The sequence below is a fragment of the Lemur catta genome, chromosome 6 (assembly GCF_020740605.2).
Source record: "Lemur catta isolate mLemCat1 chromosome 6, mLemCat1.pri, whole genome shotgun sequence".
In the NCBI taxonomy this organism is placed as follows: domain Eukaryota; kingdom Metazoa; phylum Chordata; class Mammalia; order Primates; family Lemuridae; genus Lemur; species Lemur catta.
This window is the reverse complement of record NC_059133.1, coordinates 51,013,690-51,157,868: the sequence shown is the minus strand read 5'-3', so window position 1 is coordinate 51,157,868 and position 144,179 is coordinate 51,013,690. Positions and strand designations below refer to the sequence as shown.

The 144,179-nt window shown below is 37.4% G+C and overlaps 1 protein-coding gene and 1 pseudogene across 2 annotated transcripts; both read right to left on the bottom strand.

Moving 5' to 3' along the window:
• Positions 1 to 50,905: 50,905 nt before the first annotated feature.
• LRIG3 (leucine rich repeats and immunoglobulin like domains 3) lies at positions 50,906 to 96,223 on the bottom strand. Of its 2 annotated transcripts, XM_045553472.1 has the most exons (19): positions 95,729 to 96,223; positions 89,976 to 90,047; positions 89,696 to 89,770; positions 68,972 to 69,103; positions 68,285 to 68,428; positions 67,139 to 67,282; positions 66,655 to 66,798; positions 66,107 to 66,250; positions 65,123 to 65,203; positions 64,153 to 64,224; positions 61,931 to 62,002; positions 61,266 to 61,429; positions 58,971 to 59,291; positions 57,548 to 57,829; positions 56,138 to 56,590; positions 55,167 to 55,325; positions 53,391 to 53,534; positions 52,820 to 53,095; positions 50,906 to 51,567 (listed from the first exon to the last, which is right to left on the bottom strand). In XM_045553472.1, the coding sequence occupies exons 1-19, from the start codon at positions 95,962 to 95,964 to the stop codon at positions 51,320 to 51,322; spliced, it is 3,363 nt and encodes a 1,120-aa protein (XP_045409428.1). In that variant the 5' UTR covers positions 95,965 to 96,223; the 3' UTR covers positions 50,906 to 51,319. The 2 variants fall into 2 exon arrangements, with proteins under 2 accessions (XP_045409428.1, XP_045409429.1); XM_045553473.1 differs by lacking the exon at positions 64,153 to 64,224 and having other exon boundaries at positions 95,729 to 95,806.
• Positions 96,224 to 131,921: 35,698 nt separating this feature from the next.
• LOC123640667 lies at positions 131,922 to 132,076 on the bottom strand (annotated as a pseudogene).
• Between the last annotated feature and the right edge of the window lie 12,103 nt (positions 132,077 to 144,179).

Below are 144,179 nucleotides of genomic sequence, written 5' to 3'. Positions count from 1 at the left end.
CCAGAAAACTAAGGCTTCTGGGTAACAGAATATCAGAGAGAAAAAGATCATCATTTTCTAGGAAAAAATTTTCCTCTCTTTAGTGACAGGATGAAATCACTACATTATAGGACTGCTATGCTTTGAATGTCCCTTCCAAAACTCATACTGAAATTTAAGTACCGTCATAACAATATTAAGAGGTGGGGCATTTAAGAGGTGATTAGGCCATTTGGGCTCTGCCCTCATGAATCAATTAATGCTGTGCTCACAGATATGGATTAGTTATCATGGGAGTGGATTCCTAAAAGAAAGGATGAGTTAAGCCCAATTTTCATCTCTCTGTCTCACATTTCTCTCACCATGTGCTACCTTCTGCCATGTTATGATGTAGCAAGAAGGCCCTCACCAGGTGTAGACTCTCAATCTTGGACTTCCCCGCCACCAGAACTGTGAGCCAAATAAATCTCTTTTCTTCATAAATTAGCCTGTGGCATTCTGTTAGAGCAGCAGACAAGGACCTTCACTTCCTTACTCAAATTGACCCTTTCTAATGACTTAATTAGGTATATCAAACTTGGGTTCTTCAAAGTTATCCTTGATTTCATGGAAAATAGCATGAAACTAGACATGTGCCAGGCTTATAAAGGTCTCACCTTATAAGTAGATATCTCTCAGTCTTTTCCCAGATTGAGAAACCACACCTAGTTGTTCTTAACAAACTGTATTTTTGGATTTCATTATGTGTACCATAGTTATGTAATTAGACTGAAGCCTAGCCACACTAAAGACCTATCCTTCCAATGGCTTCTTTCATTTTAATAGTCAATATTTTGATGGTCTTGGGGTATGGGTTAATGGTTTTTTTTTTTTGGTATTTACTGGAATATTGAATGGTGGCCTAGTATTCACTTAGATTCTCTGTATATCCATTTGTATAGCAGTTTTCCAGTTGAAATATTCAGAAATTCAAATTTTCTAAGTTCACTGTTACAATTACATTGTTAATGCTCTTACCCTTTATGATGAAAAAAGGCATTTGATGACAATAGAGCTTATTCTTTTTTCTGCATGAGGAACCTTTGACTTCCTATTACAAAGCTCAATATTTTGGGTCTTCCAAGCTCCTCAGTAGTCATCATCCTTGTTTAAGCTTATTGTTGAGGCTGAATAAGGTATGCTTCATTAGAAACTATAACCCAGTGTTGATCTTTTAATATCAAGAAAATTTCAGCTAATATTTCCAACAATTAAACCCAATCTTTTTGCTTTCTTTTTTTTTCTTTTTAAAAGTTTTATTTTGTTTTTAATTGACACAAAATAATTGCAGGTATTTATGGGGACAGTGTGACATTTGATAACATGTATATATTGTGTAATGATCAAAATATGGTAATTATCATATTCATTACCTCAAACACTTGTCATTTCTTTAAGATGAGAACACTCAAAATCCTCTCTTCTAGCTTTTTTGAAATATACAATATGTTATTGTTAACTATAGTCACCCTACTGTGCAGTAGAATACCAGAACTTATTCTTTCTGTGTAACTGTAACTTTGTTGACCAACCTCTCATAGAAGTAGAGAATAGAATAGTTGTTACCAGAGGCTATGGGGAAAGGGTGGTCATATCCTCTGCTTTGAAAGTTGCCAAAACACTCTGACATAAGATGTTTTTAGAAGGTTTGAAGTTAATTGCTGTGTTTTCTGTTTAAAAAATTGAAGCCTCAATTTGTCTTGTAGTCCACTATTGTGAGCATCTAAGCACAACAGCAGTAGAAGATGGTATGGTCTGGTATCCAGGTCTCAGAAATAAGAACTTTAGAATTGGGGGGGACCCCACAGAACTTCTATTTCTAGAGGAACTGACAATGAAGTTAGTATGACTGGAAAACATGTTTGCAGCTGCAAATTACAGATTCATTCTCATATGAGATTGGGGTAAATTATTCTCACTTTATTGCTTTGAGTATAATCACTGTTTGGTACTAAGGTAATTTTTGAAAATGAATGAAAAAGCATGTGTGTGCTGGAATTTAGCTGGATAAGTGATACTCTTACACCTCAGTGCCATGGTGGTGCCAGCTGTTGGAGAGATTTCGTCGATGAAAGTATTTCTTATTGAGGTCCCAGTTTTCTGGGATCTGCTGTGGCTCCTCCTGGCTGTGCAACTTGGAGTAGAGAGGTGATTATGCAATCAGAAAAGAAAGCCAGCACAGAATTTCAACTCAATACAAACAACTTCTACATTGACATGTCATTCAGTCTTCATGGCAAGCTCTCTAATGTAAGCCCCACTGAAATCTGCCTTGCATTATTTGGAGCTTGTTTATGGTTGACTATTTTGCTTTCTAGGCCTATATTGTTGAAATATGAAGTGTATATTTGTAAGTAATGCTGGCAACTTTTCTTCTTTCATAACTGCCAATATTCTTTCCTATGTTAAGAAGCCATTTATTGTTATTCTTAAAGGAGGCTATCATTTTTCTCCAAAGAGGGACTGAGTGTTATTGGAGAACCTGACTAAAAACTTTGTTGGGAAAAATATGTGGAAAGTAGAAGGTAAAAACACTGCATCTCCTACCATGGGCCTTCAACGGCTCCCACAGAGCTACTAAACTCCTGAAATGGATCTATTTTATCTGTACAATAGGTAAAAAATGTATCCTAGCAAGACAAATCCTGAACTGTTTCTAACTGTATTATTTTTTTATTTCAGAATATTAAGGGGGTACAAATGTTTTTGTTACATGGATCGCTTTTGTAATGCTTGAGTCATGGCTATAAGAGTGCCCATCATCCAAATAGTGTTCATTGTACCTGTTAGGTAGGTTTTTGCCCCTCCTCTCCTCCCCTTGCTTGATATCTAATGACTTTTACTTCCTTCTGTGCACATGTGTGCTCGTAGGTTAATTCCAGTTTAATAGAGAGTACACATGGTGTTTGTTTTTCCATTCTTGCGATACTTCACTTAGCATAATGGTCTCCAGTTTCATCCAAATTCTTGCAAAAGGCATTAGTTCATCCTTTTTCATGGTTGAGTAGTACTCCATGGTATACATATGCCCACATTTTGTTAGTTCACTCATGAATTGATAGGCACTTGGGTTGATTCCACATCTTTGCAATTGTGAATTGTGCTGCAATAAACATTCAGGTGTAGGTGTCTTTTTGATAAAATGACTTCTTCTCTTTGGGTAGATACTCAGATTGCTGGATAGAATGGTACATCTCCTTTTAGTTCTTTGAGGAATCTCCATGCTGCTGTCCGTAGAGGTTGTACTAATTTGCAGTCCCACCAATAGTGTATGAGCATTCTTTTTTCTCTGTATCCACACCAGCATCTATTGTTTTTGGACTTTTTAATAAAAGCCATTCTAAAAGAGGTAGGATGATATATCATTGGGGTTTTAATTTGCATTTCCCTGATAAATAATGACATTGAGCATTTTTTTTCATATGTTTGTTGGCCATTTGTCTATCTTATTTTGAAAAGCTTCTGTTCATGTCTTTTGCCCACTTTTTAATGGGGTTGTTTTTTTCTTGCTGATTTGCTTGAGTTCTTTGTAGATTCTGGATATTAGCCCTGTATTGGATGTATAGTTAGCAAATATTTTCTCCTATTCTGTAGGTTGTCTATTTGCTCTGTTGATTATTTCTTTAGCTGTTCAGAAGCTTTATAATTTAATCAAATCCCATTTATTTATTTTGTTGCTGCTATAATTGCCATTGGGGTCTTCTTCATAAATTCTTTGTCTAGGCGATATCTAGGAAAGTTTTTTCTACATTTTCTTCTAGAATTCTTATTGTTTCATGCCTTACATTTAAGTCTTTTATCCATCTTGAGTTAATTTTTGTGAGTGGTGAAAGATAGGGGTCCTGTTTCATCTAGGGCAACATTTGTTGGAGTTGGTAGAAATCCTGTTCAACTTATTTTTTCTTGGCCAAATATGTTAGTAGTTCTCCAACTTTTCCTGCAATTATTCCCCATCTTTGAAAGAGAAAAATCCAACTTCCATCCCTGTGTCTGGTTATTGCTGCCCCAACAAGGCTTAGTAGTTCCTCACAAAAATGGAAGCCCATACAGATAGCCACCTTTAACATCTGAATCATGTGTCTGTATGGAAACTCTAGGTTTTATATTGAACTCCCAGACAGCAGGCACTATGGTTATATTTGCAAATGCAATACTCAAACAGCAAGTTGGTTTTTGAAGATTTGATCAGCTAATTTAGTTCATAGCCTGTCAAATAATTTTGACAAATATTTACTTCATATTGACTATATAGACAGTTTTTTTTTCCATAATGCATATAGCTGGAAATTTGAAGTAAACCGACTGTAGACTCCAACAATGGTAGAATAGCAAGGGTAGGCTAACTGATGTAACAAACAATCCCAAAATCTCACTGACTTAGCACAAGGAAAATATTTCAGTCACTCACATTTCAGTAAGGATGGGTTGTGGGACCATTCAGTTATTCATGGACCCAGGCTCCTTTTCTCTCGGGCTCTCCCCTTTTATAGGTCCATGGAGTCCTCTTGATTAAGCTGGAAGATAGGGAAAAGCTCAAGACTTATGCCGAGGAGTATTTTAGAATGCAGACGTGAAATGCATTGTATCACTTTTGCACACATTCTATTGTTCAGATTCGCCATGTGCGTCTCCTAATTGCAAGGCAAGCTGGGAATTGTGGTCTAGCCGTGTGCTCAAGAGGAATGAAAATTAGTTTAGTAAATACTTAGCACGGTTTGCCACAAATGGCACCATATAAACATGGGTCTTTTAACATATTCTTTGTTTACATTATTGGGATGGTGGTAGAAATAATGATAGTGGAAATGACTAGTGCCAAATAAGTCTAGCAAGTTGAGATATAAAGAAAATGATGCCTACACTTCAGATTCACTGCCAAAATATTTAGAGAAGTATAATAAACAATTTAGTTTAATTTATTTGGCTTATGTAATACAATCTCATCTTTCTGGAAACTTGTTCTCTTCTTCTAGGTTAACTACGGTATAAATTTATGTCTTCTCAGCTTTTAATGCTTCTTTTCTTTGCAATACAAAGGAGTACTATCTACAACATATCATCTGCAATAATGTGTCGTATGTTTATAGCACTTTTAACCTTCACATTTCTTAATATCTCTCTGAAATTTGAGAAATAAGTATCATTATCATAATTTAAAGGAAAATTTCATCATAGATCAGCATCATTGGAATCTACTACATCAGAAAGACAAGTTTGGAACTCCAGTTTCCAGACACTGAAGTTAAGTCTTTTTCCTTAAACATGTCTCCTATTTTTAGCATTTATGCCATAAGAACAAGGTATATAAAAGGAAATAGACATCAAATTCACTAGTTCATTATGTTTCTATTTTCTAGATCTAGTAGATAAATGTGGTGAATTTTTACTGGCTAAATTAAGATTGAAATCTTATTTATAATTTTTTCCTTCTGTGAATAGCTTTATTATGGTGGTGATACAGTGACTATAAGTTGGTACTGTTCCCCTCAAAACCTTCTCACTCACAAAAAAAGGTAATTTTCAGAATCATAAAAAAATTATAATATTTTGTTCAATTCAATCTTAAGGACAAAAAAAAAATCCAAGTAAATTGTTTGGATCAGCATTCAAATTCAAGCTTGCACCTTACTCCTTTGAGGATTGCCTATTTATGGTTTGGAAGAGAACACGTAAGGACGTTCAAATCTAACACTGCATAAAATATTGTCTGAAGGAAATAAAGTCAGCCTGCCCACTTGATCTCTCATTAAAATGTAAATTTTTTGTAAATATAAAAGTATTCATCTATCTAGTTTTTGTAGGCCAAATCCTCGTCTGGCAGTAAAAGAAAGCAAATAGAGTCTTACTTGGGTGGAAATGAAGATAGTTACCACCAATGGGGGAGTGAGATTAAAAAGAATATGGGGAGAAAATATCCCCAGGCCCACCCACTGTGAGAGGGTTTCAGCTGGATCCAATAGCCAGTCGAAAACCAACATGACAAGAAACAGAAAAAGCAATGAGAGCTTGGACTGCGTTACTGGCCCACACACATGCAACTGCAATGGAAAGAATCACCGAACTAATTGGCATCTGATAGTTTGCATGTTGAGGGAATCAGCAAATGCTTTCTTTATGTTTGGTTTGAAGACTATTTTTCTTACCCACATTATAAAATTACAAACATATTAGTCAAAAGAATTTGTGCTATTTATATTCATAAGGAGATGCTAAAGAGTATGGAAAGAAATAAAAGCAGTAAATAAACATCAATGGAAAGTTTATGTTTCTTTTGTCATTGCTATAAAAATTATGTGCACTATATTATAAAATGAAAGCTATAATGCAGAAAATCTTTTTTTAATCATTAAGACCTGTCATGTCTTTTTTTTAAAAAAAAACTACTTTAAGTAAAAAATGCAACTGATTTATTGACTTATCTTTAGTAATAAATCTCATATGTGTAAACACTGCTAACTAGTGACTATAATGGTTAAAAATGTACTGGGATTTCTTGTATTAAATTGTAAATATAGTCTTATTCTGCTTTGTATTTCTCCCAAAAAATATTATTGGACATTTCACATAGCAAAAGCTCAATCTATAGTTGTTGTAACCAACAATAATAATCATAAGAATAACAATAGTGACTGTGCCTCAGATAATCATTCTCTTTTTGACCTAATGGTTTCAAAGCCAATTCATCATTTCGAGGGAGACCTGTGTGGACAAACATGTTATACCTAAAAGTTGTTAAACTCATTTGAATTCTATTATATTAACATACCAAAAGCTTTGTTTTTAAGAAGCTTTTAATTTCAACAAATATTTGTCTTAGGAACAAGTAAGCAAATACAAATACAAGTTTGCTATAAAAAATATTTGGTATGTTAATATATGCTACTGTTTATAACTTGTTTCAGTCAAAAACCTCTGGACAACAAAAAGAAAAATGCCATTTCAAGAACCAATGCTACATGTCATTAGGAATGGCATAGTAAGGACCTCTAAAAGTTCTCTTCTCCACAAAAGCAAGAAGACTGACATAAAGAGTCAAAATTAACTTCTTCAGAACTCTGGAAATTAACCAAACCCTTTCAACAATCTGGGGATCATTTATTCAAGAAAAATGGCTAAAGCTCAGTAAGAACAGTGAGCTTCCTGGCATTTATCTTGTCCTACAAAATTAACTCAAAATGGATAAGAGGTCTACATGCAAGAGCTATAAAACTGTAAAACTCTTAGAACAATGAGGCATAAATCTGTGTGATCTTAGATTAGGCAATGGTTTGTTACATATGATGCCAAAAGCATAATCAACAAAAGAAAAATTAAAAACCTTCATCAAAATTTAAAACTTTTGTTCTTGAAAGGACACTATTCATTATCAAGAAAGTAAAGAGATAATTCACACAATGAGAGAACAATTTTCAAATCACATTATCTGATAAGTGGTTTTTATCTGAAATATATAAAGTACTCTTACAATTCAATAATTTGAAAAATGCAAATCAAATGGAATTAAAAAGTAAGTCTAGGATCTGAATAGACATTTGTTCAAGGAAGATATACAAATGGCCAACAAGCACATGAAAAGACACTCAATATCATTGATCATTAGGGAAATGTTAATCAAAACCACGAGATACTATTTCACACTCACTGTAATAAAAAATAAATAGGCCAGGTGAGGTGGCTCACGCCTGTAATCTTAACACTCTGGGAAGCCGAGGTGGGTGGATTGCTCAAGGTCAGGAGTTTGAGACCAGCCTGAGCAAGAGCGAGACCCTGTCTCTACTAAAAATAGAAAGAAATTATCTGGCCAACTAAAAATATATATAGAAAAAAATTAGCTGGGCATGGTGGTGCATGCCTGTAGTCACAGCTACTTGGGAGGCTGAGGCAGTAGGATAGCTTGAGCCCAGGAGTTTGAGGTTGCTGTGAGCTAGGCTGACGCCATGGCACTGTAGCCCGGGCAACAAAGTGAGACTCTGTCTCAAAAAAAAAAAAAACAGAAAATAATAATTACTTGCAAGGATATAGAGAAATTGAAACCCTCTTACATTGCTGGTAAGAATGTGAATTGATACAGCAACTGTGGAAAACAATTTGGTAGTTTCTCAAAAATTTAAACATAGAATTACCATATGATCTAGTAATTCTACTCCTGGGTACATGTCCAAAAGAATTGAAAACATATGTCCACACAAAAATTTGTACATGAATGCTTATAGCATTATTCACAGTAGTCAAAAAGTAGAAACATTCTAAATGTTTATCACATTATGAATGGATAAAAAATGTATATTATACAATGAAATATTATTTGGCCATAAAAGGGAATGAATTCTGAAACATGCAGGAAACTTGAAAACATCATGGTAAGTGAAAGAATTAGATACAAAGGTTAGATGTTATATGATTCCATTTATATAAAATGGCCATAGAGGCAAAAGACAGAAAGTAAACCAGTGGTTACCAAAGGCTGAAGGGAGAGAGGAAGGGGGAATGATGACTAATGCGTATGGGAGTTCTTTTGAAATTAGGTAGAGGTAAAGGTTGCACAACTTTATGAATATACTAAAAACCAGTGATTTGTTCACTTTAAAAGGGTGAATATTTTTATGTACAGATTCTATCTCAATAAAAATGAATTAATACTGGTTTTCATCAAAGTTTATAATGTTGCCAAAATACATTTGAGATGCATCTAATGAATTTCTTATTTTACCTAATTTTCATAGTAGTCATATTTCTTGTGGTTAATCTTTTGCTTTTTATAAGAAGACAATGTAATCATTGGCATCATTATTCTATAGCTGTCTACATAAAAAGTAGGTATAAGAAAACTATAGACTATCATAAACAGAAAAAATTGACAAAATAATTAAATCAAGGTGGAGTAGCTAATTGGAAATTATAAAAGATATAAAGCAAAAATATTTTTAGATATTGGGGGTATTTTGGGGTAGGACTCTATATGTCTGTATTTATATGTGTGTGTAGGTGTGTCAGGAAATAGCAATGAGTAAAAGATGAGTTTCCCATTAATTTGAAGGATGTATGCACACAGAGATCTAGAGTGTCAGTAGCATGGTAAGTGGTGGATTACTTCCAAACTGAAAGATTCACTGGTGGTGTTTGAAAAAAAAAAAAAAGATCTGTGATCAATCAGTTTCCCATCATGTGCCACAGTTATAAAGGGTCCTGGGCTCATGAAAAAAATGGAAGATGAAGAATAACGACATAGTTTGGCTATTTGTCCCATTTAAATGAAATTTGATTCCCAAAGTTGGAGGTAGGGCCTAGTGAGAGGTGTCTGGGTCACGGGGGCAGATCCCTCATGAACTGCTTGCTGCCCTCCTCACAGTAATGAGTGAGTTCTCTCTCTACTTAAATTCCTGCAAGAACTGATTGTTAAAAAGAGCCTGCCACCTCTCTCCAGCCTCTCTCTCTCTCTCTCTCTCTCTCTCCTGTCTCACCATGTGATATCTATACACGCTGGCTCCCCTTGAATGGAAGCTTCCTGAAGCCCTCACCAGAAACAGATGCTGGTGTCATGCTTCTCGTACAGCCTGCAGAACCGTGAGCCAAATAAACCTGTTTTCTTTATAAATTACCCAGCCTCACATATTCCTTTATAGCAATGCAAGCAGACTAAGACAAATAATAATTACTACAATTTTCTGTTGAATCACCTAGTTATATAAAGTCAGTCTTTCTTCATGTTGTTTTAAGGACTTGTCTTCAGCAATGCTGGATTAATATACTCATAGCAATTACTTCTATATCTTTTCTACTCATTAAAAAAAAATCAGATATCTTGAATTAACAGAAGATTCTTTCATTTTAATAACCACAGTCTTTATTTCAGCATCAATATTTAAATGAAGAACTATGACTCCTTCTTACAGTCATTTTAATTCTGAAATAGATGCTATCAGTTAATGTAAAATTTTAATGCTGTCACACAGATTTCTGAATAATTTATTGCTAAAAATTTTAAAACCTTTTTCTTGTTAAATCCAATTATATATCATGCTTCATTCACAAATTATTCCAACATGTTCATGTCAGAATTTTGGTAGTAAACTGTTTGGGTTTCTAATATTCACTGTGGAGGTTTTTTAATTCATATACAGGGTTCAACCATGTGATTATTTCTGCTGTTTTCTCTCTTTGAAAGTTTTTTTTTTTATTTCAATGCTCCAAGATGCCTGCCTTTGCTCTTAGAGAGTTTTCTCACTGAAATTATTATAGTGCATTATTCTTCTCAGAGAAGAAATGAACTATAAGTTGTTTCTTTATTTTTACCGAAGCTATATGATTGAATTTAGTCATTATATTATACTTGCTTTTGGTTCCTGCATCCTTTGTGATTGGGTATAAAATTAATAAGAAATAAATGACCATGATTTGGGGGGGAAAAAGTGGAGGAAAACAAACAGTAGATAAATGCATTAAGGAGAAAAAGAAAGGAAGGGGAATTGAGAGTCTAGGATTTATTTACATTCATTTAAAAGAGAGAAATGAAAATACCTCATAATCTTAGCTTGAATTAAAAAGTAAAAAAGTTGTACACAGAAAATGGAATATATTAATGTGGCTTGTCCCTGGCAGCTCAATAGAATTCTTGCTGCCCAACATTTTCAGCAGAGTATGTGAAAGTGATGATGTGTCAAGAGCGGGTTGTATAAGCTTTATCAGGTTATTTGATCAAGACCTAGAGGTCATGAATCATGGGTATTTAACTTCTTTTATATATATATATATATATATATATATATATATATATATATATATGCAACAGTTAAAACTTTTAGAATAAAAAACAATTCACACTAAAAACAAAGTTTTGCTGTAAGTTATTTTTATAGGAAAATATGTAAATCAATTGTGTTGTTAATTAGCTCAATATCTACACAATACTCTACGTAGGTATGTCTGTTTTGCAATCTCTACAAAACAGTAAAGTTATTACAGGTCAGGAGCCATCTGTTTCCCACAAGAGTGTGTTTTTCTTATTCAAAGGTATATTGGATTACCTTTTGCTATATAACAAATTACCCAAAACTTAGGAAATCAAAACAACAAACAGCTTAGCTGGTTCAGATTCTCTCCTCAAGATGCTGTCAAGCCATCAGCTGGGGCTGCAGTCATCTCGAGTCCTAACTGGGTTGAAGAATCCACTTCCAACCTCACTTACATGGTTGTTGGCAGGGCACAGTTCTTCACATGCCATCTGCAACTGAGGCCTTTAGTTTCTTGAGGTGTGAGCCTCTCCACAGGGTTTTCTGAGTGACCTCATGTTACAGCAGCTAGCTTCTCTCAGTACAAATGGTGAGAGAGACAGTGCAAAAAAGATAAAAGCCATCCGGGTCCTTCTGTCACATTCCATTCCTTGGAAGTGAATCAGTAAGTCCAATCCACACTTAAAGGAAGGGATTCACAAAAGGGTGAATACGAGGCAGCAGAATCATCAAAGACCTTCTTCAAGGTTGGCTGCCACAATATACCAAAGTCCCCTTAACTTGCTAGGAAGTCAGGCCAAGCAGAGCTGTATTCTTTTTGTTAGATGGGCAACTGGATAAATAGTAATGCCATTTATTAAGCAAGAGAACACTCACGGAAGGCTGGGTTTGGGGAAGAAAATCATGAGCTCAGGGATGAGCAGGTTAAATTGGCTAAGCATGTAGATAATCTGAGACTTCTAATTAGAGACGTTTGGTCAGCAATTTGTTTCTTGAGTCTGGAGCTCAGAGGAAGTTTGGAAAGGAGACACTCACTTGAAAGTGTTCATAATATAGATGGGAATTTAAAATATGAGCTTGGATAAAATCATGAAATAGAGAATGCAGACTAAGAAGAGGAAAGGATTAGTGACAAAACCTTGAAGAACTCAAGATCAAAAGCAAGTTAAAGGACAGTGATCCAGCAAAGGAAACCGAGAATTAGTCCCAGAGGTAAAAGAAAATGAGAGGAATTTGGTGATACAGGAGCCCAGTGTAGAGATTGTTTCAAGAAAGACACAGAACTCCACACTCTCTAATGATGCTGAGAGAGTTAGAGAACAGGAAGGCGGGGAAATGCCCGTGGGCATAGTTGGCAGAGAACTCACTGGGGACTGTGGCAGGAGCCCTGTGGATGAAGGTGGGGGAGAGGAACACAGAGTGAGTCGAGGAGTCAGTCAGTGGCAGGTCAGTGAATCTGTGAGTTTAGGCACCTTTTTCAAGGCTTTGTTAAAGGAGAGAAAAAATACTGCCACAGTAGGAAAGGAAATGGAGTTCAAAGGTGATGGTTTCTTTTAAATGTGAAAATGAATTGCAAGTGATTAATTGATGATGGGAAGACTACAAAAGGAAGAAGATGAACAAGAAAGAAAAAGATAATTAATATTGTGAGGTTCTGGGGTAAGAGTAGGGGATGTGGGAGCTATAACACAGATTGAGGGTTACCTTCTGGGCTATAATAAGAGGGGGAAAAAAAGAAGAGATGAGAGGAGGAGGCAGGTGGGTTTATGATGTCAGAAAAGTGTAGACATTTCCATCTGATGGTTTTATTTTCTCTGTGAAGTAGGAGGATAGGTCACGGGTATATCAATGCTGTTATTATTGCTCATGTTGTATTTCTGTTAATTAAAGAAACTTTCTCTACAGTAATGTCATATAAATAACCACCGATTAGGGGAGGAATCAATTTATTTATTCATTAAACACATACTTCTGAGTGCCTGTCCACCTCCCCAAATCATAATCAACTTGAGAGGGCAGAGGAATGCAAATATTCACAACACAATGTGTCAAGTGTGACACCAGAGATAAAAACAATGTGCTGTGGGAACAGAGGAGGGCAAGGCTAAATGTGATTGGGAGAGCTATAGGGGACTTCAAAAAGATGGAAAATTTAAGATGGGTTTTGAAGAATGAATAAGAGTTTGCTAGAAAGAAAGGTTACGAGGTCATTACAGGTAATGGGGACAGAATGGACAAAGTGTCATTAATCAAGAAAAATTACATTTATGTAGTTTTAAATACTCCAGGGTTTCTGGAATGTCAATCTAGGAGTAAACACCTCGCAAATATTGCTTCTGCTCTAGAAATTGGACTTTCAGCCTGAGAAATAGTTATGCAATGAGACAAATTCATTTTAGTCAGGAAAAACTGACAAAATATCTATTACCTTGAAACAAAGCACAGAGATATAGAGAAACTCATGAAAGTCTAGTTTTGACTTAATGATTTACTAACAAGCAAACAAATTCCCTTCATACAAATGTTTGTATCATACTAGAGTTATGAGGATAATACTCTAATCTACATAAAGAACACAAAGCCAGCTCTGGCAATGGCTGTTAGTTGCCCCCGAGTATTTTCTGTAGTAATAAAATCCCCAATTTGAAGTGGAATATATCATCCAAACACAGACTATACTTCTCAGTCTTTTCTGCTACTAGTTGTGGTAAAATGACTAAGTTCTGGCCAATAATAAATGTAGAAAAGTGGTGTGGCAATTTCTGAAATATATTTTTAAAGGAAAAATGCATCCCCTTCTTCCTTTTTGCTTCTTGGAATGCATGCAAAATGGCTGAAGCTCTATCTTGAACTCTGAGGCCCATGATAGCTCCCTTATCTTCAGGATGGTGGAACAGAAGGCAGGAAGCAGCTCCAGTCTAGAGGACTGCAGAGCAACGGGGCCAATTATTAATTGCCTATATACACAAAATTAAACTATATTTTCTATTGTCGTATTATTTAAGCAACTGCTTTTTTGAAAAACTGCAACTGCTTTTCAAGGAAGACGCAGTGGCAGGTGTAGCCGAGCCCAGGTGTGCCCGCTTCTGCACCTGACTAACCACTGTTCACTCTCTTGGGGGAACAAGTCAGTCCAGAAGCCACTCCACAGCCATGGCTTTTAAAGATACCAGAAAAACACCCGTGGAGCCAGAGATGGCGAATCACCGAGTTACAATTACCCTAACCAGTGTCAAGGTAAAGTCCCTGGAGAAGGTGTGTGCTGGCTGACTTGAACAGAGGCGCAAAGGGAAAGAATCTCAGTGCAAGGACCAGTTCGGATGCCTACGAAGACTTTGAGAATCACTACAAGAAAAACTCCTTGTGGTGAAGGTTCTAAGACAGGACCACTTCCAAACGAGAATCCATGTGCCATTCATTAATGGACTTGAACAGACCTTCTGAGCCTGTTAAGCAGATTACTTGTATCAGTATTGAGCCAGGAGTTGAGGTTGAAGTCACCACTGCAGATGCTTCAGCCAACTGTTTTAATAGATTGATTACCAGTTGTTTAAAAAAAGAAAAACTACATTTATACATTAGTTGCAACCAAACTAATGCATCAATTAGAAAATAAAACTCTGTTCCTTTTGTAAAGTTTGAATCCATTATATATTTCTTTAATCTTATTTCTACTTAAAGTGGTATCTTTTTTAGTTGGTAGCTTTTTTCCCTCTTAAAAACATTGTGATAGTTTTATTTAAAAAAAAAATCAGATAAGTAGAAAGAGAACTGATTGGGGTTCTAGTGAAAAATTAAATATATGTTTCCTGCCATGAACTTCTTTAAAAGCGTAATGACTTGACTGGCTACTTACTCTGAACCTTCCAGTCTCTGAGTTAAATACTTCCTGTGGATTAACACATTTAATCCTCCCAACAGGCCTATGAAGTAGGTATATTTTCAGCCCCATTTTACAGCTTACAGAGGTTAAGTAATTGACCAGTGCCTCACAGCTGGGAAGTGATGGACTCAGGCTTTTAGCTCAGGCAGTCTGACTCCACAGCTTTAACTATTAAACACTGCTCTCACCACCCCACAGATATGGAAAGTCTTTCTTGAAGTGTTGTGACTGGGGCTTGTCCCTGGCAGAAAAATATAAGGTGAAGCAGGGAAGTAAATGACTTGGCACAAGGCATTCTTGTTGATCTGCTCCTTAGTTCATACATTTCTTCGTTGTCCCTGAGATGATTACAGATTGGATTCCCATTTTGTCCTCAGTGACTGAATTTTCTGCTTTTGAACTTAAAGTAAGCTTTCTATGACCCTGCTCTGCATAGGCAGACATTTGGGACTTGAGCATGGTTTGGACCATTTGCTGTGCATAATCATCTTCCTCCTTTCAATTCTCCTTGAGCTACTGTGCCATTTTCGGTGCTAATTTTAGATTCCTCTCTCTCCTCCCCTCCCCACCCCCCTTCTTCCAGTTTCTCTGGAAAAGCCCTTCTCTGGCTTGGAAACTTTGTTCTAAATCCACACTTAGCTTGACTTTTAGATTTGTCTAGATATTCGTTGCTCTAGATATTCGTTGCCTCTTGACATAATTTCAAAACTCAAATTTTGGACACTTAGGACTGAGAACATTGAATTTGATGATGGTTTGCTTCCACAGTGAAAGAACAATTTAGCTTTGGCATTGTTGGACAGTCTAGATATCCATTAGCTGGACCCATTCCCTCTTTTATTCATCAAACACTTATTAAGCACCTGTCATGTGCCAGGCATTGTGCTATGTGCTGAGATAAGAAGATGAATGAGCTATTTCCTTCCCTTGCAGAATAGTTACAATAGTAAACAACAGGTACAATAGTAAATGATCATTACAATAATAAACAAAAAGTTACAAAACTGTGCTATGAGGATAAAATAAGGAAGTGACTAGGTGAGTGGAGCTTGAGGAGAGTTTTGAAAGCTTTATGGTTCACCAGGTTGACTAGGAAGAATGGATACAGCAACCAAGGGAGCGGAATTTAAAAAGGCATAGCAGCATGGCCCAGCATAGCCTGAAGCTTAGGACAGGATAGAGGGTATAGTCAGAGACGATATGGAAGAGGGGTTTAGGCTTATATTAGGAAGTGCCTTGTATGCTATGCAAAGGGGTCTAGGCTTTGAAGGGATTTAAGCCAGCCAATAAAATGATGAGATTTGCCAGGTTTAGCTGGTCCTCTAGGCTTCTGCATGTCAACCTGCCACCAGGCTAGTGAACACACAGAAGTGATTAATGAGCTCTGTGACCACCCAGAAAACATTCCTGGCAGTTGCAAGCCCCAAGATACATCTAGGAATCTGCTTCTCTGGCAACATTTAGGCCAGAAATAAGTCTTTTTTTGAGAGTTCTGCTGGTGCCTTAGTCACATCTCTCTTCACCTTCTCTGTTGATTGATTCTTCTTCCTTTGGATTATTTTCAAGGGTTAATGCAAAGATTAATTGATACAAAGAAGGTTTTTCTTTCACTCAGTTTTGAGGTAAGCTGAGTTGATTGTGCAAATGCAGAAATAACTTGGTAACACTCAACAATTCCTAATAGTAAGAATAGGAACTTACTATTCCCCTGTGAAATGACAGTACTTTATTAAATGGAAAATGACAATGCATACTAGAGAATGGCATGCTGACAGCTCCTCATCCCTTCAGTTTAGTCCTTACTTTCTGATGATGCCAGTAAGAGACATTTGTAGGGAGACCCTGTAGTTACCCTCTCTAATTCTAAACTTCACAAGGTTGATGGATAAAGCCAGTTGCACTTGATAAACCCAACAGCTCTGTTTCCGTGAGTATTTAGCTGTCATTTTATGTCTTCTAACAGCATTGAAATACATAGCATACTGGTACCCGGGATTTATAAGGACAGTGTTGTTATTAATGTAAGAGTCCTTTGGAACAAATAGGGAGTATTCAAGTCTAATTTTTTTGAAGATGGAAAATCTGTGTGGTCCTGAATACATCAGGTAATGGTATAATATTCTACCCATCTGGGACTTTCTAACCTGGCCTAAGGGAGATGCTTCATATTTCCATGTTTTTAACATGAGAGCAGCATTTCCCTCCCATTTTACAGTGATTGAAATTCCCAATACCTTAACTTAGGCCAAAGAAAAAGAGTACAAGCAAGGAAATAACATTCCAGGGAGAGCATACACGTATTCACTCTATGTAATAATACCAAGAATTGAACATCAAGACAAAGATTATTTCCCTAGGTTTATTTTTTATTTTTTAATAAATGCAGAGGGGGTTACAAGAAGAAATGAAATATTGGCTGGGAGAAGCAGCAGGGAAGACAATTTCATATTGGATAGTAACTAGTTCTGAGACATTTTGGATGTCTTCTTGCAAACAAGTGATTGAAAATTAAATATTCCCCGTATAAAGGAGAGACACCTGCTTGCAGCTTTGTGTTCTATTATTTCTGCTTTTCTCCTTTGATGTCTGATTTCCATGTGCTTGGAATAATTCATGAGAATTACTTTAAAGTTTCAGGAAAAGGTGATGGTAGGAGCTTGCTACCTAAAAAATATTGCATAGCTGATTTCTGAGTTTGAAAAGAAACTTGGAAATCTTTCCCCCTGTATTATCTACTATAAACTTTGTGTCATTGAAAAGAGGTGATTTTAGAGACAGGAGCCCTGGGCACAAGACTCCACCTCCATTGATAACTAACTGTGTATCCTTGAACAAATTCATTTACCTCTCTGAAGTTCAGTCATGTGATCTGTAAAGTGATGGGGGTGCTTGATAATCATTAAGGGCCTTGTCAGCTCTAATGTTTTATGATCAATTATTATGTTTTAGGTTAAACATAAATGAACTGTGAAAAAGAAAGGCAGAAATATAGGGTACTGGTATTAATGCAGTTGGGGGCAAGTGGAATTATACATGAAAAACTGGAGCTGCTTTTTCCTCACACCCTAGACTGCAATAAGCAAGCATACATTTAAAGGTGAAACTTGGGAAAGTAGTGAAGAAAATATGTAGAACTAAAGAAGAAACCGAGCCAACATTCTGGGGTCAGTGGAGGTTCTAATACAAACTATACCCTGCAGTTCTTGTGTATCTAGCACTTGGGGAGTGAGATTATGTCTTGCAAGTAGGACCCTTTCCTCCACCCTTCAGATCTCAGTCCTCACTAATATTCCAGATCAGTAGAAGCCCACTTTGTCTGCCTTGGAGAGCCAAGGAATTTCTGGGCTGGGAAATTATAGGTCTCTAAAATGAATGCTAGAATAATGAAAGAAAAATTGATCCTCTAAGGTCCTGGAACATGGGCCTCTAAGGATGTCCAAAGATTGAATCAGAATTTTCCTAAATGAATTTTCTTTCATTTTGTTTATATTATGTTGAAAATTATTTTTGATATTTTAAAATCTAATTAATAACTAAAGCAAATCAAATTAATAACTGTGCAGTGAGGCACAACTATAGACAATTAAGTGACATATACTTATCATTGCTGTCATGTCTAGAAGAATTTTTCTTTGATCAACATTAGGAAAAATGTATCCTATTATTATGACTGTAAATATCTCATTGCAGATGGCTCATTTTAGGCACAACTTGAGTTAAAAAATGTCAAAGAAAAAAATGGTACAATGAAAGTTACAGATTCCTTGGTTTTACTTTCATTGCCAAACATTACAGGACATAAATTCTTGGGTAGTAGTTGTCTTGCCAAAAGCAGCATAGAGTCAGTTGAGCATCTTTCCAACGTGTATTAGACAATGCGGGTTTCAGGAGAAGACAGCTTAATTTGAAAATGTTGCAGCTTTATGCTTATTTCATTGACAACCATCAGAAACTGTAAGTCAACTAGCTGAAGCACAAAAGAGGACATTGTAACTGTGATACTAGGTTATCCCATGGAATTTAAGGGCAAGAATTAAGCTGGACCCCAGAAAGAAATTGCAACAAGAAACATTAACACTGGTCAGACTCTTTTTCTTTTACTGGGCTCATTTCTGTCCATCTACTTTGTTCTATTGTCTCTGCAGATCATCTTCCAACATTTTTTCTGGTCTATCATTTACATAATAGAAAATATGGCCCCGACATTCCCAAGTTTTTCATAATATGAGTGAGTTCAGCCACCCAGAAAGAATTTGATTTCTTTCACAGTACCAGCTCCAAAATTCCCAAGGCAGGGAATTTTTGATTAACCCAGCTTGGGGAAGGTGTGTACCCACAGACTAATCATTGTGTCCTGGATTTAAGAGGCGCATTGTAAAAACAGAGCTGTCCCTGATGCCACCAGTGGATGGAAGGGCTAATGCAAGTTATTAGAAAAATATTGGTATTACTTGGTATATTACTGCATAGAAATGTACCATCCAGGTCCCCAGTATACATGTATACTATTTAGTCTCAATCACTTACTTATATGGTTCCTTATAATATGTAATACATTCAGTAAACAATAATGGGGGAAAGTCAGTATAATTATAATAAATCTTATTTTTTATTAAAAGAATAGAAAAATTTGCAATGCAAATTGGTCACTGATTCAGAACATATTCTGACTGGTAAATTATAAGATGAATGAATGAATATCTTGGGCCTCCATCTGTTAACTCTCTTCTTTGGAAGTGAAGTAAATTCCTTGGTTAAGGAAGGATTTTCTATGATAAGCATTGTTGGGGAGCTACATTTAAGGTTGGAATTTTGGAGGATTTCTCTGTAGGAGGCTAAATCACCCTTGTTCATTTCTTATCAGTGCCTGTACTTGGGCCTTGTCCTGGAAATCTATTTTTAAATAGCCAATGAAAGAAATATTATTGAGTTGTGCTCTTGGAAGCCCTAGCCTGACCTGATCTTGCTGAATGTGCCTTACAAAGGGATGGGTCGTCAGTGTGTCCACCCCTGCTGTACTGGTGCTTGGGAAGGGTGCCTTAAGTTCCCTGGGACCTCGCAGATAGGCCCACTCTGATTTCTAGAATCCGATCTATTTGTTGAAATTTCAGAATAGAATGCAAGTGAGGAACTGACTGTTGCAATTCAGCAAGGTAAAAGATTATCTGTTTCCAATCTGATTAAAGGCAGAAATTATAAATGTGTGCTATTGTCCTCCAGCTGCTTTCGGTTGAATCCCCTAGAATTGAAGATTATTCCTTTTATAAAAAACCTTTCATGAATCCTAAATGAATCAGTCAACATACTAAAATATTTTGACATTTGGCCACCAAACCCCATAAAAATCGTGGACACATGACATAAAAGAAGATAAAAACCCAACTGCTGTGCTACCACAGGCATCACAATCCTCTTCCTAATCTAAATAAGGGGTTTTCCTCGCCCTCCCTTCATTCAACCAATGTGTAATTTCTGCATTTAAAATTCTTTCTTGAATAAACAAGTTGTGTACATTCATATAATGGAGTTCTACTCAGCAATAAAAAGAAAGCACCTTAACAAGGCCTTGACTCAGTGATACAAAAATATAAACATCAAACACATTATGCTGAATAGAAGATACAAGACATGAAAACACACACACACTGAGTACTTTTGTTTATATTAGTTATATGATCAGGAAAAACTAGTCTATGGTAATAAAAGTCAGAAGGTGACTCTGTAAGTGGGGTGGAGGACCACCTGGAAAGGGAGAAGAGTGAAAATCCTGGAATAATGAAAATGTTCAGTATCTTGCTTTGGGTAGTTGTTACATAGATGCTTAAAACTGTGAAAACTTAAGATCTGTGCATTTTATTATATGTGAATTATACCTTGATAAAACATGCAACTACTTTTTTCATTGGAGGTAAGAGAAATTTTACTCACATTAGTTTCAGTAAAAAAGAAATTGATTATAGGCATTTGAGAGCATCTCAAGGAACACAAGAGGGATGCATATGGGCTTAAGGAACAAATTGGAATCAAGAATTGGTATGTTTTCAAGACTCTCAGTCTCCCCCTAAAGCTAATCTCAGGACATCTGTTTTGTTTTCCTCCCCTCTCTGTACCTTCTTCTACTTCTCAGTTCCAACTGGTAGAAAACAAAGATGACAACAGTTCCTGAGTATTACATGTTATAGGATCATTCAATCCTTCATTCATTCAGCAAATATTTATTGATACTGATTGTTGATTGCCACAACGTGCTGGGTATTCTTCTAGGTCTTGGGGCTATATAAATGAGCTAGTCAGACAAATCACTTAAAAGAGCATATTCTACAATAATTGAGCGGAGACAAATGAATGAACAAATACTCCAAAATAATATAATTTTAGGTAATAAGGATGCTACAATGGATAGCTACAAGGATGCTATAATTTTAGGTAATAAGGTAATAAGGATGCTACAAGAGATTCAAAAGAACTAAATGAGTGTAGTTGCAATGTTCCTAACACAAAGAAGTGCCATATGTTTGAGATGAAGGAGACTCTAACTACCCTGCTTTGATTAATATACACTGTATGCCTGTATCAAAACATCACATGTACCCTATAAAGATATACAAATATTATGTACTCATAATAATTAAAAATTTTGAAAAATGTAAAAGGATGCTGGGAAAGGGGAAATGCAAGGCAAAGGGACTTGAGGAGGCAGGTGCTTTAAATCACGTCATAAAGAAAGGCTGAAACTTGGATGATAAGGAGGAGTGTGTCATGGGAAAATTGGAGGACATTTATTTCAATTTGTTGGGAGGAGCAAATGCGAATTCTTTGAGACTGGAATGACTTGCCATATTTCAGAGATAGGAAGATTAGGAAGGTTGAATGAGGGGTAGAGTGATAAAAAGTGAATTCAGGAAAGTAGGCAGAAGCTGTCCTATACTGCCATGAAGGTTTAGGTAAAGAGTAACAATGGAAAACCATTGTATGATTTTAATCAAGGGAGAAATAGGATCTGATTTATATTTTTAAACCTAAGAGACTCTCACCAGGTTGTTCTGTTATTCCTTTCTTAAGTTTATCCTTTTTTTTAAAAAGTTCTTAATAGTAGATCCAAATTTTCCATAGAAAAGATGTATTTGTCCAGTCTGGATCAGATGTCTACTGCTTAATTCAATGGCTGTGGCCACTGAAAAGGTCATGTTATAGAAACAGTTGCTCCCACTCAACTATATATTTGGAGGAAAAAAAGAATTGTTTTGAAAAGCTGAAATAGATAAACAATCCTATAAATGCTCCCTCTAAATTCAATGCAAAAACTGGTTTTCTGTGCATTTTTAGCACACTGCCAAATAGAAGATATGACACAAATTGGAGATGCTTTAAGGAATCAACGCTTTGGAAACAGGAGAATTGGTTTGTGGCTTGGTTTGTGGTTTGTGTCTCTGTCTACACCATCCACACCAGAAATGCTTATATTTCACTTAATATTTTGAGGCAGGTCTTACAGAAATTGGCAGATGTGCCATTTTCCTTTAGGATAAACTAGGTGGAATTACTGATGTCTCTGAGTGAAGACAGTTCCTAGCTTTCTTCCCTTTACAGCTTACTAGCAGGCATAGGGTCTGTACTGTTTACTGCTGTATCTACAGTGAATGGTATATGGTGGGTTCTCAGTGCATTTGTTAAGTAAGTATATCATGATGCTATCAATAATACACTCATATCTATTCTGGAAACTTCAAGAAAATTGATGTCTTCAGATTGTTAAAAAGAGAAATGCACTGTCTTTGACTGGAAGAAAGATTTGGGGACATTATGAATAGGTAGGGCATTGGAAACATTTGGCAGCACATCTGAGTTTTTTGTTGGCTGAAGATAGAGGCTCCACACATCATCATGGCTCATTGCAGGAATTACCTTTCCTATTTCCTGCTATATCCCTCATGCCTAATAAAGGTTGTGATACATAGTTGGTGCTTCATAAATATTTGCTAAATTAAGTATTATAAATACATCAGAATGTATTGAGATCAAAGATTTTGGCCAATTATCTTGCAGTAAGCCTTGTCTGCTGCTATAAAGTGATCACCTTCATGAAAGACAGGGTTTCTTCAAGACGTTTGTAAGAAATGAAACAGAATATAAATTTCTTTTTCACGATGTAGAAAAATTTGCGATTTTTTTTCCAGAAGACAATTCTCAAAGGCCTTGATTAAACCTGAGGAAGAAGTTTCACTTTTATTGAGGATTAAAGAAAGCCCATTCTGAGCAGTTTGACAAGGAGGGGCTCATTCATTACTGACCTGGATTTTGGGTGGATAATTTTACCCATGCTAATCAAGTAACTTTCCATTTCAATGCTCTGTAGTAACTAACGTGGTTTTTGCTGGAGGCCTGTAATCTCTTTTGGTGGAGCTGCTCCACTGAAAAATAAAATGGAGAAAGAGTGCTCTGTGAGCTAACACCAAAATAAATGCTTCTGTAAAGCGTGGGTATTAAAAAACAAAGTAAATGGTGGCAAAATTTTCTGTATATAAGTCTTATACTTTTCAGGGGAGGCTGCCCATACACAATGGTTAAAAAGCACTCTTTTATAGCTTCGGTTGATAATGGCCATTTTCCTGCCATATGAAAGGCTTTCAGTGAGGGTAAGGGCAGAAAAAAAGTAGAGAAGCCAGTCAGTTGTCCCTCCTGAGAAGCTGATTAGGACCACACCCCAACCCCTTCTCTTAAACTTTCACACTGCAGCTAACTGCCCTAATCATCCGGGGGCCAGGTACCAGACAACCTGGACAAGCTCCAGGGTCACACCCTATTCCCTGGGGCTTGTAAAATCATTCACATTAGCCAATCCACAGAAAACTTGTGAAATCTAGCTAACTTCCACTTCCCATATATTAGTTGGCCCCTACAGCTCCAGCTTGCTGTTGTCTTGTGCTCTCTTTTGGAGCTGTAAGGAACAAAGGCTTCTGCCTTTCATCTACCCAAATGTCACTGCGTTGTGTTTTAACATCAGAAGAATCTTTCAATCTTACAGAACACCCTCATAGTAATCCTGTGAGATAGATATGATTTCTGTTTTGCAGATGAAGAAACTGTGCCTCAAAGAGGTAAGTAAAGTGGCCCAAATGCAAGTCTGTTACTTGGTAGAGCTGACATTACAACCCACATCTGTCTATTACACATGCACTACTGCTCTTGATCCTGAGCTTTAAATTGACAAATTTAAGTAACCTCTAAATATTATATATATATTTCAATGATTGTCCTAGATTTCTTTAGTCTTTAAGCACAAAGGTGACACAGAAAGAGATATACTATGTAATATTACACTATGTAATATTTGGTTAAGTGACTAAAAATATATAAATATCAATAATCATCACAGAAGTAATAATGAATCTTCACTTACAATGAATATTTATTACTAAATAAATTTTCATTTATTTTTCTCTTTATGAGGTCAGAAACGAAGAAATAAAACAAAATGCAAAAATTTAGTTACAAGAATATATATCCCAGCCATGCAGAAGTGTGCTGGAGCCAGTACTCACAAATTTGCAACCTATTGTTAAATTTTTAGAAAATTTGCAAGCCAGTTGTTAATTTGGAACCCTGAAATGGGCCCTGGTGGAAGTACTTACATCATGGAAATTGGCAGCCTTACAAACCAGAGTTTTCTTTTGCTAACCGGAGAGACTTATCAGCATAATGCTGCTGCCACGTACATATCGGCAGAAAAAAAAAATTAGTACCTAACAATTGGAAATTGGTTGAATAAACTAATTAATAAATTAAGGTACATCCATACAACAAAAATAGCCTTAAAATCATACTGTGGACAAATACCAACATGTGATAACCTACAAGACACATATATTGCTAAATTTAAATGACAGTTTGCAAAGTAGAAGTTCAATATGATGTCTTTTTGTTAAAAAAAAATAAGATGGAGGAACAAAAGACTGGAAGGATATATACGGAAATCTTAAAAGTGGTTATATTTGACTGATGGAATTATCAATAAATTTTGTCATCTCTCTAGATTTTAAAAAACTTTCTGCATTGGACGTGAATTACTTTTGTAAAACTTCTGAATTTCTGAAGTTCCCTCTAGAAGTAGGGTCTTGGTGTTGTGAATTTGCTTCCTTCTGTGCTATCGGTGATCATGGAACCATTGGATTGAAGTGTCAAACACATTTGGAGGTGGCAGGTAAAAGGTGTCGTCATCTAGTGGTAGAACTGATGGCAGACTTCAAACCAGAAGACATGAGTCTGAGTCACAGCGCTGTTCTTTATAGGCTGGGGAACGTTAGGCAAGACTTGAACTTCACTGTGAAGCCAGGAGGGCCACACTTGCCCTGACCATCCGTGCAGGGTGGCTGAGAGGACGAGAAACTTTGTTAGCACTAAACAAAAGAGGCATTATTATGAGGCATTTTCAAGAGCCCCTTATGTGATTTTAAACTAATTCATCTCGTAGGCATCTGTTTTACATCTTAACCATGCCAATTTGAAGACCTTACCTCCTCTGTCCTATCACCTTAGTTGCTTAATTACTCATCACCTTAATTACTTTTTTCTGGTTTTCTCTTTTCTTCATGTGTTGCACTACTCAGACAAAACAATATTACTCAGAAGAAAACAATCCACTCAATCCAAGAGGTATACTATAAAGTGCATTAATTTGTGGCTGGGATTATAATTCACATTTTAAATTGTAATTTCTCAGTGAATGTCTAAGTTTCTCACAATAGACTGTAAGCTTTCTGAGCTCAGGCAGGGAGCTTTCCTCAGCCCCTAACGTAGTCAGTGGCATGTAGTGGCCATTCAGTAAACACTCATTTAATGAACAAAGAAATGCATGCTGAACAACTCAGAATGGATTTATAGACATAAAGAAATGAATGCGTTTATAATGTTATCCGTCACAGCATTCAGGACATGACCACTGCTTCCTCTCAAAGAGAGAAGGGATAAGGTTGGGCTGGGGCAGGAGGGATTAATGGACGAAGGACAGGCGTGACCAAACTGCAAATCAGTTCTCGAACAGAAGCTGCCACATCCAGCTGAGAGAGAAACGAGAGCTCCGGGTGTCTGTGGCGATTGATCCAGCGTCTCCAGAGTCCATGGCCACGGCTCACCTTCCACTCCTCATCCCCAAGAGCGCTGGGCCACCCGGCCATACCCCGCCACCACCTCAGGACTCAGAACAAAATCTTTGTTCTATGACCTGACTTCTGCTTCTACGTCCTTGCTCCCCTTAAATAATTCTAATAGGAAGCAACTCATCTGAAAGTATTTTTTTTTTTTTTTTTTTTTTTGAGACAGAGTGTCACTTTGTTGCCCTGGATAGAGTGAGTGCCGTGGCGTCAGCCTAGCTCACAGCAACCTCAAACTCCTGGGCTCAAGCAATCCTACTGCCTCAGCCTCCCGAGTAGCTGGGACTACAGGCATGCACCACCATGCCCGGCTAATTTTTTCTATATATATTTTAGTTGGCCAGATAATTTCTTTCTATTTTTAGTAGAGACGGGGTCTCACTCTTGCTCAGGCTGGTCTTGAACTCCTGACCTCGAGCGATCCACCCGCCTCGGCCTCCCAGAGTGCTAGGATTACAGGCGTGAGCCACCGCGCCCGGCCTGAAAGTATTTTTTTAATTTCAATGTATGAGAAATAGTTTCTCTCAAAAGCCAGATTGCTCTTGTGTCCTTACCTGAGGTGTTCTCCTAGCTGGAATAGGGACATGGGTCTACGTACATGGGTGTTAATGACTAAATCACTTCCTTGTAAAGTAAGGCCCATCTGTCACACAAGAACAGTCCCCTTTAGAGAGAGCTAAAGAAAACTACGGGAATGTAGGGAAAATGAGCAGCTATTAAAAAAGGTAAAATGCTGCCATGGAGTCTAACTAATAAAAGCGATTAATTAAACATTAAGTGTCGAATAGGGAATATACGGTATGGCATAAATTATAGCCACAATTCTTGTTTCTTTTGTTTCCAGAAGTTGATACTCAAAACCCCATGCCCTTACAGAACAATAAATTCAGCTCTGTTGATGGTGCTTGTTTCCTTGTGAATGTAGCCAATCTCTCTCCAAGTGACTCAATCGCATGGAAAAAGTTGTGTCACAAAGAACTGAGGTGAGGTGAGCAGCAAGTAGGAGGAATGAGGTGCAAGGGTGTGGAGGAATAGGATTTGGGGAATTGAGAGTAAAGAAAGGAGGATATATATTTAAAGCGACTCTGTCTTGCTTCTGTAAAGCACTTTAAAGTTTATCAGAAAAAGCTATTTCTCTGCCTGCTCTTTCACATAGCAATTACAGCAATTTCTTAATCTCAGGAGGATGCTAGCATCCTCTAAAGCAATAAAACCTGTTCTAGAATTATATTACGAGCTTGCAAAACACTTTTTCTAAGCCTTCCTAACAACACCATCTAAGAAGTTTCCAGTTTGGAGATGATATCATATCCCACTGATTTGACATATTTAAGGAGAGCATGGATTTAAGGTACAATTTATTTCTAGTGAAAACAAAATGGAAAGTGTGTTACATACTGATTGAAAGGCAGTCATGAAAATAGGCTTATTTCAGTACTTTCTGTTGTTATTAGAATCCATAAAGCTCTGAAAAAAAAAAAGATATATGATCTTAAATCTGAGTGGGACCAAGTAAATCTGATGGCTTCTCTAAGCAAGAGGTGAAAAGATGGCATAGAAACCTGTTTTGTATGATGGTGGTAAGATAGATCATACCAATTTAATTGGTATCGAGATTGAAATGGTTGCACAAAATTATCCCTCCGGGGTTATTTTACTGCTGAGGTGCTGTAGATTTACACCCAGCTTGGTAAAACTTCCTGGAAAAGACAATTTCTATCCTGGATACAAACTCTTAAAAGAGTTAAGCAGCAATTCATGCAAATTGACAATTGTCAGTTTAAAAAATGCATCTATGACTAGAGAGTAGAAAGTGGCCCTTGCTAATTGGACACAAATTCTGTAAACCTCTCGTGCATGGATTCCCATCTCAATCAGCTACTAAAATTCATGATTATATAAAAATAAAGCAGAAAAGAGATCTTAAAGGAATTGCATTCCCTCAGGTAGTCTGACGAGTCTCTGAAGGTAAGCCAGGTCTGTTCTCTGTGCCGAAGATCAGCAAAATGTAGGGAAGGAATGTGAAAGATTAATGACAGTATAATTCAGCATTATAGGGTTTGCCAACCACATTTCATTCTTGCCCACTAAAGTAGTGATGTGAGGCACTGCCAACAAGCAGCAAGACAATGCAAAGAGAGATAAAAGCCCAAGCAATGTTACTTGCTCACTAATCACCCAAAAAAGAAACCTGTCACTGCACAGCTCAATACAAACAATACGGGAATGAGAGACTCTGCAAAAGAAACCGAAAATGAGTTAAGACACAAAACCTTTTTATGAAGTATTATTTCACATAGAAACTGCAGAGGTTCTTTGTTTAATAACATACAGAACAGCTGTGGTAATCCAGTCTGTCTGGAAAAGTTCCCTCTGTACAGAGAAACAGTTAATTGCCAATCTTTTGTCTCATTTCACCTCCACAGCAGCCCTCTGAGGTATGAATTATCACCCTTATCTAAAAGCTGAGGACATGAAGCCTCAGAGAAGGAAAACGGCTTACTCACGAGATCCGGGGCCAGCCTCAGGGGAGCCGGAACCCAAATCCTCTCAGGGCCAGAGGTCCCTGCAGCAGGCACTCTCAAACTATGGTGAAGGATTTTTTAAACTTATAATTTGTCATTTTCATAATGATGCTTTTAAAAAAAGAATTGTTAGAAAAATGAAATTTAAAAAATAAGACATACTGACTCAAATATTTTAGGATTGCATTTGAAAGACATAAAGTTACCCTGTCAAATTGCTGTAAAAATAAATGCTTACCTTCGATTACCATCACAAACTGCTAACAAATGGTTCCTGGGCCCACACAGTCTCTAGTCCACACTTCGAGTGCACTGTGCTGGTTCAATGCATATTGAAGGAAGGGATGGTTTCAGGATAATTCAAGTGCATTACATTTATTGTGCACTTTATTTCTATTATTATTCTTGCATTGTAATATATAATGAAATAATTACACAACTCACCATAGGTTGGGGACCACTGCATTAAGGTGTCTCTGAGTTGCTTTCTTAACTTGAGGATTGTTTTTTTAAAGATAGTATTTAAATGCAAACATCACATATATTAGGTTTTCTTATTTCTATAAATTTTTGACACAGTTATGGATTTCAATTCATATTATGTATATAGAGGCTTTAAATATTTTACTTTTTTTTTCTCCAGGTGATGGTATAAAATCATGATAGTTTCTAGAAGCATAAAGTGATTATTTCATTTTGTCTTGCTAATAAATACTTACTGAGTAAAGCATTTTATGTGCTATCCCCAAGTAGTACCTTAAATTGAATTTAGTAAATCCAGTAACTTAAACTCCTTTGATTCCCCACCTAATCTACATAAATCAAGGTTCCTCAGAGAACTAATTGAAGCTATTTTCCCATTTGTAGTTGAAACAAGTATTTTTACAATGCAGCCCCCATTTCATAATAAAATTCTTGCTGGCAAATTCTGTTCTAGCATGTAATTGTGACAGTCCTGAAGGCACTTTTAATTTTGTTAGGGGCAAATCATTCATGCTTCTAGGTGCAAAAATCATAAAATAAAAGTGAAATTCCCAATACACACAGAAAAACTTGGATCTCGTTATTTATACCGCTGTATTTTTGTCTGTTTAATCTTTTATGAAGTTTCTTTTTGCTTCAAGGGAAAAAACAGTGACATGCTTTTAAGAGGGGATTTTGAAGCACATAGTGAATGCAATTTAATGAGCACTTTTAGAAATTTGTTATATTCTCACATGAAAATGCTCTCTTTTTATTCTGCATCATTCCACTTATGTACTAATTTTATCTATTCCTCAGTCTGTGGCAGTAAAAGAGTAGCAGTTGCAATATTATAATGTCTCCCTGAGATTAAATACAAAAATTCATTTAAACCTGATAATAACCCTATCATATTATATTATTACCATTATCTTTTTTCAAGAAGAAACTGAGGCTTTTAGAGTAAGTTGGTCAAGGCAACACAGTTCATAAGAGACAGAGTTACCCTGCAAAGTTTGGTCTATCTGACCAGAGAGCTGCCCTGCAATATGCACAAGACATTTGAGATAAACAAAAAGAAATGAATCATTGATAAAAATTCATTGAGTTAATAAGAATTATTATAATAAGCAATAATTGTCATAAACATGCCTATAAAATGTCCATATAAATCAGAGTCTCAAGGCAGATTTTAGTTACCAGTTGACAGTTTCCGTCCAATCCTCTTGTTTGTCTAATTAAAAATAAGAACAACGCTGAAATACCACATATTTATTTAGAACATTGAAATAGACTAAGCTCTTTCACCTCCATGAAACTCAACTTCTCCAAAACGGATCCCCAGATCTTCCCCAACAGCGGCAGTGTGTGGTCTCTATCTCAGGGAAAGGTGTACAGTGGCAAATCCATAAACAAGGGTCAGACAAAAATAAACAGGCATCATATCACCTTATACACCTAAAATTGCGTATGTCTGTGAGTGTGTGTGTGCATACAGAAATACAAACACACAGGCAGTCACCAAAACGATGATGCTGGCTATCTCAGAGTATTGAAGTTTTCAAAGGACATGTATTACCGATACAATCAGAAAAAGATAAAGCTATTTGCATGACTGAAAAAACAAAAAACCTCCCTCTTCTCTTCTCCTTAGCACCTGCAGGCTTTTATATCCTAAGAACTGCTTTAACTGGTTCATTAAATCTCCAGTAATCTAAACTATTTAGTTCTTCCCTAAGCGGTCTTCAAACTGTCCTTCCCAAATCTACCATTATACTCTTCAGCCCACATATACTTTTATACTTTTCATTCCATTATCCTTCCTAATCTATCCTTCACAGTACAGCCAAGTGATTGTTTTATCACATAAGCCTGACTTGCTCACTATCCAGTGTGAAACTGTTTGATGCGTTCCATTGCTCTTATGATCAAGACGAAAATTCCCAGCAAGATCAACGAGGCCTACATCCCTTGATTTATGCCTTTGTTCAGCCTGGCCTCAAGCCACTTTCTTTTAGTCTAGGTTCTCCATTACAATAACCTTTTTTAAGTCTCTCAAAAATAATGAAGCTCTTCCTTGTATTTATAGATGCATATTTCAGTGTATTTGCATATATTCCACCTTTGCCAGTAATTTTCTACAAACTTTCCCTACTATTAGACCTCATGGTCTAACTAATTTCTACTCGCCTTTCAGGTTTCAGATCAATATCACTAGGAAGACTCATTTTCTGACCCACCCACACTAGAATTGGTCTCATTGCTGTATGCTCACTTAACACTGTACATTTTATATCATTTGTGATAATTTATATGATTATTTCATTTATATCTGTTGCACTTGCTTGTCTGTAAATTTTATCAAGACAAATATATTTTCTTTTTTTTAATGCTATTTTCCCAATTCTAAGTAGTCAGTATGTGTTGGATAAATAGATGGATGAATGGATGGATAAATGGATGGGTGGATAAATTAACAGAATGAGCTAGTCAGGCTCATCCCCCAGAAAGAAACAGGCCTCATATCAAAGAAACCAGGTTGTAGACAAATATAGAATTATACAAAAAGTGAAAAACATGACCCATTTTATGGTTCTCCTCAAGTTGTAAATACACATCACCTCCTCAAACTTCTGTCATGTGTGGATATCTAGTCAAGTTGAGCCAGCTAGGACTATACATATTTTTTAAAACTCTTTAAAAGGCAGGAATTGAGCTAATTAAACTAACTCAAGTATTGAAGAATAATAAGTCAGTTATAAGATATTAAGTAAAGTTACTATATGCTATAGATTTTTTATCACTCAGTTAATTTCACTGGAGTTTAAAGATGACACCATTTTTAATCTTGTGAATGTAGTCTATATAGCTTAAATAGACATGCTTTGCTTACCACTCATCCTTTTATCTTTCCTGGAAAAAAATAATAAGACATTATTTGGTTACATCCTCCTTGCTAAAATTTTATGGTTAAAACACATACGCACACACACGTGTGCATACGCACACACGCCTGCACACACACACACACACACACACAGTCAGTTTTACTGATCAGTGACCCAGAAAAAAGGATGCTTCAGATGAGCGAGTTTTGGAAACTTCTTTTAGTTCTTCAAACACTTTTTTGTTTAAGTGCTACACATACACAAAAGTGTGCAAATTATAAGTGCATAGTTCAATAAAATTTCACAATGTGAATACCTCTGTAATCAGCACCATCTGTGCTATTCTATATAGCCACATGTGCCTATTTAAATTTAAATTAATTGAAATTAAATACAGTTAAAACATTCAGTTTCTTTTCATTTCCAGACAAGATGGAATAACAGGGGCCAAATTTATCCTTTCCGTTGAAATAATCGAAATGTAGAAGAATGTATAAAATAAACGGTTTTCATGATATGGATCCTCAGGCAACAGAGGGAAGTGAACTTTGAGAGATAAAACCAACAAAGGGGAGCCCCACCATTGCCTCAGCCGACTGCTTGGAGGAGGCCTCCAGGAATCAGCCCAGTGCGGGGCAACACAGGCAGAGCCAATGAGCTCCCTGAGTTGATGAGATGCACCTGGGTTTCCCCAGAGACCAGGGATGAGTAGAGTTCATGGGGCCAAATACCAGAGAAGAGAGAGCTGCAGAGAGAAAGAACCCTGGAAATTTTCAGAGGTTCCTCATAGTATTCAGTTGAGTACTTCTCAGTGTGTGTGAGAAAATTATTTAAGGCCAGAGAAAGAAGCACCTGAAATAATTAGACAGAACAGTGCCCAACACTCTTCCAGGAATAGTATTGGTCTCTAACAGGGAAGCTAGAAATTTCATAATTGATAGAGCAAGGGTTAGAGAACTATGAAGGATATTAGTTCAAAAGTGAGGAAAAATTAGCCTGAAAGAGATCATCACCAGTAGACCTACAAAAGCAGAAATGTGAAAGGAGAAATGTGAAAGGAGGTCCTTCAGGCAGAAGAAAAACTGTATCAGATAAAACCCAGACCTACACCAAGGAATGAAGAGTGCCATAAGTATAATAGTGGTCTTTCTTTCTTATTATTTAAATCTCTGTAAAAGATAGTCAACTATTTAAAACAAAAATAATAACAATGTATTGTGGGTCTATAACATATGCAGTAATAAAATAAATTAAAAACACAACGGCTGGGAGCAGAGAAATGAAAGTTTACTATTGTGTGCTATACATGAAATAATGTATTATCACTTGAAGGGACATTGTGATAGGTCAAAGATGTATATTATAAACTCCTAAGCAACCACTAAAGCAACATAACAAAGAGATATAGCTAATAATCTAACAACAAAGATAAAATGGAATCATAAAAAATAAAAAAGAAGAAAAATGAAATAAACAGGATAACTAGAAAACAGAGAGATTGTAGACTTAAACCCATCCACATCAGTATTCACATTCAATGTTAATAGTCTAACTACCTAAAAGGTATAATTTACAGGGTTGAAAGGCCCAACTATATACTACTTATAAGAAACTCATTTAATTTTAAAGATACAAATAGGTTAAAAGTAAAAAGATGGTAAAAGTATACTGTTAACACTGAACAAAAACAGCTGGAATGGGTTTATTACTATCAGATAAAGTAATTTCAGACAAGTAAATTATTGTCAGAAAAGAAAATTTCTTAATGATAAAGTGGTTCATTCATCAAGAGGGCATAACAATCCTAAATGTTTATGCACCTAATAGATGAGTTCAAAGCAAATTAAGCAAACCAATAAACTGCAAAGAGAAATAGACAAACCCAAAGTATAGTTCAACACTCTTTCTCAGTTATTGGTAGAACAAGTAGGTAAAAAAAAAAAAAAATGCAATGGTATAAAAGGCCTGAGCAATACAACCAATCACCTTGACCTAACTGTCAATTATAAAACACTTCACCCAGCAACACAAGAGTACATGTCTTTTCAGGTACCCACAGTGCATTTCCAAGTGAGACCATATTCTCACCTGGAAAACAAGTCTCAAGTCATACAAGTCTCAAATCATGCAAATTATACTTTCTGACCAGAATGGATTTAAATTAGAAATGAATAACAGAAAGTTATCTGCAAAATCTCTAAATATTTGGGGTCTCAATAGCATACTTCTAAATATCTTGGAGGTCAAAGAGAAAATCAAAAGGACATTTAAAAGTGTTTTGAACTGAATGGAAATGAAAATAGAGCATGTCGAATGTGTGGGGTACAGCTGAAGTGGTGCTTAGAGGGAAACGTGCAGCACTAAACACCTATGTGAGAAAAACAGAAATCAACGACTTCAGCCTTTATCTTAAGAAACTAAAAAAAAGAAAACCAAACTAAATGCCAAGCAAGCCAAGGAAAATAAATAATAAAGGCAGAGTGGAAATCAGTAAAATAGAAATGAGAAAATAATAGACAAAATTAATAAAACCAAAAGTTTTTTTAAGAAGCTCAATAAAATTTAAAAAACATTATCCAGAGTTATCAAAAATAAAAGAGAGAAGACAAATATTACCAATATTGGGAATAAGACAGCTAATATCACTACAGACTCTATAGATTTTTTTAAATAATAAGAAAGTATTATAAACAACTTTATGGCAATAAATTCAACAACTTAGATGAAATGGATAAATTCCTTGAAAGACACAAACTGCCAAAGCTTGCTTACGAAATAGGTGGGCCAGGCGTGGCAGATGACTCCTATAATCCCAGCACTTTTCGGGGCCAAGGCAGGAGGAAAACTTGAGGCCAGGAGTTTGAGACCATCCTGGGCAACATAGTGAGACCCCCTCTCTAAAAAAAAAAAAAAATTTGGCCAGGTGTGGTGGTGCACGCCTGTACTTTAAAAACTTTCAGCAAAACAAAGAAAAACTCCAAGCCTAGATTACTTCACTGGTGAATTCTACCAGACTTTTAAGTAAGAAATAACATCAATTCTAATTGAAGAAGACAGAGACTACCTAACTCATTCTATGACACCGGCATCATTCTAATATCAAAATCAGACAAGGTTACTGCAAGAAAAAAGACCACAGACTAATATCCCTATCTTCATTGGTGCAAAAATTTTAAAAGAAATTTTTAGCAAGATGAATCCAATAATATATTAAAGGGGTAATACATAATGACCAAATGGAGTTTAATGCGAGGAATGCAGGGTTGGCTTAAGATTTGAAAATCAAACATTGCAATTTACCATATTAACTGACCAAAGACAAAAACAAAATATAAAAATGACAGCCATATGATCATATCAGTAGACACAGACATATCATTTGACTAACTCAACATCCATTTCTGATTTAAAAAAAAATTCTGAAAATAAGGAATAGAAAGGGACTTCTTCAACCTGATAAAGGGCACCTATGAAAACCTACAGATAATATCATAATTAATGCTAACAGATTGAATTATTTCCCCCTTAGATCAGAGCAATGCAAGTATGTCTGCTCTTACCACATCTATTCAACATGTACTGAAGGTTCTAGTCAGTGTAATAAGGCAATAAAAAGAAGTCAAAAGCATCTTTCCCATCTTCGAAAAGAAGAAGTAAAAGTATCTTCATTTGTGGATGACTTCGTCAGCTATATAGGAAATTCTTTGTAATCTAAAATAAATAAAAAAACTCCTGTAACTAATGAGTTAATTTATCAAGGTTGCAAGATAAAAGATCAATATTTTAAAAATCCATTGTATTTCTGTATACTAGCAATTACTAATCATAAATTGAATATTTAAAACACAATACCATTTTAAATATTATCAAAAATATAAAATACTTATGGAAAAATCTAATAAAAGATGTGCAAAAGCTATATACTGAAAATTACAAAAACACTGCTGAGAGAACTTAGTAGAAATCTAAAAAAATGGACGGATGTACCATACATACATGTGGATTGGAAGACTCCGTATTGTTAAGATGCTAAGTATCCTCAAACTGATTTGTAGGGTCAAAGCAATCCCAAAGTTCCTACCATCTTTTTATTTTGTATATATTAACATGCTATATCTAAAATTCATAAGGAAATACAAAATACTGTACATAGAATGGTCAAAAAAGCTTTGAAAAAGAGAATCATAGTTGGAGGATGTATTAGTTTCAGGTGGCTACTTTAACAAGTTACAACAAACTGAATGGCCTAAAACAACAGAAATTTATTCTCTCAGAGTTCTGGAGGCCAGATATGAAATCAGGTGTCAATAGGGTTGTACCCCTTCGGAAGAGCTAGAGGAAAATCCACTCCTTGCCTTTATTGCTTTCTGGAGGTTGTCGGCAATTCCTTGACTTGTGCCTTGTGGCCACATCATTCCAATCTCTGCCTCTGTGGGCACATTACCTCCTCCTCTATGGCTGCCTTCACTTATAAGGATTTAGAGTCCACTCAAATAATCCCAAATAATCTCCTTTTCTCAAAACCTTTAATTGTGTCTACAAAGATTCCTTTTTCCAAATAAGGTAATATGCAAAGGTTCAAGGGATTAGGACATGGACATATCTTTTGGAGGCCATCATTCAGCCCGCTACAGAAGATGTAAACTATCTGGTTTCAAGATTTATTATAAAACTACTGTAGTCAAGACAGTGTGGTGCTGGAGATTAATGAAGAGATCAATGGAACATAATGAGAGAGTCCAAAACTAGGCCCACACATAGAGGCTCAATTGATTTTTTTCAATTGCAAAGGAAATTCAGTGAAGAAAAGATAATCTCTTTAACAAATAGTGCTGGAACTGTTGGAAAGTCCTATTTAAAAAAAAAAAACTAAAAGACTTGATTTGTATACCATATATATTTATATTTTATACAATATATAAAAATCAGCTAAATATGAACCATATACCTAAATATAAAACTTAAAAATTTAAAACTTCTAGAAAAGAATGTAGGAGAAAAATTTATGTAACTCTGGGTTTAGCAAATGTTTCTTAGATATAACACCAAAAGCATGATCATACAAGAAAATTCCAAAATTTTTTATTTCATCAAAATTAAAAAGTTCTGTTTGTTGATGAACATACTATTAAAAGATTAGAAACTAAGCCACAGACTCCAAAAACTTATTTGAAAATCACATATCTGATAAAGGACTTGTATATATAGAATTCCAAAAGTTTGTAATATGAAAGCAAATAGCCCAATATAAAGTAGTCAAAACATGGACAGTTCATCAAAGAAAGTATGTGGCGGTAAACAGGCATGTGAAAAGATTCTCAACATCATTCATCACTAGGCAAATGCAAATTAAAACTTCAATGAGATACCACTACAGACCTACTAGAATTCTAAAACTATAAAGGCTGATAATATCAAGTATTGAGGAGGATATGGAGCACCTGAAACTGTCATCCACTATTATTGGAAATGTAAGATGGTACAATCACTGTGGAAACCGTTTGAAAGTTTTGTACAAAACGTTAGACACACACCTACCATTCGATCCAGCCATTCCACTTCATGCGATTTACACATAAAACATAAAAATATTTATTATCAAGTACTTGTATTTGATTGTTTATTGAAATCTCGTTTATAAACACCAAAAAATTGAAAGAACCTAAATATCTATCAACGGGTGAATGGATAAATTGTGATGTGTTCATATAGGGATACTACTCAGCAACATGAATGAATGAACTACTGAAACATACAACAATACAGTTTAATCTCAGGTAAAATAAGCCAGATACAAAGGACTAGAAACCTTATGATTCCATTGATAGGAAATTTTAGAAAAAAAGCAAAATTATAGCAACAGAAAGCAGATTAGTGGTTTCTGGGAGCTAGGAGGGAGAAGGAAGGGAGGCTACAAAGGTGGATGATAGAACTTTGTGGGATGATAAAAATGTATGTCATGATTGTGGTGGTGATTTTACTACTGTATAAATTTGTAAAACCCCATCAAATTATGCACTTATAATTGGTGAATTTTATTGTATGTAAATTATTCCCCACTAAAGCTGACCAAAACGAAATAAAATTGGCAAATATCCTGAGAGTTGGCCAGATCTGTGCTTCCTTAAATTTTGTCTTCCCACAAATTACATCATCAGTTCTCTTTTTTCACTACTTCTCTCAGATTCAAAGGGTAAGATGTTCTTTCTTATATGTAAGACCCAGCTCTATTTCTTCCACTATATTGTCTCTCTTGATCCCCCTCTAGTATACTGTCCCTCTTCATTGTCTATACTCTTGGAACTTCACTGGATCTTCCCTTTTCACTTTTAAAAGTGGTCCAGAGAAACAGAAGCATCCACTGACCATAGTTTCAGCTGTTTCTCTCCTTCCCTTCTCAGGTAACCCTTGGGTAACAGATCATTCCCTGTGCCTGGGCTCATGCTGTTTTCTTGCCCCAAATTCCTTTCCTTGTCCCTTCACCTTGCCTCCAGTTCTACCTGATTAACACATAAACATCATATGTTATCAGTTCCTCTGGGAATTATTACATTATATATTTGCAACTTCGGGCCTAAATCCTCATTTTTCTGTTCTCCAATTTTCTCATTCCACATTGTTTTGAAATTAATTTATTTTGAGACTGTCTTGAGGGTATGGACTTTGTGCCACTAGATATGGTACACCTAGAACATAGTAAATATTTTATATTAAGTGACTAATAACAGCTTTATAACTTATAAAACATACATAAATGAAAGTATTTAAAATGCTGGTTGTGAAACATTTATAGAAATTTAAATTATCTTAGGACAAAGTTTTTTTTAACAGCTCCAAGGATGGTTATATACTTCAGATATACTAACCTCTAGAACTGTTTGCAGTATATTTTGTGTAGTATTTAAAGAGATAATTAGCTTTGAAAAGTTATAATTCCTCTAGAATACAAGATAGACATGGCTTTCACTGTATTCGTTAAGCCTTATACTAAACACATTTCTAAATGCTTTCATATGCATTTTACCATTGGATCTGTTCAACAACACTGTAACAAAGCTAAGACAGGCATTGCCATGTTATATTGTTGTATCTGCCTCAAGATAAAGTGAAAATCCTGCCACTGGAGGTGCTGAAGTTGAGGCTGGATGACAGATTATCCCCAGTGGGCCATTCTCCATCTTCAAGAAAATACAAATTGACTGCATAAAAGTCAGTGTCCTCTTGGCTGTTGACAATGACCTTTCAGGAGAAGTTATTTTTTTATATAGGTCACATGTAACATAAAATTTAAAGCTTTCACTTTTTTTCTTGAAAATTACAGAGCTATAATTTTATTCAAAGAAGTCAAATTTCCCCAGGCATGCTTAAAGGAATTATTCTTCTATAATTCATGGTTTTCTTTAGTAATTTAAAAAGATGTGCCTTAGTTGTGTTTTCATGTGGCTCTTCTCCCATCTTTAATGACTTGCTATTTAAATGGGCATGGATTAAAATACAGCTGCTGCTGAATGTGCGAACTGCCAATAAACTTGACCACCAAATGCTGCTGGAATCAGATGTCTGGTGTCCAGTGCTACAAAGGGCCGACAAGTACAACTTCGTGTTAGACATGCTATTATTTATAGCTCATATTGTTGGCACAGGCATGAATCAACACAGAAGGTAACAAAAGAAAACACCAATGAGCATCTTCTGAACAATAGATGTCACTCTTCCTCCTAAAACTCGACCTTATTTGCTTTGGAAGAGCTAGGAGTTTAGTTTTGCCATTCACTGTTTGTAGATATTGTCTTCATAAGTCAAGCCTTTTATTAGCATGAATAGAAAATAGTGTCTCCCTTGTCACTTATAGACAATAATCACCCACTTTACAAATTGCCGATTGAAAAGATCATGGCTATTAACATTTGGTGAGCAGCCCCTGGGTATAATGGGCTACAACATGAAGAAGAGAAAGGAGAAATTAATGATAAAGTGAAGGACAGGTTCTAGAGAGAGTTTTTAAGCTGTCTATCAAGACAAGTACATAGTATTAGCACATGCCATGTGTGCTAGGAAGGCAATTTAACTAAGCAACTATTTATTTGCTATTAACTGAGGCACTGACATAGTTTTAAAAGATTATTTTTAAAGGCAGAGAATTAATAGTCCCAGCTATACAGACAGAACATGAATATGTAAAAAGTGATCAACAATATCATTCAGTAAATTGGGTTCAAATAAGTAATGAAGACCATAACAGCTACGAATATGGACACCTGTACAACAAGTATATGTGACTTCTCAGAAGAAATAGATTTTGAAATGGGTCTTTAAAAATGAGCAATACTTGAAGCATGGAGGAAACAGAGGAGTCAGAGATAGGCTCCTCCAACTTCTATTCGTGAGAGCTGAGCCAAATTGAATGTAGAAGTTGTCATAGAATAAATGTAGGCAAACACCAGAAGATAATCTGAGGCCTGATTGTAGAAAATCTTGAAAAATAATAAATGCTTTTCTTTAATCGATTCTTCAAAGCAAAATTGTAATGATGACAAAATATTTTTTATTTTCCTTTCTGTGCTTGGAGAGTTTTTCCTATCATTTTTAATAACTTTCCCTCCACAATGACCTACTCCAACCAACTCACAGATATTGTGTTACTACTCTATGACAGGCATTGGGCTAAAACTATATTCAAGAACTTAGTCTGGGTAAATGGAGACCTAGAGCTCAAATAACACTAATCTAAGGCTGAATATGCTTATCTGTGTAAGAGAGGTTTCAGGTGAGATGGGGTTCAAAGAAGGAAGAATTTGCATCTGGGGGAAGACAGCAGCATACAAATATCCTAAACTTTTTTGTCCTAGTGCGTGAAATGCACCACAGTGGCACCGCCACTTGGGTTTGAGAGCCCTTCCAAAGGTTCTTTGCACAACCAGAAAGAGCTGTTGAAACCCTAAAGTTGTTGCAATTTCAGGCTCCATGACCAAAACTTTAGGAGACATTTTAGGTGGGGCCTATCTTCAGGATATCTCACATCTCTCTCATCTTGTGACTGCCATTCTGTCTGACTAGACTCACTGGAGTACTAGAAATTCTTACCTTTGCTTACTTTAATCAGTGGGTTGCAGTTCTTTGAGCAAACCCATGGGGACTTGTCCCCATGTGTCAAAAGGATCTACCTTCCTTAAAAAAATAAAAATATTTCTCTAGTTTAGAACTAGCAGAATTGAAAAATAACTTCTCTTTTATTCAAGTTAATTTTAAGTAAGAAAACTTTTCTACCATTAATGTTTTAAAAATGGCGGATCAATACTTACCACATACTATAACTGAAAATATCTGCATAGTGCTTTTTGGTTAAACACCTTTTTATTTAAAAAGTCATTTTTGTTGCACAATAGATAATAGAATAATTGCATTTGGTTTTCTGAAAAATGTTTACTGCACATCTAATTCTATGCCAGTGCTATGCTACAGCCTGGGGATACTGCAGAAAGGAATAGAGACTCTGATCCCGCTCTAGCAAACTGCTCACTCAGGTAGGGGAGAGAAGAGTTTAACAAACATTGACTGACATGTATGGCACATGTGATGAGGAAGTGCATTGTGTTGCTACTCAATAGATATTTGCTAAGTGCTTACTATGCATGAAGTGCTGCCACACACACTGAGGATACTGTCATGAACCCTACTGATCAATGTCCCTGCCCTAATGGAGCTTACATTCTAGTGAAGGAAGAGAGAAAATAAAATAAACAAATAAAACACAAGGTAGGTTAAATGGTGTAATTTCTAAGGGGAAAATGCAGTAGGAAGATGGGTGAGGAATGTTGAGCAATTGCAATTAAAGAATAAAGGGAACCTGCCAGGGAAGATGATATTTGATGAAAGACCTAGTGGTGTGAAGGGAGTGAGCCATGCGAATATTTTGGGGAGGATCATTTGGGAAGAGGGAAAAGATGAGGAAGAAGGAGAGGTAAGCAGAAGCAGAGTGCCTGGCAAGGCAAAGGCTCCGAGGTGAGAGCGTGGCAATGCTTTCTGGGCACAGTAAGTAATCCATGTGTTTGGAGGTAGTGAGGGAGGAGAGAAAGTAGCAGGTGATGGTGTCAGTCAGAGGGATAACAGTACTCCAGATCCTGTATGATCTTGCAGACAAATGTAAAGCTCTTTCTCTTTCACTGTGAAGTCACTGCAGTGTTTTGAGCATAGGAATCCCATGATCTGTATGTTATAATAGGATCTTCGGGTAGTTTTCTTGAGGATAGACTGAAGGAGTGGAAATACAGAATTAGGGATACCAGTTATGAGTATACTGTAATAATTCAAATAACAATGGGGGCAACATGGAACAGGTTGGTGGGAAGGGATAAGGTGAGAGGTTGCTAGATTTTGGATATATTTTGAAAGCAGAGTCAACAGAATTTGCTGATGGATTGGCAATAGGGTGTCACAGGAAGAGAGAAGTTGAAAGTGAATTTTTTAAAAAAAATATGAGCAAGGGAAGAATGGAATTGCCATTAGATAAAACGAGAAAGACTACAGGAGGAGCAGCTTTTGAGAGGGGAAGATAAGGAATGTGACATGCGAAGTTCAAGATGCTCCGTAGACACTTAAATGGGGATGTCAAAGAGGCAGAGGAATAGAAGCAATTTGGGGGAGAGATTAGGGCTGGGATAGAGACATGAGCCTCATCAGCATTTAGATTGTATTTAAAATCCCAGGACAAGAAAATATTCATGAACAGTGGGTATAGATAGAGTTGAGAGGAGGTTCGTGACTGAGCTCAAGGACTCCAACATTAAGAGACTGAGAATATGAGTAGGAACCACCAAAGAAGAGTGAGAAGGAGTAATCATTAAGGTAGGGGGGAATCCAGAAAAATATCCTGGAAGCCAAGAGAATAAAATGTTTTAAGGAGATATAATGGATCAACTGTCAAGTGCTGTTGGTGGGTGGGGTAAAGGTAGGACTGAGAAGTGACCACTGGGTTTGGAAACATGGAAGGCATAGGTGACCATGACAGAAGCAATTTTATTTTTTTTTTTAAATTTCAGCATATTGGAGCAGTGTCCTTGAGCAAGAAAGGAAGTATCTAGTGTACAGGCAGAGGGCTTTAGTGGGGATCTAAGAAAACAAAGGCTTATGTGTTAACATTTTATTGGGAGACTGAAATTCCCTCTAGGGAAGCAGAAGTGAGGACAGAGGGAGTGTGGACAGAAAGAAAGCAAATACAAGAGAATATTACCAATCTGACCATAGCTTTGTGACAAAACTGCTCAGTCTTGCAGGACATTTTCAGAGATACTGTATCAAAGAAGTTAGTAAGTGCCCAAACAGTCCATCTAAGAATTTGTTGGGAGAAGAATTTGTTCAACTGTTCCTGCCTCCCACCCATCAAAGTTGTCTCACATTGGGAAGACCAGGGGTGGGAGGCAAGAGGTGTGCACGCACAGCAAGGGGTGAGAAAGCTGCCATTGGGCTATATCCACAAATGATTCTGAAGACTTGGGGCAGCTCCCAGAGGGGTGCCTTGTCCAGTGGTGTAAACTGTAGTTAGGCTGTTCCAGGCAGAGAACAAGGCAAATGCACAGATCTGAGGTGATGCATAAACTGGAAACAGTACAGAAGGTTCAAGCCTTTGGTTGGAGAATTGTAGTTCATCCAAGAGATGAACCAAGAGAGACGGTAAGATATTTGGGCATGGATAGAGGTAGGGGGGTAGTAGTGGAGCTTGTAAAAATGCACCTGTTTGTTCCTATTTTTCTCAATAAAATTATCTGAGATTAAGAAGAGGGGATGGGGAGGTTTTGGAGGCTGAGAATAGAGAAGTTAAAATGGTTATGTAGGAGAATGGGGACACTCGTCTAGGGAGTCGGCAAAAGCTTTCTGGGGAAAGGGATTTTGGAGCTGAGACCTTAAGAATAAGCTGAAGTTATTCAAATAGACAGTAGACTTATCTTCTGGAAAAGGAAATATAGTATGTCCTAAGACCTGAGGACTAGGTAAAGCATAACGCATTTGACTATGAATATCGCTAAGTGTGGAGTATGATGGGCAGAAAAGGTCTAAGATTGTAGAAATAAGATTTGTTCTTCAGGTCTTATATTTCAAGGAACTGTATAGATAATATCTACACCAGGAAATAAAGATTTAAAATATATTAAATTGACAAAAATATATTAAATTAACAAATAGCTAAATATTCTTAGTTAATTGCTTTTGATTAAGTAGGGATTTAGTCTTGTGTACATTAATAATAAAAATACCTGGTAAATTGGGGTTATGGAAAGGCAAGTCCAGAGTTAAGAAATGTACAAATACTTGAGAAGTTCAGATACACTAGAAATTACTGATGTCCCTAATGAAAGTCAAAATTAGCTTCATGAGCAGAAAAGTAAGCATAACTGCGATTCACAAATATGAAAAGCATTTGTCATTTCACAGATAATGGACTATATTATCTTCAGCTCCTCTGTAATAGCTCTATAGCTATTACATCAGAGAGGAATTTAATGATATACTTATGATACTTAGTCTCCTTATTAGACGTATACTAAGAGCATACTCAGGATTGCACAAACACACATCTATGTACATACATAGATATTCATAACATTCGTGAAGAGGCTAGATAAAATGTGAAATGGAAGAACATAAAAATAAAACCAATTACTATCTTGGTAATAAGAGTTCTTTCACTCTACTTAGGCATCTCTCTGAAAATAAGAGTATGCATTAGCATCAATTCAGATAGTAATATGTTCCAATACTTATATCTCTAGGAGGTTTTTATCCTTCCATAAATAATCAAAATATACTTGGACATAATGACATCTAAAACTATAGAGAATTAAAGGCAAATTTGACGGAGTAATGATACTCTTTAAAAAAATGTCACATGGGGTATATCAAATTTTAGGTCTTCATCTAAATTCGCTAATATTGCTCTATTTTTCTCATGTGTCCTGAAATGCATCTTTGAGGCCACATTTTTTATTTCATTCATTCTTCAGTGTAGTATCTGTGCACCTACTATGTTCTCAGAGTTATGTTAAAAGCTATGGACAATAGAGAAAGTAGCATAGTGCCTACCCCGGGGAGATTCTCAGAAAAAAAACTTATGAGAACTGCAGTTCTCCCTTCATCCCCCACTCAAATAAGGTAATTGGCTTAAGTCCACTAGGCTTCTCAGAATGGAAGAGGGGTCTGGTAGGACCACATGAGTCATGAATGCTTCCATCATTAGCCATTAAAATACAGTGGAAAATTTAAGTCACCACATGCATGACATGCCGTGCTCCATGAAGAGGGGAGAAGTGGTGTGCCTCCTTTAATTAATCCCATGGAACTGAGCACATGTCTAGCCAGGGTCTTTTCTTTTACTGTTTTCCAAATAATGAGCACTCTAATGGCTTCAGCTGGAGCAGCCTGTGCTCATTCTATAATAATACTTGGCTGCCGGTATTCTTTCCCTTCCTTCCCTCCATTTTCTACGTACACTTTCTCCCCTCTCCCAGCGCAACCCCCCCACCTTTTTTTGTTTTTTTTTTTTTTTTTTTGGTCTGAATTTGATGAAAGTCTGGTTTTTACTCCCTGAAAGTTTAAGTGGTTGAATTAAATCACAACTTGCTTTGGTCAATCATCTAGGGAGCTCTTTAGGAATTGGGGAAACATTTTATTTACGACTCAGCATTCCACCTGTGCTGACATGGCATGGAATTTACAGCTATATTGAAAGCGTTATAGCAAGCACCTCAGAAATTCCACATTCTCTTGAGCTGCATTATTATGGAACATTTGTCAGGCAGCCAATTGCTGTGTCAGCCCCTAATTGATTTATATTAGCATCTGTAGGAATGAAGCAGGGTGAGGGTGGAGGTGAGCCTGGGCCCACTTCAGACTACCAAATTGCCAAGGTACCTGTAGACATGAGAGATTTGCAAACAGAATTGGACATAGACACCATATTTTTCTTTTTCTTTCTGTTTTGTTTTTAGGCAATGTATTTAAAATTATGGATGTTAACAAAGCTAGTATAAATTTTATTACTTTGTGAGAAGTCCAGTGAGCTTAGCTTCTCCCTGCCACTATCATTTAACTGTAAAAACACCTGGATCTAAAACGTGGGCTTAATTTTTCCCTTGGGGGGGAGGGGAGATTAAAAAAAAACAAAGAAGAAATCCCTCCAAAATTTTCTTTTCTAACAGCCTTCATTTACAAAAAAAATAGTAGCTAGTTTTAATAGCTCTTTTCTACCTGTAGACCCCACTCCTCCTGCATTAGAAGTATAAATCTGTATTACTTATCCAGAAACACTTGGGCTGAGGTTAGGTCCAAGTTGAGGGAGCCTGAGAAATCAGCAAAGGGAGGCTCTGATAAGACTGCACATTCTCTGCAATCCCGGTTCTTGGCACAAATGGTTTATGCAAGAGCTCCTGAACTAGTAGTAGAGCTCCCAGAGTGTCTTGGCCAGCGTGATTTTACCTGTTGGTGACCTTGATGAACACCATGGTCCCTGTCACTCCCTAAAGTACTATATATGGCCTAACTCACACATTTGGAGTACGTGTCTGGCCTTTGCTGTGTGTGAGTGTACAGTGATTTACATGCTTCCAGCCTGAAGCTTCCGGAAGAGGTGTAGGGCAGGGGCTGGGGGTGATAGGAGACAGGTGTGAGTGTGGTGACTGCAGAACTGATGAAACAAGGGTCAAGGGCTCATCCGGGTTTCTTGCTATGGGGCAACCACAGCCAAGAGTAACTCTGAGAAAGGAGTCTGTCCCCAGAGAATGACTAGCTGGTCGAACAGAGGCCCTGGTGGCAGGCCTGGGGCATGGTGTGCCTGGGACACAGCAGGCCTGGGTTACACTGTTCCTTGATCTCCATGTGCTTTGGTTACAGTGCACCTTATTCATGACATGCCTCTGTCACAGCACTCCTTGTGTATCATGTGCTTTGATCACTACTTACCTCAATTACATATGCCTCAGACTGGGCACATGTTGGTCAGAGTGCACCTTGATCACACTGTGCTTGGGTCATAATGCTTCTTGGTCCCCATATGCCTTTGTCACAGCATATTGGTCATAGAGCCCCTTTGACCCAATATACCTTTGTCATGGCACCAAGCCTTGGTCACTGAATACCTTGTCCATCACGAGCTTTGGTCACAGTATGTCTTGGCCACAGTATGTTTGCTTTCTCATGCCTGTGTCTATGTGGATGGGACATAGCAGGCCTTGGTCACTGTGGAGCTCTGTCTCCCTGTACTTGGGTCACAGAGTGCTCAGCATGCTTTGGTCACTACATACATGATGGTCACCATGTACCTGGCTCACTATACAACTGAGCCACTGTGTTCTGGGATCACGGCTCATGTGGGTCACAGCATGACTTGGCCACAATGAGACTTCTGTTTGCAAAGTAATAGTAATTGGAAATAATCTCTTAGAGTTTTGGTGCTCTCATGGGAGGTGAAAGAGAGGGATGAGATTCAAGAAGAAAACTAAGAAAGGCTTCATATAGTCAGTATCATAGGTACTCAAAATTATATCAATATACATAGTAAAAGAATTTGTGAGGGCATGCCTTGACGGATTGGCTGGGATGTGAACAAAGGTCGTATATACCATAACTAGGATTTGAAGTTAGCTACCAAAGGTTTTTAAATAGGGAGGTGACCCATTGAGATTTAGTTCAGAAAAATAATTTTGGTAACAGAGAAGACAATGAATTGGATAAGTTAAGGGAGGAGAGGACCAGTTAAGAGACAGATAAGGGTCTGAACTTCAGCTCTGGCAATGGGGTAAGAGGGAAGGCATGAACAGCCTTGAGAAAATTCAGGTGCAAAGTCAACAGGAATGGTGATTATTGATGATTAGACAAGAAAGGGAGTGCCAGAACTGGAACTGTTTTGGGATGCAGGTGGAGAAAACATAATCAGTTTAGCTCGGGACATGCTGGGTAAGGTGCATGTAACATTTCCGGGTAGTTTACTTAGAAAGCAAACATTTTAGAGACAAAATTAGTGCCAGTTACAACAAGGGCCTACTAAGCTACAGCATTTAACACACTGGTTATAAATGTATATTTATGAACCTGTCTCCTGTTCCACTGAAAATTAGAACAAGAATTCTTTTACTCATTTGCACAAGACCTGAGTAAAATATACAACTAAGTATGTAAAAAATGTTTGACAACTGAATGTTACCAAATTTCAACCCTGAGCTGTAGATAGGTTCAAATAAAGCCATATGAAGAATCTCAAAGTAACTACCAAAACAACTACAATAATCTCATGAAGGTATTAGCTGTTGTGTTCAAACTTGACGTAAGAAAAAAGTTAAATTTGTTAATAAAAGCCAAATTCAGCCATGAAACCCAACAAAGTTATATGAAAAAGAAAATAATTGTAGAACAAATCCAATAATTAAGTTGTAACTAAATTTAATTATAAATTGTTGTGAATTCCTTGTCTTATTCTTTAAAATGTATTCTTAAAAGTTATTTCCTAAAAAATGTGATTTTAGTAAAAAGCTACATGTGAATATTGGTTAAACTTTTCTTGTGTTCATGGATATCAATCATCATTTGAGAGGATATGGAATTCAGGATATAGAATTCAGATCCTTGACACTAAATAAAGTGAATAGGAATGGACAATGAATTTGCAATTTTGACAATAGTAAGAATAGACTTGATAAATTATGCACATTTCAATGTATAATAGACTTTCATGTCTTATCATGATAATATACTAATATCAAACATCTTTATCAAGACATCCTATCCAGTATTAGAGTTCTCCAAAAAAAAAATAAATGGTCTAAAAGATTGGGAAAATTCAGTAAATATATGTGGGCAAAACCTCTTCTCTATTAAAATACCAATGAAAATACTTTTGTGCCATTTTAGTTCAAACCTGCAACCACTAACACGATTTTAGTACTTATTATTTGTTTAAGAAATGCCTCATGGAAAAGATAAATTCTGGTAACTAGATATTTATGGAGTATCAAAATTATTCACGAAGAAACTGCACCTCTCTTTGAAGACTTGTAATTGTTTTTTTGGCAGGACATTGTGTTATTCAATGTGTTAATAGAATGCTGTCTTAAAAAGTAGTATCCTATTACACAAGTCCAATCATTGCAGATTCCAAGAGTGGAACGGACAGAGTAGGCATTTTGCAATGACATTTGCTTCTCATTCTCTTTGGAAAATACCAATGTAGCACATCTATTGTAATACTGGTTATAAATTACTTCCAATCATATTGAATTGAAAGGGCCAAAGCCCCTCAAGTGTGTAGAAACACCAAACCACTTTTATTTTTTCTATCAATCTTCAAAAAGTAGTATGATTGGATCTATACTGAAAAATAACTTCTGGTTCTCCCTCTGTAAGGCCGCTGTGAAACTAAATCATCCATGTTCCACAGATACTTAATTTTTATAAAATGTTGCCACAATAAAGGAATATTTCTTCCCCAATATCTTAAAAAACAGGATCATACACAGTACCTTATCATTAGTCTCAACAATGGAATGAAGATAAAAACAAGTTGTGTGAACGTCTATTATGTTATACATGAACTGTTCTTGTATCAGAAAGCATGGGAAGATTAAACTGAAAATTGTATGCATCTTTCCTAATAAATAAGCCAAGTGACTTGACATTTATCTACTTTTGGCTTTTTACCTTGAGTCTATTTTATTTTAGGATATTTTAATACCTACTAGATTCATTGTGTTAATTCAATATGGAGTCTCAGAATCTTACATATTCTTTTACCTGCAAATGTCAAAGAGAAATCAAGTTCCTCCACATTCAATGAAAATCTAACCCACAAGTTTCAGCACACAGGCAGAGTAAAAGGGTAAAATTATATTGATGTAGCATGAATCTAATTTTTGAATTTAAAGTGTTAATGATTTAAGCCTTTGTGTTTAAGTATGGAAAAATTAAATCCTTTAAAAGAAGTTCATAATCACTGAAAAGATCCCTATTGATGTTTGCTTCACATCTGGCAATAATGAAGACAAATTAACAATAAAATTTTGAAAATCTGGCAATATGATCAAGCCAAAACATATGAATTTACTTCTCTGTACTGAGTCACATGGTGGTCCGAGGAAGGAACAACTTCCTGTTTTGGACTTTGGCATCTGCATTGGAGGAAAATCTATTGCAATCTGGGATCCAGGCTTCTGGCTCACCAACAACAGAGCTCTAAACTCACTAAGCAAGAAAACTTTACCCCCAATATAACCTCTGAGAAGAATCTGCTTTTCTAATAGCTGCTTTCAATTTAGTTCAAAGAAATGACAATGGCATAATTTCACACCTTTCATGGTTAGATTTTAAAGCTTAATGTGCTATATTAACTCCTTTCATGCCAATTTAACTTATCTTGAGCAAGAGGGTTTTTCTTTATATATAAGAACAAGCATTTACTGAAGAGAAAAAACAATTCTATCACCTGAATTATTAAACTTGTTTGTTCCATTCAATTACTTCAAACTAGTTTTGAAAATATGATTATATTCATTTTTCTGTCATGTAATTTCTGCCAGTCATGTAATTAGTTTTCACCTAATACTGTTTAAAACAAATGTTTTAAATAGTTTTATGTGTTTAGTAGATTTGATAGTTTTTAATAAGTAGAGCTGTGATGACCAAACTAGGAAATACTTTGTTAATTCTTAAAGAATGTTGAATAGCTTAGAAGCATCATTTATATATGAACTGCTCATTCAGCAGAAAATCAGTAATAAGAGGAAAAAAATATATCAGCATCCCACCATAACCTGGAACAGTACATAAAAATTCTCCTCTGCTATAGCCATTTTAGATATAGAAATGTACAATAAACCACTTGTTTGTTATAATAAAAGACATGGTGAAGTGAAACTATTTAGATAAGCATGAGGTGTTAGATCACATCAGGCATTATTACAATGAAGGAAACATGGACTGAGCAGTGATTGAAACAATGGTCAGTACAATATTACACCAGACTATAACAAAAATCTTTGTAGAGTTAGAAATAAATTAACGTTATCTCAAATCACTGTTGCTTCTTGTTTACAATGTGATTTGAATCTGTATTACAACAATCCTGACAGGTAGGGAGAATGGTCATTTCTGCTTATACTTCAGTGGGCTAAATATAATTTTCATCAATTTGAGACATTATAATGTGAACTCATTAGGCCTAACGTGTTGAAAACAGTAAAAATTGTTATTGTATAAAATGGGCTTGGCATCAAAATGACACATTTTATTAAATATAATGTGCAAAATAAAATGAAGTAAACTCTATTCAAAAAAGATACAAGACAGGTATTATTTAAAAGGCTTTAGTACTTATTTTCAATAAAAAGAAATCTGGCATTATAAAAATACATAAAATAGTCATGGATTTATACCATTAATTTACATAAGATACTTTTTTTGCATAAAACAAAGTTATAAAGTAGTTTAAAAAGGTATTCTTATATGAAAGTTACTCCCAGTATAAAATTTTTATAACTTTTTGTAATTTTGGTGCATCTGTATAAATAAGGCATTTTATCCTTTTAAAATTTGTAACTCCACTTAAAAACATAGGATTCTCTTTCTTTTAAATAAAAGTTCACTTGAGGTAGTATGTTAAAGCTTTTCTTTGGTCCCATCCAGTCTATGTGTCCAAGTCAAAAGACTGAAAATTTGGAGTCCTGTAGTTTCCTAATGTCTGTTTATAGGTACAAATGTGATTTTCTTCCTGAAAATCTGTCCTTTCTTTTCCATCTTCCTCTGACTCAGAGTCCAAGTCTGGGGAAGAATAAGCTTTCAAGTGAAAGGCTCTTGGCTGACAATCTGATGGCTGCTGTCCCAAGCTTGAATAGGCATCGAGGTGAGGTCTCCTGAGAGGTTTTCCAAAGGTACCTAAAAGAAAGAATCCCCGTGAGCACATGGGTCCTTTTTCAAGCATGTAAGTCAACAAAACACACCTCAAACAAAGATGCATCTTACTCTGTGACCATGCATAACCGTTTTCTACAAGGCCACATGCGGGACACAGGTGTATGTATATCTGTGTAGATTACTTACAGAATGGAGCAAAAGACATTTGTACTCCTTATTTACATCCACTGAACGAATGCATCCATTCTTTATCACTTCTCATGACCTAGAGTAATAATTAGCCATGGTGCAATGAAGTTTCTAAATTTCCCCAATGTCAGTTCCCCCAAATCCTAGTTTTGGCACTTGAGAGCCCACGATTCTGTGAAGGGCATGTTGAATAGTAACATACAAGTTAATTGTGCCTGAATATAAAAAGTTTCTTTCAAAATAATCCTGTATCTTGCCCTTTCTTCATTAATTGTAACAAAATATTATTCAATTAACTCAAATGCGTGCCTCAGTCATACAGAACATATTACTTCCATTCTTTTCAAAAAGGAATATAAATACTTATACTGTGAACGAACATAAAATTTCTCAAAAGCTGGGCAAAATATTAAAATATTTCAAGATTCTACTTTTTTTTTTTTTAACACAAGGGAAGTTATGGCTCATTTTCCCATTTCTCTTCATTCAGTACAAAGGATGATCTCAGTTCTTCTGTCCCATTGTCCCCATGCACTAGACCAAATAATCTACACTCTGATCTTGGTGCCAGCCAGCATCTACCACCACCAACTTGAGCTTTAGGCTCCAGTGGTTTCCTTTGCCAAAGGTAGTCCAGCTTGTCTGACTAGCAGCGGTTGCTAGGTAGGATGCTGTTTTCCACCCTTCTGCTGCGGGTTCAGTTAGAAGCCACTAGACAGACCAAACCACAATTATGCAGAGCACACAACTCCACCCCAAAGACTGTGGGAGCCCAAAACCACTTTTTCCACATGGCTGACAAGCTGAGCTCCTAAGTCACTCCCCAAACTCTTGTCTCATAGTCAATGCCACACACAGTGCTGCCCAGAAAGCTCCCAAGGCTTAGTTATAGATTAAACACATCATCAAATAAAATCCCCACCTCTGACTTTGCTCTTAGAAACATTTGTGCTCACTGGTCACAGCAGCCATCACTGAGCAAGCACTCTTCCCCAGGGCAACATTCAGGCTCACACCACTTCCCCCAACACGCAACGTGGAGCATGGGTCCCGAGACAAGGTACCGGCAATTTAATAAACTCACCCATGAAAGAATTACTCGATGTAACTGATGCTGGCTCTGGACTTGTGCTAAAATCTAACGAGGACTTGTTTAGACACAAATTTTTCATTCCAGGTCCTTCATTTTGAGAGTAACTTGTGTTCAGCAGCTTCCTCACATGTGAAGGCCATCCTGGGTTATTCAAGCCCCGTTCGCAGGATTCTTCTGACGGATGAGAGCACGGGTAGCACTCCTTTTTCTTTACGTAACTGGGCTCGTAGTGCTCCATTAAAGCTGTTCTTGGATCAGGACTGCAACCTTTTTAATTTGGGGACAATATCAGAAGGAGATAACACTTAGCACTTTTAGAAATCTCTCTAGAATTGCAGTCCGCAATCCCCGGGCCTTGGCCCAGTGCCGGCTCATGGCCTGTTAGGAAACAGGCTGTGTATCACCACCTGAGCTCCGCATCACCTGCCCTCGACCCACAACAGCCCCCGCCCCTTGGTCCATGGAAAAACTGTCTTCCATGAAACTGATCCCCTGGTGCCAAAAACGTTGGGGACCGCTGCTCTAGGAAACAGAACAACACTCAGGCAAGAAAACCACACACCTGTATGATAGGCTTCAAAAGGATCTGAACCATACACGTTCCCCTTCAAATACACAGGGCCTGAGGATCCCAGAAAGGGACAAAGGAACAGATCCGTGGCAGCTTCCACATCAGCTTCACTGCTGTTGTCAATATGGCAGGTCCCTTTAAAACAGAAATCTCAGTCACTGAACCAATTCTATTCAAGTGCTACTCAACATTCTCTCCAATTTTGGTATTTTCCATTATTTACAGAATGGAGAAAATGTTATAGATGAACATTTGGCTAGAACATCATATAGAAAACAAACTGCAGAAATTTAGAGTAAGTTTTTTTTTTTTAATTTATTGAAGCCTATGGATTAGTAATTGAGTAAATTTGTTATAGCTCACTAAAAGAGGACTTGATTATAATCATTGTGCTGGGTGTGCTGACCTTGCTGCTGGTCCCACCCGGTCTCTGATGGAAACTGATCTGTGTGCGGATCCTACAGCCAAAGCAGCCATGGTTTGAACCACATACCATCAGCACTGCCCCTTCCTACAAAACATCACAGGTGACCAGAACCAGGGACTGGCACTTGACTGATGGCCTCTCAGATGAGCTTAGCCAAAAGATCATCTCGCGGGTTTTTGAACTAACTGACCCAGAAATGTTATGCCAGTTGGTAGTGGACACAGCAGTTGAAGGATAAATGATACTGTCAGGGTTAGAGATGTCATGATGGGCCACGTGCCTGGGAAACAGAAACTGGGCAGTCAGGGCATGGGGGTGTTCTGAGAGAGAAGTAGATATGCAGAAGGTGGCACAGTAATGCTGGCAGCCTCTAGTGCTGCTCTGGGAGCAGACCCATCTCTGGCTCCAGCACCCAGGCGGCGTGGCACTACTATGCTCCAGTTCTGTCCCTTTAGGTTTTCAGAAGTGTCTTTCCTGTTAATCCCATTATATTTGAACAAGCTTGGATCTCTGCTCTTTGCTGCCAAAAGGGTCTAACCAAAATACTCACTTTTACATTCAGGTCTTCTAACTCTACACCTTCCATGACTGACTCGTCCAGCACTTTGTAATTATGTTTTCAATTGTTTATCTCACCACTGAGTAAACTGTGAAACTGAAAATATACTTTCCTCCCAACTACAATGTCTGGCACAGAGAAAAGTCAATAAAAGCTCGTGGAAAAAGACGGTAAAACGTTTGAGAATAACATCGATGGCTTCCACTTGCTATGCCCTTAAATGAGCCAAGCACTGTGTACTTTTCCATTTCCATTTCATTTGTATAACCACCTAATTGGGAAGTACCGTTAGCCGCCCAACGGTACAGGAGTGGGTTTTAAGCCAGGTCTGTGCTCCTGTGTTATGCTGCTTCTACTGCTACGCTCAAAACCCTGCAGCATTTAAAGCAAGGGTCAAAGGTAGACTTCTCTAATAGAAGGACATAAACTGCGTGACTTTCAAGACCATGCATGAAATCAGTGAATGTCTTTTAAGGAAGGAAAACATTCAGGGCCCAAGAACATTTATGATGTAATGGAAATATTACATTGCATGGAAGAATTAAATTTGACTTAACCTATGTGCCTTTTACTGTCAGAAACAAAGATGTTTCTTCTAGTATTTAAGGGAAGGGTATAAAACTATATAATTTCAGCCTTGTTAGTGATCTTGAGCCAGGTCCTAAATATCAGTTGATTTCTTATGAAAATATCTTTTTTATAATTAAAGTATTACATCTGAGGAGCCTTCCACCAGATGATTATAAAACAACCACAGCCCATATTCATTTTAAACACTTACCACTATTGTCGTGTTGGGGTAAGAAAAATCCACCACCTGAAGATGTCACGAACTGGTGGTGGCTTCCACTTTCTGAGGAGACATACCCATCCTGTCTGTCAGCTAACGTCCCCTGAGAGGACAAATAACTCGGGATATCTGCTGGCAGGTTGGTCTCATCTGTAATAAATCAGCAACATTCTATTGTCCAAGAATGATCATAATTGTACCAAAGGCTTCTCAGATGAACAGTACAGACTATTTTGATTTCTGTATAAATCAAATCAAGCAAGATTTACTCTGGCAAAATCATCCTATTGTACAGCATTCAGGAAAGGAAATGAGGGCTTTGCTGCTCTGGAAGTCTTAGCTGATTTTCTACTTTATCACCTGCTGGATGCACCTCCCAAATTTCAAAAACAATAAATGTTTAGAAAGATAAAAACTTAAGAATTTTCATGAGACAGTATCTAGGTTCCTGAATTACACTTGATTTCTGCCATATTCCCTGTTTAGTACCATTAATATATATCTGACTTTGCAGATATTAATCAAGCCATAACTCCTCTCCCACTAATAACTCCGAGATGCGCACGCGCGCGCGCACACACACACACACACACACACACACACACACATGACAAAACACACGACTACTGTGGACAGTAAGCCTCGTACTAAGGGCTGTTCCTGGGTCTCCGTCACCATCTTGGTGAAGGAGTCAGACCGTTTTACTCTGTGATTTGGATTTTACCTAACAGCCAACAGGATATTCTCACGAGGTTTTAACAAGTATTAACTACTAATCTTTAAACATCACCTTTATTTGGGGCCAGAGTGTTGTTTTTAGCTAACCATATTTCTGCAGCTTGAAACAAATGAGTCACAATTCAGAGATGGAGTCAGACTGCAAGACACACATTCTGGAAGTATTTGCAGAACCACAACTACACATGACTGCCTCAGCCTGTGCCAAGCCCCTGTTTACACACCTGTGTTGGTAATGCTGCAATCTTCATTCCTCCGCCGTGTGTGGTATATGATGACCACCCACACGAGCGATGTGCCCACCACACAGCAGACCACGGCTATGATCACGACACCCACAGTGGCCCATCCGTCATCGTCTAATGATGGGGCAGTCATCTGAGGGGAGTCGCAGGTAGGAGTGGGAATCACACTGAGGCGCACATTGCCTCTCTCAGTGCCAAGGGTGTTGGACATCTCGCATGTGTATTTCCCAGCGTCGCTGACATCCGAGTCCACGATAATCAGCAGCTGGTTGCCTGCTGCAAAAAAGTGCCTTTCTGTTACCACCAAAGGGCTGTCATCCTTGGTCCAGTTCAGTCTAGGGGGAGGGCTCCCTCCAGCAATGCACTGCAGGACGGCCGTTTCTCCCTTGGTTACAGTCCGGTCTAACAGAGGCCGCAAAAATGATGGCGTTTCTGAAATGACAAGTTATGCTTTCAATTTCTTAGGTGAAATTCAGTTATCATATCATAAGACCTAGCATTTGAATTTATTCAAATTGAAACCTAAAATTTTATTCTCCCACAACTTCTTAGACATGCTTTTTTAAGGGCCTAAACATATACAACATTTGAGATTTCATTATTCTGCTGTCATTTACTCAGAACACCAGTTAAGGATAATATTTACTACTTTTTTGTCTCAACCTCCCTCACTCTTGCCAAAATTAGAAAACTGGTGGTGGGTGGGGGATGGGGGAAGCAGAACCTTTTTTTAAAAAATCGAAAGCATAAAAATAATTTCAGGCACAAGATGATGGATAAAATATTCAGAATGCCTAAGTTCTTAAAATAAAACTTTATAGGGCCAGATGCCTAGGCCTATACAAAAATTCTGACAATAATTTATTTGTATTATTTGGTATCTTAATAGGTTACTTTAACTCTTTCCAAGATACATGAATGATAAATGTGCTCAAATTTTTAAAAAGCATTTGTTTATGTAAAAGATAAAAAAGAACTCTGATTTCCAGAATGGTATGGTAGTCTGAGAAAATAGAGTAGGTCCTTCCCAACGTGTTGCTACATTTATTTTCTTGCATGTTCTTTATAGTGTTAAGACTGTTTGTAGAGACTGCACATAGAGCGTAGGAGGGTGACCCCTTCAAAAGGGGAAGCATCAAAGCTTTTACTCATCCCCTCTCCTTGGAATGCAGGGGCGGATTCATCTCACCTGCCAGACTTTAGGATGGAAGGCACTCATCGACTTCAAAGCTTCTAAGAGGCCACTTGTTCTTTTTAGGGAATGGCAGTGCCCTAGTGCGCTACGGATCTTCATCTCTCATGCTCACAACTTTTGGCACTTGCGGCCTTTGGGTGAACTAGTATCTTCAAGACTGATTTATACCACAGAGTCCTAAAAAATTCACCTACCTAGGACAGTCAGAGTAGCATTCGCAGAAATACTTCCTGCACTGTTTTGAGCCGTGCAGCTATACACCCCGATGTCCTCTATCTTCACATCCACGATGAAGAACACGTCGTCCTCGGGCATCACATGCATGCGTCTCTCCCTTGCAGCTGGGAAGTCTGTGCCCCCATCCTTCTGCCAGGCGATCTGCGGGGCCGGGTGTCCCACGGCAGCACACTCCAAGCGCGCCATGGCCCCGGCTCGGATGGTGAGGTCCATGGGGGTCTTGGTGAAAGAGGGAAGCACTGAAACCAGAAAAACAATGCGGACATCAGCCCTATGGGATTTTAGAAGTTCACTTGCCTTCCCTTTTATTTTTTCATTTGACACTTACAAATGTCCCTAACATAGGTAAGACAGGGGTTATTTCCAATATCAAGACAAGGAAACTAAAGTTGAGATGGAAAGATTAAAAGACTTGCTCAAGGTTACACAGATACAGAAATGATGGAGTCAAGATGAAACACAGGTCATCCAATCCTTAGACTGAAGCTCTTCGCTGTTTTCTGGCCACCTTTTAGATTCCCCAATAATGAACTGTGAGATCCTGGGCATATCAATTAATCTCTTTGTACCCTGACCACTCACCTCATCCCTGTTTTTTAAAGTCCCTCCTGGTGGCTCTAACATGACTTGTGTTTTCTCCTACAATTTAAACTCAAAACTGTTCTATGTGCCAGGCCTCAGAAATTATTTGTGGAGTGAATGCATTAATAAATCATATCTAAAATATTCTCTCATGGCAAATACAAATAAAGGACAAAGTGGTGAGTATCCTACAGTGAATTGTATGCCTTCCACACAAAGCAAACAATGATACACTTTCATTAATAGCAGCTAACACAGATTGCATTTACTGAGCACTCCCTGTATTCCAGGCATTTTGATAAGTCCTTTGCATACATTATTTTATTTAATGATCATAATACCTCCATATGAGGTAGGCCCCTTTATCTCTAATTGTCAGATGTAGAAGCGGAGGCAGACAGACATTCTGTAACCTGCTGAGAGTCACACAGCCAGAAGCAAGACTGGAAGGACTCACACCCAGATCTCTGAATTAAAGACAGTGTGCACTTAACTCTATACTTTGTGGCCTCCCACATCAGCATAGTACGTGGTGAGCTCCCAAAGAGCAAAACCTGTTGGGTTCATGTCTGTGTCACCTATCACACTGAGCACAGTGTCGTCAGTACAGTAACTGCTGGCTTAGACACAGATAATCAAGAATCTTAATTTTGTGGAGCGAGAAGTGGGAACAGGAAGAGTCAGGTGGGGAACTGTCAGAGGAAAGGATGGGGTTAAGAACGAGAGGGAGAGGAAACCAGGTGCTTTCTGTTTCTAAAAGCTGTCTTTAAATGCTAAAGGAAAAGTCAGATCACATACTATTTACTGTAAGCTTGGCTTTGACAGAGTAGGATGAGCCGAAGTGATTGGAGATGACACACTGATATTTCCCTTCACTGGCAAATTCCACATTGTGCAGTCGAAGAATGGTGGTGTACTCCATCACCTCACCACCTTGGGCCCGGAGGTGTGCATAATTTTCCATTTCAGCATCATGGAGTAGTTCATTGTCTTTTTTCCAAGCAAAAGTCATTGGGGAGTCACTGCTGCTGGCAGCTGAGCAGATGAAACTCAAATTGGAGCCTTTGATTGCCGACTGTGTTTCTGGCTGAACCGTGATCTGGGGTTTGGGAAAATCATCTGTTCAAAATGGAGAGGAGGAAACAAAACCATGTTAAGGCTCAAGAGTCCAAATGCTGCTCAAATTTGAACACCAAGAAATGCAAAACAAATAGCTGCTTAGGCTTTACCATTTCTGTGTGCTTTACAGGCACACTAGAAGTCCCAGTGTTGAAATGATACCTTGGGAGAGTGTTTAGAAAGTAACTCATTCATTTCAGATAGATACAGAGACCTACTTATCAATCATTATTATCTGAGAGGAGATTTATTTTGGAACTATCAGAAAAGGCATAGTTTATTCCAGACCCCTTGTTCTTTGTATAAATGTAAGAAGACAGCAGTTAAAAAACTTCCAGGCTCGTGGATCATCATCTTTAAATGCTACCATCAGAAACCATAACTGTCCCTATGTTCTCCATAAATAAGGAAGAGCAAAATTAAGAAATCAAACACCAGTTGTGATTAATCAATATCACTAAAGATAGCAATTAACACCCCATTTACCAAAACCAGAATCAATGTGAAAAAGCAGTAATTCAGGTAGAGCCAAAAAAAGAAAAATCCTGTAGCAAACAAAAAAGCATCTCCGAAACTAACTGTAAAACACTGGCTTCGGCCTCGAGTTTTGAGCAGCCAATCAATCATGCCTCTGTGCTACCCTGTCAAGGCTACGTTATAATTAGTGCTAAGCAACTCTTTCATTCTAAACAGTTATTTTTAGCTCTCTGTTACTTTTTGGAAAAGTTTACCTTTTTGAACTTTAGTTTCTCAGAGACGGTCTAAACTCAGAAGGAAACATCTTGGATCTATCAAAGTGTATTATTTGGGTACTCTGAAAAAATAACTAGGGTGTAGGGGATGCTGTGATAATGCCAACACTGCTATATTTCAATGCCATGCCTTCATGCTGTCATCAAGGTGGTTTCTTCTTTTGTATTATTCTAAAATTCTCATCTGATAAATCAATGTTCAGATTCACAATAAAGTGAGGGAAAGAAAACTATGGATACTACATACATATGTCTCAAAGTAATAGGGAGTTCATATCCTAGGACTAGAACTGTGAAATAAGGACCATGGGAAAGGAACAGCACAGGCCCTTACAGATGAATGCCAAAAGCTCATTCAGATCCAAAAACTACATCAGAGGTTTTATTTCCAGAAACTGTTGGCTCTGTTCAATGCTGCAATCTAAAAAAATACATTGTAGACAAAGCAATTTTAAGTAAATTTTCAAATGCCCATGTAAAATAAGGTTCTTAATATCTGAACACATACTTAAATGTAAACAAATTTTGGTTTTATATTTTATACACACATTTATTTTTACAAGGGTCTCCACTGCAGCTAATAGTAATAGCAGTGCAGTGCAGTAGACAGAAAACTGCACTAAGAGATGGAAATTTTTTCTTTTTTAAAATCAAGATCTGCTACTAACTAGCTATGTGAACTTTGGGTAAGTAGACTTCTAATGCTGAGATTCTTGGATGCTAAAACAATGGACCTTAAAATTATTCATGATAAATTCAAATGTCCTATTACTTGTAATGCTGTACCCACCAATAGTTAATTTTTTAGGAACCCACAGATCATTAGCTAATGATTTTCTCTTTCACGTGAGCCTCTCAACAAGCCCCAGTGTTCAGAAGAGCAGATAACACAGTCCCTATTTCATGCACACAGAGATTAAGATGTAGGGAATTTAAGTTAAATGGAAGGGCTGGGATGATCCTTCGGTTCTCCCAAGATCCAATTTCATTCTCTTTCCACCAAACCACCCTGATGCCAAAACAAAGATGAAGCAATTTTAGAAAACTCTCTTTCCCATCTGTAAAATTAAAACAATCAGCAAACTATAGATCCATTTTTTGTCAACCTTGGCAGAAATAAAACCTTTATGTAAAAGAACATAAATCTATTCAAAACCATTATTTGGATAAATTGGGAGGAAAAAAAGAATGAATAAAAAGCAAGGGCAATACGTATACTTACCACACACAAAGCCATCTGGGCTAACAGCAAAGATACTTCTTCCTTTTAACAGCTGAGGATGGGCACAACTGGCATTTACAAAGGTCTGAAAGTTGTTTTCTGCCACCCACTGCGGGAGCCATTTCAGTTGGCAATCACACAAAAGGCTTGATGTATTTAAATGCCTGAGGAGAGTAATTACATTCAATTTGTTCTGTATGAAATGCAGATTTCTACAAGTAAACCAAACCCAAGTAAATAGTAATAAAGCAATCAATTTGGAAATTAAATACACATATCCTATGTAACAAATATTCTGTAGTCCATCTTAAAATGCAAGAAATGATCTTTTTTTGTTGGTGTTCTTATTGTTCCACTGAGACAGAAGTGTTGATACATCAAAAATATCTTGCAACTAAAAAATGGCTACTATATTTAGGCACTGTACTATATCTGGTCCCACAAATTTAAGTTGCAAATTCAAGACAGAAAGAAAAACCTCCTGATGTTAACAAAGGAAACAACTAACAAACTCCTTTTGTTTTCTGGTATAAAAATTAAGTAATGTTAAGAATGTGCTAGACACTTTTCATAGACACATAATCTAGGATGACACCATATCACCATATGATAGTTTTCCCCTCTATGCTTTATTTGAAATTCTTGGCAGAAAAAGAAAAGCTTACAATTGTTGAAGTTTCTTCATTTGTGAAAATGCATTGCCTTGTAAAGACATGATTGCGTTGTCACTCAGGTCTCTGAAAGACAATTGAATCAAATGCATCAGAGCAAACTACGGTCATTTCGTGCTTTCAGGCTAAGTCTGGATCCACAGGGCCAGCCCTATTCACAAAGCTCTGTGTGCTGAAATACATGAATGGGGCAACTGCGATGGAATCCACTACAGAACATGGGCTGAAGAACGAGAGTATCTGTATCAGAGACAGGTTCTGCTACGGTGGAAGTGTTTTACTTTATCCACTTACAGGTTATTTGACTCATTAGGATGTAAGCTATGCTGCTATATTATTTTATTGTATCTCTCATTCAAATTAGCAACTATTAGTAACATTTAAATACATAAATAAAATTCCTCATTAATTATGCTTTTTAAAAACATCATTTATACAATACTTTCTATGATAGGTACTCAGTTAAGTGATTTACATGTATTACTGCTTTTGTTCCTACAGCAATCCAAGAGAAAATTACTAGCTAGCTCAGCACAAAAGGGGAAGGTAAGAGTTGAAACAATCATTTTCAATTCCAAAACCTATGCTTTTTAACCACTAGCCTACGTCTGCCATGCACGGCTCACTAATGTGAAGGCAGGAAGATGTTCAGACAAGATGTACTTGTTAAAACAAATATACACTTCAGACTGGATGTTTATACGACGAGAGAATATTTGGGGCTGCTTTTCTTTTTAACTAGCAGATATCAGCAGTTTGAATTAAAGTATTCACCACAACGATGACTACTCTACTCTGTCTTCCTTTGCAGGGGTCAGAGTACACAAAGGCGATATTGAGACAAGAGGCCCGCAAAGAAAGAGAGAACCAGACATGGGTAGAGAGAAAGCTGGGAGAGTCAAGGGAGGTTTAAGGAAACTGAAGCAGAGATTAATACTCTACTGATCCAGTAATTCCACTTTCCCAGAAATGGAATGGGCCAGATGACAAACCCCTTTGGCTAGTTTTCCTTTGAAAATAATCTGTTTCAGTAAGTACAGCAACATGGGTCCGCCTTTCCAAAACTCAGCTTTGCACAATCATCCTAGTACAACGTGAACTGCTGCACTGTTAGTAAGGTTAGCAATCCAGATCTCCCTCAAACCGGTGCAGTCAGAAGATGACAGGGTGGTTTATAGATAACAGCTAAATCTTCACCCTCATTCTACAGCACAAATAAGAACACAAACTAAATTGTAACTTATGCCCAAGTCAATAGACAGTAAAAACTTTTGGCTACAAGCATTCTTTAATAGAGTAGACACAGTATATTATTACTTTGTACAAGTGCTAAGCAGCTGGTTGGGTAAATAAGTCTAAACATGGTGCCCACGCAGGGTCTGACACCTATGAAGGTTACCTAGTTTTCCTCTCCCAGTAGCTGACAATTCCTAGTGGCTGAGATCCTCAGTGTCATTTCAGAAATGTGTGCCAGGAGTGCCTAGGAATGGGGGCAGAGATCACCTGGTGTGATGCAGGGACACTGTGAAGGCAGAAGCAGCTCTGGTTTGAGTCCTGCTTCTGCCAGTTGCTAACTGATGGGTCAGTAGGAAAAGAAAACAAGAAAGAGAACAATGGAGCGGATGGATGGGACATGTTATAATTAGACAACAGCAATAAAAAACTAACAAAAATTCTCGAAGTTGTATTAAACCCTCCATATGTCAGTCACTCTTAGGCATTGTGGGGAGTTGTCTCTTTTGATCTTTAAAATCCAAGTCATCATCTTAACTGTCCAGTGGAGTCAACGAACTCTAAGGACCTCTGCTTAGCTTAAAGATACTAATTGCTACTGAATAGTATTCTTGTAAGGATTGAATGAGACAACATATATAAATATGTGGCATGATGCTCAACATGTAGTGGTTGCACAATGTGTTTTTTTAATTAAATATATCACTACTTGAGAATAACAAATAAAAGCCCATTAACGAAATATAGCAACGTCCTTAAACACAAAAGAAAACATATACCTGTATACTTCCATATAGACAGGTAAATAGGTAGGTAGGCAGACAGGATCAGAAAGAGATGGAGAGATAGATGATAGGGAGATGTGTAAATATATTTTATGGTACTGGGAGGATGCCAACAAAATTACATTCTAGTTTATCTTTCATGACACATAAATAACCATCTTTTATTGCCTTCAAGGTAACTAAATTTCAGCTACTCACAGATGTTCTAATGCATCCAAACCAGTGAAGGCTTTTTTGGTAATAGATCGTATCCGGTTTCCCTGGAGTATTCTGGGAAAAAAAATTATGTTGGAATAGTTAATTTAAAAAGCCATTTTGGGGGTGGAACTCTCATAATCAGAATTGCTTTTTAAATCATTTGTGAACAATTCTATTTTCTTCAATTAAATATATACCCTATGAAAATCTATTCACACCATCTATTTCAATAATATAGTTTAAAATGGTTTGCAAAGCATTCAACAAAGGGCCCAACAAAAATAGGTATTCAATAAGTTACTCTGCTGATTAAATCAAAACACTGTTTTTCAAAGTCCTTTTAGGAATAGGCAGAAACTTTATCTCAAGCAAATTGTCTCAGAACTCTAATAAGGAAAGCAGATGATGGGGGATCCTTCTCCTCTGTGGATACCTTCATCACCCACAGGAGTCTGGGGCTATATGGAACTCGACTTGGAAACTGCTGGCTTAAAATGTGTGACTTGGCCATCTGCAAGACTATTTCATGCCTAACTGTATTTTCACCCTGTATCACTTGGAACCTACTGTGGCATTATCAATGGACACTAGATCACTCCGTTTAAAGGTTCCTGTGAGGTGTGTGCACCAGTGAAGATTTCAAAATATTGAAGGTGGTAAGTGCACTGCCTTTTACATATGATAATCCCAAAAGTCTAAGCACGCAGAATAGTTAAAAATTCTTATCTAGATATTAAAATAAGTTACACAAATTAAAGTGTTGAATAAAAAGCTTATATGCAAGGAAGAAAAGCTAATTAACATACCTCCTGTATAACGGCACTCGTCTGGGGAAAGGACAAAGGGTCACAACCAGACTAAGCACCTATTTCTCATTTCTTAATAATGCCAACTTGTGGAGCTGATTCCAAGGAAGACAGAATTTTTAAGTCTAAGAGTGAGCCACGTTTAGGAGGCAAATCATACTCACAGCCGCCTCAGTTTATCAAGCCCAGAGAAAGCACCATTCATGTCTTCAATAGTCCAGGAAATTTCGTTGTTCTTCAGATCCCTAATTTAAAAAAAAGTACTTATCTTTAGAGAAATGCTCAGAAAACTAAGATGACCCCCCAGGTGGCACACCATTTGTAACAAATTCCTCATCCTTCTCTGTATCGCCTCCACCCCTTCCAAAGTAATTGAAAGCTTCTCTCTTCAGCATAACTCTTACACCCTTGCCCAGCTCCCTCAACAACATTTTAAGTTTTTGCCCAAAATCAGGACAGCTGACTCTGGCTGTATTAATTCTTCTATCAAGATGACTCAATTCTGAAAGACTTGAAAAGTATGAAAAATATATTAAACTTTAAAACCACTGCTCCAACCACACGAGCAGGAGTGCGCCAAAGCACACAGCATGTCTTTCAATTCTGTAATGCTTCCAATAGTGAACGGAGCAGAAGTTTCTGACAGAGCAGAAACCAAAAGCCCATTGCACAACATTAAGTTAACATTTGAGAGATTTTTCAAAGGTCAGTTAATTCAACTCTCTCTTCTTTCTCTTAGGACAGAGATCAGGTTGTAGATGTAACTGGCATGATAAACAAGTATCTTCCCTGACTGTCCTTTGTACGTACCTTTTTTTTCTGAGTAATTCTTAATCTGTATTTTATAAAGAAAAAAACTAGTGGATTTAAAATGGTTTCCCTCTTAAGCAGTTACCAACTTCCTGGAGATCCTAAGAAGGCTAATTGTAATCACCAAAACAATCTGATCACTGTCCTTTTTAATCCCTTTACGAAATACACATGGATGAAATGGATCCATTTTAATCAAACTGATCTGGGAAAGATTAAGACACTAATTCAGAGGCTGTATACATTTCCTTGACAACAAAGGAAATCTGCTTAGAGAAAAGTGGGCACATTTAGGAACCAATTAGGTTCCTGTACTGAGAGCAAAATGTGTAACTTACAGAGTCTTTAAACTGGAAAGGCCCCGGAAGGCACAGTCGGCAATGTAGCTGACTCTGTTGTTCCCGATGTGCAGTGTATTTAGTAAGCTCAGGCCAAGGAAGCTTGAATCATCTAACCTCGATAAGTGGTTGAAAGTTAGGTCCCTGCAAAGAAAAAAGGAATAAAAAAATAATAGTAATAGTTTTAATTTTTCAATTCAACACAATGATTTGTTTTCTAAAAGATAGGTAAATACATGTAAGCTACAATAATCCTTATTTTAAAATTCTGCCTTAATAATACTCAGGTAAACATTATTTCTAATCTCACTAATTTAAAAAAATTCTTCACGTGAAAATAACCATCATTGCTTTTGTCAACATAGCACAGAACCGAAAACAGCAGAGCTGGCTTCAACTTATCAGAACAAAAATATGACTAGGTTGCATGTGAACAAAGCTGTCACCTTGGAAACTTTGTTATGAAAATTTCACAGATCAGTGGTAAGAAGCTCATGCTCTGGCATGATCCCTGCTCTCAAACCTGAGGAGAATAAAAGGCAACTCACAGCTCACTGAGCTTCTGGCAGAACTCCCAGGCATCAGGGCTGATCCTGTTGATGGCATTTTGGCTGAGATGAAGTTCCTGCAGCATCAGCAAGCCGTAAAGCCAACCTTTGGTAATCTCTGTTAGGTTATTATGGTCCAGCTGCCTACAGTTACAATAAGAATCAAAAGCAGAAGCAAAAGTTCATTATCTAGTCTCTTCAAAGGGGACATATGACTACAACCTACTACATATTCCTATTATTACTAGATGTTTAGCTTTTGTAATATAAAGACATGGGCGAAAAAAATAATTATAAAGTCTTATAATTTATGTACTTATAAATTCTCAATTACATTACCTGAAACAAAAGTGAATATTAAGTTATGAATGAGACTGTGAATGATGACATTTTAACAGAAAATTTCAAATAAGAGCTACTGAATGTTCACTGACTATTCCATGATCATACTACCTGAGTGGGAATGGCGATAACCCACACTTACAAAATTTCCATGTTGCTCAGCCCCCAAAAAGCTCCATCCATAAGTTTCGTTACTCCATTTCTTTGCATTTTCAGAGACTTCAGAGCACCAAGCCCTTGGAACGTGAGTCCATCTACGTTTTTAATCTTGTTCCGGTTCAGTTCGCTGCAATGGATATCACAATTAAACAGTTAGCTCAGATGACAAATTCTGGAGGTGGTAATAAAATGTGTTGCTACCACAATATTAAACCAGTCAGTATTAAATTACACAGAATGTTTTAAATTTCTAAACATTTTTACTGAGAAGAATTTCAATTTATCAGCTGTGAGTGAATTTCCTTCTGAAATGTGTGATGTATTTTTGGAATAAGAAAATATTAAAACTAGACTGCAGTTTAACTTCTAAACCATTGTCCATTCAGTATAGAAGCAAATGAATTAATATTTGTTTTTAAATAATCCAGAATGAGAATATTGAATACTATGCTAAAACATAAGGTCCTGTTCAAACTGCTTACAAAGTTGGTTTTATCTTGCACAATTCTTTTCAGGTTTAATGCCTTCTCTTTAAGGCAGCAGTTTTCAAACTTGGTTGCACACTGGAACCACCTTGGGAGTTTTAAAAATTACTGAAGCCTGGATCTTACTCCCAGAGGATCTAATATAATTGGTCTAGGGTGTGGACTGGAGATTTTTTAAAAGCTGCCCAAGTATCTGTAACGTGCAGCCAAGGTTGAGGACCACAACTGCAGAAGCCTGTTCACAGATCATTCTACCATTAATAACGAGACAGTTCCTTACAGCCACTTAAGCTATCAGAGCCTCCTGGAGGTGCTGGTATCATTCTCAGAAACCACAGCTGTTGAGCCTCCACACGATTTCTTTGGTACCACAATGGCACCTCTGTAAGGAGGTCATTCAACGATTATCCTGTTCACTCTTTCAAGTAACAATCTAACGTGTCTTGTCAGGTAACAGCTGGCACGAGGTAACATTTAAGGCTCTTTCCAATTTGGAGATTCTACAACTCCAGCTCTCCAAGGAAAGGCAGCCACATCCTTGTTTCCAAACTCCTTTTGCCACATTCTGGATTTCAAGGAATAGACATCAAGGGTACGGAGGAGGTGAGGAAGTAATATCTATTAATAAGAGGCCATTTACTTACAGGTGTTGCAGTAGGGGCAATTTAAACATCTTGGGTGGGACAGCTGAGATTCGGTTCCTGTTCAGCTTCAGCACTAGGAGTGTGTTAGCCAAATTGTCAAAATACCCAGGTTCCACTGATGTGACTCGGTTGCTGTTGATATACCTGTTCAAAGTTTGAAGATGAACTTCTCTGATTTCTTTGGAAGGTAAAATACATGCAATCTCTGCATTATAAAGAATCTCTGGAGAACCTAACCATCAATGGCCACTTAAAATAATTACTGTTTAGGACCTTGTGGGCAAACGGTGATTAAGATTTACACATATTTCTGAGGAAAATATGATTGGACTATTTAAAGGTTACAAAATTGTATTATGGATGCCTATCTACTTTTTATGAAATTAATTATTACTAAAACACAGCAATGGTTTGATTTTGAATTTTTTTTTTTTAAAAGAAGCAGCACTTTTTACACCCTATAGTTTTTCTAACAAAGACTGTCTAAATTTTTGTAATCCAAAAGTGTAAGAATCAAATGAAGACTGTGATTGTTGGGGCTTACAGCAAATTTCAAGTCAATCAGTTACATTTTGGATTCATCAACAGTAAAACAGGCAGAGTTTATGACATCTTAAAGTTTTTTTTCCCATTGTAACAATATTTTCATTACAGGTGAACATTTTTGTTACAGAAAACCTCACTTACAGATATTTGAGTTGTAGGGGTGGAAATGCAGTCTTAAGCTCCGAAATATTATTGCTACTCAAGTCCAAAGTTTCAAGGGATTGAAACTCTTTCAGATGTTCAGGTAATATTTCAACAATCCTGTTTCCAGCCCTAGAATTAAAAGATAACACAGATAACAAGGTTAATAGTACAACAATCTGAATGGAGAAAAATATTTTCCATTCCTAACGTGCTCATCAGAAATATGGAAAACTGACTGATCCAAACAGTACTTTTAAAAGTTAAACAGAAATATCATGGCCACTTTAATTTATTCATTAATTTATAAATCATTAATATTAGAATATATGAAAAACCTTTCTATAAAGGATGGGGTACTGTGTAGCACTTAAAGGTAACTTTGAATTTTCTTTATCCTATTTTTCTCAATAATTATTCCTTCTCATTTTAATAAATGACATTTTATATGACATGCCCAGCACTGAGTTGGCATACTAGGCACTGCTGGGTTAATTCGCTATTCCTTTTTGATTCCTAACTTATTTTTAATTCTTCTCTTGAAAAGTACCCATACTATAGATACCAACGAACTTAAAATACTCATCAGATTGGGGCTTTTTTAGAGCCATGCTAAAGAGATCCCATTTTCTTTAAGAAATCGCAAGTTTCAATGCACTGCCACAGTTGTCAATATTAGAGGATATGCTCCAGGGCTTTCAGTATTATAAAAATATTACTTAAGAGCACAGCAGTCTGAATAATCCCTGGGTATCATTAGATCAAAACATGCTTTGACATTAACAGTCTTAAACACCAGACCATGATGTCCAGTACGGTAGCCACTAGCTACATGAGGCTCTTTAAATTTAAATTAATTCAAATTAAATGTTAAAATTTAGTTCCTTAGTCCAGTAGCCACATTTCAAGTGCTCAATAGCCACATACACCTGACAGCTATCAAATGGTACACTACACATACAAAACATTTCTACCATCATGGAAAGTTCTATTGGTGAGTATTATACTGGATACCAAACAGAAAAACAACAAAAAACAAACAAACAAGAGGCTAAGTCAAAGCTCTTAAAAGGTTGCAAGGGGAAATTCAGCATTAAGTGATGATTTTGTTAGAAATGGGAATCAAACAGATGTGCAAGTAATCTTAATTGTCGTACTAGATAAGGCAGTTTGGCCTTTTTAGACCATCCTTTGGCAGGGGAAAATAACATGTCTACAACCCAAGGAGCAATGAAACAATCTGAATCCTCTAAGCAGAACTCTGTATTTTATATTAGTCACACACTGGTGTTTCTATATATAGTGTGCAGTTAGTTTTCACTTAATGAAAAAACTTAGAAAATACACCTGTGTATCTTTCTTGCAAATAACTAGATTTCTATAGTGCTTTCAGTTTATTAAGCTCTTTTGCATTATTATAATTCACAGGCCTCTCACTATCTCAAAAGGTTCATGAGTTAGGTGTACCTCGTATGTATTTTCACAAAATCCTATGCTGCATGCTGACATAGCACATACGCCACTGATCTTAATGGCCACACTTGAGCTTCACAGAGGCAAGGATATGTCTCTAGCCCCGCATCTTGCAAAGTACATGGAATCTAACAATGTTTAATGCCTATTAGGTGCCAAGCCCTATGCTCAGCACTTTTCAAATATTATGCCATTTAATCATAATACAATTTCTCTGTTACAAATACTATAATTTTAAAATCAAGAAACCAGGGCTTTTCCTGTAACAAAAAGTCCAAGCATTCCCAAGCCACCTCACTCACAGAATAAGTCTGGATTGGTCCCAAAGCAATCCATTAAGGCTTATTTCATAGAATACAGAGTATCAAAGATGTTTTGTTAATTCTTACATGGAGATGTTCCTCCAGAAAGGTATGCTACTTCCTGCCTTGCAAAAATGCTGAATTTCTGGTTTGAAATTGATGTGGGAATCTACCCTGGCTCACTGAACCATCACCACTGCCAACACTAAGAATGCCCCAGAACAGGGCCCCTGCCAATCTGTGCTTGCCCCCTATGCAGGTGAGAGGGGTCTCCCCGGGGTCTGCATGTGTTCAGCATCCACTGGAGTTGGAAGGCCAACTTCCAGAATACCTGCAAAATGTCAAGTGCTGCTTTCTCCACAAGAGAGAAAAATAAGTGGAGAAAATGGACTACACATTTTTTAAACAACAAACTAAAAAACCTTCTCAAAATATTAACCCTGTACCATATGCTATTTTTTAAGGACTGTGGGGAATTGTCTTTTTTTGATCTTTAAAATCCAAGTCATCAAAAGACTCTAATCCCATTTTTAAAAATAATCCTATGCAAGGTAACAAGCATAGACAATGTATATATTAAGAACAGAACTTTGTGATAATAAGGGTTTAAAAAAAAAAGATTTAGCAGTCATGAATATCAGGCCCCTCAGATTCCCATAGTCTTACAGACTTTTGTTTAGAGTCAAGTCAGCCATGACCTCTGATTTTGACCATTTCCCACATCTGGATTCACCAGTGTATAAACTCCTTGATCTAGCTGTGAGGTACAGAGTAATGCAAGTGAGACAATCAGTCAATTTCTAGGTCCCGGAGACAAATTCAGTCCAAGAGACATGCCACAGGGCCTTAGGGTCAGGGTGTGTGGGTTCAGTAAAACCACCCTTTGCGGGGACAAAAATTTTCTATTAAATACATAACCCAGATGTTTGCATTACCAGGATGTCCTCCCACAAACAGTGGAATAACCCTGAAGCGCCCAAGTGCCCCTCTCTCCATCACCCCCACCCCTTCCCCAGCCACTATCTCCCTTCAAATTCTGCATCTGGCTTTGGTCTCCAGGCCGTCTGAGGTAAGCGCAGCTACACTTATATTTAACAACAGAAAGAAAACACTCGGCTATAGATTTTTGCAATAAATGGAGCAAATTAGTTTTGGGGGGAAGGAGAGGGAGGCCCACAGGTGTCTATCACATTGGTCAAATAAGGCTACAAGTTAGATAACAGGCCATACAATCTTTGGTTTATATATTCATTTGTTTATAAGGTAATTATGAACAAGGTATTAAAACTGCCAATTACTTGAATGACGAATAAAATTTTCCTTGCAGTAAAAGTGTGCTCCAGCCAAAGCCAGCAATTTCCTGAACTGCACACCTCCTAAATTGCAGTGTGAAAGTGCTCAGTTATAGACAGAGCATGCACAGTGCCCTCTTTGTCAGCACTGCTCCCTCGCACAAAAATCCCTCACAACTGCCAGAATAATAGTCCCTGTATCACAAAAATTTAAATCTGTCCTAATGGAACTGAATTAAATCCAAACACCACTTTCTTATTAGCTCTTGGACTAACTGGCAAATAACCACCTGATATGTACCAGTTTAAAACAAAAACACAAACAAACGAAAAACCCCTTGCTTTATATCATGAAAGAAGGGTTTTAGAAAAGGAGACAACTACCTTAAAAAATTGGATTAAAAAACATACTTTATCATCGTACAACCCTCAAGATAAATATATTCCATGAAGTGGGTCACAAACATCCACTTCTAGAAGACAAAGATTCAATTCAACTCCAGCTTTTTTCCCAAATATGGATAAATGTCAAAATTGATCAACACCTTAAAAAGCACTGCAGTTAATTAATATTTTTGACAGGAAATGTGCAATGCTTGAATAAAAACAAAACTGTGAATACCTTTTCCCGTTATTTAGTTACTGTGGAAATGTCATCTCATCATTGTTCAAAAATCACAATATGGCCCTGTCAGTATTGAAAGGCGTTTCAGCCTCGTGCAAATCTATCTTAGAGACAAGGAATATTTTGGTCTTCTATGTTTGTTGATTGTACAGGAAGTTCCACGGTCAAATCATTGCTGAGGCGAAATATAATTAGTCACTTGTGGACACACAGACCCGGGGGCTTGGTTGGTCAGGAACGCAGACGGTTCCCTCAGGCTTCCAAGAAGCCACAGGAAAAACAGGAGTCCCAGGTATTTCGGCCTTGGCTTCTTGGGTCCAACAATAATAGTTTCATTTTCACTTTCCAGCCAACTTTGCCAAATACTTTTAAAACGCGGAGGCAAACATGGCTTCCCATTTTCATCTGGTGATGTTTACTCTGAGCATGGTGGAGATGTACTATGAACAAGATGGATGTGGGGTCCTTGACCTCACAGAGCTTAAAGTCTAACAGGGCAACAGTAGGCCATGGGGAGAGCTCAACAGCGGTAAGTGCTGTGACAAGGAAGGAAGAGCAGGCAGTGGAAGTGGAAAGGACAGACTCCCAGAGAGCGGTGGTGGGAGGACTGTACAAGGAGCAGCTGCACTGAGACCTGAGGGATGAGGACTTGGCTCAGGGAGAGCGAGGACCCTGCCATTCGAGGCAGAAGCAAGGACGTGCGGCAGGTCTCAGGCAAGCGAGAGCAAAGCAAGGCTCTTCCCTCAGAGGAAATGAAGGAATGGCTTGATGGCTGGAGTTCAGAGTGCATGGGTGGGGAATGGAGAAAGGCGAAGCTCAAGAGTGAGGCAGGGAGGAGAAGAGAGCAGTCTAAGGGCACAGTCAAACCACACCAGGCATTTGGTCTTTATTGCACGATCAAGTGTGGGGAGGGGGCCGGAGGATGTCCAGTGGTGGGGTGACAGTATCACAGGTGCATTTTCGAATGGCTGCCTTTGCATAAGTGGGTGGAAAGGCAGGTGGGGGCAAGCAAGCCCAGGTGCAGGAGCACCATTTCAGAGGCTCCTAACTCGATGCAGAGGACAGATGAAGGCACCACGACGATGGTCTGCCTCAACGCCCACTTGGGGGAGGAAGCCCCATTCTTCCTCTGGTTTTCAGAGGCTGTGCTTTCCTTCTCCCTTGACATACATACAGCACTGCAGCCTCTGGCCACAGGGAGCCAGGCCAGCTCTACCAAAGCTCCCACTTACTCTGTTACCACTGCACCCTGTGTTTCTGATCTGGGAGATCTAAGGCATGGGTGCAGACTAGGGGCCCCTCACGCTCAGGTGTGAGACGCTACTGACTACAACAGCCCAAACCCGGCATTTTAATGTGTCTGTAATCACTAAGAAAATCGCTAAGTGTGTAATTCCCTCATATACAAACTGTACTTGTTTGTTGTGATACTCGGAACTGCCCTGAGTGTAAACCTGGAATAAATTAATACAGTAAAATATAACTTAGGTTAGCGATACGACCACTTGGTTTGACACTGATTGGTTCTACTTTGACTCTGTGATCTCCAGAAATCATAACTGTCTCAAAAGAACCTTCATGCACTCTTAAGTGGATATAAATGGTGTTAGTTTATTTCCAGAATCAGAAAGGAAAACCACAGAGCAGAATATTCCTTGTTAGTGAGGAACCAGAATATCAGGCTTTTTCACACTGGAATTCCTGAACCAATCAAAGGGTAGCTTCTCCATGAATAAGAAATATGTCAATAGTTTCTGCTGTCTCCTACCTACTGCATAAGAGGCAGCTTACGGCCTGGCAGCTGTGATGTGTAAGGACTGGCAATCTGGGCAATTTAGAGAAGGTATCTGAATGCTGCACTTTCCTTTTAGAGAGGATGTGCACACTGAAATTTAATGTGAAACCATTTTTTATATGTTTGCAATGCCATCTTTTCTTAGAATGCCTTGCTCTAACACATCCTTTAAGTCCAATTCTGTTACTGCAACTAATAAATTGCTGAATCTGTGGTCATACCATACAAACAGCCATCGAGCAAGCATATTAAATGTATTGACTGGTACAGTCAGCCTGGCCCCAAGGAAATACTGATTTCTATATATAACTTGCAAACAACCAGTCTAGCACGATTTATAAAGGAATTACAAGTTGTTAAAGACAACACTACATTTTGCAAATGCATTTTACTTCTGACAATAATCTCTGCCCCCTTCTAAAAAACGTCTCCTTGAAAACCTTTACTGGACTAAGTAACACCCCATAATATCAGGCTTCTTTTAACAGAAAGATTTGGCAAGCAAAGAACCTTTTCCATACAGATAAAAATAAACTGTCTCTGCTCAATCTCTTTTCTAAAGATAATTAAGAAGTTTCATTAAAAGAGCGCATGTTCAGACTGGTCCACTGGTACTGTGGGATCAAAGAATAAAGCCAACTGAGGAAACTTTTGCAAGCAGAGAGATTCTTGATTAAGAATTAATGATGCTAACCAGCAAATGAGCCACGGTGTGAGGGGCAGAGTCAGTTCTTTTAGCTAAAAGCCAGGTGGGCATAAAACAATTATCTTTTGGATCATAAACATGATAAGATGGCCACGATATTTTAATACAGAGATCCTACAGTAATCAGGTCCCTATTCATGTGCCAGTCATAACACATGCTGAAAACAGAAAACGAAACACGAGCTGGGCACAGCGGTGAGGACCTGCTGTCCCGGCTACTCCGGAGGCTGAGGCGGGAGGATCACTTGAGGCTGGGAGCTCTAGCTCTAGTCTAGTGAACACAGTGAGACCATGTTTCAAAAAAAAAAAAAAAAAAAAAAAAACCAAAAGAAAGGAAAAAGAAATATATGTGTCAAAAACCCAATCCCACCACATCACCACATACAAAACCCTTCTTTGATCCCCAAGAGTAAATTCAATCTAGTCCTTTATGTAAACATTTTTAAAAGCAAATCCTCGAAGACAAGAAGATGATAAAGATACTGAAAAATTTAGATCTAAAATAATTTATGTACAATAAAAATGGACTCTACTTGGATTTAGTAAAATTTTTAAAAATTCTCTACCTCTCTTTCGAGGTAGAGGCCTTCCATAGTCATCTTCGCATGTCAGGCCCCTGCTCTGGTTAAGCTGTGAGTCTGAGTCTCCTACTAGCTTGTGATTCACTTGTGAGTGGGGAGAGCTTCTCATTCATCTTTGGTTCCCCAGAACTCAGGATTAAATGAGTAAGTTCAAGACCCTTAAGTGAACAAACAATCTCGATTAGTCCAGAAACTCTGGATTAGCTTTACACTGGCCCATAGGATTTATTTAAGCTGCTGTTCAAGATACCCTTTGTACATCTGAAAACAGTATGCCCATTATGGCTGCCAGCCAGAAAACAGAAACATAAAACTGTGATACCCTACCTTAATCAACCTGCTAAAAGAACTCTTTGACACAATAATTTAAGCTGTAGTTCCCCAGAGAGGAGATTTTGATTCTATTCCTGGTTCTGCATCTTGATCTACTATACTATGTGAAGGAACCTTGATTTGCTCAAGGAAAATGGAGGGAAATGGAATGAAATGATCTTCTCCAGCCCTAATGAGCTGTGATTCCAGATGTGGATGACAAACACTGCAAATGACCAGATTTGCTACAGAGGCTTCACACAACCACGTTATGTAACCACAGCCTCTTCCAGAACCCAGACGCCCTCCTGTGGGATCCCTTTCTCCTCTCTCCTGTGTCGGAGTCGCACTGCTTTGGATGTGCAGTCTTCCTTTCACTCCGTTTACCTCTCTCATTTTGCATGCCTTCCATTAGCTTTCCAAGAAACCATGTATAACCTCATTATGTTTGGAAATGTCTTTATCGGATAGACAGTTTGGATCTGTATAGAGTTTAGATTATTCACAGGATTCACAGAATTACAGATTATTAATAGGATTTGAAGATGCTGCTTTAGGCTATCATAGTACTCACGGATCTACGTTTCAGGAGCCAGCGGCCACTCTCTCTACTCCAGTGTTTCTCAAACTTAGCAGACATCAGAATTGGGGAGTGGGAGCATCCTGAACCATGGAATGTTGAGCCCCACAGGGCTTCCATCTCAGCGGGTGTGGGGTGGGACCTGCCTTTCTACCAAGTTCTCAGGTGGTGCTGATGCTGCTAGGAGCACGAGACACCCACTGTCAGTGCTCACAGGCAACCTGCTTTGTGGGGTTTTTCCCTCCTCTCAGAGCCTCTCTTTCCCCCTGGTATTGTGACACTGCACAGTCACATACCTTGCTGAAGGTCTTTTTCCATTGTGATGGCGCTCAGTAGGCCCTTTCAATCTAGAAACGTGTACTCCTCAGTTCTGGGAAATTGTTTTGTGTCTTCAGTAATTTCCCCCCTTCCATTTCCATAGATGTCTCTTTGTGGAATTCCAATTAGATAAACGTCAGACTTCCCAGTTGATTTTCCTTTTTTCTCATTTTTTCCTCTCCAGTTTTCATACCTTTGTCCTTTGGTTCTTATTTCTGAAAGAGTTCTTCAACCTTCTCCCAACACCTCCATCACCTTTTGGAACTTCATTTCTGAATATTCCTTTTTATTACTTTTTTCACCATGTTTTCCTGGTTTTATGTACATAGCATCTTCTCTTCTCTCTCCAAAGATATTAATTTTGAAGTTCCCTTCTCCTTCCATTGTCTCTGATTCTCTTTTTTCATTTTGTTTCAGACCCTGACTTTGTTAAAAACGTCTCCAAAAGTCTGGGCATTGGCTATTCATTCATATTTAGTAAAAGGAGCACTAACGGCTCACTGAGGGCTGTGTGTGGTACAGGCTTGTTGAATGGTGAGTCCCAGTACAGGTAGGTGACTGTGAGGGACCTATTTCAGGGAGGGGTATTTCTGTGGGTCTCAGCTCTCAAATCCTCCAATCTCCAGTGTGGTAAGTACAAGCATGGCTGTTGGCTGCTACCATCTGGGAAGGCTAACAGGGAAATAAGCTCAGAGGAAGGGCTGTCCGTATTCAGATTTGACTTTCTCTGATTTCAGAAGATGATGCCCTCAATCCTCTCCCCCTGCACAACTTGGCTCATGCCTTGAATCCCAGAGACTTTCCATTTGAGATCTCTTGAAAATAAACTTTCAGTCTTCTGCACAGGGGGAGGGTGGTCACTGGGCTTTGAGCTTAGGAGGAGAAATCTAGAGGTCTGATTACTTCTTTTAACTGATCCCATGTTCAGTCCTACTCTGCACTCCCACCTTTATAGGTTTTGAATTCCTGAACCATCCTGAAGTTCTGCAACACACACACAGCTTGCTTTGTTTTCAGGATTAACTCCATTTTCAACCTCTTTTAAGTCAGTTACAACTTATCCATTTGCCTACTCCATTTTATGGCATCTTTCATTTGGACTGTATCCTGTCTTTATGTTCTTTATTTCTTCTTTGTTCCTGTTGGTATGCACTTTTGTAATTCCTTTACTTTCATTTTTAAGGGGATTTTTAGGAAGGAGCAGATTGAAATGAATGTGCTCAATCCACTATGCTTCACAGGAAGTCTTCAATAGAAATTCAATCTATGAATAAAACCAGTTTTTCTTCAAAAACCCAAATAAAACCTTCCTTCAAAAAAAGTCACTGTAATTATTTACTGAAAAAAAATCATTTGAGTTAGATTTGTATATACGATTTTAACAAAAATTTACCTCATATAAAGAATTTGCACTTAGATGATAGTACAAAAATCAGAAAACAGTGCATCATTGTTACTCTCAACCCCAAATTAATAGTTATAAGAGAGAGGATTAATTCTGTATGAACATCAGGCTAAATTAATCTCATTTTATTTTTTTCATGTGGTTCACAGACCAACTCACTAAGGAACATCGTGGACACAGAATATCTTGATTTCACCCAAGTATATACCTTGCCCTTGTGAATAAGACACAGAAAATGTGGTGATAATGATCACACAGGCAGGTGAATCCACACCCTTGTCTTTTTTTCACAGACTGGCATCAGCCTTTAGGGAAGCTGCTAGTGGCTACTACTGGGCCTGCCTGTGGCCCTGTGCTGTGAACAAGATAGAGACTTGAATACTCAAGTGCAAACGCCACAGGACTAACGAAGTATAACTAATCTGTTAGATGGATCATGATCCGAAACCTCTCAAAGTACTAAAATGACGGTCTAGAAGCAAGACAAGAATTGAGCTGGGATAAAGGCAGTATTTTGAATTTTTAGTCAAGCATTTTTACAAGGCCTATTTGAAAGCAATTCTTATGAAAATGACAACGAACTTAGGAATCTCAGTGGACCACAAATTCAATATGAGCCAATGATACAACACTGTACTTAAAATGTTAATATAATCATATGCTTCGTTAATGTCTAGTATTCTGGTCAAGACATATGGCCCACCATATTCTGTATAAGTCAGACCACATCTCAAGTATCTTGTTCTGGGCACCATGTATTACGCTGTCGTGCCAGACAGGTGTGTGAGGGGGAGAACTTTAAGGCTCTGGATCTGCACTGCGCAATGCAATAGCCACTGGCTATGAGTGGCCATTGAAATAGATTAATAAATTAAATAAAATTAAAAATTCAACTCTTCAGTCACACCAGCCACATTTCAAGTGTTCCGTATCCATGTGTCTAGTGGCTCCACAGTGGACAGCACAGACAGAACATTTCCATCATTGCAGAAAGTGCTACTGGGCAGCACTGCTCTAGACCCCACGTCACACAAGAAATGGGAATGAGCATATGAGCCAGGAGAAGGAAAGGCTTTAAGAAAACCTTATATTTTAAGGCTTGTAATAGTATGCAGAAAACAGAACAAAGTTGTTCTCCCCAGCACACAGAACTGGAACAACAGGTAGAAGCTACAGAAGGGCAGAGCTCAGCTTAACATGTGAGGAAAAAAAAGAAAAATCTGGGCAATTAGAACCAGTCACTGTGGAAAGGATCCTCACCAAGAATAAGCTTTTGTCCCTGGAAGTGCTTAAGGAGGGAGGTCAGATAACCTCCCTTCCAAGGATTTTTCTACTGAGAAAAATGTCTCTTCCAAGTTATCAGGATTGTGCATCAACACTTAAAACTAACAAAAAAATGGGTCACAACCAGTTACGTAATGTAGCAAACTATTTCTAATCCCTTTCACCTTTTCTTTGATACATGGGGATTGTGCTGAGGAAAGAGAAAGACTGGAGGAGAATTAGAGAAAAAGAGATTTATACAATTAATTGACTACTTCCCTGAGTCTGTAAACATCCATTCATCTCTGAAGAGTATTGCTCTCTATCCACGGCCAATTACCTTGTGTGGGATTGCACAGCAGTAAGTGGCTAAATTTAAAAGCATCTGATTTTTTCTAAAAAAAATTATGTCCATTTTTACTCTATTCCATAATAGGTTTTGTTATAAAAGTGGTTAAAATTGCTCATGCATAGTAAAATTGACAGTCGAAGAACATATACAATGTTTATCCTATGCTGTATGGTACTTGCAACATAAATATTACCTTAATATTTCATTTTGCCTTCAACCTCACTCAAGAGACTGCTTTATCTACTGGATAAAGCTATTTGGAGAGGAAGGGAGACAGCCAGGCAGGTGATTTTAAGTGTTTGAAAGGAGGTGTTTATATTTATAACTGCCTTTCCTTTCATGTTTTAAATTTAATACTTAAGCAACTTTCAGCCAAAGAAAGAAGAGGCGGTACTGGTTAGAGCTCTGTTTCATTGTTTTGGTCTCTCTACCAAACTAGAGCCCTGAACCTCTGGCTTATGGAACACAACGGAGAAACCAAAATAAGGAAGAGGAGGAGGAAAAGTAACTAGGCTAAGACAGAGATGCATGTTGAATCTTGCCATCCTAATCATGAAAAGCAACTGGCTGTAACTTTATTGTTCTGTCTGTCTTGGCAGAACAAGTCTCATTCGGCATCAAGAAGTCTCTTGGTAGACGCTGTACCTGATACTTCAAAGCAGCAATTGAAATGGCTAGCATGAATTTGAGGGAGGGAATGAGAAAATGGTGTAGGTTCAATATTGGTACTGCAGGAGTTTTTGTGGCAAGCTATGCTGGAAAGTCAAGTCGAGGGAGTGGGGGGTCTTTTATTGGCTTTAAGAAACACCACTGGAAAAAAGTTGCCTAATGAAAATGAGTCACTCTATCAAATCTAAAATTGTTGTTACCTTGGAAAAACCAAGTTTTAAAAGGAAAACAATTTTATGTGTATGTGGAGAGGCAGGCCCAGAAAAGTTAATTCTCTCTCTATATATGGTGTCCCTAAAGTTGCCATACATAGGGAAAATGGGAAATTGTAGCTAAATGTACCTTTATTTACAAAATATTCATTACAAAATTTTACAAATTTTTCCTTCGTACAGAGACTTTGGGGACACCCTGTATGTATATTAATTGGGACCAAGCCATCCATTCATTCATTCACTCAACAAACAAGTACTAAGTATCCACCATGTGCCAGGCACCATGCTGCATGCCAGGTTTACAATGGGGACAAAAACCAGACACAGCTCAGCTCTTCTGAAATTACATTTTGGAGGAGGAAACTGACGTTAAAAGAATAACAAATATACAACCAAAGAATGTCAGTACTTAGACAATAATAAAGTAGATCTTATAATAGAAGAGATATACAAATGCATTAAGGGGAAAATCAAGTCGATTCAGAAACAGCTTAGGGGAGGATGAGTATTCTAGGCAGGGGGAAAACCACATGCCAAGGAACCTGGGGCAGGAACAACCCAGCACATTCCTGGAACTGAGCAATGATTCCAGAGACTGCTCTATGGGCAAAGAGGACACAGGTCATCCTTCTTGAGAAGGATTTTGCTCTTGACCTAAGAGCAATGGGGAACTACTGAAGAGTTCAAAGAACCATGTAACAATTGCAAATTTATATTTCGAATGCAGTCATTCTAAATTGAGAATTCAAAAACCTAGCAAAAGCTGTATTCTGGGGAACAGTTTATGATTAAATGTGAAGATAAGCTTACAGACTGTCACAAATACAGCTCTGTGTACAGTAAACTCTCTTTTATGTGCCAGTCATATATAAACATCTCAAAATCTCACAAAAGAATACAACTTATCATATTAAGATATGTGTTTATTTGGTAAGACCTGAGCTTCATGAGGTTATGTCCATTAAATACAAGATTTGGCTTGTATATACTGGTGATGGTTGTAGCCTTCTGCTACGGTTTGAATATTTGTCCTCTCCAAAACTCATGTTGAAATTTAATCCCCAATGTGTTTGGGTCATGAGGGCTATGCCTTCATGAATGGATTAATCCATTCATGGATTAATGGCTTATCATGGGAGTGGGACCAGTGGCTTGATAAGAAGAGGAAGAGAGATGTGAGCCAGCGTGCTCAGCCCCCTCCCCATGTGGTGCCCTGCTCCACCCCAGGACTCTGCAGAGTCCCTACCAGCAAGAAAGCTCTCATCAGACGTGGCCCCTTGACCTTGGGCTTCTCAGCCTCCATAACTGTAAGAAATAAATTTTTCTTTATAAAAACCAAGTTTCAGGTATTCTAAAATTCAGGAATTTTTTATAAGCCATAGAAAACAGACTAAGACTCACTCTAAAATACAATATCCTTTATATGTGAAAAGAAGACATCAGCCCATTTATCCATATCAGGACAGCATACGTTTTAGAATGAATTTTGCAGCAAAAGTGGTCAAATTTCACGGGTTTCTTTACACCCAAATGCAAGTAGTGATGGGGTATGGTTTGTGTCTACTTAATCAAAACAAAACTCCTCAATTCCCCCAGAAACTTAAGTTCTAATTTTGGCCAAAGCTACTCCTCAAGTTCCTTAATTAATATTACAAACTGATGACCTCTTTTCAAATATTGACTTATAAAGGTTTTGGTAAAAAAAAAAAAAGGCTAACAACTATTTGAGATTCACTGCATAGCTACAAAGTTACTCAGATACATTATCACTTGAAAGTATATATAATGCTGGCCTTCTCTATATGCAACTTTACCTCTGAGCTGTGAGCCTATTAAAATATCAATATTGTTTTTAAAGTTAAAGTTGAATTTGATGAATTATTTAAATACACTCTCAGGAATGAAATTCCTACCTAATATGGTGCTGGGTTCAGTATATAAATAACAGAACACTGCAGATCTGATGAGTGACCACTAGTTCAACTCTACAGAAGTCAATGCTCCTACAACTCCCACCCCATGGCCAATTCTCCTTTGTGAAAAAAGAGATGTGGCCCTACCCAACAGCAGGGCACAGAACAGCTCCAGGGATCTATGGAGAACAGATATTTGGAAAGTTATAACTGTTAATTACCAAAGCCACATTATTTATTTGTTTTTATGGCACTCAATGTTGCAAATGAACATTGTTTATTGACTATTTAGAAATACGGAGAACAGTAGATTCTGAGCTTCCTTGAAATGTAGTCATTTCATTCCCCTCCTTAAAAAAGAAATCTTCAATGGCTCCCCCAAACCTGCAAGGGAGAGCCTAAGCACGGAAGCAGCTTCCTGAACTGACCCTACCAATTCACCCAAGTTTCCTTCCTTCCTTCCTTCTCCACCTCACTTGCCCTCACGCTCCATGCGTCCTGCAACCTATGCGCTGGCACAGGCCCCGGCACACTCCACCATCCTGGGCAGCATCCACGTACACTATGTCTTCACTGCCTGTCTTCCTTCTTGTTCAGAGTCCCTCGAGAGCAGAGACCACACCCTATTTTGCTTTGCTCCCTAGCACTTAACACATAGTAGGCATTGTTGATGGGCACTTGGGACAGCTCAAAATTCACCTTACAAGTACACAAGTCCTCAGGCTAAAAATCTTATTTAGTTATTAATTATAATTTTGTGCTCATCAATTTTCTTGGAACCACTTGAAGAGAATAAAAGTTTTCCTGAAAATTCACCCAAAATACAAAGTACTTTCTCTCTCCCCCATCTACTGCTGCCAGGATAATGTTTCTAAATCTCACCTTCCTCCTATAACCCTTCCACTCAAGAACCCACTTTGGCCCACTGCCTCCAGTCTCTGCTCCTCTGCCAAGCCCACTGCAAACGCAACAGCAGCAGCTGCTACAGCTCACCCTTTTCAGAGCCCTTTCATGTAGATCTTGCCATCTGATCCCTTACCGGAACCACAGGAGAGAGATGGGCAGACATCTTAGACTTTTTACAGATAAACAAAGAAAAGTTCATTAAGTCTGCCTAAGGTCAGACAGGTCATTAGTGTGAGACCAGACAAAAACCTGTGTGCCCAATTCCCAGCCCAGGTCTCTCTCCTGTTGCACCAGGGCCCAGGATCTCTTCTCATCCTCTCACATTCTTAAAGAGCATCTTTCGTGTGACTGGGACTGTACCAGGCTGCTGGAGGGATTGAGAGCTCAGTAAGACCTGAGTCCGACCCTGAAATGAGATGTGTGACAAATACCATCAGAAACTACACATGCTGCACTTGTGGGAGTTTCAAAACTGGATAAAAGAAAAATCACTGTCCTTCTCAGAATTCTACAATAACTACAGTTCACACCACACAAATTGCCAATACCTCTTACCACCACTCAGTATTGTTCTCTGTAGTTTCCAACGGCATCAGACCCCTGAGGAGGAGGCATGACTCTCACACTTTCCTGTAACCCCAAAGTATCTCCAACCCAGGAGGACACATGATGTGATGGAACCACAGCTCCCAACACTAAGTTCCAAGGAAGCAGATGGGGGGAACCATCTATCATCAATATACCCCTGAAGATCCCTTATACCACCACCAAAGTACTATATGCAAACATTCTTCCTCTCTCTCAATGAATCCAATATAGATGGTTTTCCTTCAGTGCGGGAACAGATCAATTGTGCGTGTATGTGTATATGTGGTCATTGCAGTCAGTGTTTTGTTGTTTTGTTTTTTGAATTTTTAGTTCAAAACCTGATGAAGTAGTTTGCCAAGTGTGAAGGGCATGGGCTCTGTGAACAATTTGTATCTCTGAACACCAAAGTCACCCTCAGTGAGGTGAAATATTCAAACTCAGAAAGGCAAACAAGAAATGGGGCTTTTATTTCCCACCTCACAGGCACTCCAGGGCAGGTACTCAGTGGCTAGAGTGTTACTTAAATTATTTCTCTTGTTCTTTTGTTCCTTTTAATTATTATTATCGCTGTTGTCATATTTATTATTATTTTACCAAGTGTGCATAATTGAACACAAGTTAAGGAAAACACAGGTATGCTGTCTCCACTGTAAATCTTTAGCCATTGGTTTAGATTAAATGTACAGGAAGGAGCAGACCTGTATGAATTATGCTAAGTGCACGTGGCTGTTTCATAAGTATTCCTTGATTCATATATTAATTAGGCACTGACTCTATGTCACATACCTGCAGTAAGTGCTAGAGGAAAGAATAGTCAGATGCAGATGCCTGAAAACATGGCGGAGGAGAAAAGACAAGACAAAATCATTCATTACTATGTAACAGGTGGAGGATACATAAGGCACCACAGGTGTGGGCAGGGCAGGGGAGCCCTAGTGGAGATGACCCCAGCCCCAGACCCCAGACACACACAAGACTCCTCCCTCACTCCCTCCCCTGCAGGCCCTGAATCAAGTATTGCCCTCCTAGGGACCCTTTCCTGCACCCCCACCGAAAACTGTAAAACTCCTCTTAGGCCACACCCTCCCCACGCCTCTTCCCTCCTTTATTTTTCTCCCCTGCACCTTATCCTCTTCTGACTGTATCTCTTATTTTATTTTTTATCTTTCTATTTCCATGAGAAGGTCAGCTCCATGAAAGCAGGGATTTTTGTCTGTTTTGTTCACTGCTAAATCCTGACCCTAGAATAGTACTGGGCACATAGCAGTATCTGGAAAATATCTGCCATCCTTGACCACATTAAAAAACACCTGCCAGAGCTCTCTGATCCCTTTGTCCTTCTTTCTTTTCCTTCAGGGAATTTATCATGAACGGATGTTATCTTTCCTTTGAAAGTTTGTTTACTTATATTTTTCTCTCCCCTCACTAGAATGGAAGCCTCACAGAAGAAGGAGTTTGTCTCCTTTTCACTGCAGTGTCCCCCGCACCTAAAAGAGAGCCTGGCACATAGTAGGTATGCAAGAAATTTTAGCTGAATGAATCATCATCATCACAGATTACATTACCTGTATTCTCTCTCCAAATCCTCACAACAACCCTCTGAGATAGATACTATTATTCTCATTTCAAAGCTAAAGAAACAGACAGAAAGACAGTAACTTGCCCAAGTCACAAATTTGGCAGACGGTAGAACCAGCAATTAGTCCCAGGCCATATGACTTGAGTTTTGCTTCTACTGACATCACTGGAGCTGCCTTGTAGAACAAGGCTTCCATGGCTCCTGGACTATGGCATGATCTAATTATTTGCCCCCTCTAACCTACCTGCCTGGTACCTCCAGGCATTCTCCACACTAAAGACAGAGTGACATTTTCATATAGCAGATCTGATCATCTCACTCTGCTTTAAATCTCTTCAATGGCTTTCCATTGGTAGAGCCCATGTTTTGGGGCCCTAGCAGCACAGATAATCAATATTTATAATAACCTCTCTGGAATAACATGTCACCTCTGGAAAATGACAGACTATAAAGAAAACGATGGACTTGAGAGAAAGGCTCTATCTTTGAGATAAGAAATAAAATGAAAAGGCTTATTTGATTGTGATAACTGAACCTATCAGTAATTCCAGAAGGATTTATGCAGTATCTGATTAGAATCAGCAGGGTAGATGGATGTGTTAAAATGGATACTCCTGGGTCCCACTGGTTTAGAATCTCTAGGCATGGGGTTAGGGAATCTACATTCTTCATAAATACTCTAGGTGCCCTGTGGCAGCCACTGACCAGGACTTTTGAACCCTAGGACACCAGGCAAGTACCTGCATGCTGGGAAACACTACGTAAACTATGAGCATTAAGACTAAGACACAACCAGCTCTACTTAACAACCCACAAGCCTCCTTCGTCCAAGAATAAGTCGTTTGCATAACTCAAGCTTCCCTAACCCAGGTTACAGGTTTCAAAAAGGTCCAGTGCTCGAGCAGGGCCCACCACACTACATGAAACCAGAATTAGCACTCTGAGGTGTGGGGAACCTGAGGCCTCAAGGCCACATGTGGCCTTCCAGATCCCCAAATGCAGCCCTTCAACCAAACTGAAACTTCACAGAACAAATCCTTTTAATAAATGGATTTGTTCTGTAAAATTTGGATTCAGTCAAAAGGCCGCACTCAAGGATCCAGAAGGCCACATGTGGCCCTAAGGCTGCAGGTTCCCTACTGCATACCACCCTGCCACAGCTAGGAAACTGTGAGTGAAAAATAAAAACATCCATACACACAAACCATGCCTTGCCCTAGCATGTTGGTTGACTTCTGAGCTAGTTCTGTGTGATCCCTAAAAAGGTTACAGCTGAGCTTTCTTAAATGAGGACAGTCAATGAGCATCCATCCATCATCCCAATTCCCTGGCATTTTACCAGGTTTCCCTGACATCATCAGAACCGGTCCCTAACTGATTTCATCTCTGCACAGGGGGTGCCATTTGGCCCAACATTAGTTCCTGATCTATGAGATCCTGTATCTACGAGAAGACAAAGGTATCACCAGGTACGGTCTTCTCTGCATCCAGCCCCTCCAGTTGAGAGGTCTCCACGGGACAGAGCAGTAACAGTATGGAGCACCAATAATAAATCTACCGTTAAGCCTCCAACTAATTTTTCCTTTTCTTTAACACAAGTTTTCAAATTAATGTCTGCAAATAATCCAGAGAAATGTTTTCCTCTATAAAGTGTAAAAAAAGAAAAAAAACAAAAACTTAATAATATAAAAGTCAAACAGCCGAGAACTACATTGTAAGATATGGGATTTGATTGTGGTGCCACAGCAAGTTTCTCATCTGAGTCATGTTATGTGGTTTAATAGATATTTTTCTGAAATCTTAGAAATGTATTTAAGAACTGATTTTTAGCTCTGATTATTTTCAAGTGCTTCTACATAAAAGAAAATGTTTCACCCTACACAACACAGGAATTAACAGTGCTTTAGGAACAATGACCGTGTATTGCAATATGCAAAGGAGTCCTCAGGAGAAAACAAAACATTTGTAGAAGAAAACAAAACATTTGTAGAAGAAAACAACCAGAGAGGTAAATTTTTCAAGATACGTCATAGGTATGAATATAATTTTCCACTCTTCATACAGAATAAGCAAGCTCATCACATAAATTACTCTTGGCAGAGTCTATGCAATCTAAGTAATAAATCAGATCGATTATTACTTAAGACGAACAAAACAATCCCTGGTCAGATGTACTGACTGCAACAAATTAAGGAGAAAGAAAGTGAGATTATTCAGGCTGATGTGATATCCAGCACTCCCTAAAGTGAAACAAAAACAAAAACAATATGGGTAAGAGTTCAAATTTTGAAGGTTTCTAACTTTCCAGATGTCATCCTAGCTTTCTAATTATAAACTATAGCTTTAAAGTATACAATCACCACATTATTTATTTCTAACAGAATTTTCTAACTTCCTTGCAAGTTCTTATGCTTTCAACTGTATACCATGCCAAATAATAGACTTCTTTTTCCACCCCACTCATGTGATGAAACTGCACTGCAGACCCTCTCAGCCATGAAGAACACCAGGACCCACAAGGCTCTCTTGAACACGCTGACAGAATCTGCCAATACACACAGCAAGGACAGCAAGGGCAAAGTGGAATTTTAAAAAGCCCCATTGGTCAAACAGGAATAGCTAAAGATGTTTAAGATACCAAACCAATACCCCATTTAGACTTCAAAATTTTAGGCAATTGTGAAAGCCAAAACAGGTCCTAATGCTAGCATAAAAATATTTTTTAAATTCAGTGTTTATTTGTCAAATACCAACTGCTTTTTCTTTCATTCCTTTCTGTTTCTGATCTTTGGAAAAACCGCGTCAGTATCAAATGTCACTTAGTTCTTATTCAAACAAAGGAAAGCAGACACAGCGGCTGCACCCGTGACTTAGCTGACCTGGGCCCTTAGTAAAAACAAACCTCCGTAAATCACCAGATGTAAGCAATTGGGTAGTGATCACTTTAATTAATTGAACAGCTTTCCTGAAATTTACTGTATAATTTCAACCCTCCTAACACCTTTCCCAGAAGCAACTAACAATGATGTTGTTTTTTCTTAAGTTGTTTAAAGCAGGAAAATATTTTTAACTTCAGTGGCTTAAATATATTTGTTAATTATTCAAGATTAAGATGGTAAATTACTTAACTTTAGAAATTAAACCACTGGCATTCTAAATGTATCTTTAAATGCTGAAAGTCAAAATTATTCCAAAATCAGTCTCAGTACATGAATACAAAACATGTTATCTGCCTTAAAAATATAGAACATTTAGCACAATTTTAATTGTATTTGAAAACTCATATTTGTAAAATAACCTCCAATGATCATTTCTGACCTCAATCATATATTTAATTTTAACTATATAAATTGATATTTTGGGTTGATGTTTCTGAATCATGATTTCCACTGCAGGCGCCATACTTAAAAGAGGATGCTCCAATGGCTTATTACCAACTCCCATTTCTGCTCACAAAACAACTCTAATCATTCTCCACCAGGAGCTATGTAATATGTAATCCACAGATCCCATGCCAACCATTGAGCAATACCAGAATTACAGTCCTGGACTATGGAATGTCGATCAAAGTACACTTCTCTTTGGGATGAAGGTGGCTTCTTTCAATCTTGGAGACCAGTTCAGCAACAACAGTAAAGTGTCTAGTGTGTTTGTAAAAGGATATTTGAAATTTTGGAGTGACAGAGTTAGAGACTAGAAAAGAAGTTAACCAATTTTAAAAGCCCATCTTTATTATACCTTGAAGGAAGTATTCAAATTTTGCTTGTAAGATCTTTATGCTTGTTCCTATGGAACTACTACCCATAGTTCCTGCAAACCTACATGCAGAATTTTGCTAATATTCACTTACAAGGAGAGAAGTGTAACATTTGCCGAGACTGGTCCCAGATTTGGAATGGTCTCCAATTCATTGTTATTCAGTTTCCTATAAATGCCAAAGAAGAAAAAAAAAGTTGATTAGGTAATTGGTAATTCATAGAGGTGAAAACTTTATAAATTATTTAAAGATATCTCCCAAGTTAAAAGTTTTAAATAACTTCTTATAATCCAGATGTTCTTTACAGTTAAATAGTGTGAGAAGTAAGTATTTTATGCAAACTTTAAGTAGCAAGTGTGTAACTAAGACTCACACTTCTCGAAGCCTCTGAAGATGGCTCATGGAACTTGCCTTGATGGAAGATAATCTGTTGTGACTTAAGTCCCTATGAAAAAATGAAAATAAAATTATAAGTAGTTTCTAAAAATCACTAATGGTGCTAAATAATATGCAAGACAGAGTGGGCTTATGAAATAGTTCTACGAACACTAGTGAGAGGAGAAATAATCGGTCCATTCTGCCCACACACTACACGGCAACCAAAATGCCAAACTCAAAAATATAAACTCTTAGGACAAAATTAGTTTAGGAGGCTGGCAGATTCAAACACTTGAATCCCACAAATGTTTTAAGAGATGTTTCTTGGCACACAGTGAACCAATCTTTTGTAAACTGGAAGTTCTGCTTCACCCTCCCATCCCCTTCCATCTCCCCACTCCCTACTCGATCTGATGACATCATGGCTTATGAAAAGTGGCTAATTAGGCAGGTTGCAGAAACTAAAGCCTGTAAAGAAACCTCTTTATTGTCATAAAATTGGGCATTGATGTCCTTATTGAAGTCAAACAAAACAGAAATTGCTTTGCACATACATTTGTTTCTCTGGGTTAAGGCACCAAATGGTTTCAAACGTCATTTTGTGTGTGTTGAGAGAGTAGAAAACAATCTGAACCCTTTGCTTTCTTAAAATCCCCAAATCTCAATAGCTGGTATTATAATGTCTAATTCAAGCCACATTGACCATCTGACAAAATTAAGCTGTACAGAAACCTGTGAACACAGTTCAATCTTTTAAACAAAGGTGCTTCTCACTCAAAAACTCAGTCTAACTTAGTATCCAATTTCTACAGGGCATCATCACTATTAAAAACAGTAACAAAGTCCTAAATACGTTAATATTCTAGGCTAAGAAGTCATCTCATTTGAGGTCCAAAATACGGAACAAAATCTGGCTAATATGCTTGGTTCTATTCCTTGTACATACCAATATACTGTGTGCCTTCAAAATGGTGTAATGAAAATAAAATGGCTGAACAGCTACTGAAAACCAGGCTAACAAACAGTATGGCTTAAACCTCCCCACCGAAAGAGGTTATCCAACCCTGACTAAATTAATTCTCAGTGTTTAAAAAAATATTTTTAAAAGACCAAAGTTTTACGTAATACTAAAATTGATTGGAGAAAAGCATCCCCCCAAAAAAAATAAATTAAAAAGAAAAGGGAGAGAAATCACATCCAGAGAAGCACAGTGTTATAGTGCTTAGTTAACAATTAGAAATCAGAAATGCTTGCAGTCTTTTGAGTTTTTGTTTTGAGAATAAACCAGGATTTGTCTATTTCACCTAAAAAAAAAATCTGCAAAGGTTTTATTTGAAATATGTTTGCCTAAAGACCTACCAGACAGTAACAGACATGAGTAGATTTGTTCTGGTAGAGTTATAACATGAAAAAAAATCTGGCACAGTCTTTAAACTATAAAAATCCTGCAATTACAACCACTGCTGTGCATGCTCACCACGCTGGCTGGAGCCAGACACTTTCTCCCTCACAGCCCAGCTCAAGTCCATCTGGAGTTCATCAAGGAAACCATGAGCCCAACAACTCACGTTAGGATTCAAACAAAACCTGTGTGCTTTTAGCACCCCAGACAGTCATAGATTTACCACATGGTTTCAAAAACAACCAAGGAAAAGAGTCCTTCACCTGGGAGGTAGCCTGAGTCAACAGAAAGTCTCACTTGGACCCACTTAATTAAAGACCATGGAACCAATGTAAAACTGCATCCCCTATTGTTTCAGGTTTTAAAAAGAAAGGGGAACCAATGTGGCATTAACATTTAATACAGGTGATTTTCTTTTTAATTAGAACACCTAAAACTATGCTCTCCACTTCATTTTAAGGATTATTTCACAGGACATTCCTGTGGCAAGTAAGGTTGAGTGCTCAACTAATTTTCAACCAGTAATGGGATAAGATCCCCCAACAAAAAGACCTTTAAAAAATGAGAAACTGCCTTCAGAGACCAGTGCACATGCTGGGGACCACTCATTTCTGATCCAGAAGCAGGCGCTGGCAACTTTAAATATTTCAGTTATTGCAACACACTTCCATTCCTGTGTTTTGTGTACTATTAAAACCACATTATGTGTGGGAGAAAAAAAGCACCCCTTAAATGACTTTTACTGCTAAATACTTAAAGCTATGAAACTTTTAATGTACCTAAATTTAGATTTAATATCGTTTACATTTCAGAAATGATTACTTTCCAGTTAAAGGATGTCACATTTTCCTAAATCTTCCTTATATTGTTTTTATGGCTAGACCATTAAAAAGAGATGTACAATGTTGATGTTTCCTTAAATCTATAAAACATTCAATAAGGAAGGCAAATTCTTCATTTTTAGAGTTCTATGAATGAACATCTTCCCACAAAATGAAACTTTTTTTGTAGTGAGGTTAATAAATGGGAATGGGAAAGGTAGGGAGGTAGGGAGGTGTTAACTATTTACCCAGAACTCAGCTGGCCAAATGCTTGGTTAGAGAGACATCTCTCTTCCTGTATGTTAGCAAGCAAATAATATATATGAAAATAATTAATTTACAACATTTGGTTCCAGCTATCATTTTCTTCCTTTTAGCATTTGGAAATCTGACTTCCAAGTCAAATTTTAAATGCAAATCCAGCACAGCTTCTTAATCAATCCCACTGGGGCCTTCAGAGCTGCTAATTCAGCAGAAATCTGGAAAGCTGAAAAACAAAAAGCCAGGCTGTAGCTGTTTTAAGACACTGATCCAAAGTGACTCATAAATCAGCCTGCTATGTTCAAGTTTTAGTCTGGAAAATATAGAGAAACAGCTGTGAAAACCATAAGGACTATTACCCCCACCCCACTCCCAATTCTGGTACCGACCAGAAGATTTATAACAGGGCCAACTACACCAGCAGAAACCAAGTCACACCAGCAGAAACAGCATTAACTACCTTTCAGACTTTCGCCTGAGCCCTGTTGAGAACTCAAACATTTCTATGTGATAAGATAAATGATTTCGAAATTCCAGTGAGAATTTAATATTATTTGAGGCTCTTGTTGGCAATTTGTTAACTTTTCCCTCTTTTGGCTAAATAACATATTCAAACAAGCTCTTTAAGTTCAGAACTTTGTAAGCACAAACTAGATGTAAACTCCAGTCTGCTTTTAAAGGCTGTTATAAGCAAAGTTTCAAACAGTTACTCTTTTAAGAGCCACTTTCGTTAAAGTATTAGGGGGTTATACTTTTTGAAAGGAGAATTGAATACAGTATTATTTTATAGCTCAAACTATTCAACTTTTCACACATGGGGCTCCTATGGCAATAAATTACAGCTGAACAGAATAAAGTAAAAAAAATACATACACATTAGAGATTTTTTTTAACTTGCAAATTCAACAAGTGAAACAAAAGACACTGAACTTCTTCAGAATAGTGCTTTCAAATACTGGTCCAAAGACAAACTTTTACTATGTTAATTACCTAATGAAAAGGAAGGCTAAAATATGGAGAAGAACAATGTGCACTTTTCTACTTATTTCTGACAACTGAAACAATCTACTTAAGAGCTTTTCTAATTATGTAAACTTTAAGCAGCTTCTTACACCTCCTATTCCCAAATACCAAATAATAGAGAAGGTAAAACTTAATTTCATGTGTTTTTGTACTTCTTTGCAAAGGTGGAGAGAGGAGACCTCCAAAGCTTTAGGCACAAACAAAAGAAACATTTACAATAAAGAATTTAGACCACATGGTTTGGTGACACCTACAAAGATGGTTAAAAGTCACAGAAGTACAAGAATGACAGAGCTGTCCAATGAGTGATCACAGCGGGGTTTCTGACAACAGACTGAGTGCTTATTTATACAAGTGGAACTTATTTTCACATACATTTAAGGAATGTGGACTTGTATTGAGACAATTTACTGCTGGCGGAAATGTAATTAAAGACTGTGCTAACCAAATAAACTCTAATTTGTTTTTAGTGTGCCACCAAATTATCTGCAAAACAAAATCCTAATTAGGTCAGCTACTTTTAAGACAATGTTTAAATAGGTATCGAACCCCTTTTGGTTCACTCAACTTCTAATCAAGGGCCACAGAGTTATTTTCTTAAGACATCTAAATCCACAAAAAAATATACTACACACTAGCATGATCACAATAGGCCACCTGACATTGAGAGACTATTGAATATAAGTTGGATTAATCTAAGCATTTCTAAACACACCCCAGGAAGCACTGTATTCATTTTCTCTGTCATCCCTCTATTATTCATAGGTGTTCACCTCAGTCATTCAAATGTTCAATTCCATATGTTGTCAATAGAGCCATTCACATTTCATGAATAAGACAGCATGACCTCCACAAGAGGCAATTGAACAGAATTAGCCACAACTAATTGAAAGTCTTCCTGCTTTAGGTTAAAGCCCTTATCTTTCTTCAATTGTAATAAAAACTACTAAATAAAACATCCCATGATAAGAGATTAAATATCAACCCAATATGCTCTAATTCTACCTTTTTATTAAACTAAGGCATATTAAACACATACACAAAGAATATGTTGTCTAATGGTCTACCATTCACAAATAAAAGGATTTAGATTAGCACAATAATTTAAAAACAATTTCTTAAAATACCTGATCAAATCTTCTACCACTATTAGGACATTAGGATAATCTACTAGAATTGTTTAAGAGCTTAGAATCTTCATGGCCATTCTGCTAGGCCAAAATCTGAGATTAAGTATTGAACTGCACTTTTATTTCTTTTAAACAGGACTTTTTTAAAAATATAAGTTTTGATTGTGTGTTTACATTTTACAGCACTCCTCCAATTTTAACAAAACTGGAGGCTGGGAACGAATAGAGAGAGATGACATTTGGAAAGGATCAACATTTACAACTAAATTACAGTTTCTTCCTTGTTCTTCCACGCAGTTGGCAGTGCTTTCAGACTTCACAAGCTAAAATCCAAAACTTGCATAACAGCACTCTGCGCTCTCCTTTAAACCTTAAATCGTCTGGGCATGCTGAGAAGCTACAGAAATCACGCCTTTGCTTCTGAAAAATCTAGTTCCTTTCTCTCCATATCTACTGATCAGTCTTACCAACTAACTTCTTACCCGAACCAGGATGGGTTAAAATGTGGTCCAGGAGGAGGGACTTACAGTCTGCTAATGTGAAATTAAGCACAGGGAGCAGAACAAAAGTATGCATCCCATAGCCTGGATAGTGAGTCTGTTGAGAAAGCTTCCCAAATGAAACGAGCGCATTCAACCACTGGTTCGAACAGAATAAAGGGCCTTAACCAGTTAGAAACAAAAGTTGAGCCAGAGGCTCAAAATTACTCAAACCGAGAACTGCAAACTCCGGTTGTCCGCAGGTTGCCACCTCTCCCCCTCGGCCTGGCAGGAGTGGGCATTTGAATGCACCTCCTTGGCTAGCTTAAGGCGCAGGACAGCGACCCCTGGCCCCGGAGTTATCAGTGGCCCCCTCCTCTCGCCTATCTGCGGTCGGGGCGGGGCGCGCCAAGAGCCCACCTGAGCTGCCCGCAAGGCACGTGGGAGGGAAACTGAGGCCCCGACAGTTCTTTTCCCACAGCCACGGAGCGCTAACCGTGGCCTGGACCTGCAGGAGCTGCCCAAAATGAAGGCACTGCGCGCCGAGTCCCGAGCAACCAGGCCCCCGTCGGCTCCAGTTTTCCTGAATCGCGAGCGGCCCCGCGCCCTCCGCCCGCGGGAAGAATACTCACAGCCTAGCGACCCAGGACGGGAGCGGGTCCGGGAGGCGCGCCAGCCGCTGGCGACTGCAGTCCAGCAGGTCTCCAAGGCAGCGGCAGGGAGCGGGACACCGGCGCGCGGCGCCAACCCCGGGGGACTGCCCGAGTGCCCCGCGGCCGCCGCTCTCGGCCGGGCCCGCGCGCCCCAGCACGGCGCACAGCAGCAGCCCCAGCGCCGCCGCGGGCGCACGGAGCGTCGGCGCGCCCATCGCGGTCCCGCGGCCTCTCGCTCGGCCCGGCGCTCCGCAGCCGGCGCGCACCTGGGGCTCAGCACAAACTTCCAGGCGACAGTGGACGCCCGCGCTCCTCTCTCGCTCTCCCCCGCAAACTCCTTCTTTTACTCCCAGCGGCGAAGCCTTTTCATGCCCCCGAGCAGCAGCAGGGAAACCGAAAAGATGCGCCCACCGCGGCTGAGCTGCCACCCGATCAGCGCCGACACGCCGAAACCCCTTCTCCCCAGCAAGAGAAACTTTTTCGCCTCCTCCCCGCGGCGCTGCGCGAAGTCCCGGCGCGGCGCAGTCGCGGGGCGGGGCGGGGAGAGGCCGCGCGCGCCCATTGGCCGCCGGGCTGCGCCCCCGCGGCCACGTGACCACAACACCGCTCCCGCCCGGGCCGGGCGCTCGGGAGAAAGTGGAGCTGAGATTGTAGGAAATTCGGAGTTACATTTTCCAGCCTCTCCGGCCAGAAGTCTCCACTACGTCCTGCGAAATGTATATCGAACGGGCTTGAAGGGCAAAGGGGCGTGAGCAAGCCAGTGAGCAAATAGGAGGCTAACTCTCCGAGCTGGAGGTGTTTAGGGGAACTTCAGGGGAGTGAAGTTAAATTAACTCTTATGAAATTTATAAATCATCCTACCATCCACAGACGAAACAATGGTTTTAATGAAAATACAGTTCTTTTAGCATTAATACTGATGTGGTTTCTTTTTTTTTTTTTAACATGTTGGCTCCAAAAATAAAAATAACAAAATGTGAAAGTCATGGTTTTGGAGATGGTATATTCAGTTACAAATAACCAGCCTTAGTAAACTGGATAGAGCTGGGGTGGAAATGACCGTCTAATAAACCGCTATGGCAATCATAGATTCCAGGCAATAGCTAAGAATAATAAAAGTCAATAACATTTCAAAGCAAAATGAAAACTAGGACCTTCGAGGAAAAATTGATATATGCACCTTGGTCGACCTGGGCTTTGAGTGATGCCAAATCTTGAATGGGAATGCCACCAGGCTAAAAGTATTTCCCCGCTTCCTCAGCGGGGGGTGGAGTGGATTCAGGCTACAGGACAGTGAAGTCTGTACCTTAATGTGCAGTTGATTGGAGTCACAGGATGTTGAAATTTATGGAGACCTCAGAGATTATCTGCTAATGTCCTCTTCTGGGTAAGGAATTAGACCCAGAGGAGATAACTGATTTGTTTGTGGCAAAAAAAACCCCCAAAAACAAAACAAAACAAAAACCCAGGAAGCTTATTTTAAGCTTCCACTTCTATACATTGTTTATTGCCTGCTGTCTGCCCAAGCATGTCTGTCCTTGGGCTGCTTCAACTGCTCATTATTGAGGAGTGGAGATAGCTTGTGGAGTTGAGACTTTAACCCCAACTCTAATGCCCATTGATTTTCACTGTAGCAAATCACTCCCACTCATGGTGTGGGAAAAGACTCACTTTGAAGTAGACACACCCTATTTTAGATATAATAGCCATCCTTTTCTTTCTAGCTACCAGTAGCATCAACCCCACTACCTTTTTTGATGATGTACAATTAGAAAATATTTATAATGATGGCACCTCGGTTTTAAATTACGATTTTGCTTGCTTGGGAGTGGACAAGACACACTACAGTCATGCTAAGGGTTTTCCAGCTCAGTATCCCCCATTTATTTCGTATTAGAAAAATCAGGTTTAGTGCATTATTGTTTTTTTTTTTTAAAGAAAGATACCATTATGCACATGCTATTACGTATAAGCATGGTGGCATCAATGTGGTGGCTTGCTATTACAACATCACCCATGTGACAAAGATAGAAATTTGCTACCATTTTGAGGAGGTTTGGCTAATTTCATTTTATATTCCTATATTATTTCATCTTCTATGAATTCCATTTACATTTACGTGCTGCCATTTACAACATCCATATTTCCAGCCCACGTCTTTTTCCTAAAGTGACCTATATATTTAACCACCCATAGATCATCTCAAATTGGATGTTCAAATGTAACATGTCTAGAAATAAATTTCACCAGCCCTGAAACTTGCACCTTTCCTCCTGAATTCACTATCTTGAGGAGCGATACCTCCCTCCATCAGATGACTGCCCCAGAAACCTGAGTCACTCTTAACATTACTTCATTCTCACCACCACCTCCACATGCAATCAATTAGCAAGTCTTGTTGAAGCTAGCTCCTAAATGTATCTTCTATCTCCATAGACGTTATGCAAATTAAGACCACCATCAGCTCTTGCTTGGATTGCTGCCACAGTCTCCTTCCTATCTGGCATTACACTCCTTTCTCCACAATGCAGTCAAGTGATACAGCCCTAAAGTTCAAATGTGAACCAGTGACTCAACTGCCCTGATTCCTTTCACGGATTCCCATTGTTCTGGGAGCAAAGTTCAAATTCTTTAAAGTAACTTATGCAGCTTTTTTTTTGGTATTGGGCCTCTACTTACTTCTTTCACTCATTGTATTTCATCATTTCCCTCCTACTGTAATAACTGCTTGCAGTTTTCTTCCCAGCTGTGCTCTTTGCCTTAGGTCATCTTTCAAATGCTGGTCCCTCTGTCCTGATTGCTGTCTGCCCCTCTTCTGCCTGATTGATTGGCACTTCAGCATAGGCATTTCTCCTTTGGAGAAGACTTCCCTGAGTCCTGCTTGATTATATATCCCTCTAATGTACTCCCAGTCCAGTATTCACTGGGAGTGAATGTAATAGACCATTTTCATTTAAATTTTCAGTACTTTAGTTTCTAAATCTGTAAATTAGGAATACAATAAAACTCTCTTATCTGGCTTCCATTTATCAGCTCATTGGATTAGCTGTCACTCTCTGTTCCACCTACTAACTGATGCCTGTGACTAGCTGAAATCTAGAAGCTGCCAGCCCCTCCTTAGTTCATTCTTTGCATGTGTGCTAGTACCTGTCAGGTGTTGAGCCACAGTAGTTCCAGACTTGTTTATATCTATTATTACACAATTAAACATTGCATAAAGCAAATACATATTAATGCAACAAGAAAATAACTTCATTTCTATGATAATGAACTTGAAGCTTGGGAAAGATTCTTTAATGGTAATCACTAAAACAATGCTATCAAACTAGACGTGGACAAGACAATTGTAAAAATGGGGGAGAGGGATTATACATATCTAGGAGATTTTTTTCCACATAGACTTGCTTTGCAAGCATCTTTAATCTTGTTCCACTTTAAGTGTCACTGGGAATCAATCAACAGAGGATGATTTATGGGTGTGGCTTATGCTTACTCAGATCTTCATGTAGCTGAGAATGTAAAAGACGGTGACATGGAAGATGTAGCACACATTAAATATGACTCTTCTCCATTCCAATATGAGCTTAACCATGTAGTCAATACAAAGAGGAATTAGTCCTAGGGTGGAAACTTTAAATCAATGTAGTATTTTCACGGATTTCTCAAACCCCTCATAAACCAGAGGGAAGAGAGAACTTCTACGTATCTATATACCCGGGCAGATGAGGACTGAATATCTTTTGAGGTCCCTCACAACCCTGTGCAGATTCCTTTGCAGTGTATACAAAATAGGAACAAAGGCAGACTGCCAGGAAAGGTAATTTGTAGTAGAGGAAGAAGAAGAACATAAAATTCTGTTCAATCTCCCAAAATATATCAGGAAAAAGAACAACCCAGAAAACAGGCTTAATGCATTAGTGAATTCTCTGATCCTCTTATGAGGTTGTTTTCCAGTATACACACGCACAAAACACAAACACATGACACTGAATTTCACTTTTTGTGGCTAATGTCTCATGAATAGGGATCTAGTGTGAGAAAGTCAAATTCATTTTGATCAGAGGTCTTTTAATCCTTGAATTAAAATGAGATAAACTGTGGGTTTTCTCCACTCCTTCAGAGACTAATACTGGTTAACCTGGTAGTTGAAAGTTGACTTTCCATTAGACATAACCTAAATCACACCAATTTCTCATTTATGACTTTGTGCCAGTGAATGGCAAATCCCAGCCATTTTCAGAACAGCCTCCTACTGCCCATTTTATGGTTTGTGTAACTCTCCAGTGCTCTTTTCAGTTTTCCTGTTTTGTTTTTTTTTTCCTGCCCCTGGCAAGTGTGAGACTTTCTTATCTTGAGTGCTGGCAAGGCCAATGACTCACAGATAAAAAGTAATAGAGGTGCTAAGCTGTCAGTATTAACATCCAAGGACAAGAATGAAAGCTGAACACTCAGTACTTGCTTTATCATTATAATGAATGACACAGTTTGTGTAAGTGTGAGCTGTGAAAAGGGAAAAGTGATAAGGCAAAGGAGGAAGAAAAGCACAAAAATCCCCAGATAATGATGGCAAAAGCAAATGTTGCTGTACTTTGTAACCTAACCATATCTTTTCCCATTCATTAAGGCATTTTAGAAGAAATAGATAACCCTTCTTTCTCTCTCACACACGCATACACACACAGACACATTGCAAAGCTTTACTTAGAGAGGAGAGCAGACTCTTACTTTACACAACCCCTGGTATGAACATGTATTAACTTTTCAGAAAATATTTAGAAAAATAAAGATAGCTACCCATCTGTTTTTCTCAAGTTGGCCAACTGTGAGGTATTGCTTGAATTGAAAACAAACACTGTTATCTGAACATTCACTTAACCACAAATTAAGTATGTTATTTTGTATTTTACTTGTTTTTCAAGTCACCTTCTGGGAATAATGTGTGCTCTGAGGAAAATTCATATTGTGGCCTAAAGTGGATACCCTGGAAATCATTTCAGCGTAGCCTGGCGCTACTGGGAGTGTGGAGAGGGAATAGGGGTGGGAGAAGACTCGAGGCACCTTTGCCTTTGAGTGGTCTCCAGATCTCCATTCCTTTTTGAGGACCTCAGGACACTTTCTCTTCATTCAATCCCTGCTTCATTTTTTTCTGTAGGCAACTGCAATCCTAAAACTCCACTGGGAATCTCAACACATGTAAAATAGTCACTCTGTCAGGAATCCAGAAATCCAAATGCTTGAGAAGTTGTTAGAGAGGAAGCAGGGTATTCGAAAGGAAGGTGAAGTGCTGTAATTTTAGATTACCGCACAATTCTATGCTCCATCTTCCTCACCTGTAGAATTGGGTGAAGAATGATACATTGTTGCACGGTAGTACAGTGTTTTATAACTATAAAATCCCACGTAGATTCTAGTTCCTATTACCTCCCAAATTGTTGTTTTCTTTTCATTATTCAGAGAGATAAAGTGAGTTAACTACAGAAACATTCTGCTGCTGGGATTATTAATGGAATGTTGGGATTAAGTAAACCCTCAACTTTTAGCCTTGAATAGAATGAGGAATATAATATTTAATTTTAAAATGAAAACAAAACTTAAGCCACACTGTAACCTTAATATAAAACCCTAAATCTATGTGTTACGACAGCATACTATACGTATTCTAACATTTTTTTTAGTAGGAATTTTGTTATGCCATCTCAAGAAGTGACTACATAATTCAATTTATTATGATTTATGCCAGGAGGTCAAAAAGAACCATTAGGCATATTTACTAAAAAGACTCATATATCCCTCCAGGGAACTGTTCTGCAAATGTTTTTCTCCCACTTCTTGGATGAACAGTTGGTCTATACACCCTTCTAAGAATTAATTTGCATTTCCAAACCATGAAAGCGCTCATAAATGAGTTATTTATTGCTTTTATTTATAGTTTCATCCTCTCACAGATTTTACACTTACCCAGGCCTGACTATCAAATTATTAAGGTGACTTTGTCATGAATATTCTCAGAATCAATTTCTCTGCATTAAAAACTCTGCTTCTCTTCCTAAATATAAGGATCACTATCAAGCTACGGTGCGTACAAGATTGTTCCACCTAAGTGTTTTCAAGTAGAATGAAGAATAATTTTAATGGTGTGAGGTCAATTTCAACATGATGTTGTGCTCCTGTCATACATACGGGAGCTCATACAAGACAGTACCAGTACTTTCCTACTAACATCTTAAAGTTTTAGCCCAAAGCTTTATATACTTCTATTATGTTTATACATCCATACAAAAAGATTTCTGCTGAAATTCTGATGTGGAGCATGAAGCAACTCTAAAGGGCACCTTGCTCATCCACTTGCCCCAGGCACAACTGTGTCTGCAGCAGGCAGCCTTTTCACTCCCACCGCAGTTATTTCAGACTCGAACAACTTTTTTTTTTCAGTCAGAACAGTCATCGTTACAGCACGCATAAATAAATTCCTCCTGCTCTCTTGCTGCCATTTGAGCTTGTCTGTTTTTTTCTGGACAAAATCGAAGCTGCCGCCAGCAATATTCCTTAGCTTTCTCTTTGCAAATTAGATGATTACAATTCTTTTCATCACTGTCTCATGAACACTGCAACTTTCTCTAACGCCCTCCTCAGGAGGATCAGGAATGTCTCTTTTCTGCTTATGTGCCAAGGAGATATGACTATAGGGGCGTGGAGGTAAGAAGCCATTGCAACTCTACCAATGATGATATTCAGCATTTATCAAGCTCTTACTGCTCCTCCTATTCTCCAGATGTTTGATATGTATTAGCTCATTTATTTCTTACATCTAGCCTTTAAAATATCATCCTCATATTAGCAGATAAGAAAACTGAGATACGGAGATGCTAAGGAATTTGCCTATGGGGGAGTTGGGATTCAAACCCAGTCAATCTGACTTCATAGTGTACCCCTTAACCACTATGCTACACTGCTTTCCACTAGAGTCAGAAGAAGCAAGGGGTTCCAAACTCTTCCTCAGTACTTAAAAGAAGGGGTTTTCAAACAATAGATTAGAATCAGCAAGGAAAGCATGGACCCTGCCTGGTAATTCTTGAAGGTGGTCAGTTTCAATCCCTCCCTCTTCTTTCCTTCTTTCCTTTCCTCCATTCCTCACTGATCCTAATTTAGGAAAAATATTTGTCTTATGCACATGCACGAATCAGTCACTTTTTAGGGTCTGATTTGTTAAAGTTGATATCACAGTGGTGCTTGATATCTAACCATTAGGAATGAACTGCATGGGCTCAGACATTACCATCTCCCTAAAGTTCCCTTCTGCAATACCAATACACCCCACCTCCAAGAGTGTTTCATAAGGTGTCATCGACATTTTAGGGTCAATGTTCCATAAAACTAAGTTTGATTCACAGAAGAACCTAGGTGGTTGGTAATCAGAAGAGGAAAAGGATACAAAAAAGGAAACAGGCTTTGCTTTCTTTACAATTTTGTCTAGGACTGCACCTAATTAGGGGAACCATGAATGGGATACATGTGATCCAAGAAGTCCAGAGAAATGAAATGTTAACACTAGAGATTATATTTCAGCTGTTGAGATACTTTACATGTGGTAACAGAATGTTCTTTTTCTTTTGGTTAATGAGCTAATGCTAATTTTTTATACTTTTCTAACTTCTGTACAGTATAAGCAGAAATTTTAAAACACAACAAAATAAATGTCCCAAATTGGCCAAGTTTAAATTCTAGTTTTCCTATCAGCTTTTTTTTTTTAAAGCTACCTTTCAAATTCTTTGTCCCAGAACTATCTCAGAGGCTTTGCTTCTTTAGGAGATTCTACCCAAGTCATGTCAGTGATGCTTGAGTTAAGAGTGTTTCCCCAGATTCAAAGGCACAACTCAAGATATGAGTTGTTATATTCACTCAAATTATATTCATTGTGTTAATCTATATTTATTAAGCCATTCAATACCATGACAATTTTTTCTATGAATAATATAATAGATATCATGAAAATGAACTTACTGGGATTCTGATAAAAAACTACATTTTCTAATATTATGAAAGAAAGTGCTAGAGACATATACTCCTCTGTGTTGTGAATTCATTTTTGAATTTTTATTATCATCTAATATTGAGAGCTCTCATCTATGATGAGAGCTCTCATTTATGAGTCTGTGCACAAAGTAATTCATATAAAAGTTACATAGAATTTTTCAGATATTTTAAAAATGTTATTAAAAGTAAAGCTTATTTGAGCAGTTAGTCCTAGAACGTTAAATTGTTTAATATAGTGGTAATATTTTTAAAAACCAAGGCATATCTTAACAACAAGAATTTGGATAAAACCTTTATTTCAGCTAATGAAAATATACCATGGAAAGTTAATGAAAACATGAATAATTAATTACATTAAATGCTGATGGGTCTGTCCCAAAAGGATTCTATAGCATTAGCAGTTGATGAGCATTTTCCTGAAGTTTGTGATTATTCATGGAAATTGATATGCTTGTGAAGGAAATAATAAACATACTATATTTTTTCCTGTAACTTTAGATCTTCTTCTATAGTGTTAATGAGAGTACATGATAAATGTCTCAAGGTGAGGTTGGGAGTCTCCATTCTTGTTAATGATTATACTTGACTTCTTGTGATCCAAGGCAAAAATGGTGGAAACAAAATTATGCATAATTTGAACATACTGATTGCAGCCACAAAACCTCTTTCTAAAAGTTTTGCCCTAAGCAATTTTTTAAAAAAATCAGCTTTTATAAAGTCACTCAAATGTAGCATGTTTGACTCCATTAAAAATAGCTTGAATATCCTAAGGCAATCCACATTTGGTAACTATAGTTACATCTTTAAGATGCATTTTGTATGTGACTAGATCTACGATTAAGAGCAATCAGTTTCTTAAAACTTGGATATTTAAAAGAATAAAAGGAGGTTTAGGTCAGAGAATCTTTGAAATATCTTTCGTCTTTCATCATTCTTAGTTAGAAAACGTTATACTGAACATGATTCCTCTGTCTACAGTTTAGAAGGCACAGGGGCACACGACAAAACCAAACAACTTATAGATGGTGTTTTCCAAGGGTAATCAGTGTAACTCTAGCATTAGCATGCGAGAGGCTTATTAAACATAAAGACCATTTGGCCCCTTTCCCAACTTACCTTACAGATAGGTTTTGAGGAAATGCACTTTAACACAGCCTCCAAAGTCGCAGAACTGCAAGTTACTACGCTAGCATTATGGGAGACTAAGTCTCCTATTACTATGTTTCCCGTCTTATGGGTTCTTTCCCTGGGTGATGAAACTTTTACCAGGAGTGCATAAATTCCTCTCTCTCCCCATCTTGTTCCATCAAAGAATGTAGATGAATCTCAAGGAATACAGAAAAAGGCACAATGATTCTCTCTTGAGTGATCACAGTAGCCTGAGACTCGTATGGAAACTTGGATAAAAGAGGGAATACTTTCCCATGGACAAGGAGCATACTTTCTGTGGTGGGAAGCCATAGATACTTATATGATAAATAACTATGAAGAATATGCTGCTGCACAAACTAATTTGTACGATCAATCAGTCCGCACTGAAATATCAGATATCCCACCAGGGTACAACACTCAGTCGTCTATTTATGTGAATAACAAAAGGGGAAGCACTTAAATAAAAGTTATTAAAAAATCCAGAAATCAGAAAATTCCTGTGTATATTTTTATTACAACACTTGTCAGATGTGTGTGTGTGTGTGTGTGTGTGTGTGTGTGTGTGTGTGTGTTGGCTTCTTCCTAGTGATGGGAGCTCCTTGCACCCTCGAGGCCTTAGTGATCTGATTACCCATCTCAGCTAGTGGCATCACCTTTCACCCACTCACTTACCCAGACTCCTAGAGTTTTCCTCACTGCTCTCTTTCCTTCCCAGTTTACAACCCACCTCTCACATCAGCAAGTCCTGTCAGTTCTTTCCAAATACGTGCTGATTCCGACCACTCACAAGGCCTCTACTACCACCACTTGATTTCAGCCATCATCCTCTCTCACCTGAATCATTGGAAAAGCCTTCTAACCCATCTCTGATGCCACTCTTGGAATCCTTATGATCAGTCCCCTACAAAGCAGCCCACATCTCCATTTTAACCATAAACCAGATTCTTCTACTCTCTTGCTCAACATCTTCCCGTGGTTTCTCTCACACTTGGAATAAAACCCAGTGGTTTGACTGTGGTCTACAAGGTCCCACAGGACCCACCCACCTCCCCAACCTTATCACCCACCACTCCACTCCCATCTGTACAGCTGTCCTGCTGCCAACACCACCCTGGCCCCCCCCTTCCTTCTATTTCTGGAACACGCCAAGGCTATTCTCACCCAAGGACGGTTTGAGTTGCTGTTCATTCTGCCTGGTGTTGCTCCTCTCCTCACCCCATGCCTCATTCTCCATCCGCTCAAATTTCATCTCCCAGAGAAACTTTCCTCACCATGTCCTCAAAATAGCCTCCCTCCTCTCCCTGCCCCCAGACAATCTCTAGTCCTTACCCTGCTTATTTTACTTGTCTGTATTATCACTCTGTGAAATTACATTATATAGGTATTATTTTATTACCGATGTCCTCCACAGGAACCTAAGCCCCACAGGGAAGGCACTGGGTCCTGTTTGCGTCTGAAATGCATGCCCAGACCAATGTCTGTCACGGTACAGTGACCGGCAAAACTTTACAGAGTGTCTTAATCCCCAGAGCTGACACGCAATCAGAGCTTTGTCTATCTGTGCGGAATGTCTCAGTGAATGAATATTAGAAGTTTTCTTTTTCTGGTTGCAAATGTTCCCCTTGGATAGAATGTGATCCATACGGATGGGTGTTCTTAGTCCTCATCTCTGTTTCCTTGACTGTATTCTCCCACAGGAACAGATGTATTTTCTCCTGCTGGAATGGAGGAGGTCAAGGAGCAGTCTAGTTCTTATTAACCGAAAAGCAATTTAGGGTGTATTTCATCCTGTAAAGTAATCAGATAACTAATTTTCCCAACAGAAGGATACAGGATTACATTCAAGTTATCATGAAGCAAGTCAATATTGGAGATGAGGCAACAGAGAGTTAGTATTAGGCATTTCCCACTGGTTTTTATCTATATCTTACTCTTCTCCAGTAAGGACCTAAATATTCCAAAACAATCCACCTGGTTTGGTATTCTTCCCATTGTATTTCAGATTCCAAGAGGACACAGACTCAGGTTTTAGGCACTAGCTGCCTCACTGTCACATTTCTAAATAGAAAGTCTTTTTTTATGGAACAGACTGTAGAGCATGTACAGTTGAAAAGCTAAGGAGTCTTAAGCAGTACTCTGGCCTCATGGAAAGGTGTCTTCCTATTAATACCTTCAGAAATATCTTAAAAATATCATCTGCTATCATAGGCCTCTGATAATATTATCCAAAATGTTTTAAAAAATATTAATTGTGAATAAAATTAAAATCATACAATTGCTATATGATACAGTTTTCTATCCTCCTTATAATCAATTTGAGGATAATTTTAATTTGTAGACAAGTGCTTCCCACACATGAATTATAGTTAAATTATACCAATGATGTCATTGATGTGGCATAAAAAGTGCTATGATTTTTAGTAATGGATGTTTCACCACAGCTGTGAGCAATGTGTTCCATAACACGTTGTTCCTGGTACAATTCTCCCAGGAGCTATGTTAAAACCTCATTCTTGCAACTCTTTAGCAACATAATAATTCTTAAAAATGGATGCAAAAGACATTTACCCACAAGGTCAGTATTGTATGTATTTTCCAGGTAACAAGTAAAAAAAAACTTTTGCATTATTATACACATCATACATTAGGCAAAAGTCCAGCATAAGCCATATAAATAAGTAAGTCTGCAAATTAAAGTAAGAGGGTGATCAAATACAACAGGGTGATTTTCTGGTTTGAAATAAAAATATAGGCACGCAGTGCCTTTGAACTTTAAATATTTGAAGAAAAATAGCCTGGGTCAAAGGTAGAACTTGATTTTTCTTAAAAAGCTTTAAGATTGCCTACTCTTATTTTGGTTGGATTAAGGCAAATCGTTAGCATTCCGGTAACCCGGGTCGGAGCTGGCCTGGGGGGATGGCCGTGTGCCCAGCAGACCCACTCTGCAGGGAACTGCCAAGGTGGCCCTCTCCACAGGTGTCCCATGGAGCATAGTTCTCTCCTTGTGGGGTCTAGATGAGTCACCAGTGAATTTTCATTGAAGAAAGTTTCCCAAAATGGTAAAATGAAAACAACTGGCAACTGAAAACAAGCAGCTGTATTTAGCATAGAGAAAATGAAATCATTTCTTTTATTCAGAGTCCTTCACCTATTTGCCCAAATCAGATGTGATATGACTCTTAGCAGATTGTAGTCTTTGTCCAAGACATCTGTCTGGGGCCTGCTTGGCCACATTTTGCCAGAGTGTTTATTCAGGTCATTGCAAAAATGGAGACCCCTGGGTTGAGGTTATATGGGAAAGAATGGCTATTCAGGCTGGCTGAAGGCTCAAGAGTGAACGTGGATAATGCCTTTGCTATGTTTCCTGTGATCATGAGCTATGAGGATGCAGAAATTATTTCTAAGTTATTTATCACTATGTCCTCTGAGCTTAGCCAAGTGCCTAGAACCTAGCACACTGTGTGTGCTCAATAAGGGTGTGTATGTGTGTGTCTTGAAATGAATAAAACGAGAAAGAAAAAACTTAAAGTGGGAAAATGAACATGATGCTGAGGTCTAAAAAGTGATATGTGACCATTTTCAGAGAAATACACAGATTCCTGAGCCTGAAGAACTAAGCCGTTGAACACAGGACAAACCAATGTGGGTGTTGAGGACTAAGATGGTGAACTCTGCCAGGATATTAGATGCCATTCTAAAAGGTTTCCACAGTGTACAAACAAGACTGTCTTGACAGCTTACAAGACTGTGACAGCCACAAACCCCCCAGTGGACATATTTCCTGCTGTGCTAAGTCCCACTCACCTGACTCCCTGGCCAGTGGCCCTATCCTTGCAGCCCCCCTTCCTCCGGCTCTTCCCACTAGAGGGTACATAAATCTTAAGAGCACATGGATCAACCTCTAGGCCTGGAAGACATAGAATGGTTTCCAAAGACACTTAATTTATAATCAGGAAGTAGCTCAGACATCAAGTTATCTTGGCTTAATTAAGAAAAAAGATCCTTGACAGCTACAAGTGGAAAGTTCTTGGGATGGGACAACCTTTAATAGCCCCAGACTTGGCAACCTTCAGAAGAAATGCTGCCAGTTCTTAATTTTAAAACTAGGGCTATATTTATGCAACACTTAAACAACTGGTTAATTCAGTGAAACTATCGCCCCAATTTAATTTGACGACACATAGATGAACAGACCTTTGATTAACTAATTCACCTTCCAACTACTTGTCAAGATGTTGCAAAAGTGGGTTGATCTCTATTTCACACAGCTGAGATTTATGGTATCATTAAAGAGCTAAGGTTCAATGACTTTAAATTATGCTTGCATTATGACTTAAAACAATGTCTTACATTAATAATGGTTGGGATATGAAGATTTGCTTTCAAAATTAGTGTGACTTTTTTTGGCTTTTATGTTAGTGACAAATTTCTCAAGGGCAAGTAGATGCTGAATGCTCAAATGTACCTTTAACCATGCTTTAATCTTATGTTCTGAAAACTACAGCAGAGTGGGTTTTTTTTTTCTGCATTTTATCACACTAATCTCTTTTCTCCAATCTGTTTTATGCTACTGAGGCAATCTTAAATATTATTTGATAGTATATTTTTCTTTCTCAGAAAACTTCAACATTATATATGTGTAGAAATCTCATTATACCCAATCTAATTGAACATATGAAAAATAATAAAAATATGAATTTATATACACCAAGGTGATGCATATGGAAGCATTTGAAAGATTCTTGTTCCTTATCTGTGCTTTCTTATTATCTGCAATGTGTCTTGCTTATGTAAAAAAAATTTTTTTTAATTTCTTTTTACATTTTATAAGTTTCAATAACTCCCCATTTCTTTGATTTAAAAGAAGAAACAGAAAAGTGGAAAATGTAGAAAACATAAGAATAGTATAGAAATAATCCAAATGTATTAGTAATCACAATCAATGTAAGTAGACTAAACTCTCTAGTTAAAAAATAGATGTTGCCAGATTGGATTTAAAAACAAACACGAAAATCCAGCTATATTATGTTCACAGGATATACACTTAACACTTTTAGATGAAGATTTAAAATCAAAGGACAAAAAAATATTGTTTACCATTCATTGGAAAACAAAGTTCGTGTAGTCATTTTATTATTAGGAAAAGTAAACTTTAAGTCAAGAGACATTCCCAGCGATAAAGAATTCAAGCCACTCCTAAGATATAATGGTTCTATTCTTATATGCACCTAATAATATAATCTCAAATTGTAGTTGGATATTTTGTACTACATTTCTCAGTAACTGATAGATCAAGCAGATAAAAACATCAATGAGGCCATAGAAGATTTGAACAATACAATTAATAAATTTGATCTAACACTGAGAGAATATCATACCCCACAATTGGAGAACAAATATTCTTTTCAAGGGCACAGAGAACATTATGAAAATTGACTACATTCTAGGGCAGAAAGATATACTCCACAAATGTTAAAACATTGATATCACACAGTTTACGTTTCTTAAACACAATCCAATGAAGTTAGAAAATAATAACAAGTATAAATTTAGGAGGAGAAGACAAATGTTTGGAAACAACATATTTTCAAATTATTCAGATTAAAAGAAAGAAATCATAATTGAAATGATAAGTATTTAGAACTAAATGATAAAAATATTATATAACAAAACTTATGGGTTGAAACTAAAGCAAATTTTGGAAGGAATTTTATAGCTTTAATTATTTTCATTACATAAGAAGGATCAAAATTAATGAGCTAGACCATTTATCCTAGGAAAATAAGGTTGGTTTAATAGTAGAAAATTAATTAATATAATTTACTAAATTAACAGATTAAAGGAGGAGTATTTAATTATATTAATAAATACAGTAAAAAGTCTGATAAAATTCAACATTCATTCATGATAAAAGATCTTAGCAAGCTAGAAATAAAATTGAACTTCCTTAACCTGAAAAAGGTCATATAGAGAAGCATATTGTAAATGTCATGCTCAGTGTGAAATATAAGAAACATTCCCTTTATAATCCAGAACAAGCCAAACATGTTTACTATCATTGTTTCTAACCAATGTTAGTAAAAGTTTTCTAAGTTTATTTGATACTAAAATCTGTATACAAAACTCAATTCCATATCCACATACCTATAACAAACAGGAAATGTAATGAAAATAAAACAACCATAAAAACATTTTTTTCTTATATCTCTAACAACAATAATTAGCTACCACCACCACCAACAAAAACTGTCAAAATTCACATGCTTTTCATTGAAAAAAATTATAGCATTTTATTTTAAGATATTATAATAAATAAGATCTAAATAAATAGGGCCATATATAGATTGAGCATCCCTAATCTGAAAATCCAAAAATCTCAAATGCTTCAAAATCCTAAACTTTTTAAATGTTGACATGACACCACAAGTGGAAATTCCCACATGTGACCTCATGTGACAGTCACAGTCTCTTTTTGTAGAGATCTTTCACCTCCTTGGTTAAAAATATTCCTAGGTATTTTATTTTCTTTGTAGATATTGTGAAAGGTATTTAGTCTTTGATTTGATTCTCAGCTTGACTGTTGTTGGTATGTAGGAATGCTACTGATTTGTGTACATTGATTTTGTAGCCTGAGAATTTGCTGAATTTATTTAGCAATTTCAGGAGTTTCATGGTGGAATCTTTGGAGTTTTCTAGATGTAAGATCATATCAGTAAAAAGCGATAATTTGACCCCCTTTTTACCCATTTGGGTACTCTTAATTTCCTAAATAATATATATATCACATGATAGGTGATAAAACCAAATTGAGAAGCAATAGAATGCTTAATATAAAACTTAGGATTATGTTCACCTTTTGGTGGAAGGACAGAATGAGATCCGGGAAGGTCAGACAAGAGCTTCTACGTACTGGGAATGTTTTCTTCCTTAATAGTAGACCCTTGGGTGTTGATTTCATTTTATTCCTTAAATGCTAAGTATATACCTTATATACTCTTGCATATGTCATATTTTGTAATAAAATATCAATTCAACTACACTTTGAGATCAAGTTAAGTGATGTTTTAGGAAGATCACTGTGGTAGAGATAGTCATGACTAACCAGAAGAGGAGGAATGTAGTACCAGAGAGACTAGCTAGGAGAATGTCACAGTACTCCGTGCATAAACTGGAGTGGTGCTGTGAGTTGAGATAAAGGAGTGATTTTGAGAGATTTTTTGAGGTAAGGATGTAAAGATCTTGGGTAGGGATGATGGGAAGGGTGGATAAGCCTAGGGAATTGTTGCTGTTGATGTTGTTGTTAACAACTTGGACCTCTTTTGTATTTTTTGAACACCTATTGAAAATCTTTATGAAAATGAGGGGGAAAAAACTGTGGAAGAACTTTAGAGTGATTTCACCAAGTAATTTTGCTCCCAAAAGAGCTTAAATTAAATGTTTACTGGAACAAATGCAAAATAGAGGAAACAAAACAAAATTTTGTTGTAGAAATTCCCAAGAAAAGTTAAACAGTATTGATTTTTGTTATAAAATAATGAAAGAATGGGTCACATTAATATTATTTAACAAAGAATAACCAAATGCCTGGGATCATGCAAATGCTAGTTGCTTAGGACATAAAAGGTTAGGGAGAAATGTTATCAACTTACCATGGTGGTTAAGAGCTTGGGTTCAAATCCTGGGTGATCTTTGGCAACACTTTGCATGTTTCTAAGACTCAGTTTCTGATCCACAAAATGGGTGTAACGGTATTTCAGACAGTTTTTTGTAGGACTTCATGTTTTTAACGTGCTGACTATAGTGCTTATCACACAATGGAAACTTGATTAGTGACAGCCAACAAGAATATTATGTAATTTTACATAATTAGGAATAATTGTATCTCTTAAAAATCTAAGTTTCTTTCTCTCATATTGTCTTGATCTGTTTCTAATGTTTTTACAAGTGGAACAGTGAGCCACCTGGCTTTTCTTCCGTGCTTTGCTGGTATTCCTCTGTCACTTTGAAGAAACCTCATATTTTGATACGTTTACTTTTCTCTCAATTACTTTTGAAAGAGCAAATTCACGTACTAAGTATTGTTATAATTTCACAAAAAATGTCTCCCACTTCCATGATTGGGGTGTATCTTTAGAAAAAGTAAAAATTGAACATACACACCTCACTCCCAGCCATCTTCAAGAGATAAATGAGTAGAATCTGGGGGTACATACATTTAAATTCCGGGACTTAAGCTTCCCTTTCCTGTTGGAAATTCAGTTACAGTTAAAAAAAAAAAGTGGGTGAGAGGAAGGAAATTCAGAGCCCTGGCAAAGGAAGGAAGAATGTCCTTGTCTGGAGTGAATGATTTAAATCAACTGCAGATAGAGCTCAAATACAAATAATGGTTGAATTTCCTGCTTTATTTTTTATAGGATACATTCAACCTTTAACGGCTCAAAACATTTTTCCCCATTTAATAGTAAGAATAATAAAGTCAAACTATATGAATAGGATTACTTTAGGATTTTTAAAATATGCATTGCCTTGGGAGAAAAAGGCATACAGTCTTCAAGGTGAAACTTGAAATATTGCCTTTGAATTATTAATTATATTTTATGGAGATACTATTTCAATCTTACTTGACTTTTGAATTAGATTGTTTAATGCTTGTGGCTATACACAGCTACTATAAGAAATTAACTTTAGAAATATTTTAAAAGAAAATTTGAAAAAGAAAGAGAATTGAAACTTTCTATGAAAACTTGAACCGTTTCTCTAGTTATTTTCTCAGACTAATAATGCTGGTGATCTATTAATTGCCATATTTGAAATATTTCAATATTAAGTTATGACACACAGAACTGCCATGTATGCAGTGCTTTATTTGCAGGTGGTTTTGCTGTTTTACAAAAGATGGAAAGTTAGGTTTTCCTAATGATATGGCTAGTCTTTTCAATTTATTTTTGGAGGCAAAGTTTAATCCCTTTTATTTATAATTTGTTTTCATTTACTTGCTCTTCTTATGTAGGTTTTCAGAAGTCGACCTAAGTAAATAATGAGAAAAAGAAAAGATGAAATACATACATGTGGAATATCAGAATAATTCTTGCAAAGGAACTCATTCATTAGAAAATGGTATTTCACGACTTCCTTCAAAACTAGGAGAAAATAAGTGGTGACCAAAGCCTTAAGATTAAAAGCATGGATAGATTCAATCAGCAATTTAAACATTTTTTTTCAGTTTGATAAAATCCAAAGTAAGTGATAGCTTCTTAAACAAAATAAATTATTTTCATACATATTTTACTTTTTGAGAGTTGTGTAGATCAGAGCCTAAGCAAACACATATTAAAGCAATAGTTCTCTTCCTTTCTCCTTTATGCAAACTTAAATCTATGCTATAACCAGTCTGGCATTGTTCCAGAAAAATAATTAGCAATTTTCAAGTTAATAATTTCCTAGTTCTCTTCACCCTTGAGCTAGCTATTGGAGGTACCCAAGTCAGGAGCAGCTCCATGGCAGGTCACTATTTCCACTTGCCTGAAATTTGGATTGTCTGCCCTTTTGACTTTGAAATCACAGTCTGTTCTCTCTTAATTCTTTGCCAGTGGAGACTGTCTTACTTTTGTCACTAGGTCTCCAAAGTAAATATCCCATGGAGCTTATGTATTAAATCAGATCACCCCCAAATGTCCTCCAAATGTGGTAAAAATCCATCTGGCTGTTTTTTGTTAATTTATAAGACTGTAATAGAGAGAAAGGTTAATTTCATTTACATATATTTTAAGTATATGTTACATATTTTGCATACACTAGTATGTTTTTGAAAACACTAGGGTCTGGAGGAGGGAGGTATCTTGTTCAGGGTTGTAGAGCTGGTCAACAGCACAGTGAGAATGAGAAGACAGGCTCCCTGGCTTGAATATTCCATAGCATGCAGTTGCCAATTTACATCAAACATGTGGATGCTTTCTCTTTCTTTCACTTTTTTCTTTTCTTAAGTATATACATACTGTACTTTGTTGTACTTGGCCCAACAGTAGGCTCATCCTCTTGTTACTGTGGATGATCTAATCAGGGTTTGCTTGAAAGTTTTGCTACCTACATATGTGACAGGATCTGGCTGCCAAAGCAATAAAATACTGTTTCCACTTGCCTCAACTGTGATCTTATAAACCAGCTATAATTGGTTTATTTTGTAATTATCCCCTTTGTCAAGAGAATTAGTGTGAAGGACTTCTTCAGCCTTAACATTTGCATGGTACAACATACCATGTCCTAAGTAATGCATAAGTAATAAAAATATAAATGAAATCAAACAAACCTATCTTAGAACTGGCATATTATTTGTCTCAGAAGTTGGTTGGTTCTAGTTTTATAGATTTAAATATAAAACATATGAAAAGATTCTTTTGAAATTGAGCCTTTAAGGTTTTCTTCGAAGAGGAGGTTCTGTGTGTGTCAATTGAATTGAACATGACGTGGGATTCCCAGGGTGGAAATTTGAGCCCTTCAGAGAGTGTTAGGTGGTTGGACTGAAGGGGCAAATAACTCAGAGACTTGGAAAGCTTATATGTCTTATCAAATCTTATTTACTCTCTTGAGAGTGGCAACTTGTAAAACAAATTAAGATGTGTCACTATTGGTATCTAAATCCAATGGTAGTTTTTCAATATTTCCACGGTATTAATCCTACGTATTTAGTTTGGGTTAATGCCACTTTGTTTCAGAATTGGAGGTTCTTTTCTATACAATGGATTTTTTTTTTTCATTTGAATGATATTTTGTTGATGACGGACATGGAGCACAACTAAGCAAAACAAACTGATACCCATTGCTGACTGTTATATTTAAGGGTATTCCTTCAAAGACAAGACATAAATAAAGCACATCAATTAGGAATGGGTTGGTTTGACTTTAACAATTATGTGGGCAGGAATAGGCTTAAATTATAGCTCAGCAGTTGGGAAAACCCTTCTTATTCTAAGAAGCTGAAGTCAGTGACTTAGAAATAACAGCAGTGTGTTAGAAGTTCAGTGTGTGACACATGTTCCTTATTTGCTGTGGACATCACTATAGTGCATACACTTTGGCATTTCAAGGTTTGGAAATAGTCACAATGATTTCTTTCATGTTTGCATCAAATGATTTTATTTTCCATTGATTTTAAAACACTGTAAGCATCTTGTTCTAAATTTATAAAAAACAGAAAAAACATAGATATTAAACCAACACTACTATATTAAACCTACTATATAGAGGTAACCAGTGTAAATAATTGGGCCTTTTTCCTCCTGGATTAAAAAAAATGTTAATAATAATAGTAACACCAAAACAATACGATAATATAACAAATCAGTAACATAATTATAATAGCAGCTAACATTTATTGAGAAATATGAACCAGATACTATGCTATGTGCTTTATATAAATTTCTTAACTTGATACTCACAAAAATATTATGGGATAGTTAATATTATCATTCCCATATTATGGGGGACTAACACACAGAGAGATTAAACAACTTGGCCAAGAGCACACAGAGTAAAGTGGGGAGTGTTTGAATGAAAATTCAAGTAGTCTGAACTGTTACCTTCTGCTGCCACAGATACATCTTCATTTATATCTCATTTAAATCATACTTTAGAAACAATGTAACATTCTGCCTTTTCCACAAATTTATCATAAAGATTTCTCATGTTAAAATTGTTCATAATCATAGTTTAAATAATCACCTAATTTTTCATTATGGCTGTGCCCTATTATATGTAATTATTCCCTTTAAGTCAGGCATTTAGATTGTTCACAGGTGTTTGATATAAATAATGCTATGGTGAACTAATTTATACATAAATCTTAGTATATCTGATAATTTTGGGGGGATAGATGTCTAGAAGTAGAATTATTGCTTGCTATGAAGATATTTTAAGGTACTTTTCTAAATTATGATGAGTACAAGTCAATTTGGGAAAAAAAAACCACATCTACACATAAACTCCAAATCTTCTTTAAAAGTTAATTAATGGGAATACTTACATTTTAGAAGCTTTTATGATGTGATGAGAGACAGCAGTAGGCTAAGCAATGGGGAAACCATTCTCTAATTCAAGCCTGACCTTTGGTCATTAATAGGCCACTGCCTTATCTTTGTATGAGACTCCTGGAGCTAATCCACGCACGGAGTGCCCATTGATTTTGAGTAAGCTGTGTTCTCAGAGCAGCTTGTTGGGGGGACACAGCAAGAAGAGAAATTAGGCCAAAGACTGCAAAGCATATGCAGATGCTTAAAAGGCACAAGGCAAAATGTTGTGCTTTTTTAATCACAATTTTTATAGATTTCTTTGTAACACAAATATAAAAGAGCATAAAATAAAATTCTGTTTCAAAGGAACAGTTAGCACGAATATAGGAATTTCAAGGCACGTCGTGAAATGAAGACAGATCAAACGTCTTTATTCTTGAAGCAGTAGCCAGTACCAGTGATGCGAGTGTATCTGAAGTGCTGGTGGTGGGGATGTTAGAATTCAGTTCCTGAAAATATTTTTGCTTCTTTTAGAAACCCACCAGCTGTTCCCTATTTTCTGGCTAAGTGCTTTACTTCTGTCTTTCCTCCTGGATTTATCAATCCCATCTCCAAACCCCAATCTTATTTACTCTCTATTCTGCTCTCTGCTTGCCCTCTTTTATATTTTCTGTCTTGCTTTTTATCCTTCCCTGAACTGCAAAAGTTAAATTCATTTGGCTTTATCTTTGTTTATATATATACATATGTGCATGTGTGTGCACGCATATGTGTGTGTGTGCACAAAAATATTTAAATTTGATAATCTTTTAAATAGACACTGTCTTCATTAACTAATAGGCTTGGCCCCCAGGTGAAAATGTAAATCATTACGCCCCCTCTTTATTTCTCATCTTTAATCACTGTGTTCATGCTGTCCTCTGTCCCAGGCAGGTTTTTTCACCTGGGCCCAAATTTGTCATGGCTATTTTCTGAAAAATGGCAGCTAAGCAATTGAAGGAACAAACTCATGCTAAATGAAAGGGCATGTTCCTGACTCCAGTAAACTGAAAAATGAAAGCAAGAGGATTAAATAGAAAGTGATTACAATGAGAATACATAAATATATAATAGCATTTAGGATTGTCTAGGAGATTAAGTTTCTGCAGTTATACCTTTCCTTAAATAGCATACAAATGCCCCTTTTCCAATGCTCCCTCAGGGAAGGTAAAACTAAGTATAATGTTACCTATTATAAAGGATCTATTAGTTCTTTATTCAGAGGCTTAGTTTTAAATTCTTGACTCCCCCTTAGTGAGTCTCTAAATACTAAACAACTGTGGCTCCCAAATTTGGCAGCACATCTGATTCCCCTGGGGAGATTTATAAAAATGCAATGGGGTCTGGGAATTCATACTTTCAAAAGCTCTACAATTGATTTTGACACTCAGCCAGGTTTGGGGACTGCTGTTAAAGTGACTGCTTGGATGTTCGCTAAGTCAGTTTCTGTGCCTTTGGTGGGTATTCAGTAGGTGGCTAACAGTTATTGAGCATGTACATTGTGCCAATCACCATGATATTTTACAGTTGAGGAAATCTGTCTAAGTGTGTTTGTGGCAGAAACTGAATTCAAAACAAGAGTTTAAGGCCTCATTTTTATGCAGCCTCTCAACAAAATGTTGATGATTCAGCACCAAAAAAGGTAAGGGACAGGCTGATGTTAAAATCTCACTCTTCAACTCTCACATCTTAATAAATTTCTTTGCCATGAAATGGAAATAATATCTTTGTAAGATATGTTTTACTTAACTTTATTTTGAGATAATTTTATCCTTAGAGTTCCAAAGCTAGTATTAATACGTAGAGTTCTCATATACCCTTCACCCAGCTTCCTCTAATGGTAGCATCTTATGTAATGTGCTATCAAATACAAACATTTTACATAACCATGGTGTATTTATCAAAACTAAGAAATTAACATTTGGGTTTCCCCAGTTTCTCAGTTGTCTCAGTTTATTCAGATTGCTATAAGAAAATGTCTTAGACTGGGTAATTTATAAATAGCAGACATTTACTGCTCATAATTCTGGAGTCCGGGAAGTCCAAGATTAAGGTGCTGGCAGATTCAGTGTTTGGTGAGAGCCCGTTCCTCATAGGTGGTGGCTTCTATGTGTCCTCACATGGCAGAAAGGCAAAAGAGTTCCCTCAAACCTGTTTAATGAGGGCACTAATTCCATTTATGAGAGCAGAGCCCTCATGAGGACCTAATCACTTCCCTATGGCCCTACGTCTTCATACCATCACCCTGAAGGTTAGATTTCAACATATAAATTTTGGGGGAACATGAACATTCAGACCATAGCATCTGCTAATATATTTTTTGTGTTCCACTATTCAGTCCAGGATACCACATTATATTTAGTCATTGTGTCTTATCCAATCTGTGACAGTTTCTCTGTCTTTCCTTATCTTTCATGACCTTGACACTTTTAAAAAGTAGTGGTCAGGTATTTTGTAGAATGCCCTTCATTTTGGGTTTGTCTGATGTATTCCCATTATTAGAGTGATGTTATGAATTTTGGGGGAGTATACCACAGAGGTGATACGCTGTTTCTGTTGCATCACATCAGGACCTTCGTAAGATTTTTGACAAAGGGATACATGCATTCTCTCATTAGAGATATTTAAGCAACAGTTAGATGACTATCTGCCATGCTGAAGGAATCTCTGTGTGAGGCTGGACCTTTAATATCCCTTCTAACTCTAAAAGTCTAAAACTATTAAGTGAACATTACAAATTGAAAGTCACACATAAAAGACGAATATGAGATTTAGGTGGAGCTCAACGACTAGAGAAAATCAATTCCCCAAAGAGTGACCCTCATCTTAGAGAGTACTTAGGTTTTCCTACATTGGGACTGAATTCAGAATGTGATATATCCATTGTATTGAAGGCTTTCCCCATTGTGGAGCCCTTATTATAGCCCCTGAAGAGGCATCTGTAAGTGAGTGTTTGCTGTGGGTAATTGAAGCCACTAGGTTGCTCTTGTGGTTTTCCTCTGTGTTACTAAAAATTAAATTGATGTGTAGTTAAGTGGAAAGCAATCTAATTTGAAAGGCAGCAATGACCTGACTCTAACTATGACTGTGGTTTGGATATGTTAAGTAACCTTTTTGCGTTAATTTCTATAACCATGAAGCATAATTCTTACTGAAATATATTGACTTATAGGAGTATTGGACTCAAAACATATCTCCAGAAATATAATACCTACCCCTGGCAAAAACCTGATATAACACGATTAACCTAGAAAGTCAGTTCTTTTATTTCTTTTTTTTTAAATTTCAGAATATTATGGGGATACAAATGTTTAGGTTACATATATTGCCTTTGCCCTGCCTGAGTCAGAGCTACAAGCATGTCCATCCCCAGATGGTGTGCACCACACCCATTAGGTGTAAATATACCCATCCCCTTCCCCTCCCCACATAATCTTTATTCCAACGTTTGCATTGTAGAGATGCTACATAATAATATATAATTTTAAAAATGAAGACACTAAACACACTGATCTATTTGAAATGTGCCGTAAGTTCCTCTGGAGAAATGGAGGTACAACCATAACACTGTAAACGTTATGTTGGAGTGTTGGCTGCATATCTTGGAAAGACCATGGTGCCATGGAAAATGGTCTCAGAAATCAGGACATCTGGTTTAGCCCCAAGGTGTATGACATCCAGCAAATCATCTAATCTCACTATTTGGCTTCTTCATCTGTTGCATTAGGGAATCAGACATGATTTCTGATACTCCACCTCCTAAATTCTATAGTTCTTTGAATTTTTTCAAGACTTCACCCTTCATGTCCATAAAGCCATTGATTCTGTACTATCAATATACTGTTCATAAATATATTCTTCTGATATTCTTTGACAATTCAGGAAATGTTTGGCTATGCATTTTTTCTACCTTGAAAAAGCAACTTGTAAAAATATTTAATAATTTGTTGGAAAAATTGATACTTTATTGTTATAATTTTTCCTTAGATAAAATGATTGCTTCAATCCCAAAAGAGAGAATGGTTTAGTCATGGGATCTGATACTATTTTAAATAGAAGATGATCATAAATGAATATGTGTACAATTTAATGATTAAACTGTCTATCCACCCTACGTGTTCCCAGTTATTTATTACATGAAAGCTGTAAAATGTTTGGAAAACAGTTTCATTTGTGACAAGTTTAATCAACATATTTTCTATGGTTGCAGACCTATTCATAAACAACATTAAAAGAAAAATAAAGTGACCTAATGTCTGGGTAAGAGTTCCCTAATAGAAACATACTCAAGTCCATAGTTTGTGGTTTTGGAAGTGCACAATTCCTCCTGGAAGGCCTTCTTGACAGATTTGCCCTGATCGTAAAAGCAGTATGCATATTCAACTCTGCACTACGGTGGCATCTCTTCAGTATGATCTGGCCCGTTCTGTTACCCTTTCTGACAAAAGAGAGAGAAGCATATTACCCAATCAAATTCCAAACTATGCTCTATAAACAACAAGTTCCTTCCATCTATAACTTTTGCCAGCTCTAGCTAACCCTTAAAGGCAAGATACCTTTTGAGAGTCTTTAATGACACCTTCAGTAAATCTCCCATTATGTTGAGGGGCAAATGGAGTTTTGCAATGAGCCAGATGTATCATGACTAAGCACATGTCACTTCATGATAAATTCTAATCTAGTCTGAGATCAATCCCATTTGAGAATTATTTGTTTTTATAAATAATGGGAAATCAAACTCATTAATGACTTTCTGAAACATTTGTAATGATTTATAATAAACCATGTTCAAATAAACATGTCTGCTGCTTTGGTGATCACTTTCAAATTCAGAATAGTTCCAATCTATATAGAAAATGGCAAAATCAAATACTTTTCAACAATGCCTCTAAAAGTTGTCATCACACTATAAAGATGGCTATAATACTTGATACTCAGTTATGTGGTAAAGGTTTAAAAGCTATCTGTCTGAGGGGAAAGCTCTGATATTTGTAGTGTTTGCTCATGTCCATGGTGTAAATATTCCCACTGTGGCGAATTTCAAGCCATCCAAGTTACCTGCATATGGAATTACGAAGAAATGTATACAATCAGCTCTCAGGAGCCAGTGCCAGCCAGCTCTGGTGCACTACTGATTACACCCAGAAGACAGGTAAAGATCAGGTGGCAGATTCAGAGCCACAGAGTCATAAACAGACAGGAAAATGCCTGTTACCCAGGTTCAGTTATGCAAACCCAGCAATTTTAGACATCGCTGTCAACTTTGGAACATTGTTAAGAATAACTTTCTGTACAAAAGTGGATTGAGACCAAGATGTAATGCCTTTTTGATAAGACTTTTTACCACTGTTTTAAAAATTGGATCCTTAAGAAATAGGTAGTTTTCATTCAAAATTACGTATGTAAGAGATTCCCCTGCATGAAATTAGAGAGTGCTCTCTGACGGTCCAGCAATAGGAAGCAGAAGAAACAAGTGAATAGAGTGTCCTGTTGCTCAGCTCCTGAATGAAGAAAGCCCTGGAGATCTTAGCCAGCTCAGCGTTTTATAACTTTGAAGAAACAAAATTTTAGAGTTAAAACTTTGCCGCTATGGGCTGATGGGCTGTGTGCTGTGACCTGACTGCATTTTTTTTTTTTTTTCTTTTTGCACTGTTGTAGCACAGTCAAATCCTCTTCCTTACTTTTGGATCCTAATTGACCCTTGTTTTGAAAGAGCAGCTAAAACTACAATTCTGATATTTTATAGGAAAGACTCTGAAGATAAATTTGGTGAATAGTGACTTAATAGTCTTAGTTAATGAAAGTATTTATTCAAGCGTTTTATGGTGTTTGCTCGAATCAAAACACATACAAGCTCACACTCTTTTGAATACCAGTATTCCTTAAAAGTTTGCTTAAAATATCTCTTTCTCAGGCTAAGGATTTTTTTCTCATTTCTGGGAGGGAATGATCATTTAAATGTTACCTTCATAAGTCTTTTTTTAAAATAAATTTTATTGTGTATATTGTAGGCACACTGCATGAGGTTGCTAGATACATATATAGAGTAAAATAATTCCTCCCACCTAGTTGCCCATTTCCCCTTGTAGCAAGAGTAGCTATAATCTTTTGAACACTTTTTTTATTTCTCCTCTTTCCCTCCCCCTCCCATTTCCTTCTACCCTCTTTCCTCCCTCCCACCCCCAGCTCTTTTCATGAAGAATGAGAAGAAATAAACCCAGAAAGTGAATTACAATTGAAATACAAATACAGGAATTCCGGGGTTAAGCCTCATATGGTAGAGTTAACTTGGCCATTAGGATGTTGCATTTTAGACTTTTCTAATGAACTGACTACATTAGTATAAGGTAACCAGATGTCCTGCATTAGGCAGTGTCTGAGATTTCAGCTTTTTTTTTTCCTCTTGGCAATATTTTTTCTTCAAAAATTCCTACCAGGGCCACCCTGTTTAGTGGCTTATTTTGATTATAGAAATGCTAAAAAGCCTCCCTGACCAAGATTGTCTTCTGGGATCCTTGAAAGTGGGCATTTGATCTCAGATGAGCTACAATAGCACTCAGAAAGCTGCAGCAGCAGAGAACTAAATCAGTGACTTAGTGACACAGTCCCTAACCATGGCCTTCTTTTCCAGTGGGTAGAAGTAGAGAAAGGTGCTTTGCTTGAGAAACATAATGATTCTTTGCTTGACCGAATTTTAGTCAGGCTCCTGAACCTTCTCCTAGGCTCATCTATGTACATTTTTATAAAATCCAGCTTTCGCAAGAACCCTGCTAAGTTGGTTCAGCCAGAATCCCTCGTCCTCCTCATATGATCACGCTCTGCGTCTAAGCAAGTTCCTCATCCTTCATCATCCTCCAGGTAATGTTGATCACCTTGGCCTGCGTGCCGCAAGAGTCCTGGCAGGTTGGTTTAGCCGATCCCCTTTACCCGGGATGTTTTCTCTTCGTAAGTTCCATCCCCTGACCCCACCCTACTCCATGGCCGTGAACTCCCACTTGCCCACGCCGTGTTTACCCCGAGTTCTCTTTTCTCCTCTTGCAATCGTCCTGAGTAAAATCTGTTTTTACCACTTTAACTGCTGTCCAGCTCTGGTTTTTCTTTGAACAAACATGAGGGCAAGCAGCACCTGGAGCCAGGAGAAGAGGGAGGCTAGATAAGGAGGAAGTAATTATCTCAAGGAAAGTAAGGGAGCAGGAAAAGCCAAAGGCAACCTGGGCGCACTTGACATTTCTCACTGCCCCGTTGTTTTCAGAACTCACCTCCCCACCATTGCCTGGTCTTCCTTCTCTCTACCAACCCTCCTTTAGAAAAAGGAATTTGCTTTTACTGCTCAGGATAGTATTTATTTGCAAATCCATCAGGCATTTGTTCCTCTAATTTCCACAACCAGAGGAAATGCCTGTCCTGACTTGATTCATTCTCCATTCTCTGACAGTGCTCATCCACTGATTTTACACATCCTGCCTTGGATGGATTCCTTTTCTTTCTTTCTTTCCTTTTTTTTTTTTGAGACAGAGTCTCTCTCTGTTGCCCTGAGTAGAGTGCAGCAGCATCATCATAGCTCACTGCAACCTCAAATTCCTGGACCCAAGTGATCCTCCTGCCTCAGCTTCCTGAGTAGCTGGGACTACAGGCACACACCACTATGCCTGGCTAATTTTTCTATTTTTAGTAGAGATGGGGTCTCGCTCTTGCTCAGGTTGGTCTTGAACTCCTGCCCTTATGATTGACTTGATAAAAGTTAAAACTTGAGAAAAACTTTTTTGTGTGTGTCTTGTCATGAACATCAATTACTCCCTCATTTTTATATTGATGATAGCTTGTTTCTGTTTTTTTCATCTTTTCTTGTCCTATAATTTCATCTCACTTTGTTTGGGCTTTTGTAATATATGGTACTTTATGACTGGATGCTGTGTGGAAAGAGCATGGACTTTGCATTAGGGAGACAGAACCTCAGAGCCGAGCCCTGCCACTTGCTAGTTTACACATCGTGTGACCTTTGATGAGTTTCTTAACCTCCTTGTTTAATACTAGCATGTGTATTACAAGGACTTTATGATAATCACAGAAAATTTTGTACATGAACTAATAATGCATGCACGTGTGTGTATATAAATGTGCTTGTGCTTGCAATACAGTAGTGCTCTATAAAAGATGAATTTATTCAGTATAGTATATTAAATTTTTTAATGTGTTCATTTGTCTCCACCATTGGATTCTAATCTTCAAATGCGCATTAACAATATAGTATTTATATTGCATTCTCTCCACAGTGTTGGATTTGCACAAATTAGGTACCCTTTAAATGTTTAATTGAAGTTTTGAGTCCTTTCTTTCCTGTAAGAATAGGGTTTTTTAAAGACCTACACTTTCATGCTTGCTTTTCATTCTGTGGGAAAAAAACCCAAAAATAAATAAACAATAAATAAAGACCAATACTCTAAGATTTATACATACAGGTGCATATGAATTGATTTTCAAAAATAAAATATTTTGATGTAATATTTTTTCTTTTTTTTTAAATTAACTTTTAACCCGAAAGTCCCCAGCTTCTTTTTGCATCTTTTGGGCCAGATCAGAGGCTAGAAATCAAATGGGTGACAAGAAAATATTAATACAATGCTGGAAGGAGACTCGGCCATCTTAGCATCCAAATGTTTGCAATTTTTCAGTGTTGCTTCATCTGTAAGTGATTCCATTTTTGAGACCAGGAAGAAAGAAGTTAAAGGTCAAGGGAATCTAGTTCACTGGGGTAGTTTGTACCAATCAAGAGAACACAGAAAGCTGAGAGAAGCTGAAGGTCTTCCTGTCCTGGCTAAGTGCTCCAGATGGAAATCGATTTGTGCTAAAAAGGGGGTTTGGGATGGGAATGCAGGGAGGAACCCAAAGAAAAATAAATTCAGTTTGAGGTTGTAGTAAGGAAGAGGAAAGCTGAAATATAAAGCTGACAAATGCCAATAATAATTTGCATCTGTCCGTAGCTTGGTATTTGGAACTTAGAATGATCTAAGCAAGGGTGTTTTTATGCCATTCCTCTAATGCTCTCTATTTCTTACTGGTGTCAAGACCTCACTGATGTGAGAATTTACCCACCAGAGGTAATTTGTGGAAATTCCAGCAGCTTTGTTTGCCTAAGTGATACCACATCAAGGCTACATTACTGTGCCAAGCTCAGGAGACTGCAATGGCAAGAAGGGGAGGGCCCTGGTTTCCTATGTATGCACCAATGGCAAAAGCCCCAGCAGTCCTGAGCCATTCTAAGTATGATATATGTAAATGCTAACCTATAATATAGTATATCACCTATGTTACATATAAAAGTGAAAAAGTATTCTTTAAAGTATTCTTTAATTTCCCAGGGTAAATATTCCTGTTTCAAAATATAACTTCTGTAAGACAGAAATGAACAATAGTATTCTAATAATAATAGCAGAATACATTTTCTTCATTCATTCAGCATATTTTGAGTGGAAACTATGTGACAGACCCTGTAGCAGGGAAATAGCACTGAACAAGCAATATGTTTATAGGACTGACAGTTTAGCAGAGGAAGGTAAAAGATAATATGTATGATAATAACTTAAATAACAATATTAACAACAGTAATATGAATACATTGTGATCAGTATTATGATAAGGAGTTATGGGGTTATGCCCTCGATGCACAAGGCAAGCTAACATGGCAAGAATGGAATGCTTTGGCTACAAAAATAAAGGTGTGCTTCTTTTTCTTTGCTTTGAAAACTTTCAAGCAGCAGAAGAACAGGACCAACTTTGCATTTTGTAATGTCACCCTGTAGAGAATACATTGGGTTACGGATGGGGCACACAAGATGAAGTTAGAACTGTCCCCAGCAATTTGGTGGGGGTCTTCTAGAAGCTCAAATCCTTCCAAGCAGTGCAAAAACATCAAGGCATTCTGGCAGACCATTGCAGGACGGAATATGTATGTGCTAGTCTGTATATGGGAGTGTAGGAAGCAGGGTGGCTGTTAGGGCCTTGCTAAACCAAGGGCCATGGAGAGACACTGGTAGGATGGAGGAAACTGTGCTCTCTGGGTGCAGAGTAGTCAGGTGTTAGGAGTCCCTGCATGTTCTTGTCTGCATGCAGCGTGCCTCTCCTGCATCTGTCCACGTTTTGGCTTGTGATCATTTCAGACTCAGCAAATATAACTCTGCACTCCCGCAGGAGACTTTGCTTTCTGTTTTGCTGTTTGGGCTCATAACCCCCGATTTTCTGAGCAGGTATACAACCTGTTCGTCAGTTATAGAAATTTTCTTTTCTAAAATCAACAAAACTTTAAAAATGAAGCTTTAGGTTTATTAAGATAGGTGCAAATGACAACATACCTCACAGAGAAAATTTTGATAGAAAGTTATTTAAAATACATATCAGAACAAAACAGCCTATTTATTGAGGCAGAAGTCCAGATGTTAATAAAATTAACAAAATAGTCTCACTAGTCATTCCTGTCCCAACCTCATTTTCAAATTTAGGCATACCTTTTACATTCTTCATTAAGTTGTCATTGCACCTGTTTAGACACCATTTGTCAACTTCAGGATAACCGCTGCATTGCAGGTGGCAATGCATGTCCTCTGAACCATGGTAGATGCATGGCCAGACAGCTGTTGCGTGACTTCATGCCTAATCCTCTATATACGGATAGTGGAAAAATAATATAAAGGGAGCAGAAGGCCATTTCATTCTAGGAATGTCCTAATCCTTCAAGTTGAAAGTGATCATTGAGTAAAATGAGTTACTTGTAGTCTTAAAATAAAACAGAATTTCGGTATTCTGAAATTCAACTCTAAATGTTAAACCAGACTTTGGCCTTCATCATTGAGAGCATACCAAACGCTTGAAGGGTTCTTGCTTTGCTTTACTGCTTTTGATGATCTTTGATACTCAGAATCGCAGAGAATTATACTGTAAGTAATCACAGATGTAGTGTGAGAGAATGGTTTCTCATGCACACTGATACAGTTAGATTTGGTTTTTAATTTTTCTTTTGGCATGATATGTACCATAGGAATGTAACCAGATTCTAAACTCTAATTTTACTTGCTGTGCTTCCATATTTATTTTTTGATAACTGATGCATGATTTATGAATATGTATACTTTTCTCTCTATATATTATTGGCTCATATTTCCTTTCTTTAAAGTTTTAGTGTTATGTTGTTTGGTAAAAGACCTACTTTAATTTTTTAATTAAACTATATTTCATGTATTTGTGGTAATGTTTATTCCCTATGATAATCATTTATAATTAATGAAGTTAAGTTACAAAGTTCTTAATGAAATAATGTTTGAAATGACTTAATACAGTTTTAAAAACTGGATGTGTAAAAATCCTTGGTGAGAGCTTTTATCTCATATAGTCTGAATGAGTTCATTAAAAGCAAACTTCTACCTGAATCTGTAAGCCTATATTATTTTCTTCACATATTAATTTCCTTATTGTTTCATGAAAAAAAAAACTATCAAGTTTCTGGAAAGTTTATTGTAATTTTTGGTCTTCAGTAGTCTTAATTTATTTTTGTATAATAAACATAATGTATGCATTTTTGGCATAATCTTCATATAATGTTTTTAGATGTCTGTAGAAATATACCAGCATACAATTTTTTAATATAAAAGTATTTGTAAAATATACTAAGAACACATTCAAAGCAATGCTGCCTCCAAATCTTTTTCAAAGTAGAAAATATTCATACCAAGAATACCAACCATCTATTATGTCTTTCTGGATTCTTCTACTTTAGGATTTTCATGAAGCAAGGATGTTTTCCTCTATGTGAGGATTAAAGATAAAATGCCTCTCTCCATGATCTAACTTCTTCAGGCTACTTTCTTCAGTAGCATCTTTTCCCACTTCAACATTTGGTAAGGCAGCCTAAAGACAAGAAAGTATCTCCTGCAGGGATTGCAATTTTTGGCCTCCTTGGTAAAGAGGACTTCAAATAAAACCAGACTTGGTTATGAGCTCCCCATCCATTTTAATATAGCCTCTGCTGAATTCACTTGGAGTAATCTTTACTTTCATTTGCAAAGGAATTGTAATCTGCTGTACTTTATTTGTGGTTTCTGAGAATATTTTTTCTGTCTTCTACACTTTTCCCTTAGTATGATTTCCTCTGAGCCAGCCCGTCTAGCCTGGTTCTGGGTATAAATAGCTCCAAGTTCGGAGCACTCATGCCCTGCTCTCGCTGGGTTATGTGAAACTCTTTCTTGTGTTGAACACAAGAAGCCCATGATTATTGGTACCACAGATTCTCACATTCTTAATCAGTTCCACCTGGCCAATAAACAGTAAAGCCAGGACAGCTGCTCTTCTGTGTGGGTTTTCTACTTTATGGGTAATAAAACTGTCCTTGGTGTGATTTAGGAATCCCTTTGATGCCTGCTAGTTTACTGTATTGGTATTTCAGGGGTGTTGGCAGTCACCGGTGAGCCTTCACTACTGGCATCCCTGAGCTGTGGCAGGGAGGCAGTTTGGGTAAATCACAGGGGGAAACTCAACTGGTAAAGCATTTTCTTTCACTTAAATTTACCAAGGAAAAATTTAGAAGTGGCTTTGTTGAAACAAGAAAGGTCGAGGATGGTTGTATTTCTTTCAAACCTAGAGAAACGAAGCAAAGAAAGAAAGAAAGAGAGAGTAAAAAGAGAGAGGGAAGATGCGATGCAATTGTTTGAACTCCATGAAAATTCCAAACTGTTTATTTGCAATGGCATTTTGTTAAAATCATTGCTAGATATCAAGCTCCTACTCTGCAAGTTAAAGAAATGAAGCTGGGATAATGTTTAGCTTTTCTGTATTGAATTAGCTAGTAAGTAAAAATGTTCTCTGCAGATCTCAGGGAAGAGAGAATTATTAAGAACATTCTCATTCATCTCTTTTCCAGATTTGGGGTGTTTTTTATGTTCAGTGCTTGGTTTTAGTAATGTGGAAATGTCTTGTGTGGGGTGGCATTTATTTTTATTTTTATTTTTATTATTTTTTAATTTTTTATTTTTTTCTAACCAACTTGTGTAAAATATTTGAAATGGAAAAGACTGGTGTGGGAGATTAACCAATATCAGATCAGAAAAGATAAATAACTGATGCATCCACAAAAAGTGAATGTTTTGTGAATTCACTTATTGGTTGGCACTATTTATTTTGAACAATTAATTTTAACCACATTAACCACTAATTGTTAAGATTGGGACTTCTTTAGCCTTTGAAACAGTTTTGTTGCATAATGCCTTTCTTTGTATCAGTATTACCTAATCTTGCCTTTAATTAATTATTGCGGTCACTTCTTGAATGGAATAAATGCCATCAGCCTTATTATTCCCATCATTCCATTTTAATTATAAGCAATATTAACTGGCTACTATTTAAAGGGTTTAGGGAATGTTCTATAATATACAAGGGAGAACTCTCCGATCAGGACCTAGTGCATTATCAAATGCATGATTAACATTGGCATCAATATGTGTATTTTTAAAGATTCCAGTTTTCTCCTAAAGTACTTTTCCCCCAAATCAGTTAATTCACCTTAATGACTTTTTAAAATATTTGTATAGTTTTTAAAAATGTTAGGAAAGATTTATTAATCCATTTTGGAGATGGTGAAGTAAACTATTGGAGGTAGCACAGTATGCTAAAAATGAGCAGAATATCTGTGTGGGCATGGGTGTCATGTATGTTTGTGTGTCTAAGATTATCGATTCAACAAACATACCAAGCATTGATTATGCATGTGCTAGGTGCTGTGATAGATGCTGGAACTAAAAAAAAAAAGATGAATAAGACACAGTTCCTAGCCTGAGAATCATATAGTATAACAGGATGATATATTTTCAAATAAATAATTATAATAAAAAGTGATTGTAAGTGCCTGGGGGAGTTAAGAAAGGTTCCCTGAAGAGCTAACATTTGAATTGAGGATTGAGTGAATGAGGGTTTAGTAAGAGCAGAGAAGAGAAGAAAATTGCAGTTAAAGGGAGAAGTCTGAAAAGGCTTTGAGGAGTAAGAATACATGATCTGCCTGGAAATAACTGGAGTGCAGATGAGAAAGACTAGAAACAAGTTCTGGTGTTCTATCGCTTGGCAGGGTGACCATGGTTAACAATATTGTATTGTATGTTTCAAAATAGCTAGAAAGGATTTTCAGTGTTCTCACCACAAAGAAATGATAAGTGTATGAAGTGATGGATGTGCCTTGATTTGATCATTACACAATGTCTACATGTACAGACACATCACACTTTATCCCATAAATATGCACAACTGTTATGTGTCAATTAAAAATATAAAAAAGAAAAAAGGGAAAGGAAAGTAAATAAGGCAAAATGTTAAAAACTACTCACAATCTTACCTCCAGCTAATATTCTCCAGTTATTATTCTGGTATTTATTTTTCATTGATTTTTCTCCTAAGACTAGTCAGAGAACTATAAGGTCTAATTAATTTTTACTCCAATCTCTTTTTTCCTTGCATATGTACATCAGATTTGGTCTGTTAGCAACTTTTTGAAGCTAAGCACATTGTACACTAAAATATATTTAGAGTGTTTTTCACTTCTTGTTTCAAGATGAGACTATTATCTGTGTTCTGTAGGAAATTTCCCATACTTCTTCACTACTCTGCTTCAGACCTTAAAATGCAGAGTATTATTGGTCCCTCCAACATTTCTGGTTTAGAATTTCACTTGTCCTTTATTTATACTGGTAATGTTCAAAGGAATGGTTTTTTTTTTTTTAAACAAAAGTTGTCACATATTTATTACTGACCCAGCTTATTAGTACAGAGCATATAAACAAAGAGAAAAATCACTTTTCCCAATGAAATGTGTCTGTCCGGATATGAGTGACATTTCTAGCTTGATATGATAAGATGATAGTGACCTTGATACAGCATAAATATGTGTGCCATTATATCATGTACAATCTTTATAGACCCAGCTTGGTTCTTCTCCAATGTCTCCTCTTGGAATTGTACCTGATTTTATTGCCAGTTTTCATTTGAATCCATTGGGGAATGGGACGATTTGCTTCTGTTTCTTGGCCAGAAACCTCTTGATTCTGAAAGTCCTGTGAGAAGACATGGCGAGAGAGAGTCAACGGGACGCAGCACGATGGCAGACGAAGGGAGGAAAAGAGGAATGGTTTTTTAATGCAATTCTTTTATGAAACTCCAATATAGAAATCAGATAAAATTTTTTATACAAAGGTGTATTTTATATTCATATAATTCATAAATTCATATATTCATTATATTCACATAATATGCTTATTATAAATCTGTTAATAAAAATAATGAAATCATTTTAATTGACAAAAATTTGAAAGATATATTAGAGAAAGTGCTTATTATCTTATATACATTAATACCAACCGTAGCATCAAATTGACTACTATATTATTTGATTTCACAACATTGAGAAAATCCTGATTCACACATCAAAGTACTTAGAAATAGTATCAGTGGTTTTTGTTTGCTCATTTGTTAGTTTTTAAAACAACTTGCTTTGAAGTTTCAAGATACTCTTCATTTAAAATGATCCAGAAGCTCAGAAAAGTTGCCAGAAATTTTTGCTCAAGATGATGGAGCAAACTCTAACATGTGAACTGAACCTATTCTCATACTATTAAATATTCGATTGAGAGGTGGTTAATGGATTTCTTGGCCAGTCTAAGCTATCATTGTTTCCTGGAAAATACTCTTTCAAATGCATTTTTCATAATAAAACTTAACAGTAAAATAATATGTATCAACTAAAAAACATAAATGTAATTTCTTCTTCTTCACTCTGCCTAATATTTACTTATTAGCTGCTCTGGCAAAAGGGCTTATGAGGGAACAGGTTGGTTAATATTTGCCATCAGTCTCCCACAGTATATAGATAACTGAAAGTATTTTAGAATAGAAGAGTGAGAAACGTACCAATTCTCAAGCTGAATGACAGTCTCCAGAGTCATGGTATCACATGACCACATACCTCATTCTTCCAGGATTATGATGTTTGGTCATATGAATTCTCTATGCATATATGCATTTATTAATAATGTTTACCTGTTTTATTTAAAAGTACTAGAAATCACAAAGATTTTGGTAGTTTGACACTATTTGATCACAACTGGCATAGGAAATTTCTTACATTTACATAAAGTCAACATTTCAGCTGGTTTTAAATAAGAAAATAATTTAGGCACTGATAAAATTGGATTTTAGTTAATCTTAAGTGTGAGTGGAGGAAATATTTTATCATGGTGTTTGTCCATGTGAGTTAATATTTATAATACTTTTTCTCACTTATTTTTCTATGGAAATACAATTTATTCAAGCACTAATAAATCAGTGTATCATCCTAATTGAAACTTAGCAACTGAGAGACACTCAGATGTCCCTTCTCCCCCATATTATGCATGCCTACCTCATTCATTCTTGAGGCAGCCAAAAAGGGGAAAGAAAATATCAAAATATCATTTGAAATGCTAAACATTTTAAATTTAAATTAACACAGAATAAGATTTTTGATTTAGGAAGCAATGTGGGATACCACTGATGAATACCTTGCTGGGCTATTGGAGTGCTCTTTTTTTCCATGAAGAAGAAGAATTTTCTGTGGAAAATTTAAATATTTTAACCTGTATTACATTGGAGGAAACATTATTTAAAAAACAATAAAAACAAGTTATTCATTCTACCATGAAAATTCACATTAAAAAGAGTAAATGCCAAGCCATAGCTATTTCAGTCCTTTAATGTAGTGTGGACATAGCTTTGAGTCTATGTCTGGGCAATAAAGTTTTAACATTAACTCAGTTAAAAATAAATTCATTGAAGTCATAGTTTATGGGATTATATATGATATGAAATCTTGTTTACTTAAATTAATGTTTCCTTTTACAGTTGACTATTTTACTTCTTGTAGATGTGGTGCTTTGCCAAATGCATTGTTTCTTGATTTGGGCTAGATATAGATGTCCTTCCTCCCAAATAACAATTCACTGTAGCTCACTTTACCTTGTACACAAGAAGGGCTTATCCTGCCTGTTTTGCACCGCTGCTAAGTGGGTGGGATAAACCCGGAGTGAGGAACTCTAATGACTGGAACTCTGAGGAGCAATGATTCTTCTTCCTGCATGATTTCAGAGCCAAGAGAACCTGTGAGTGGATACATGGCAAAGAGAGCATCCCAAGACAGATGCCATGTTTGGTTGGTTTTCTTCCATGAGGGGAATGGCCCGGTTACAACCAGAGTTGTAGCTGTGATAGTATTTGCATGGGCTGCAGAGATTTCCTGAGCCCCCAGCAGCATCCTTGGGGTAGGTGTGCTGGGGGCCGTGGTGTGCATTTGAGTTTAGTATATGATGAATCTGAAGGAATTACCAGTCAGCCATTTCCAAAACTATCATATTTTTCCTTGTGACTCTCTGAATGACCTTAGATGTATCCATAATGCTAAAATAGATAGGAAGCCCACTTTTAATTTGCTAATATGTCAACCAAACAAATCATTAGGAATTTTCACAGGAGTCTCAGCAAGAGAAACTGCTTAGTAAAATCAGCTGTTCTCCCTGCTTCTCTTCTTTCTTCCACTGTCTCCCCTTCGCACAGTATCACTTATCACCTTTTAACACACTACATGATTTACTTATTTTTGACATTTTTGTCTGTGTTCCCTCCACCCCTCAGAAGAATGGGAACTCCAAGAAAGCAGAGATCTTTTTGTCTCTTTTACTCACTGATGTATCCCAAGCATCTAGAACAGTGCCTGGCCTGAGTAAATGTTCTCTAGATATTTTTGGAATGAGATGGTTTGAAATTGAAACCTCAAAAAAATTTTAAAATATATCCTTTTCTTTGCTTACCACCAGTACACCAATGACTTCCAGATCTCTACTTTTGTCACACTCTTGCTTTGATTTTTAGACCCTTGTTACAAACTTTGAGGAAGGTTTCAGAAATGTCTAGCAACTACTGATAACTGGCTAAAACTTTGTAATTCAACTGTAGTAGTTTATAGATCTTAAGAACAAGACCATGCTATGATACAGAAATGGATTTGAAACCTAGTTTTGTAGCTTTGAATAAGATATTTAAATTCCCTGAGACTGTTTCTTCACCTTTAAAAGTGGTCTATTTAATTTGGGGGGTTTTGCGAATAAATGATCTTACTTTGCATGTGACACACAGTAAGCTTTCAAAGAATGGTAGCTGCAATGAAAAGGAATGATTATTCTGGTAGTTGGAACTTCTATATTTTAACACTACTGAAACCATTTCAGTTCCCACCACCGTGACATGCCAATATCACCCTATGGAGAATCAGTATAGAATTTGCTTTTCTCCAGCTATCTCCCACTATCAATGTCAGATAAGAACTGTGCAGAAAAGAAGTGATTCTTTATATGAATCAAGGATCACTTTGTCATTTCTTGTGAATCATGAAGTAAATCACTTGAGAAGATACTGTTAGTTATAATGACTTCTGTTGGAAAAGAAAGAAAAGGTAGAGTGTTTTTCTACTATTTCACATCCCAGGCAAATTCTTAAATGCATTCAATTTCTTTGAGTAAAATTCATGGTAAATAAGCAATTTCCTGACAGATTGTTTTGATCATTTTTATCTCCCTAATTTGTTCTCAGAGTGAGTTCTAAAGGCTTTACTTTTACATATGGGACCAGAGCGTGAGCACTTTGAATGCCATGTGAGCTGATACAGATTCCAGGCTGCAGTCCCTGAGTAGCCTTCACTTGTCCCTCAAAGCCACCGACACTTGTAAGAACGAGTCAGAGTATTCCTGGAAGTGACTCCCTTCATGCTGTCAGTAGCTGCAATGTGATCTTGGGCAAGCCACTTCTCATTTTTAAAATTATTTTTAATGTCCTTTCAAGCTCAAAAATGCTATCCTCGGGAGGTAATGTTTGCGGTCTTTTTGAAAACTCAATGCTTTCCTAGGACAAGCATTAGTATATAGTGATCTTTACCTTAGTATGAAAAATGAGTATTTCCTAAGCCCTTATTTACATATAAATAAGATAAAACAGGTAATTGGTGTTTATTAAACTATGATGACATTTGTTAAACTCTCCAGGTTAAGGCCAAAATAGCCTGGGAAACAATTAGTAAGAATTGAGGAAAATCATATCTTGCAATGCCATTTTCTCCAAATTTTCTCTTTTTTTAATAGGATACTATGTATTACAGATGGGGCTTCACTTTTTCTTTCTCTTTTGTCCACCATTTCAGCCTCATAGTATTAATTAGGCATGACAGGCACACAGCTTAGGTCCTGGTATCTTTTTTAAAGGCCCTCTGAAAATATTTGAGTGCTTAAAACAAATGGTGTGTTCCATAATCCAAAAAAAACACCATAAAACTAACATTGATAAATGTTTAATGAAATGTCTACAAAACATAATATTAAGTTGACTTCATTAATTGTTAAAATTAGTATTCATAAAATTTTTATGATATTTAGAAATAAAGTATAATTTGGATTTCCCTTTTTGTAAGAATTTCTGAATATGCAAGATGATTATCATAAAGTTGTAACAAATTGTAAATTCAGTGAGAGGCCTAGCCAAAGAATTTCAGGAGCAAAATTACAAAAAAGTCCTTTCATAATTTTGTACTGACAAAAAAAAGTTCTACTCAGCCACAAAAATCAATGGTGATCTAGCACCTCTTGTATTATCCTGGATAGAACTGAAGCCCATTCTACTAAGTGAAGTACCACAAGAATGGAAAAACAAGCACCACATGTACTCACCATCAAATTAGTATTAACTGACCAACACTTAAGTGCATATATAGTAATAACATTCATTGGGTATTGGGCAGATGGGAGGGGGAAGAAGGGGATGGGTATGTATACACCTAATGGGTGTGGTGTGCACCCTCTGGGGAATGGACAGGCTTGAAGCTTTGACTCAGGTGGGGTAACCTAAATATTTGTACCCCTGTAATATGCTGAAATAAAAAAAAATTTTTTAAATAAACCTTACATATAATTTGAGTATATTTTAACACATTGTGTGCTAAGTATACAAATCAAATAATAGCAGTAAGTAACACTTATTGAATGTTCACTATGTGCCAAATATTGCTCTAAGCTCTTATCCATTATGGATGTGCCATTGGTTCTTCTCTCTCTCCCTCTACTCCATACCTAATCAGTTTCCAGCCCGAAATTTTACCTGCAATTTTCCTTAAATCCATCCAATTATTTTTCTCTCCCTTGCCACCTGCCCCTCCCCCAATCCAGGATGCCAGGCTCCCTTGACTGAACTACTACAAAAGTCCCCCTGCATCCTCTCCTGTGTCCCCAGCTCAGTTTCCAATGGTAGAGTGATCCCATAAAAGGGAAAGTCTGCTCTAAGCCCTTTGGTCATTCCAATTACTATTATGATAAAGTACAAAATCCTAAACATAGCGACTATTTTGCAACTAGCCTTTTCTGGGGGGCCTCTCTTTATGCTCTAGCCAGAGGAATGAGCATGTCATGGTGGCCTCCTCCCTCGGGGACCAGGAGAGAGGGCATGAGGATTGCTTAGGAGGGGCGTGTCTGATATAGGCAGGCATTGGGAGTAGAGTAAGACCTACATAGACCTGAGGTTACTGTTAAGGGAGGCGTGAGTTCCCCTTACAGGGAGAGGAAGAAACAAGTGTTTATGGAGACGCAGGGCCTGGCTAGGTGCTTGACAGGCACTGTCTTACTGAACACTCAGAACAGCCAGTGAGGTTGACATTATGATTGTGCGCACAGGTGAGACACTCAGGGCAGCATAGCTCATGAACGTTAGAACTGGGATTTGGAACTTGACTCCAAAGCCAGTGTTTTATTTCACTCATCACACTACCTTGCCTCGCTGTTTGATCACTGTTATAACCCCCCACCTACCACAGAGCTACAGAGCCTCATGACAGCAAGTATTACTCAATAAGTGTTGGGTGAATGGAACTCCAGAGTAAATCACCTCTAGTCTAGGGGCTTCTCCTTTGAACTAATGAGATGGTTTTTGCAGAGGCAGAATGACATTCCACATATATGTATGTATATGTATTAAACATACATGTACACATACAGCTATATTCTAAAGGTTTGAGACCACATTGGTAGACTACCACTATGGATAAATCTGAGGTCTATATCTATATCTATATATTATTTCTTCCAGCATGACTGCTATGAATAGTTGTTTTCTTAGACATAAAATTTGGTAATTTTCTGAATACAATGACACAGTATTTCCATGGCTTTTGAAAGTGCCAGGGTACATTGTTCTGTTTAGTTTTTATTAGCATGTATATGTAAATATTTTTAAATGCTCACTCGAGCAGAGGCAGGTAACAACTTGGAGGCTTGCCTGGCAGCTGCATGCCACCAGCCAACCAATTTCTCATGCCAAAAGCTTCTCTCCATGCAGGGGCAGCCGCGTGGCCAGGTGACAGCCACTTGTGTGAGAGGTGGAATGTCAGCCTCCGTCAGAGTTTCCACAAGCTCATCTATAATTCCATTTTCCTTTGCTGCTTTCTCTATACATAGTTTTAAAAATCTGTTTCAAGATATAACAAAGACGTATGACCCTTTTAGATCAGTTCTTTGACTAAAATAGAAAGGAGAGATGGCTTCAAACTGTCCTCTCCAGCATTGTTTCCTGAATTTTTAAGTCAATAACTGAGAATATTTGTTAGTACAAGCTACTTATTCTCCCTGTAAAAAGTTTTCAATGCAGATCTTTTGATTATATTTTATTCCCAATACATCAGAATTCAGCAAATAAAACATCTCATTTCAGATTAGACACAGGACTAGAGGAAGGGTATGGCTGCTCAGAGAGTGAGTATAGGCACTGAGCTGGTGTGACGGGAAACATCGTGGATCTGCACTTTGATTCCTGCTGCCTGGATCTTACCTTTCCCGCCTGAATCAGGTACTGACAAAACTTCTAGCTCACTAGAAATGACGGCCACAAACTAGACTCTTCTGGGATGGGTGAGAATAGTTAAACGGAAACTGTGATGTTCTCCAGGTAAATGCATGTTTGTGGAAAGGAATGTGGAGCAGGGAATGGGATTCCAAGGAATACACACCTGGATGGAGTCATCTTGTTCTGCTGTTTTCTAGCATGTTCCTTTGACCAAGTTTTCTAACCTCTTAGATTTCTCACTTAGTCTCTCTCACACACACACTCACTCACAAAAGATACAGGTTACAGGACATAGTACATTAAAAAACAAAAACAACAACAACAATAACTAAGATTGCTCGTATCTGTCCTACTTAAATATCTTAGTTAATTTGAAGGTCAAATGATGTAATGTGTGAAGACAATAGTAATAAGTGTTAGTAGACACTCACTTTGAGTAGAGACTCATTTTGTGCCAGGCTGTTCTATAAGCTTTGCATGTGTTCACTTATTTAATTCTCAGAACAACTCTATGTGGCACTTACTAACAATGTCACCAGTTCACAGAAGGGGGAACTGAAGCACAGGATGTCTAAGTGACTCACTCAAGGTTATATTATTGGTTAGCAGAGGAGCTAGGATTCAAATGCAGCCCGTCTACCTCAAGAATCTGTTCTGGTAACCTCTGTGCTATACTACTGTTCTTTTTCCTTTTTTTTTTTTTTTTTGAGACAGAGTCTCACTCTGTTGCCCAGGCTAGAGTGCCATGGCGTCAGCCTAGCTCACAGCAACCTCAAACTCCTGGGCTCAAGCAATCCTTCTGCCTCAGCCTCCCAAGTAGCTGGGACCACAAGCACACGCCACCATGCCCGGCTAATTTTTTCTATTTTTAGTTGTTTGGCTAATTTCTTTCTGTTTTTAGTAGAGATGGGATCTCGCTCTTGCTCAGGCTGGTCTTGAACTCCTGAGCTCAAACGATTCTCCCGCCTCGATCTCCCAGAGTGCTAGGATTACAGGCATGAGCCACCACGCCCGGCCAATATACTACTATTCTTAAAAACCTACGTAAAGGTATAAAGTGGTCTATTCATGAAGCGTATTACAAAATGATATATTTTGCATGAAGATGGAATTGCTGGAAAAGGGCAAGTTTTAGTTCATCTTGGGGGTTTATGGTCACTTGATTATTTTAGCCTAAAATCATCAAATTAGATATTAGATGGCTGTATTAGGATAATCTAAAAAATATTCTAGCTACAGAGAAGTCCAGATTATATTCCAGGTGTTTTGTGAAATATTAAGAATAGCCTTGTACTTGGCTTTAGCTATAAAAAACAAAAATGTTTTTCTCATACTTTTTTGTGTACCCTCTTGGGAGAAAATTAAAGAAACACTTCTTTTGTAACATAGAAATTATATTGTACTAGTTTGGAAGGTTGGTCTCATCCTTTGATTATTACTTCCTTAATAAAATAAAAATATACATAGTTTGTCTTAAATCTCCTTTTCATTTCTGACATTCCCCGACCCATAGTCAGGGGACACGCCTACTGTGGATGACTAAGAATTTCTCCTACTTTGTGCCAATTTGAAAAGGAAAACTATTAGTAAAACTGGGCATCTCCCAAATTCTTACAGTATTTACTTGCCTGAACTTGCTCTTTCAGGTCACCAATACTTTTGGTGACATTGACAGATGAAGTAGCAGGTGATTCCCAGGGATAGATATCTTGTTCCAAATCTAATTGATTGTGGCACAAAGGCCTTTTATGTATCCATCCCATGACCAAAGGAGAGGTAAAGAGATTATACCCTCTGCTCTCACAGTATGTGGGAAATCTGTGTTTGAGGAACCATCCACACTGGGGATGAATGGGTGGGTAGGGATTGGAAGTATGATTGTTTATATCTCTCTCTTAACTTTCCTTTTTGGATAAAGAACATTAATTAGATATGAACTTACTAGAATGTAGTATGTGCTATAGAGAAAAAGTATGTCTTGTCATGAGTACGGGCTCTAGAATTAAATTCATTAAATTCAAATGATCTTTTATTTCTTCACAGCTATGTATCCATAGGCAAGTTACTTAATAACTCTGGGCTTTAGTTTTCTCATCTACCAAACAAGAATAATGATAGTAGCCATTTCATTGTTTATTATTATGATTATCAGTTAATTCTTATAAAACAGAACAGTAACTGACACATACTAAACCCTCAATGAATGTTAGTGATTACTATTATTAGCAGTAAAGAACACTATTATTTATTCTTCCTTTTATTCCTAGCAAACTCCTACTCACTCTTGAATATTACATTGTTCCTTCCATGAAATCTTCTCTGACAGTCATTTGCTCCTCCTTGGAACTTCTGTATTAAATTTTCCACTACCTTGCAAGAATATGCTTGTATATTTTTAATCTTTACTAGCTTTTGAACTCCCAGACATCAGAAATCATTTATTAATAATTATATAATTATTTTAGGGAGCAAAGCCTAGTACAAATAGTATATTAGGCATCTGTGATTAGTAAATAAATAAAAATTGAGAGGATGCTAAGATATAAAATGGCCTTTGCTGTATTTATTATCTACTCTTGGTTCTAAGTATACACTGCCAAGTTGAAGTTCATTGTCAGAATCCATTATTGGCAAGAGCAAGGCAACTGAATTATCCTAAAGAAGCTTATCAGAATCCCAGTAAAATCGAATGCATGGTTATGGAATTATACTTACTTCTGGAAGAATGATAGAAGGCCATACAAATTATAAAAATCATAACTGGTCTCCCTACCTCTAATCTCAATTCCTTTTAATAATTTCTATTTTGTTCTAACAGATTATTTTTTCTAAAGCACTGCTTTCAACAGTTTTCCTGATCTCACATTTAAAATCTTTCCTAATACCTAGTGAAAATTGTACTAGCTAAATTTTTGAGTGGTTGTTTGGTAGCAGGTACTGTGCTAACTAAGGATTGTCACTCGTTGTCTCATACAATCAACACAGATGATTATGTGTGGTTTTGGCTCTGGAGATGCAGATGCAGCAATAATCATGAAAGACAATGTCATTATTTTCGAGAAATTTATATTTGAAGGCAGAAGATAAGTAAGTAATAAGCAAATACAAGACAGAGATAAGTACAATGAAGAAAATGAATCTGAAGGAAGAGCTGGCTGGTGACGGCAGATGGCAACGTTAGTTTGATGACGGTGGTGGGGAGGGAGCAAGGGAGGGCATTTCTGAAAAGACTGCACTTGAGGCAGGTTGGTGAGAGCTGAAATAATGAGGCAGCCATGAGACAATACTGCAGCTAGAGGCAATGGAAGTGGAAAGACTTCCCTAAGCCTGGCACGACTGAGGAAGCAGACACATGGACAGCGTGGTTGGCCCATTGGGATTGGGGGTGACCAGATTATATGGCACCTTGCTGGCCATAGAAAGAAGCTTTGCAGTTAGTAAAGTGCAATGGAATGTCATAGAGAGACGTTAAGCAGCAGGGAGAAATATCTGCTTTATGTTTTAAAGAATCATTCTACTAAAGAAGTAATTGCAGTAGAAAAAGAGGGGAAGAATGGAGAAACATTAGTAAACTATTGTGGTGATCCAGAAGAGAGATGGTACAACACATTCCAGGGCAGAAGTGATAGAGATGAAGAGAGGAATAAAACCCAAAAAACCAAACAGGATGTAATTTGAGGAAGAGCTAATAATAGAATGTACTAATGAGTTGTAGATGAAGGATGATGAAAAGAGGAGAATTACACATGATTCCTAGGTTTTTGGCATGAAATCTGAGTAGCCAGTGGAGCCATTTACTGAGGAAGGGAAGCCTTGGGAAGGAACAGAGAATAAAAAAATTAATACATGGATTCAGGTTTTAAAGAGATAGAAATAAGTACTTACTTAGTTTTTCACTTACTTGACATCTAGTTCCACAAAGGATTTGAAGCATCTTACCATGGGGACACATATTATTTTATAAATAATGATAAAATATACCTAGAGAATAAGGAAGAAGGGAAATGTAAGCAGAAGTAGAAAGTCAAGTCCAGGGTAGAAAAGATACATACAGGTGATTAGACTTTAAGTAGTTACTACTATTCAGCCTCAGATTGGGCTCTGAGGAAAAAGTGAGTCTTGGTCAGTCACTTAATTTTTATTATCAGGTAAGAGGAAGCATAACTATTCTTCAGAAGAGGCAAACTTTTTCAGGTCTTAAATTTTAAAAGAAATTCTTCAAAATGAGTCTCAGAGAGGGTACACTAAAGCATGCAGTGGGAGAATTCTATTCAATTTCAGTAAAGAGCCTTCTTAGGAAAGGACTATGCTAAAAAGACATAAAATGACCATAGAGTAATTAAAAAAATTCAAAATTTTCAATAGCACTTACACCTGAGGGTTTTCTTTCTAAGCTCATATTCTCCTTAAGGGTTCTCCTGAATGATACTGACAGTCTTCCATGGAGATCCAGCTACGGGTCCTTTAGCTGGATTTAGCCATCATTATTCACGGAGCCCTCTGATGACCAATGGTCTACACTAACTGCCTGCTTAACATCCCATGATCAAGTTCTTGGTTTGTTTTAGATCTAAAGAAGCATTTTATCCACAATCTGTGGTCAATAATTTGAACATGGGAATCTTGCCTTAAAATGTACTATAGATGTGGCAAGATAACTTTACAGCAAAGAGATCTGCTCAAAGTTCTGATGAAATTGCTTCTTGCAATAAAATATTCAATCAAATAGCATAAATGCTTTAAAGTGTTATTTTCCTTTGTATATATGATGGAGATGTTCATAGGATGAGTGATACAAATATTTCATGTACTATAATATGCAGAATTGTAAAAACAGGTGCCACAAAGAATAAAGGTGTTGGTTTACTAAGCAGAGATAAGTACTTTCAAAGCAAGGTAATTCCATAGAAGTCAGAGGAAGTTCTGAGTTGTTGATCAAGATCATGGGAATAAAAAAGATCATAGCATACTTATATATGTTAAGTTATATATTAACAGTTGTTGAATTATATCAAATTACATTGGCAAATAGTACCTCAATTATCCATTTCCCCCCTGTGGTGGCAGTCACATACTCAGTGCTTTAATATTATAAAATACCTAAGGATATTTTTGTGTGCTAATTTATTCCATTGCACTAATGTTTAGCGGGCTCCTATGAGTAAGGCCCTATGTTGGAAATGACGATGACCTACAGTCCAGTCGGGAGATAGTTCAAACACAACTAAAGCCTCTGATTTTTCTATCTGGATTTATTAATAGCACTC

Coding starts and splice junctions, on each gene's coding strand:
- LRIG3 (XM_045553472.1), bottom strand. CDS start 95,964: ATGGGCGCGCCGACGCTCCGTGCGCCCGCGGCGGCGCTGGGGCTGCTG. Junction 69,104..89,695: donor AATGTTACACTTCTCTCCTT/GTAAGTGAATAT, acceptor TTTTAATTCTAG/GGCTGGAAACAGGATTGTTG. Junction 67,283..68,284: donor TTGCCCCTACTGCAACACCT/GTAAGTAAATGG, acceptor TATCCATTGCAG/CGAACTGAACCGGAACAAGA.